This window comes from Rattus norvegicus, chromosome 4 (genome assembly GCF_021556685.1).
Source record: "Rattus norvegicus strain SHRSP/BbbUtx chromosome 4, alternate assembly SHRSP_T2T, whole genome shotgun sequence".
NCBI classification, from domain to species: Eukaryota; Metazoa; Chordata; class Mammalia; order Rodentia; family Muridae; genus Rattus; species Rattus norvegicus.
The window spans coordinates 10118224-10250000 of record NC_141537.1 but is presented as its reverse complement, the minus strand read 5'-3'; the positions used below and the strand labels follow the sequence as shown (position 1 = coordinate 10250000).

The following is a 131777-nucleotide window of genomic DNA, read 5'->3' as shown; positions in this document are numbered from 1 at the left end:
TGGCCCCTTCACGTGTTCTAGCACTTCATAGATAAAGTAGATGCTGGGTGGGCCAACTCAAGGCCATAGATTTGAGCCTGGGTGGTAGCTGAGTTGGTCTCCCGACCCTCAATTCGCGCCTTTGGGGCCTCCTCTCCAGCACTGCCCAGGTGAGGGGCGGGACCAGCTCTCTAGCACTGCCCAGGTGAGGGGCGGGGCCAGCTCTCTAGCACTGCCCAGGTGAGGGGCGGGGCCAGCTCTCTAGCACTGCCCAGGTGAGGGGTGGGGCCAGCTCTCTAGCACTGCCCAGGTGAGGGGCGGGGCCAGCTCTCTAGCACTGCCCAGGTGAGGGGCGGGGCCAGCTCTCTAGCACTGCCCAGGTGAGGGGTGGGGCCAGCTCTCTAGCACTGCCCAGGTGAGGGGCGGGGCCAGCTCTCTAGCACTGCCCAGGTCAGGGGCGGGGCCAGCTCTCTAGCACTGCCCAGGTCAGGGGCGGGGCCAGCTCTCTAGCACTGCCCAGGTCAGGGGCGGGGCCAGCTCTCTAGCACTGCCCAGGTCAGGGGCGGGGCCTCTTCTGCAGCAGGGCTCAGGTGAGGGGTGGAGCCTGCTCTCTAGCACGGCCCAGGTGAGGGCTGGGGCCAACTCTCCAGCACTGCCCAGGTGAGGGGTGGAGCCAGCTCTGAGGAGCCCTCAGATGTCAGCACGACCCCAAGGATATCCCCATGGCCTTTGATGGCACTATGGACCGTGGACATTGACACAGAGCGCTGCTGCTGTAAGGTCACAGACCCAGACATGGCCTGAGGTGGCCCCTCAGGCAGCTCACATCATGCTGTTCCTCATTATCCTCGGGTCTCCACCCATCTGCTTCCCCTTTTCCATCTCTCCACTTACTTAGTGGCTCGCAGGGTCACTAGCTCTTTTCCTCCTGGCACCAGGCAGGAGGGTGTATTCACCCTGCCCATGCCGAGCGACTTTTTTAAAGACTTAATTTTTTTTTATGTGTATCAGTGCTTTTCCTGTATGCACGGCTACCGCTATGTGCATACAGTGCCCATGGAGGCCAGAAGAAGATATCAGATTCCCTGGAGCTAGAGTTACAGAGGTTGTGAGCTGCCATGTGGGTGCTGGAAAGTAAACTCAGGTCCCCTGGAAGAAGGGCAGTGCTCTTATCCGCTGAGTGGTCTCTTCAGCCCCCTGCTTTGTGTCTCTGTGTGTGTTCAGTGAGTGCAGCTGCCCCGTGGGGTCCAGAAGAGAGCACTGGATCTCCTGGAGCTGTAGGTGGTTCTTGGCTGCCTGACTTGAGTCCTCTGCAAAGTCAGCAAGCGCTTTTAAACACCAAGCCATCTCTCCAGCCCTTAGGCTGTCATCTTTTTCTTGAGGATCTTCAGAGACAGTTGTGACTAGATACTGAAATGGTGGTGTAAAAGATACCAAGAATTCTCAGTGAGGACTGGGTTCCTGGCCTCTTCTGGGTCCATTTGAGGATACTCTGAGGTTGTCTCTGGGGAGGATGAAGGAAGAAGTAACCTGACTTAATGGGCTTAACTGGTATTGAGGATCAGCACACACAGAAGAATCTACCGACCCTCCTGTGCACTGAAGGACTATTTTGTGGAGTCGGGCTGTGGACACACATAATTTTGTTTGTTTTTGTTTTTGAGACAGGGTTTTGTTGTGTAGCTCTGACTGCCCTGGTATTCTGCACTGCTCATCGCCTCTGTCTCTGGCCCTCTGGCCACCACCACCCAGCGACATACACACATGTACACACACACACACACACACACACACACACACACACACACACACATGCATGCCCGCACACCTTTAATCCCAGGCCAGCCTACAAAGCAAGTGCCAGGTCAGGCGGGTCAGGGCTAACTACATGGTGAGTCCCTGTCTCAAGTACGAGAAATGAAAGCAACAGCAGAAAAGCTTATCCCATTGAGCTGTGAATTGTATCCCTCTTGGGGTTTCCAGTTGCCCTTCTCCATCTCTCTTGTTGTTAACTGTCCTTACAGGCGTTTGATTCATGTTCGTTCGGATGACCGTGAACTCCAGCCTCCATCTTCCAAATGCCTAGACAAGCCAGCCTCATAGAGGTCTTGGGAGGAGTTCAGATACAAGAAGTTTCTCCAGGTCTCTCCAGTCTGGAAGTGCTTGGCCTTCCTCTGTAGGCCACAGCTTAGGTCTTTCCAAGTGTATCTTGGGAAAACTCTGCAGATATAGATGACGCTTCTCACTAGGCTAGTGTGGAGGTCAGGCCAAGCCAAATTCTACTAAAACCCAAGACCAGAGATAGGTGTCAGTCTGCAGACCACTCACCTAGCAAAGCCCCAGAGCCTGGGGGCATCCAGCCACGGGGTCAGCCGTTGTAGAGTACTTGCTTGCCACCCACGAGGCTGTGGGTCTTGTCCCAGCCCTGCAAGAAAACAATATTTTTTAAATTTATTTTATGTATGTGAGCACACTGTCACTCTCTTCAGACACACCAGAAGAGGGCATTGGATCCCATTACAGATGGTTGTGAGCCACCATGTGGTTGCTGGGAATTGAACTCAGGACCTCTGGAAGAGCAGTCAGTGCTCTTAACTGCTGAGCCATCTCTCCAGCCCCAAACAATATTTTTTTTAAATATATAATGCTAAAACATATTTGTATGATGTATATGTGTGTCTGTGTGGATACATGATGGATATGAAGAGAGTGTTGGAGTCCCTGGAGCTAGAGTTACAGATGGCTGTGAATTGTCTGACATAAATCCTGGGAACTGAAATTCAGGACTTCTGGAAGAGCAGGAAGTGGTCTTAACTGCAGAGCCATCTCTCCAGCCCTGAAGAAAGGATTTCAAAAGTCAAAATGGACAGGACGGAGGCCAGTGAGGTGACTCCTCACTCACGTAAAGGCACTTGCCCTGTATGCCTGCTGACCTGAGTTCAGTCTCCAGAACCCACAGACCGCTGGAGGAGAGAGCTTACTCCAGAGGGTTGTTCTCTGACCTCTATGCATTTGTGCTCTACAGCATAAACACCTCCTTCTCCATGCTGCTCACAATAAATAAGCGGGGGGGGGGGGGGGGGAGTTGTTTTTGTCACTCTGTAAACCAGGCTGCTCAGGAACTCAGAAATCTGCTTGCCTCAGCCTTCCAAGGGCTGGGATTAAAGGTGTTTGCTGCCACCGCCCAGCCAAAATCGGGGGTGGGGTGGGGGGGTAGGGCGTGTTAAAAAGTGAGTCAGCAGAGCTGACTCAGCAGGTTTGAGCGAGGGCTGCTCTTTCCAAGTACCTGGACTTATCTTCCAGCACCTGCACGGGGCTCACAACTGTCCGTAACTCCAGTTCCAGGGGATTTGATACCCTCTGAGGACGCCAGGAGTTCATGTGGTATACATACATACATACATACATACATACATACATACATACGTACGTTCATGCAGGCATTCACTTGTATACTTTAAACATCCTTTTAAAAATTGAGAAGATTGAAAACGTATGATAAGGTATAAAAGGAGAGAAAACACAAACCACAGCTTCGTGAAGCAGCCTTTGTTGTAAATCTTGTTTCAAAACAGAAAGATGAAGGATGACTTGGCGGGAGGCACTGTTTGGGGAAGAAGTCGATTTACCATGACTTTGTTTTCGCTTCCTGCTGCCAAGAAGGCTGGTGTGAATCCTGGGATTCACACGGCAGTGTCTGCAGGAACCTTCGGATCACATGTAACAAAGCCCCATCTGTCTTGCCCTCTCTGAATTAGCACTGAAGCTTGGTTCTCTTGTAAATGTTCTCAGAGCTTCATTCCCGCCTTCTGCCTTTATTATCTGCAAATCACAGCCTGCAAAATCCTCTTGAGCTATTTTCCATCCTTCTTAGTAGTGAGCAGGGAAGAAATAAACAAGATTTAAAATGCACTAATGCAAACATATATGCACAAGGATGTTTACTGTAACTGCGGAGATTGGAAACTAATGTTTACTAACTGAAGATAGCTCAGGCCAGAATGCTAATTTATTAATTTCTAAGAGAAGTGAAATACAGATGTATGTGTGTGTGTGTGTGTGTGTGTGTGTGTGTGTGAGCCGGGAGTGGCGGGGGGAGAACATCGAGACAGAGATCTGATATGCAGGGTTGTATATGGAGAAAAAAAGGTTCTAGAACTGAGGGCTCATACCTGTATCCCTGGCACTGGGGAGGCTGAGTTAACAGCATTGCTTTTGGTTGGGGGCTAGCCTGAACTCACAATGAGTTTGGGGCTAGCCTGTGGCCACCCGGTCAAAACCACAGAAGTTAAAGCAGGCAGATCTCTGTGAATTCCAGACCAATCTATTCTACATAATTAGTTTGGGGACAGCCAGGACTACATAATGAGACCCTGTCTCAAACCCAAACCCAACACACACACACATACACACACACACACACACACACACACACACACACACACACACACACACACCCCAATAAACAACTAACAGCCAGACTAACAGCCAGGCTAGAGGGCAGTTCACTGGGTGAAAGAGTCTGAGTCTGGGGACTTGAGTTTGATTCCTGGGATACACATGGTAGAAGGAGGTTATCGAGTCTCCAAATTGTCTTCTGACCTCCAAGCATGTGCTGTGGCTTCTATTCACCCCAAGCCCCTTACCTGAGCCCTCATATCAGTTAATAAATGTAATAAAACATTAAAACAACAAGCGCACACCAGGAAAAACTAGTGGGGAAAGCAGTGAACAGTCTGATCTCCAGGGAATGACGGCGTATGTTTAAAAGTTTATCTCTGTGCAAGGACAACTGTGGTCACCTAGGCATGCATACGGGGCAGGGGGCAGTGGGCTGGCAAGTCACAACTTTTTCTCTAGTGTTGTGAGTCCACAATGTATTATTTTGTCATTAAAAGTCTACTCTTCCCATAATTTTATGCAGCCTGTGTCAAGATGGCACCACAAAAGACATAAAGCCTGTCCTGGTTAGTGCTTTTGTTACATTAACACAATCTACAGTCATTTGGGACAAGGACCTTTCATTTGAGAAAATGCTTAAAATTTGCCTATACAGGCTGAAGAAACGTCTCAGACATTAAGAAAGAACCTTGCTACTCTTTCTGAGGACCTGGGTTTAGTCCACACTGGGTCTATCAAAACCACCTGTGATTTCTCTTCTAGCTTGTGAGCACTACATAATATAGTACACGTACACTCTCTCTCTCTCTCTCACACACACACACATACACAAATACATACATAAATCAATCACACACACATACATTCACTCAGGCACACACACACATACATACACTCAATCACACACACATACACACACTCACACACACACAAATACATACATACGCTCAATCACACACACATACATTCACTCAGGCACACACATACATACACACAAATGCATACATACACTCACACACACACACAAATACATATACTCAGGCACACACACTCACACACATACATACATATACACACAGACACACAATACACGCACATACATACATACACTCAGGCACACACACATACACACACACAAATACATACACTCAGACACACACACTCACATGCACATACATACATATACTGAGGCATACACATACATATACATGTACATGCATACATATACTGAGGCACACATACATACATACACACACAAATACACTAAGGCGCACACACACTCACATGCACATACATATACACACTCAGGCACACACACAAATACATACACTTAGGCACATACACTCACATATATACATACACTCAGACACACACATACATATGCACATACATACATATACTCAGGCATACACACACACACACACTCAAAATTTACTTGTAGGCAAGGCTATAGTGCATTGTCTTGACCAATGGTTGCTGTGGGAGGGCCCGGCCCACTAGGGTTGGTGCCGATGATGGACTGAGCATCCCAGGTGCTTAATCAAAGCAGACTGAGCACGCCATGAGGAGCAGGCCAGTAAGCAGCCCTCCTCATGGCCTCTCCAGCTTCTGCCCTTCTTCCGTCACTCATGGATGTGATTTTAAGTGAAAATCATCGGTCCTCAGCTCCGGAAAAAAAAAAAAAAAAGAAAGAAAATCAACTCCCTCCTCATGCTGTTTTAGCCAATGTTTTTACCAGCAATGGAAACCCTGACTATGACAGATCCTCCAAGGTCAACCTGAGAGTGGAATTTGGACCTTACTTAGCCAGTAGAGGGTAGAATTCTTTAAAAGAGCAATGCAAAAAGTTAATTACATATACACTTATTTATGTGTGATGGTGTGCACGTGCGTGTCCCACAGCACGTGTGATCAGTAGATAAGAGACTAACCTTCAGAAGTTGGTCTCTCCTTTCACCCGGGGAGCCTTCTTACCAGCCCCAAAGGCAGGACTTCTGATTTGCAGGCGTCTTCTCTGGTGGTTACCTAGGGCTGACTTCCTTCCTAGTTTTGAGTTTTTCTTTCCTATTTAAGGACAGGGACGATTTCTCTCAGTTTCTATGGGGAAGGTTAGTGGGAAACCTGGGAATCTTGGGAATGCTGTTTGCATCAAACCCTTCGAAAATGAATGGAACAAAACCACAGCTGTCTCTGAGAGGTGCTGGAAACATCGTTCCCCAGGCGAGGCTTTGTAACTGGCTTCACATTGCTGCCTCTGAGTTGGCTTCCCGTGATATGGCCTTGCTTTCTAAAACACAAAGTGTGCCTGAGAAAGGACCATCTAGAAATGAACTTTTAGTTATTAGTGAATAAAAATCATTTTACCCTCTTTTAAAATGGAAGCAGAAGTCAGGGACAGTGGCCCACATCTTCAATCCCAGTTCCAGAGGAGGTGAGGTAGGCAGGTCTCTTTTTTTTTTTTTTTTCCCTCGGAGCTGGGGACCGAACCCAGGGCCTTGCGCTTCCTAGGCAAGGGCTCTACCACTGAGCTAAATCCCCAACCCCGCAGTAGGCAGGTCTCTCAGCAAGTTCAAGGGCAGACATTGTCTCAAGTAAATAAATATGTCAGGTCCCAAACCAAACAAAAAAAAGATCCTAAATTACCAAACATGGATGATATACACTAGCAAAAGACACAGATGAAGGGTCACAAGCCACTCTTTTAGATGGGATTTGCTGTAACCCAAACTGATTGGAATTGCTGCTGTAGCCTAGGGTGGCCTTGAACTCCTGATCCTCTGTCTTTACCCCAGAATGCTAGGAATACAGAGGGGACAACAGCTTTGTGCAGTGCAGAGGATTAAATGGAGGGCCTCCTGGGTGCTAGACACACAGTCTCCCAAATGATCCACACATCCCTGTCCTGATTTATTATTTTGATATGCGCCTCAGCTGGCTTTGAACTCAAAATAATCCTCCTGCCTCTGTCTCTCCAGTGCAAATATTACAGCATATTTATTCATGTCACTATGTACTATCCTCACAAGGAAACCGAATGTTTTTATTTCTGAGATACTAACCTCAGGCTAGTTGACAGATGTCCAGGTTTTGGTGATGGCCATCCCCACCCCCAAACTACAGTACAGAAGAACCCTCTTGTGCCCCTAATTCAGTCCGTCTTGAGTGTATTTTGGACCACTTCAATGTAAAGAATCTCATTCGGAGGTTTTTGTTTGTTTGCTTTTTTCAGGATAGGGTTTCTCCGTTTAGCCCTGGCTGTCCTGGGACGAGGTTTGTAGACCAGGCTGGCCCAGAACTCACAGAAATTCACCTGCCTCCCGAGTGCTGCGACTAAAGGTGTGTGTCAGCACATGTGCCAAGTTTTCATGTGCAGTTCTTCAGAATTAGTTAAATCCTTTGTGTTTGAACTTTAACTCTGTGCTTCTGGCCTCCGTGTTATCCTTGGCCGCTGAGGGAACTGCAGATACGTGGGTGACTGCACCTAGAACAGAGGCTTGGGGATGTGACCAGATAGAAGCTGAGGAAGGCCAGCTCCTCACCTTCTCATGCCTGGCTCTGCAGCTAAATTCCCAGACACACACACCCCAGTCCCCGCAGCGCTCTCTCTCTCTCTCCCCCCTCCCCTTCCCCCTCCCTCTCTCTCCTTTCTTCCACTTACTTGTTTTTTGAGACAGGTGTCACCCAGGCTTGGCAGTTAACTTCTGATTCTCTTGTCTCAGAGCATAGATGGAAGAGTTCATCCCGGCTTCCTTTTGAGGTATTAAGAGAAAGCGTGCTTGTGCCAAGTTTGCGTGAAGGCTCTACTTTCCCCAGCTACCTGGCAGCCTCTATATCTGTATGACCTGAGATGCCTATAGAGGGCTGATGCGACCTTCACCAACTATAGAAAGGCTTAGGACTACATTTGAGACCCGAAGCTACCCAGTGTCACGGTGCTATAATAGCATTGCTCAGTAGCCCAGTTGGTCTAGAGGCACAGGCACATGCCTGCTAGTCACATCTTAAGAAAAAGCCCAGCGTGTGAGATGGCTCAGTGGCCATCTCAGATGGCACTGTGCTTGCACACTTGGGTTTTGAACCCACAGACAGTTCACAATGCAGTTACCTCTGGATCCAAGTTTTTCTGACATATATATATATATATATATCCTACACAAGCACAAACACACACACACATATACACACCACACACACACACATACACACACACCACACACCCACATACACACACACCACACATATACACACACACACCACACACACATACACACTACACACACCACACACACACACATACCACACACACACACATACACACACCACACACACATACCACACACACACACCACACACACACACCACACATATACACACTACACACACCACACACACACACATACCACACACACACACATACACACACCACACACACATACCACACACACACACCACACACACACACCACACATATACACACATACACACACACACCACATACACACACACACACCACATACACACACATACACACATACACACACATACACACACACACCACACACCCACACCCACACACACCACACATACACACACACACACCACACACACATACACACTACACACACACCACACACACACATACACCACACACACATACACACTACACACACACCCCACATACACACACATACACACATACACACACATACACACACACCACACACCCACACCCACACCCACACACACCACACATACATACACACACACCACACACACATACACACTACACACACACCACACACACACATACACCACACACACATACACACTACACACACACCACACACACACACACATACCACACACACACATACACACACCACACACACACATACACACTACACACACACCACACACACACACCACACATACACACACACACACACCACATACACACACAAACACACACACATACACACACCACACACACACACCACACATACACACACATAAACAACCACACACACAAGCACACACACCACATACACACACACACAAACACACACACGTACACACATACTTACACACAAATACACAACTTAAACATAAAAATAAATCTTAGGGGTTGGGGATTTAGCTCAGTGGTAGAGCGCTTGCCTAGGAAGCGCAAGGCCCTGGGTTCGGTCCCAAGCTCCGAAAAAAAGAACCAAAAAAAAAAAAAAAAATCTTAAAGCTGAGCAGTGGTGGAGCACACCTTTAATCCTAGTACACAGGAGAGGCAGGTGAATCTCTGTGAGTTCAAGGCCAGCCTGGTCTACAGAGCGAGTTCCAGTACACCCAGGGCTACACAGAGAAACCCTGTCTTGTCAAAACAACAAAACAAAACAAAACAAAACAAGATCTTATAAAGAAAGAAGAAAAAATTTACTGGCAAAGTGGTGAGCATTAAGTATCTGCTGCAGCCTTGTCCTGATTGTGTGTATGTAGTAACCGTAGTAACCATATTAAAGTATCAGCTTTGACTACTGTTGTTTGAAATGGGGTCCCATGAAGCCTAGAGTGGCCTCCTAATTTCTGAACCTCCAGTTCCTACTTCCCGAATGCTGGGGCTGCATGCATGATGTGCCATGCCTATCCTCTGTCTGTCAGTGCCACCAGACAGACCTTTCTTCTGGAATTCGTCCACCTAGGGGCCCATCTAAAAGTTTGTTTTCTCCTTGGTCCCAGACTCTCCTCCTGGTGAGTGAGATGAGTAGTTCATTTCCTTCCCTTTTCTGCCTGTGATGCTAGGCATCAAACCTAGGACCTTGCACAGGCCAGGTCTCCCACTCACCTACATCATCAGCCCAACGAGCTTCATTTCTGGGTCACACCTGGTAAGCGCTCAGCAACATGGCCCAGGGCACTGATTTCATCACAGAATCACGTGCCTGGCTGCAGGGGTGGAGTCTGCTATATTCTTGATGAGGAAGGAGCATATGTGCTATTATTATATTTGCTCAGATGCTTAATTAGGTTTTTACTGCTGCGAGCAGACCCCATGACCAAGACAATTCTTGTAAGGACAACTCTTGTAAGGAGAAGTTTAGTATGTGGCCTAGAGACCATTCTTGTGATATTTTGGTGAAGAATGTGGCTGTTTTTTACTCTTCTCTGAAAAGTCTACCTGAGGCTATGGTAAAGAGAGTTATATTAATTGCATTGACAAAGGAAGCCTCCAAAAAGCCCAATAGATTTTGTTTTCTGGTTTTGCCTCATGAAGAGCATTTTGATAAAATATAGCAGGCCTCAAAAGCAAAGGTATAAAATGTATGATTTAAGTAATAAAGGGGCAATAGAAAGGAGCTGAATCTTGTGTTCAAGGAGATGAATAGGTTAAGAGAGTGGTGACCTTGGGGAAAGATCAATATGCATATTGTATATGCTTTTGCAGTTGAACAAGAAATAGTTATGACATGATAGGTATTATTACCTGGTCATTGTTTTCATTTGGATTTTTAATCTGGAATGAGCTAAAATCCATAAATGGAGGATACAGGCTTTTGATCCAGATCTTGAGGAAGAGTGGCCGTGAAAGCTTAGGTCTGGGCATGGTAGTGCATGCCTTTAATTTCAGGAGACAGGCAAACAGATCTCTGGGTTCAAGGTAGTCTACAGACAAGTTCCAGGACAGCCAAACTTAGGCAGTGAAGGAGTTGGAAACAGAAAGCTGGTGATAATGTCATAGCAGCTTCAGTCATGTGGCTCTGGCTTTAGAATCAAGGCTAGAAGGCACCACTGGGACAATTGATGATCTTAGTTAGCTGGAGCTAAGAAATTAGTGGTGATTAAGAAGAGATCAGCATCACTGAGGCGAAATCTTCTGGTAAGTGTTTTCTGAAAGCACAAAGGAGCTGTGTCCCAAGGTTGTACCTCATGCTGCAGTTGGGCTTGGTAATGTGTAAGAGTCACCTAAGTGGTACTGGTTTTGAAGGCATGAAGGGGTCATGAAGAGCAGCTAGCACTGTGAGAGGCCATGGGGGGCCATTGATGAAGGTGCAGCTTCAGTTGCAGTTGATGGTCCAGGACTGAAGGGCTCATGCAAAGAAGTTGAGTCTGGGCATCATGAAGCGAGCCTGTGAGAGACTATAGGTGAAGCCTAGTTGCAACAAAATTCTCCACTAAATTGGAGATGCCAGTATCACGAGATGACCATCAAGGACAACAGTGGAGTAGAGTCAACCAGAGCCTAGAATACTACAGAGATCAGAGCTGGAGAAGTTATGCCAGCCCTTTGGAGGAGCCCAGAAGATCATGTGTGGATCCTAGACATTGGAACAAGAAGGTGTTAAAGTTGAAGTTGCCTTAGATACCCTACTCCTGGTACCAACTTCTGTCTTAAGGTTTCCAATACTGTGACACCATGACCAAGGCAACTCTTATAAAGGACAACATCTAACTGGGTTGGCTTACAGATTCAGAGGTTTAGTCTATTATCGTCATGGCAGGGAGTATGGCAGTGTCCAGGCAGGCATGGTGCAGGAGGACCTGAGAGTTCTACATCTTGATCTGAAGGTTGCTAGTGGAAGACTGCTCCCAGGCAGCTAGGAGTAGGGTCTCAAAGTCCTCCCCCACAGTGACACACTTTCTCCAACAAGGCCACACCTACTCCAACAAGGTCACCCTTCCAAACAGTGCCACTCACTCCCTGGGCCAAGCATATTCAAACCTCTACAGATGCTCAGCTCCAGGTGATTGTGGAAGTGAAAATATCATAAAGGGAGACTCTCAAGCTGCCCAGCGTGTTTGGCCAAAGCTCTGTCAGTTACTGTATTGTGGGATGTGTGATAGCCCCATGGTTGTCCCTGGCCTTGTTTTTTAGCAGAGGGTCATGTTTTGAGGTAGAAGCTGCATTGGAGGGGCTGAGCATGGAGCCCAGTTATGAAAACCCTCACCTAGCATGCATGAGCTCTGTGTTTCCCATCATAAACCAGGAGTGGTGGGGGCACCCCTGTAACTCAGCACTTAGAGGTGTAGGCGTAGGATCAGGTTCAGGCCTGAGGCTATCTTCAGCTGTTTAGTGATTTAAGGGCCAGTCTGGGCTACAAAACAAAAATAAACACCAAAATATACAAAAAGAAAAGTTGCTGGGAGGGGTGGTGCATGCCTTTAATCTCAGAAATTTCCGTTGCTAATTTCTCATCCCGAGTCCCCCAAATGCTGACTGTTTGCTTGCTCCTCCTGCTTTGCCCTCACTTTCCTCTTGAAAATGCCAATTCTTTCTTCACAGCTCCATGTGGAGCACAGCTTACACTTAAATCTGTCTCCCTGGTGGCAGGAATCTGTGTAAAATCTGCTTTGCCTCCTTCAGTGGCAAGCTCTCCATCTCTTTGACATTAACACACACGTAGCTATTAACTCACTCGGGACAGGCAATGTGGTGACGTGCTCTCAAGTCCTGGCACTTAGGACGTGGAAATAGGAGGGTTGGGTCTGCAAGGTCATCCTTGGCTACATAGCCAGTTTGGGGCCATCCTGAGCTATACGAGATCTGGTCTCTAGGAACTGAAGCCAAGGCTGGAGATAAAGAGTTTTGAGCCCGTCATTTACAAAGCCCTGGATTGAATTCCAATATCACAGAAAACAAAGCAAAGCAAAAAATCTAAACAAAACCAAATGACAAGAAAACCCCCACTGTTTCAGACATTGGGAAGTCCAGGGCACACTTGGCTGGACTTGCAGTTCCATGGCTCTCAGCATAAAGCCTGGGGCTGCAGTGCCTGAACTTGACGGGGATGGCAGTCAGCTACCCAGTGGCTCACCTGCCGGGCGAGGGGCAGGACGTGTCTGGCATGGGTCTCACCGTGGAGTCAGAGTGGAGGCAAAATGAGGAGAGAGACACAGTTTCCAGGGCCACTGCTGTGGGCCTCGCATGGCAGGAGTGGGACACCGTGGGACACTGAGGGAGGTGTCACTGGGACCCATGTGGAAGGGCTGGCTGCAAAGCCTTTGGTGGTAATTTGTGAGAAGCCCTCGGGCGGGCGAGAAGCTCCCAGGGTTGGAAGGATAGGTCAGCCTGCACTCACGGGCTGAGGCCAGTAAGAGAGAGAGTTAATTGGCTCACAAAAGCACTGCCACAGGATAACTCATCTGCCAGGTTCTGGCCCAAGTCCTAGAATGGGGCGGCTTTCTTTCTGTGGGGGGGTGTTTACCACAGCTGTCTGGGCCTCCCATCATTTCTCCTCTCACTTCACAGGAGGTCTAGGATGGGAGAGGACGTGGACAGGTGGCTCCCATAGAGGCCGGCTGGGACCAGTTCTCATACAAAGGCACCAAGGACTTGGAAAGGAAGATGTGAGTGAGGGAGCTGGCAGGAGGCCCTCCCTGAGGGGGAGCCCTGCACCTGATTAACAATTCTGCTCAAGATGGAGTAAGCTGCTGGAGCCTCTCTCCATTTAGCAGTGCCAGCTCTCTCCTGCTCTTCGTACCCTGCTCCAGTTCACCTACCCTCACCCCCAGATTGCTCTTGGGGCAACTTTGAGTCCACGATACATTGGGCTTCCCCCTGGAAGGGCAGAAGAGGCTGACTCCCTTCAAGATCAGAGCTGGGAGAGACAAGGGCCATGATTATGAGAGAAACTCAATTTTAGAAGCCTCCCTGGGGAGCTGGGAATACCGCTCAGCCCTGAGCTAGAGTGCTGGGCTAGCATTCCAAGACCCTAAGTTCAATCCCCAACACGGCATAAACCAGACATGGTGTCAGACAGCTTATTCTCAGCACTTGGGAGCTGGAGGGAAAGGAACAGAAGTTCGAAGCCATCCTCAGCTACGTATTGAGTTTGAGGCCAGCTTGGGCTACATGAAATCTTGTCTCAACAAAACGAAACAAATGAATAAACCAACAGAAGCCTTATGGGCCCTTGACTCTTGAGCGTCTCTTGTCTTCCTCAGTAAATTTCATTCTGAGCAAATTTTCTTTCAGGAGACAATCCTCATTTCTGTTTAACCTTCACCAGAAGAAGAGACTAGTCAATGCGCCAACAAACCAGAGGTAGCCCAAGGCTGCTGCTGTTAAGACACAATTGCCAAAGCCCAGAGCCTGCCAACCCCTGGGAAAGGTTGCTTCCTCTCTTGAGTTCTGCCCTCCTTTTCTTACTCTGGCTTTTCCAATGCCAGCAAACCCTTGGATCAACTCTAGTTATCGCTGTTGCTTAGATAGAACCCAAGTTTCTTTTCTATTTCTTGCCTTCTGGTAAGAGCAAGGCTTTAAATTCACATTTATTATTATTTTTTAAAGATTTGTTTTTATTTTATGTGTATGTGTGTTCTGTCTTTATGAGTATAGGTACACTTGTGTCTGTACCGTGCCCACTGAAGCCAGAAGACGCCACATCCCCTACAATGGAGTTAAGGGCAGTTGTAGGCTGACATGTAGCTACTGGGAAGTGAGCCAAAGTTTTCTTCTGCAAGAGCAGCAAGTGCTCTGAGCTACTGGACCACCTCTCCAGCCACACTTACTGTTATTTTAGTGTGTGTGTGTGTGTGTGTGTGTGTGTGTGTGTGTGTGTGTGTCTGCATTGTGGAGGGCATGAGCCACAACGTGCACATGGAGGTCAGAAGACAGCTCTGTGGAGTTAAGGTCTCTCCTTCAACCTAACTAAGGTTTCAGGAACTGGGCTTGGTCTTGCAAGTTTTCACAGAGAACGGCCTTACTCGCTGAGCCACTGCCATGGCGCCAGAACAGACTTAAAACCATTGGTTGGTTATCTGAAAAACTGCTTTCTTGTTTGGCAGCTGTCCAAATGAGCCTTCAGCCAAACTGGTTCATTCCAGTACTGGAGGCGCAATGGTCGATGCGAGTCCTGTTCACCTGTACTTCCGATACTGCCCCACCACTTCCGCCCACTCTGCTCTTGGCTCAGCCTGTGCTTCCTGTCCCTCAAGCCTCCCGCTTTCCTCTGCCTGCTTCCAAGTTGTTCTCTATTCAGCTGAGATCCAAGGATCTCCATCAGAGAACACAGATCACGGTGGGCTCCTCTGACTTAGCTGCCAAGGCCTCCGCGGCAGCCTAGGCCCCAGCACAATGGGCCTTTATGCCTCTCTCTGGCACTCCCTCCTGGCCCCAGCTGCCCCCATGCGCTGGTTTTCCTTGGTTTTCAGGATTTTTTTCCCCAGTTGACTTAGCCATTACAGTACAGGGAATAGGAGGAAGGGCTCTGGAGATGAGGAGCAAAGACTTTGCTGCCTGGCCCCGGTATGACATCACCAGGGGTCACCAGTCACAAAGGGCAGAGACTTTGCCTTCCTGATCAGGGACAGAGATAGTCTGTCTGTCTGTCTGTCTGTCTGTCTGTCTGTCTGTCTGTCTGTCTGTCCGTCTGTCTGTCATCTCCCAGTCCCTTCACATCCACCTTCCGCCCTTGCAACCTCACATGTAAGTGTTCACTGTGAGTCGCTGGTCGGGTTCGAGGCCTCTGGCTTCTGCTTCAATCCTGGATCCTCACCAGGACTCCTCTTATCCTGCTGTTGCTCTGTGTTTGGATTTGCAGGTCCGGCCCCTTCGCTCCTCCAGCAGTTCACAGAGGTAGATATTGGGGGTGTCAAAGCTTTGGATCGCGGCCTGGGTATTCTAGCTGTGTTGGTCAGCCCACAAGGTGTCCATGCTCTTCTGCGCCCATGCCACCAGGGCGAACTCTCCAGCACTGCCCTGGCGAGGGGCGGCGCCGGTGGCTGCTCGAGGGTTTCAGCAGGTAAGGGGCGGGGCCAGCTCTCCTACCCGCTCTTGGCTCTCTCAGGGAAGTGGGAGTGGAGTGGAGTGGAGTGGAGTGGAGGGAAAGGGGGACTTGTAGGGCAGCTCTCCCATGCTCATGCCCTCAGGGCAGGTTCATCCATGTCCCCTACCACCAGGGCCAGTTCTACTGTGCTGCCCAGGTGAGGTGTGGAGGCTGCAACTCTTGATACCTAATCAGCCTAGAACAGGTTTTTATTTTTCTCTTCTCCTCCCTTCTCCCCTCCCCTCTCCTTTCCTCTCCCTTCCTCCCCCCTCCCTTCTTTCACTATGTAGCACAGGCTGGCCTCCAACTAATGCCTCAGCCTCCTGAGTCTTGGGGTTACAGGGAAGAGCTACTAAACCCACTTCCCACCAGCTTAGGACATTTCTAAAATTCCCGGAAGTGGGGAGTGGACAAGGTCACAGGTCAACTCCAGCTTAGGCCTGAAGCAGAAGTGGACATCACTCACTCCGGAGAACAACTGCACCCCTGTCGGGGTAGCAAGGGTTTCTGAGAGCTGCTAGGAGATACATGCTATGAGATGCATCCGTGTGACTGGACTTCATGCTGAGGCCTCCTATCTCCTGGAGAAGATGCAGAAGTCAGCAGGAACAAGGGCTCGCTGCCACCTGGTTCCCCTCCACGCACTCACCTGTTTGAAGGTGCATGGCTCTGCATGGCTGCAGGTGGTGGAGGCCGTGTGGGGATGGGTGCAGGAGGCTTGGATCCACTGCTGCTGACAGCCTGTGGAGCAAGGCAGAGGGAATCCATGTTCAGGTTCAAGGGATGCTGATCATGAACATGGAGAATATGGATATGACTAAAAACTATCACCACCCCCACACGTGGGTTCTTTGCCTCTTTTTTAAAAGTTAGTTTTTACTTTAGTTTTTAATTTGATGTGCTTTGGTGTTTTGTATCTGTGTGAGGGTGTCATGTCTGGAACTGGAGTTGTGAGCAGCCACGTGGGTGCTGGGAATTGAGCCAGGGTCCTTTGGAAGAGCAGCCAGTGCTCTTAGCTACTGAGCTGTCTCTTAGGCCCCACCCATGGGTTCTAATCCAGGTCTGGGAGCCGGCATTGCTGGGCCCCGGACTGCTGTAGGGCATCATGCTGTACACGCGGCACTGGGAAGGTTTAGGATGAAAGGATCACCTCAGATTCCGGGTCAGCCCTGGCCCTGCCACAAACAAGCGAACAGCCAAGAGAGTCAGGAGTTCAAAGCCATCTTCATTTACATGGTGAATCGGGGACAAGCCTGGGCTGAGGCCCTGCCTTTTAAAAAGCAAAAATGTATGCTGGGACACAAGCCTTTAAGCCCAGAACCCAGGAGTCAGAGGCAGGTGGGTTTCTGTGAGTTCAATGCCAACCTGGTCTAGACAGCAAGTTCTCGGGCAGCTGGGGATACACAGTGAGACTCTGTAAAGGAGAGAGAGAGAGAGAGAGAGAGAGAGAGAGAGAGAGAGAGAGAGAGAGAGAGAGAGAGATCCTCATCGTGGTAACCCCAGGAAGCTGAGGCAGGAGGATCGCTGTGAGTGTGAGACCAGCCTAATTACAGTGAGCTCCAGTGTACTCACTGTACAGAGGACCACTTGTCCTTCTGACATTTGGGTTTCTGGGGATAAACTTTGTCAGACTTCCTAGGCAAGCGCTCTACCACTGAGCTAAATCCCCAGCCCCTTTAAATGAGGGGAAAGGTTTTTTTTGTTTTTTTTTGTTTTTTTTTTGTTTTTTTCCAGAGCTGAGGACAGAACCCAGGGCCTTGTGTTTGCTAGGCAAGCGCTCTACCACTGAGCTAAATCCCCGACGGCAAGTCTGTCTTGAAGCGCACGTTTAAACACAGCCGTCCTAGCACTGACCAGAAGCTTCTGGACCTCCCTTAATCGTCCAGATATGTGAGTTTGCTTCCTCCCTGGTGTCACTTGTTACCCGTTGCAGTTGGGGTCACAACCCGTTCCTCTGCTCACTTGTGTCTGCCGTCACCTTTTAAAGCATGATCCCAGGTAGGCCGGTGGCCACACTGTGTGGTGGCAGACATGTTTGCACGGAGCACTGTGTAACAGCGGCTGACAGTCTGATTCGAAGGCCGAGAGTGAGTGCTGGTCAGGCTCCTAGACTGACTAATTGAACTAATTAACCACCACGGGCTGTCCTGCTGGGAAAGTTCTCGAAACTGAAGTCACACGGAACTTCCCCAGTTCCCACTAGTGCCACACACATGCCTTCCTTTCGGAAAGCAGCAAATTCACTTCAAAATAATTCAGAAAAGATTGATGGGGTTTTGGAATTGTACTGAAAAATATGACCTCATTAGTGAGTCATGAGTCGGGGCTGTTAGACGTGTAATTAGAAGTCAGGGCAGGGAGAGCTAATAACGGCAGGGATTAAAAAATTAAAATACTTTCCCTTTATACTTTCTGGGCTTCGCTGACAATCTCCTTTTGCAAAAAATCCAGAAACAGATCTCTTTCAGAAAGGCCTTATCAACAGACGGAGTAAGGGGCACAGAACAGGCGCCCACGAGCTGCTCCTGCTTTGTTTTGTATGAGAGTGGAGCAAACACTTGTCAGATTTACAGTGCACAGGGAATGTGCATAGTGGGCCATTTTTTTTTTAAGGCATTTACCACCTTGTAGTAGTGCACAGAAAAAAGAATGTGCACATGTATTTTAATCCATTCAGTTTCACAATGATTGTTACAATTATTGTTATTTGAGACAGCACACAGTAGCCCAGGCTGGCCTCAAACCTGTGGCAGTCCTGAACAAAGGAACCTAGCAACATCTGGGTCGGGGGGGACCTGGCTCACTGGGCGACAGTGCTTCTGCTGGAAGCTGGACAGCCCAGGTTTGATCCTTTAAGCCCATGTCGCCTGTTGCTCACACTGCAACCCAGAAGTCCTCCAGCAAGGAGGGAGATGGAGACAGGACTTACCGGAAGCTCATGGGCCAAGCAGCCTAGGGCAGTAGAACAGCAGAAACAATGAGAAAGACTCCACCTCGAAACAAGTTGGAGGATCTGGAGCGGGGGCTCAGCCGTTAAGAGCAATTGTTCTTTTGGAAAAGAAGGTTCAGTTGTCAGTACCCACACGGCAGCCCCCGACCACTCCTAACTCCCAGGACAGGACTCATCTGCTGTGCATTCACACACATAAAATAAATCTATGCCCCCCAGCCCCATGTGTCCTGAAAGTCTAACTGCACAGGTTTTTAAAGATTTATTTATTTTATGTATGTGAGTATCTCTCTCTCTCTCTCTCTCTCTCTCTCTCTCTCTCTCTCTCTGTTACCTGAGACAGGGTCCTCCTATGTGGCCTAGGCTGTCCTCAGACTCCCATCCTGCCTTTTCGTGAGTGCTGTGATCACAACCATGTCCTCCAGGCCTTGCTTAGTCTTTTTCAAATAACTTAATTGTTGGCTTTATTCACTTTCTCGATTTCATTTTTCTTTCTGTTTGAGTGGCTCACGATTTCCTTCTGCTCCACTCTGAGTTTCCGATCCTCCTGTTGTACTTTGAGGCAGATGCTCGAGCCGTGAGCTTCACCCTCTAACGCAGTACCTACAGTTGGGTAACCCCAAATGCTGCAGCTGCATCTCACCCTTTATATGGGATAAAGGGAACCTTCGCATCCCGTTTTTGGGGTCCTGTGGGAACACACCCACACATGCGCACGCACACATGCACACATGGATACGACATTGGTTAATTGTACTTTGAACTCGCGCTGTGCACAGCAACTCTTTACTTCCTGGGTAAGCACATGAAATGTGCTAAGTTTCAGCAAAAGAGAGAGAAGGGTCAGAAGGCGTTCTTACATGCTGCAGCAGGAGAGGCGGGCATGGCGCTGGCGAAACAGCCGCCTGCCTAGTTTAGCCTTCCATTTTTCCTTCCTTCTTCCCCACACCTTCCTCTCCCCTCCCCGCCTTGAGCTGGTGTCTCATGATGTCCAGATTATGTTCAAGGATGACCTTGAACTTACAATCCTCCTGCCTCCACATCCCTAGGGCTTGTGTGTCCTTGATCGCATGTGTGGTCGGGCCACGGCTGCACCAGTGACAGTTGTGAAGACAGAAGAGACCGACATCCACCCCCAGAGCATGGCCCAGCACTGAGCCCAGTCGCCTGTGGAAAGCCCTTGGAATCAATGCACATCGTCACAGGACCGTGCCTCTCTTCTTTCTTGTTTTCTTTCCTCACTCCTCTTCAACCTCCTTCCCTCCCTGCATCCTAAATTTTTATTTAACTCATATAGTTTAAGACAGGGTCTCACTGTCCAGCCCTGGTTGGCTCAGAAATTGGTACGTAGACCAGGATGGTCTTGAATTCCCAGAGATCTGCCTGCCTCTGCCTCCCAAGTGCTGGGATTAAAAGTGTGCACTACCAAGCCTAGTTGGCCTGATTCCCTTTTTTGATACAAGGTCTTGTCTAGTTTAAGTTGGTCTGGAAGTCACTGTGCAGTTCAAGGTAGCTTCTGCTTCAATATCCTCTGGCTTCTGCTTCCCCAGAGCATGTGCTTCCACACCTAGGGCTGGGAACCACAAGGGGATTCTGGGTGAGCCATCGCACTGCTGGCACTGGTGGGGCCTTTCCTGTGTGGAGGTGGGAACCTTCGTCGCTTTTCTTCTTGTGACACACGGGGTGGAAGGAACCTGTGTGTTCGGGCTGAACACTCTGTAATTGCCCAAATGGCTCGTTAAGCCTTTGGCATTCCTTGCTGCATTTGTAATCTGCCTGACATTTTTTTGGAGACAGTCTATTGATTGAGTTTTGGGGATTCAGAAACAAAGGCAACCAGGTATTTGCTTTATTAGTGCACTGGGTACTTCGTAGAACCATCCCCAGTGTTTCTGCATCTAAAAAATGACAGTTAGGGAGTTGAAATTTTATCTTCCACAGCTTTAAGCTTGCTTTTCCCTTCCTCCCGTTTTCTTCCGGTCTGGGTCTGTGTGGTGTGAATGGAACCTGGCACCAGGTGTCTCCTCCCACCCCTCTCCACTGTACTGAGGCAGAGTCTCTCCAGAAGCCCAGAGCTCTCAACAGCCAGTTTGCCTTTGGATCTTATCTTTGCCCCCTGAGGGTTGCTGGGATTAAAGGTGGCTGTCCTGCCTGCCTAGCTTTTATGTGGGTTCTGCAAATCTGAACTTTAGTCTTTATACCTGCACGGTAAGTAATTTGCCCACTGAGCCCGAATTTTAGCAGGCAGGGGAGATGTGTCACTGCACACTCAGAGGCTAGCACATCAAGAGCTCAAGGCTAGCCTCAGCTACACGTGAACTTGAGATTAGCCTGGGGTAGGTGAGTCTTGCCCCAAAATAAGTAAACGAATTCCTCCCACTCCAAAAGCCCCTACTTTTAGACTGTGCTACTGTCTAACCTGGAAGGCGTGGCTAATTATTATCTGGATTATTTATCTCTGAGGGCTCTCTCAGCAGGGAACTGCCTGTAACTCCTGCACTAAGGAGTCAGAGACAGGGGTGGGGGTGGGGAGGCAGGATTGACTGCAAGTTTGATGCCTGGTTTGTCTCTATACCAAGAAACTTGGCCATTAACAAAAAAAAAAAAAAAAAAAGGAAAAGGAAACTCTCTTTACAGAATTTAACAATAGGTGGGGGAAGTCTTTCTGAACACCAAGATGGGGGAGCGTGGGAGTGGGGTGCAGGAGTGCTGTGGGTCTTAAGCCATGTCACGTGACCTCTCCTTTATTTGGAGGAGGCTATGAGGTAAGTAAAGGTAGGGCATCTCTGGCCTTTTGAAGACCACAACCGCACTCCAGCAATCACACCAGAGAGCATGCTGGGTTTACTAGAAAAAAGCTGGATTTTGTCAAGGCAGCAAAAAACGATCTCTCGCCCTCCCTGGGGGGTAGTCAATTGTGGAAGGTAGGAGACCAGGGGCAGAGAGCTTTCTCTGGGAGGGCCCCTCCCTAAAGGCTTCCAGGAAACTGGGAGAGGAAAATCCCTGGATACTCGAATTGTTAGTGGTTACACACAAGTTAAAAATTTCTCAGACATTTGACCTTTTCTGTTTGCTGAGCTAACAATATAAAACTTATATTTGTAATGGAATTGTTACTGTTTGTTTAATTTTGGTGTGTGTGTGTGTGTGTGTGTATGTGTGCGCGTGTGTGTCCCACAGCATGGCATGTGTGTAGAAGCCAGAGGACAACATGTGACTATTGGTTCTCTCCTTGTACTCTGTGGGTACAGGAGCCTGGACATAGGTCATGGGGCTTGACAGCAAGTGCCTTTAACAGCTGAGCCATCTCACTAGACTTTATCTTGCCTTCACTCCACACGGGCCTGGAATCAGTCTCGGACTGGCCCCAAAGTCGTGGCAGCCCTGCCTCAGCCTCCCGAGTGCGGGATCATTTTACCCCTACAGTCTCAGAGTTAGCATTGCCTCTGGTAGCTGCTCTGTCAGCACCACAGCCGCAGGCACAGCCCGGTAGGTGAGTGTGAAGAACAGGTGGGGACGTCCTTTAGGACTTTAGGTGGCGGCCTGAGCTGAGCACCCTCTTCTCTGTGGTACTTCTGTGACTTTCTTCTAGGGCTGAGACCTGCCTCAGGAGAGGGCTTGCATAGATGAGGGAGCCCCAGGTCCAATCCCATTATCCCAAGGTATCGGCTTGATTGGAAAGTAAAGCGGGCTGGCTCTGGTGCACACACCCTTAACCCTGGCTCCCAGCTGGTCCAGGCAGCAGATCTCTAAGAGTTCAGTCTTGGGGTTGGGGATTTAGCTCAGTGGTAGAGCACTTGCCTAGAAAGCGCAAGGCCCTGGGTTCGGTCCCCAGCTCCGAAAAAAAAAAAAAGAGTTCAGTCTTATCTACACAGTAAAGCTCTGGGCCAGCCAGAGCTACACAGTGAGAATTTGCCACCCTGCCCCTAAGAAAAAACAAAGTCAGAAATAATAAAGTAAGTATAACATTCCTTATCTCAACTTATTTAGAGGGTAAGGAGTAGCTGGGCGGTGGTGGCAGAGGTAGGTAGATCTGTGAGTCTGAGGCCAGCCCAGGCTACAGAGTGAGTTCCAGGAGGGCCAGCCTAGGCAAGGGTGTAGCTCAAGGCTAGTCTTTGCTACAGGACACAGTTGGCCTCCATGACACCCTGTCTCTAAAAACTAAAACCAATTTCTCTAGTGTGAATTTCTAGAACATAAAGTAGCCTTTATTAAAAGGTTCTTCCTTCAGGGGCTGGGGAGGTGGCTCATTCAAGGACACTTTTGGGGCACAGTCCCCCTTGCACAAAGACCTAGAAGAGGATGTCTACTCCAAACTACGTTTCCTAAGCCATCACCACACAGCTCATCTTCTGACTACCTCCAGCCTGTGGAAGCCACTCACCCACAGGACAGATGCTCGTGGGGTACCTTCTAGGATTTGCCACATGCCTTAACAAAGGGCTCACCCCACCGCGAGGGGCGCGGCGGTACAGAGCAGAGACTTGTGGGTGGGGTGGGAGTTGGAGCACGGAGCTGTCTCTCTGTGTGCCACACAGAGCTCAGGCTCCACCCACTTGTCCCATCTCCAAGACCTGGACTCAGAGGGCAAGAGATAACAAGTTTTTTTGTTTTTTTGTTTTCCTTTTGGCATTTTCTCCAGGCAGGCTCTCACTGTACAGCCAGGTTGACCTCAAGCCTGAGGTGCCCTCCTGTCTCGGCCTCCCTAACGCTGGGCCGTACCTGATGCAGGTGGGAGATACCACAGTCAGCTCAGCACCATCCCGAGAATGCTCTCAGTCAGTAGACACTCCGATGCGTGCCTTCAGCACCTGTAAGGTAGAGGCAGCGGCCCCTGCACTCATGTTCATCCTCAGCTAAATTCTCAGCCAGCACGGGCCGTATACAAACAAAGAAACAAAGTTTGAGGACTCTCTCAGTGGTGAGCCTTTTAGGCTAGATTTAGAAAAGTCAGTGGACACAGTTAACTCTTGGGTCTCTAGCTTTAGTTATACATGTTATTTCCAAGCGACTACGATCCTTGTCCCCAATCTGCTGGAAGAAAATGGCCAACACACACTAACGGGATGAAGTGGGAATCTGGGGATTGGAAAGGGAGGGACCCTGAAATCATGGCACAGTGCAAACTGAAGGCTGAGAGCCCTTGGCTTGTGGGCTGGGAGACGCGGCAGGGCCACGCCATTGTGGGCCTCTGTTAACTGCTTACCTTTAGAGAATGTTTCTGATTAGTTGGGAAAGGTTTCTGGGTTTGCATGCTCTAGTTTACCAGTGGGAGACCTGCCCCAGAGGGCCTGGGGCTGGGCCATACTGATGAATGTGGTTAGTACAATTTTCATTTTATGCCACTCCCTAGAGGACAGGTCTAGGAAGGAGGGCTGTTTGTTTTCTTCCCTGATGACATTTTTATGTTAGATGCTTAGATCAAAATGAAGAAGACATAACTTGTAATCCCAGTATTTAAGAGACTGCAGGAAGATTTTGTGTCTGAGTCAGCCTGTGCTACATAGTGAAACTCTGCTAAAAACAACAAAGAAAGAATAAGGAAGGGGTGGGGGATACGGGAGAGTAGGGGACACACTTGGTGTCAGTGTGTGAGGAAGGGCATTGAGTTGAGCTTTGTAATACCAGAGGGATTACAGGTATTGCTCTGCGCAAAGTGCTTCCTGGGGCTGGGGCTGGGGCTGGGGCTGGGGCTGGGGCTGGGGCTGGGGCTGGGGCTGGGGTCAGCCTCAGTGTAGCACGTGAATTCTCCAGGTCTGACTTTGGGCACCACCTCCTTGAGGAGGGCCCATTGTGTGAGTGTGACCACATGACCACCATTGAACCCTGACAATCACGGCCAGCCCTGAATCCAGGCTGGGTTACCCTGTAACGTAACCCCACTGAGAAGTCACAATGGAGAGGTTCAGCTGGGATTTCATATCTTGACTTAGTTATCTGGATCTGTGCCTTAACCATGGATTGCACTGTTAACCACCTACGTTCACACAAAATGAGATTACTTTCAACTAATTAATTTTTTACTATTTCTGCAAATAAATCACCTGGCTTGCTAATCTATGGCCTTTTAAAATTATTTTTCAGGCTGATAGAAAATCATTTTATTTCAACAGTGGCAGCCAGAGAGATCTTTGAAATCACAAGGAAACCCGCTGTGCCCAGAGGAGAGTCCAGGGTCAGGGTGACTCCAAGTCACATCAGTGTTCCTTCTTCTTGGACACCCCAACAGTTCCCAGGGAGCAGGCTAGGCTTGCAGAAGAACGGAGGGCTGGCAGTTGGCCAGGCAGCCAGAGAGCTGGGAATATTCCCATATACTCAATCTGGAGGATGGAAGGAAGCCTTCCGTCCTGGTGTCCTGCTTCTGTAGCAGCAGCCAATCCCCAGCCTCCACGCCCAGTCCCACCCCCACCCCTACCACCCAGCTTAACCAGGCCTCTTATATTAGGATAGGATCATCTGTAACTGTCATACTTTGTAATAAAACTACAGTCTGTTCTCCTCCTCAGAGAGTCCATACTCCCTATATATAGTCAGTCCTGAGGAAGACCGGCCCCTCCCCCTCCCCTAAGGTGATCCATTCTACTTGAGGCACTGCTTCTCAGCAAAGCCTTTGTGTGACACTAACCTCAAAGTGACAGTGATAAAGTTCGGATAAAACAGCACCGCTCAAGTTCTTCCTTAGTCTTTGTCTGAATTTTTGAATAGCGTCTCTTGTGGCCTAGGCTGGCCCTAGACTCACTCTGTAGCTCAGGCCAGCCCTGGCCTCACCAAGCAGCTATGGCACTCTGACTCCCAGGTGCTGGGATCACAGCCATGTACCGCCAAGCCCAACTTCTTCCAGTCTTGTCAGACTTGACAAACCAAGATTGACTTAGCCAGGCCTCATATTGGATGTATGTAATCGCAGACCCCAGGGAGACTGACCTAGAAGGATTTGTGATTTCAAGACCTGCCTGCACCACAGAGTGAGTTCAAGACCAGCCTAGGCAACTTCATGACACTGTCTCAAAATACACTTTAAAAGGGGGGGCTGAACCAAATGCCTGGGGTGGGGCGTTGAGATGCCTTGGAGGTCAAGGCTTGATAAGCAAAAGTAACCACCTGAGTTTGACCCGACTCCAGGCAGGAGAACTTACCAGACCCTGAACTAGTGACCACACGCAAACATTCAAAACCACAGAAATCAAACATTTAAGAGGGCTCACAACCAGCTCAGTAGTTGAGAACTTGCCTGTGTGTGCAGAGCTCTGGTTCATTCGAAGAATTAGGGGAGGAAAGGAAAAAAGAACAACATTTTGCTGTTTGTTTAAGATAAGATCTTGGAGCTATCTAGATAGCTTGGTAGGTAAAGGCATTTGCCATGGAGCCCGCTGGCCCAGCCCGAGGGATTCCTGGAACTGGAACAGGGAGGAGATAACCAGTTCCTGAGCACTGACCTCTGACCTTTGCACGGGACCTGTAATGTGTGCCTCCTACCAAAATAACCTTAAAAAAGAAGAAAACGGGCATTACTCAGGCCAGCCTAGGAAACGCCCTCTGAGGCCGAGGGAGGCCTTCAGTCTCTGATCCTTCTGTCTCTACTTCCCAAGGGCAGGGACTGTGCTGTGCAGCACCGAGCCTGGTTCGGACCATGCTGGGATTGAACCCCCGGCCTTGAGCATAGTAGCCAGGCAGAGAGCAAACGGGCTACATCTCCAGCCCACTATTCTGGAGCTTTGAGAGCGAGACGGGGACGTGATTTTATACACGCAAAGGTCACTTTGACAATATAGGCTGCCTTGTAACTAGTGGCTGTCTCCTTGTGGTGGGGAAATGAGAGTTTTAAATTTTTCTTTTAGTCTACTTATGTTTCTCTCTAAATCCAACATAAGAATTTAGTGACAGGAGAATGTCATTTGTAAACAGAAATGTGTAAGCAGAACACTTTGGGATGAAGAACCTACTGGGACTAAGAGGAAAAACAGTCCTGGTCTCTTGGTACCTTAAGGTCCACAGGGGTGGGCAGGGCTTGGGAACGCTGTGATTATAGCTTACACTTATCGTTACAGCAGAATTCCCAACATGCTGCAATGTTTTCTGTGAGGAAGGCTGTTGCTGAGGGAATTGTAAGGAGAAATGGCTTTTTGTTTTTTCTTAAGTTTGTGCTTGAAAGTCTGAGACCCAAGTGTGGACTGTCTGGAGAGGAATTGGGGTACACTGTGATTTTGCTTGTGCCCAGTCTATCGAAAGGGCCAAGAAGTTTGAAGCTTAACAACCTCCATGTCTACTCCCTCTATGGGGACAGACGGGTCCTCAGGCAAATTGTACTTTGTAAGGAGATGTGGTTGGCCTAGGCTGCCAGACAAAGGGGTCTGGTGCACTGGTAGCTCAGCTTAGACACCAGGAGAGGGCTGATGGCAGTTCTCTGGAACAGCCTGAGGCAGAAGAACACACACACACACACACACACACACACACACACACACACACACTGTGCTATTCTAAAGATCTCCCAGTGCACTGGCTGGCCTGAGTGTGAGAGACTTGCTTAACTCTTCTCTTGGCCCAAGGCTCCTCTTTTACCCAGTCTGGGTCTCTGGACCGTGGCATTGAGATTGTGCCTGTACACTAGCATTAATCCCAGCAGTCAGAAAAAAACTGTCTTGAAAAACCAAAAACAGAGAAAAGAGTGTGTGTGTGTGTGTGTGTGTGTGTGTGTGTGTGTGTGTGTGTGTGTGTACATGTGAAAGTCCAAATATAATAACTTCTTTTTGAGACATGGTCTCCTAGAGCACAGTCTGGTGTAGAACTTGATATGCAGCAAAGGCTTCAGCCACTTAAGTACAGTAACCTGGTGTTATTGTGTGGTACATCTTTGATCTTAGCACTTGGGAGGCAGAGGCAAGTGGATCTCTGTGAGTGGGATGTGTGAGTGAATTCTAGGCTGGCAGAGTTACACAGTGAGACTCTCTCTCTCTCTCTTACACACACACACACACACACACACACACACACACACACACACACACTGGAAGGAGAAGAAGGTGGGGAGAGATTAACCAGGGCTGGAGAGGTGGCCCAGCAGTTGAGAACACTTGTTGCTTTTCCAGAGGATCCAAATTTGGTTCTTAGCACCCTTGGCAGGAGGGCTCACAACCAACCATCTATCCATCTATAACCTGGTTCCAGGGGGATCTGACACCTCTGACTTCTAAGGGCAACCACACTAGTACACACACACACACACACACACACACACACACACACACACACACACAAATCTTAAGTCAGCTAACTGATCAAGCTTTCAAAGGACTAATTATCCCTTCCATCTCTTTATCGTGGTCTAAGGTGAACTCCCTTCCTGTGGGTGGTCCCACTTTCCTGACAGCTCAGCTGGAATGTTCCATCTCCACTCAGAGGTTCCGTTCTCTTGATCAGAAGGATCTGCTCAATGGGCCTTGCTGGATGCTCTCACACTAGCAATGCTCTGGCACAAGAGTCAGATGTCTTAGCAGATGACCCTACTGACAGCTGTTTCCCACTAGGACTGACCACCCGCTGGCCAGGAGACCAGCATCTCTGGCTTGAGCTTCTCCATCAACAGTGGTCTCTTCCCCACTCTGGCATCTTCCCTCTACTCTTCTCCCTCTCTGTCACTTCCTGAGCCCCTGTCCACTCCATTCACATTTATTTTAACTACCTGTACAAATGCCAGATTTAAGGCCGAGCAGAAGATGAAGGCACTTCATCACCTGAGCAGGCGAGAGGCTGCCTCTCGTCAGACAGATAAAAGAGTTCTGGGGTGCGCGTTCCACAGTTCCGTCACAGGGACTAAGGAGCCCACCATGGGATGTATGTCTGAGGAAGTGAAAACCTAACTGGGGACCAGCAGCAACAGGTGAATTCTGACGGCATTGTTCACAGAGTTTGTTAATGGGGACTGAAGCCAGTTCATGCATGAGAAACATGTTCCTTGCCACTGGTCCCAAGGGCATCGTATCCAATGACCAGGCTGGGAAGACTGAACAGGTGGATGTTTGCCGCAGAAGCCTGATGACCCAAGTTCAGATCCCTCACACCATGGAAATGCTCCGTGTAGTAGTGTACATTTTACTCCCAGGATCCTACTGGAAAGTGGGAGGTAGAGTCAGGAGAATTACATGGGTGCTCTGAGGCCAGCAAGTTTGTATACAGCACAGTGACAAACAAGAGAAACTCCTCTTCAGATGAAGCTGAAAGAGAGGCAGGGCACCTGAGGTCAGATCCCCAGAACTGGAGTTACAGACAAGTGAGTCATGATGTGGGTGCTGGGGGCTGAACCCAGATCCTGTGTGAGAGCAACTGGTACTCTTAATCATAGAAATTATCACGCCTTTAATTCCAGCGCTCGGGAGGCAGAGGCAGGCAGAACTCTGTGAGAGTTTGGTCTACGTAGAGAGTTGCAGGACAGCCAGGGCTACATAGAGAAAACCTGTCTCAAAACAAACAAACAACCCCCGCCCCCCGCAACATACAAATGAGAAATGCATTGGAGAAAATTAATACTAGATAGAGATTATGCTGTAGATGTTAAAGATATAAGATTCCTTGTGTGATACACACCTGCCTGCGTTATTTATTGGTTCTGTTAGATGTCTCTGCCAGGAGCCTGCTGGAGGCTGCTGCCCATCAGCCCCGTCAGCCACCCCTGAATCTACAGCCTTAAGCATTGCGGGTGCCAAGGCTCCTGGCTGGAGAGCCTTCCGTGAGCTCCCACCCCACGCCGTTTTCGTAGACGGAGGTCTGACGCTGTCCATGTCTTCTTGCTCAGTTCTCAGTGCTGCTGTTCTGGGGTGATGTGGTCTTTGGTAAAATGGTTCAGGTGATGTGCATCTGTGAGGATTAATACACCGTTTAAGGAGGGACACAATGATTTCAGGCTAAGTGAAATGAAAATATAGATACAAATATCAGCCTAGGCTTCAACGTGTGAGACAGTATTCTAAAAAGCAAGCGCCCCCACAGGTGAAAGGTCCATCGGAAGGGGAGGTCTGGATTTCCTGGAGGGCAGCGTGAGCGCCAGTGGCTGTAAGTTTTAAGTATTTACCTTGTGCACACAAGCGTCTGATACTCGGAGCTGGAATTATAGATGGTAACAAGCCTCTGGGTGTGGATGCTGGGACCCAAACTCTGGCCCTCTGCAGGACCAGCGAGTCCTCTCAACCACTGAGCCTCCTTTGCAGCTCCAACTCTCTCCCATGTACCACTTTAGACACTGATTTATGAGACAAGGTCCACGTCACCATGTCTGGTCTCCAGCTCACTGTGTAGCCTCCACCTCCTGGGTGTGGTGAGGATTTCTAAGTCAGGTGCAGTGATGAACACTTGCAATCTCAGCACTGGAGAAGGTGAGGCAGGGTTCCCATGGTTTAGTCTTAGCTAGCGTTTAGGCTCTATCTTTAAACATCAACGACGTGAATGTCTTAGGACTGGGAACCTCAGTGTGATGTGCTCTTGCAGCCGTCAATCAATAGAGACAGGGAGTGTATCTGTCACGTAGGACTGGGTGGCTGAGACTTGGGGAGTACTGTGAGTTTGTGAATGTGAGGCCTTACAGCCAAGCAGGGTGGACCAAGTTCAGCTCCCATCACCCCTCGTCCAGTGGCTCACTCGGCCTGTAACTCTCTGGCCTCTCCTCTAAGGGCACCTGCATTCAAGTGCACAGGCACTGTTTTAGTCATTGTTCTGCTGCTGTGAATATTTGGTGTGGCCAAGACAACTCTTATAAAGGAACACATTTCATTAGGGCTGGCTTACAGGTTCAGAGATTCAGTCCATCATCATCATGGTGGGAACATGGCAGTGTGCACAGCCAGCAGACATGGTGCAGGAGGAGGAGCTGAGAAGGATCTATACCCTGATCTGGAGAGAGAGAGAGAGAGAGAGAGAGAGAGAGAGAGAGAGAGAGAGAGAGAGAGTGATTGAAGCCCCAGTGGGGGTGAAGCCTCAAAGCCCAACCACAGTGACAGTGACAGTCTTCTACCAACAAGACTGCATATCCTCCAACAAGGTCACACCTCCTGATCCTCCTAATCCTTTTAAACGGTTCCACTTCCTGATGATTAAACATCCATGAGCCTGTGTGGACCATTCTTATTCAAAGTACCACAGGCACAGACATATACCTACATATACATACATGAACTAGTTAGTTAGCTAGTTCATGTATTTATTTTTTATTCCCTCAGAATCTTCAATTTCCTATATAGCTGAAGCTGGCCTTGAACTCTTGATCTTGCCACATCTCCTATCTGAAACTATCAATGTGTCGGGGAGTTGTATGTGTATGCATGTGTGGAGGCCAGCAGTTGACCTCTGGATCACGCCCTAGGCACTGCCCACCTTGTTGTTTTGAGATAGGGGCTCTCACTGGCCTGCGACTCAAGGATTGATTAGATTGGCTGAGCAGCAAATGCCAGCATCTGCCTGCCTCTGCTTCCTGGGCCAGAATTACACCCCATGCCGCCTGCCTGGCTTTTGCACACAGTTCTGGGGTTAAACCCGGGACCCTATACTTACACAGCAAGCAGCTTTTTTATTTTTATCTTATTTCTTTTGGCCAGTAGCTCACAGTGTAGCTGGACTGCCTGTGACTTTAAAACCATGTCCCTGCCTTAGCTTCCCCACTGGTGAGATTAAAAGAGCGAACAGTCATGTTTGGCTTTCGACTTTTTACAGAGAAAATTAATTTTATTCTTCTTATTAGTGGGTGTGTGTGCATGTGTGTCACTCACACACCAAGGCACTTGTGTGGAGGTGGGGCGCGACTGCAACTGTTACTGGTCACACAGGCCCCTTCCTCCACCGTGGTCACTGTGGTTCATGGCAAGCACCTTCACCAGTCGCCAGCCCGTGCCTGGGCTTTTGAGATTTGGATTTTATTCCTTGTTGGTCTGTATGGCGGTTTGAATATGGCTGCTCAGGGAGTGTGTGGCCTTGTAGGGCAGTAGGTGTACCACTGTGGGGTGGGCTTGGAGAGCTGCCTCCTAGCAGCCTGAGGATGGAGATGTGGACTCCCAGCTCCTCCTGAGCCAGGCCTGCCCGGTCACTATTATTCTCCTGCCTTGATGATGATGGACTGAACCTCTGAACCTGTAAGCCAGCCCCAATTATAAGAGTTGCCTTGGTCATGGTGTCTGTTCACAGCAGTAAAACCCTAACTAAGACAGTCTGGAAGATATTGGACTAGATTAAAAGATACTATACAAATTTCAGCTTGTGTTGCGTATCATAGTTTGAATAAAAATGTCCTCCGCAGACTCCTGTATTGGAGGGCAGGACGCCATCTGCTGGGCTGTTCAGATGTGTTGGATTGCGCTGGCTCTGATTTCATGAAGGGGTTAATCCACTGATGGACTCATGGCCTTATTGATTGGAGGAAGCAGGGGTCACTGGAGTGTGCCTTGTCCCATGTCACACAATCCCCACCATAGTGTCCTTCCTTCCCTCCACCTAGGAGCCCAACTCTGTTCTTCCTTTAAGTTGTTTTGTCACAGGAATGAAAAGTCTGACATGGTGGAAAAGAGAATTCTGAAGACAGTGACCTTAAAGGAGCTTTGCAGAATACAGGGCAAAGGCCGTGAGGGAGGCCAGACTGAAGCACGAGTCCTGCTGAGACCTGGGATGTGAACTCTGGTTACTTCTACCCTTTGACCTAACGCCCCTGGAGAGACTGACAAAGATATTGTGTCCAGAGGCTCAGGACACACATCACAAGGTCTCTGAGTCCTCTGGTTAATGGACCTCTCTGCTCTGTTTCTCACGTAGTCACATCTTGTGAACCCTGTTCCTCCTCAGCTTCCAGCCCACATCAGCTCCTGCTTCCCTGCCTGCCTCAGAGCCATGGGACCCTCTCTCCACACGGCAACTCCCAAGACCGTGTAAGGTCCTCTTACGGTTTGCAGGCTCTGACTCGGGACTGGTCAGCAGCACTTAGAAGGATTTCTGGCTGCTGTGTGGTAAGGAGTGAGGACTCAGGAACCATGACAGCCTTTACAAGGGCTGGGAGGCTGGAGGGAGATGGGGAAAAGCAGATTGACCTGGAATAAAGAAGTCTTAAGAACTGTTCTGATTGGACCTAAAGATGGTCTGAAATCAGAGAGGAGTGGAGAATCATGGGTAACTCTGGTAAGAACAGGTTGTCAGGGAGGTGGGCAATCAAGAGTTCTGCTCGGCATCTGGGAGGGAGATCAAGACGAAATGGCAAATCTGGAGCATCAGGGAGGGACCAGACAGAGATGTGGCCCTCAGGCCTCCCGTGGGGCTGTACGGAGGATGCAGGGGCTCTCTGGTGGTAAAGGCAGACTGAGGGATGGGACTTCCTGGGGGAGTGGGCTTCTGTAGGAAGGTATGTCACATCTGAAAGGAAGGAAGGAGAGCTGGGCATTTGGTGCACACTGGGAGGGGAAGGCAGGAGACTCAGGTTCAAGACCATTTTTAGCAACATAGTGAGTGCCTGGTGCCTTAGGGTTCCATTGCTGTGAGGAGACACATGACCAAGGCAACTCTTATAAAGGAAAATGTTTAGCTGGGGCTGGCTTACAGCTTCAGGGGTTTAGTCCATTATCATCATGGTGGGAGCATGGCAGTGTGCAGACAGACATGGTGCTGGATACGTTCTACACCTTGATCCATAGGCAGCAAGCTAAAGCCACACTGGGTATAGCTTTAGCATAGGAGATCTCAAAGTTCCACCTCCACAGTGACACATTTCCTCCAGCAAGGCCACACCTAATAGTGTGACTCCCTACGGACCGTGAGTCAGTGGGGGCCAAAACTATTCAAACCATTACACCTGGTTAGCATTTTGTCATTTGACACAAGTTAGAGTCACTGGAGAAAAGGGAACTCCACTTGAGAAAAATGTCTTTACCAGATAGACCTACAGGCGAGCCTCTAGAAAATTTGTAAATTCTTAATTAGTGATTGATGTGGGAAGGCCCAGCACATTGTGGGCAGTGTCACCCTTGGGTAGGTGGTCCCAGGTGGGATAAGATAGCAGACAGAGCAAGCTAGTAAGCAGTGTTCCTCCATGGCCTCTGCCTCACTCAGTTCCTGCCTCCAGGTTCCTGCTTGAACTCTTACCCTGACTTCCTGCAGAAGTCAGCAATGTGTAAGATAAAATAAACCCTTTCCTCCTCAGCTTGACTTGGTCATGGTGTTTGATCACAGCAACAGGAACCCTGACGGCAGTGGGCTTGAGCCCCGTCTGAGCTACATGATATTCTATTTCAAAAGAAAACTGAAGTCGGGGGTGGGGTGCTGGAGAAGCTGGTCAGTGGTCAGGATCACTGCTCTCGGTGTGGTGGTGAGCACCTTTAATCTCAGTACTTGGGAGGTAGAGGCAGGTGGATTTCTGTGAGTTCATGACCAGCCTGTAAGGCATAGGGAATTCCAAGACAGCTGGAGGTACACAGAGACCTTGTCTCCAAAGTAAACAAACAACAAAAAAAACAACAGCCCCAAACAGCACTGGTTGCTCTTGGGGTTTGGGTCCAGCACCCACTTGGTGGCTCACAAACTGTTGCTCCAGTTCCAGAGGATCTGACGCCCTCTTCTGCCTCCTCAGGTACCAGGCACTCATGTGTTGCACTTACATACATGCAGGAAAACTTATTCATAGGAATAAAATAAAAATAAGTGGAAAAAATTTAAGGAAAGAAAAGGAAGAGAGAAAAAGAAAAGGAAGGAAGGAAGGAGGAAGGAAGGAGGGAGGGAAGGAAGGAAGGAAGGAAGGAAGGAGGGAAGGAAGGAAGAGGGGGTCAGAGGGAAGATGGCTTAGTCATCAAAGTGCTTACTGTGCAGGGAAGAGGCCTACGTCCAATCCCCAGCAGTTTGTTTCTGAAAGGCTAGGAATGGCAGTGTGTAACTATAATTCCAGTGCTGGGGAGGTAGAGGCAGGGGGGGTCCCTGGAGCTTGGTGGTCAAATAAAAGAACTCAAGGCTGAGTGGGAGACCCTGTCTCAGAAAATAGGTGCATGGTTTGGTGAGATGACTCAGCAGGTCCAGGCTCCACCACCGAGCCTGCTCTAGGTTCGCCTTGGGACGCCTGTGGGGGTGAGGAGAGAACTGACTCCCGCAGCGTTCCTCACAAAGCACTCCTTTGCTACACCACACACAAAATAAGTAAATACGTTTAATAAAATTGTAATTTTTATTCAATAATCATTAATATAGTTTTGTGTCAGAACACAGTCCAAGAATGGAGTCATGGTAGGGGAGACTCTGAGAGCTTGTGAGAAAACCAAAAAGCCAAGAGTTCTTGGACCCCAGTTTCTTGAAGAACACAGGACTGTTCTTGGAATGTCCTCTTGTGCCCGTCAGGTGTAGTGGGGCGGGAGTTCCTTTACTCATTACAACTGGCTATTGCTATCTGTTATGTTTCTATGGAAAACGGGTTTTTGCCACCTGCAGCTCGTCCCTGTGATTGTACGCTTTACTCGGGGGACTCTTCTTGACCTCTGAGTATAAACTGTCCAATGCTCTGAATAAAGCTGGCTGTTGCGTGAGGCTTTATTTAGACTGCCTCACTGTTAGGCCTGGCCCTTCCAGGCTGGCCCTTCCAGGCCCATGCCACCAGCTAGAGCAGTAAACACTTGCTACTTTAAAATAAAGTGTAGAACAATGAGGTGGAGAAGCGATAAAGAGGGCGGCACTGACTCTGGCTTCCACATGCACGTGGACAGACGTGTACATGAATAAATAAATAGAGAAAAGTTTTAGAAAACAAAGAGGTTTCTGTGGTGCTTTGTTTAATATTTTGAGGCAGGGTCTCATTTTGTGCCCTGGGCTGGCCTGGAATTTACAGAGATCTGACAAGCTATAGGTTTTGAAGAGAGTACAGATATGGCTGACCGAGAAGGAGAAGGGAAACATGGTCCTCCTTCACCAACAAGACACACGACTCGTCTACCCCTGTGTCTTCTGGTCCTCTGCCTCTGCCCAAAGTGCCAGTCCCAACAACCTGGGTGGGGGGCATTATTATGCCTTTCTATCTCACAGGACTGTCAATATTTAACTTTTTTTTTTTTTTTTTTTGGTTCTATTTTTCGGAGCTGGGGACCGAACCCAGGGCCTTGCGCTTCCTAGGCAAGCGCTCTACCACTGAGCTAAATCCCCAACCCCAATATTTAACTTTTAACTTTTTATTGTCTTAGTTGTTAAAATTGTTCTAAACTTTATTTTTATTGTCTGTGTTGGTAAAATGCTCTGACAAGAGCAACGTAAGGGAAGAAGATCCACTCAGCTCTCAGTTGCTGGCTGCCCTTCCCCATGGCAGAGGAGTCATGGCAGCAGGGGCCTGAGGCAGTTGGTCCTGTCACGACTACAGTCAGAAGAGCACAAATGAGATAAGCAGCCTCCTGTTCTACTCACTGTCCTCACGCTCACACACGCTCACACACGCACGCACAGCCCAGGATCCCACCCGGGGACGGAGCCACCTAGCACGAGGGGCTTCTCACTCCAGTGTGATAACAATACCTCAGAGACTCCAGAGGCCCTTCTCAAGGGGTTACACAGTGGACACACACACACACAGTGGACACACACACACAGTGGACACACACACAGTGGACACACACACAGTAGACACACACACAGTGGACACACACACAGTGGACACACACACAGTGGACACACACACACAGAGTGGACACACACACAGTGGACACACACACACAGTGGACACACACACAGTGGACACACACACAGTGGACACACACACAGTGGACACACATACACACAGAGTGGACACACACACAGTGGACACACACAGTGGACACGCACACACACAGTGGACACACACACAGTGGACACACACACAGTGGACACACACACAGTGGACACACACAGTGGACACACACACAGTGGACACACACACAGTGGACACACACACACACAGTGGACACACACACACACACACACACAGTGGACATACACCCATCCTCAAGAGCTTATGGTACCTAGAGAAGCAAAAAGAGGCACAAACAAACAAAAAACCCCCATCATTCCACACGTGGACAGCTAAGAAGGGGAATCTTGCCAGAGACAAGCATGCAGATTACATCCAAAAGAATGAAGACCAGAGGGACTTACCAATGGGTGGCCTATGAGAAGACCGTGTGTGTGTGTGGGGGGGGGTGCAGGTAGATCTCACTATGTAGCTCTGGCTGGCTTAGAACCCACTATGTGGAGCAGATTGGCCTTCAGTGCACACAGACTCGCCTACCTCTGCCTCCCATTTGCGGGGACTGACGGTGTGTGCCACCATGCCGGGTTTGAAAATATTCTCGACGTGAGGTGCTTTTGGTTTCCCTCTTCCACTCATTGCTGGGAGTAAATGGCAGAAGTCCTTGGCTCTCCCGCGGCTAAGAGACTTGGCGATTTACAGCTCCCTTCGGCAAGAATGAATTCAAGGCATTCTCCAATGAGAGAAAGAAGCCGATCTTGGAAGATTAATTGTTCCAGAGAATGAATGTGAGCTAAGAAATTAGCAAGAGTGTTTTCCCCCCAGATAACTCCTGCTTGTGAATTGTTTTGAAACTGGCCGCTGGTTGGGCGTGCTGATTTGTGCCTATAGTCCTTGCACTTGGAGACTGAGGCAGGAGGTGACAGAGTTGACTGCCTGGGTTACAGAGAAGCAAACACACACCTCACTGGGGTCAGGGATGGCTCGGAGGGTAAAGATGCTTTGCTGCCAAGCCTCAGACCCTGAATTCAAACCCTAGAACCACACGACAGAGAAAATGAGCTCCCCAATCTGTCCTCTGACCTGCCACACACACATACACACAAAATAATAATAAAAAACAAAAGTAAAAACCTATGTTTAAAAAGTCCCCAACTGCCACCAATATGATAACAGCAGCAAACTCCAAACGATGTCAAGGTGCAACCTGCGAGCCCAGGAGAACCAAAGCACAACACACATCCCCTTACTCAACACAGCTTTGGCCCTTGCTCTGTGGACCTGGTCCCCAGCTGCAGCCCGGGCCCCCAATACAAGTCTTTCCTAACTGCTCACTGCACAGTGGGCAAATGTGCCAGCGCACAGCCTTCCAGAATGCCAGCTTTTCCACAGAGCCACACTTGCTTGCTCTGAGAGGCCACTCGGGCTGTGGTGGCCCTGGCTGGGTTAGGGGCAGCCAGGAGAGTTCTATTCCCTGCCAATTCTAGAGGCAAATTTGGCTTATGCTCCTTCCCAGGGCTTCTGGGAAATGTGCCTCTCTGTCTGGCAACTCTGCCCTTTGTCTGAGGTCAAGAACTCTCTGAACAAAGTGTGTGCTGCTCACACAGAGCGAGGAGGAGGACAGCCTCCTGTCTGGGGAGCACTTCCTGTCTGTTTCTTGCCAGGTGTGACTTTCTTTCTGCTTCTTCCAGATCAGGTCCAGAGATTTAACAAAGCAAGCAGTCCACCCACTTCTTAAGCCTGGAGGAGTCACAGGTCATAAGGGGACAGAATGCCCTTGCTTTGCCTGGATGACACTAGAAGCCTAAACCTTCAGTGAACAATAGGAGGTGGAGGTGGTGACTACAACGCCATGCCTTGTGTTTCAAAGCTTGGGGCAAACAAGAAGCCATCAAAGCAGGAAGCCATGCCTATCTTTCTACTGCTGGGGCTGGAGCAAGGCCCACCTCCTGTCTCCTTAAAGACAGCATGATGAGAGAGAGAGAGAGAGAGAGAGAGAGAGAGAGAGAGAGAGAGAGAGAGAGAGAGAGAGAGAGAGAGAGAGAGAGAGACCTCAAATCTGCCTACTGATTTCTAAGATAACAAGCTGGGATACACTGAAGACCACCCCGGCTGGGCTAGCTACATGCTCACGGTTGGCACAAATGACCAGGCCGCCTTCCCCTGCAGAAAGAAAGGAGTCTAGTCTGGTAGTACCACTGCAATCTCATCTTTAAGGTTCATCTACTAATGTTTGTTTTAGGAGATGGGTCTCGTAGTCCGGGCTGATCTTGAGTTCCAGGTCCCCTGCCTCTACACCCCAGGGGCTGGGATCACAGGGGTGTGGTACTGTGGGGCTGGGATCACAGGGGTGTGCTACTGTGGCTGGTTTATGTGATGCTGGCTGTGATCCCATGACTCTGGATGCTGGGCATGTGCTTGACCAGCTGGCGACAGCTCAGTTACAAAGCTGTGCTTTGGCTGTGATGGGTTTCCCATCCCCACTCCCACTCCTGTACTCAGGCTCACTGTTCACACACTTGGTTTATACACGCTGCTGAGGTCAAGCCACGGACCCTCTTAATTCCTAAGGCCACCAACTGATCAGCAGATATTGCTCCGGGGCCACTGTGTGCCAAACAGAGATGGACAATGAACAAAGCGGAGGTGGTCACAGCCCCCCACCCCCAGGTACTCAAACCGTGTAAGGGGGAGACAGGCATAAGCACTCAAACAGTGCAGGAGTAGAAGAACTCCAGGTGTGGACACAGCTGGGAGACGTCCAAGAGACAAGAACATCCACCTTGAAGGTTCAAGCTAAGAACAATTTATGACGGGAGAAACAGCAATCCCCAGGTCCTGCGGCTTGGCAGTGCCCACCATGACTGAGGGATGGAAAGATTACCATGGCTGGAGCTTGGTGTGTGTTAGGGTAAACCAAGTCTGGAAGGCTGTGAGGACAGGGCACACGGCTCTTTGGACTGTTTTTCTCAGTACTTTTATCTACACCCAATTGGATTGGGTGGGGAGTGGTGGGGAGCATGGGGGGTTCTCCCATTCACTCCTTTGCTTCCTTTTAGGAGCCCATGCAAAACTTCTTCAAGGTCATGCTTGGACCCCTGTGCCCTCTCCCTGTAACTCTCCATGCAGGAATGAAGAAAGTCAAAGGAGACATTTGTGCCCCTCCGTTAGCTACTGGACTACTGAAACAATGGAACCCAAAGAGCTGGAATTTCCTCAGGAACCTTATGTTGTGGGAAGAAAAGACACAGAGCCTAGTGTCAGCTAGAGGGGACCGTGTTTCCTAAGAGGAGTTCACATAGTTCTCACAGTGGCAGACTCAAGCTGAGGCATTTACGAGTCACTGATGGGCAGGTCCACACCACCTGGACAGCTCAGTTATACAAACCTTTCACCCTCTATTGAGATCTAAATCTTTTTTTTTTCTTTTCTTTCCTTCTGTCTTTCTTCTTGTTTTGTTTATGTTTTTTGTTTGTTTTTGAGACAAAGTTTCTCTGTGTAACCCTGGCTGTCCCAGAACTTGCTCTGTATGTTGGGGTTTAAATCTTGGCTCCTCTCCAGACAGACCACACCAAACCAACATGGTTCCACTTGGAAAGGTTTAATGAGAGAAAAAAGGAAGAAGAGGAGAGTAAAGGCCGGCCATGAGCATGTGGAGGGAAGGGGGGAGGGTAATGGGGAGAGAAGGGACAAAGGGGAAGAGGGGAAGAGTGAGAGCAAGAGAAGAAAGAGAAGAGCATGAGGAGGGGGCAAGCAGCCCCCTTTATAGGCACAGCTGGCTGTGGCCAGGTAACTGTGGGGGTGCAGCTTAGAATAGCAACACTGTAGACCAAGCAGGCCTCGAACTCACAGAGGTCTGCTTGCTTCTGCCTCCTGAGTGCTGGGATTAAAGGCTTGCCTACCACCATCCAGCTGAAAGCTAAATTTTACATCCTTATGTCAAGATGCAGACAATGGGCTTGGGGCTTGCTTGTTACTAGGCCCCTTTGTCTGCTCCTCATCCCAGTGGGACCACAGGAACGGACACTGTGCTTTCCACTTTTCCTCATCTCCTGAATCGGCTTTGGGAGGCCAGGTGGCTATGCCTCGCTTGTTAGAGCTGTCAGGTCGCAGACTCTGGCCCTAACTCCAACACCCTAACTGGTCTCCTGGCTGTGTGTCTGGTTCATAGATGTGGCAGAGCTTCTTAGGTTGTCTGCGCCACAGCACCCCCTTGTCTCTGCCCTGCCAAGAGTCAATGGCTGTCACCAACCACTGAGTTCAATAGTCTTGGTGGTAGTGGTAGTGTGCTTGTAATCCTAGCCCTTGGAAGGCAGAGGGGAGTGGAATCTCTGTAACTCAACCACCCACACCCAGGGCAGAGACAGAGAGAGACAAAGGAGACAGCAGAGGGGGAAAGAGAGGGGTGGGAGGAGGAGGAGGAGGAGAAGGAGGAGGAGGAGGAGGAGGAGGAAGAAGAAGAGGAGGAGGAGGAGGAAGAAGAAGAAGAAGAAGAAGAAGAAGAAGAAGAAGAAGAAGAAGAAGAAGAAGAAGAAGAAGAAGAAGAAGAAGAAGAAGAAGGGGGCTGGGGATTTAGCTCAGTGGTAGAGCGCTTACCTAGGAAGCGCAAGGCCCTGGGTTCGGTCCCCAGCTCCGAAAAAAAGAACCAAAAAAAAAAAAAAAAAAAAAAAGAAAGAAGAAGAAGAAGAAGAAGAAGAGAGGAAGAGAGGAAGATGGGGAGAGGGATAGGGGAAGAGGGAGACAGAGAGCAGAGAGGGAGAGGGACTGAGAAAAAAGAGAAAGGAGAGAGAGAGAGGGGGGGGGATGTTTTACCAAAGGTATACTGGCAAATGCCTTTAATCTCAGCACTTGAAGGCTATGAATTCAAAGCCAGTTTGAGATACAGAATGTCTCTGCCTCAAAAACAAAACAAAACGGGCTGGAGAGATGGCTCAGCGGTTAAGAGCACCCGACTGCTCTTCCAGAGGTCATGAGTTCAATTCCCAGCAACCACATGGTGGCTCACAACCATCTGTAAAGAGATCTGATGCCCCCTTCTGGTGTATCTGGAGACAGCTACAGTGTACTTATATATAATAAATAAAATAAATCTTTAAAAAAACAAACAAACAAAACAAAACAAAAACAAAAAACAAAAAAAGGAACGTAAGAAGGCAACTTATTGGGGTTAGAGCCAGATGTGTAACCCTGATGACCTGGGCTCAATCCTGGGAACCATGTGGGAAGATGGCACATGACTGTGACCTCAGCAGTGATGGGAGGCAGAGACAGGAGCCCTGGCAGGGAGCCTCCTGGGTGAGGTAGCTGGAGTATAGTCCACAGAGACTGAATGCAAGAGCTGCTGTTGCCTTGCCTGGCCTCAGCAAGGCAGACTGTGAGAACTGACTCCCGAGAGTGTCTTCTGACCTCCGCATTTGTTTCATGCTCAACCACTGTCATGCTCGTCTACAGGCAAGGAGTCACCCACCCAGACCCCGGGGTCAGGGCTTCTCCACTCTCCTGCCTGAGGTGCAGACTAGTTTAAGTCGGTTGAACACAGCTAGAGTCTTCAAAGAAGAGAATTAAGGAAAAGTCTCCATAAGACTAAGACTGGACTGTAGGCAAGCCTAGCAGGCATTTTCCTAATTAGTAATCGAAGAGGCAGGGCCCAGCCCATTGTGGGTGGTGCTACCCCCTGGGCCAGAGAGTCTGGGTTCTATAAGAAAGCAGAATCCTACCTCCAGGTTCCTGCCCTGTTTAAGTTTCTGCCCCAGCTCCCTTCAGTGAAGATCTAATGATGTGGAAGTGTAAGCCAAATAAACCCTTCCGCCCAGAATCTCCTTGGTCATGTTGTCTCATTATAGCAATAGTAATCCTAACTAGGACACCAGCCATGTAACTCTAGGCCTGTCCATCTCTGGCCTATATTTCTTCCACTTGTTTAAAAGGGAGGTTTAAAAAGGCATGAGCTCATGCCGCCAATCCTACCTCTCCAGAGGCTGAAGCAGGAGGATGGCTATGAATTTGAAACCTGCTGGGCTATATAGTGAGCTATGCAGCCTGGGCTGCATGACCAGATCTAACTCAAACAACACAAAGACCTCAGGAGAGCCATCGTGGGTTGGAGGACGGCCTGCCCTAGAGCGAGGCCTATCTCACTGAGTAAACGAAGAAATGAAGGAGTAGAAGCTGCGAGCAGCCCCTGAAAGATTAAAATCATGTAAGAGTTGGTGAGTCACAGTCGCCCAAGGATGAATGACACCCAGCCTCCTCGCCCCTGATTGTCCCCACACATTTGCCCTCACGGATTTCAGAGCAGGCTTTTTTTTTGGCACCAGGGTCTCACCTGATGAATGCCAGGGTGTCTTGAGACAACTGGGCAAACTTATCTCTCCTCCTTAGACAAGCCCCCTTCGCAACCTCAGACAGCCCAACAATGCTCAATTTTGACAGCAGCAGTCTCAAACAGGCTTCCCAGCAGCTCCAGCGCCATTCCCACTCTGACAAGAAAGAAGCAGAGAAAAAAAGACACGGACTTATGCTTGGCTGGCACTTACTCGGCAGAGTGATTAATCAATTAATTATTCCATCGCGGTGCCAGTCAAGAGCACTTGCGTGGTTACCATATGCCTCCTTTTATTGTTGGGCGGCTGAGAAGCAAGGGTAGGAGTCATGTAAGGAAACAGGATCCGGGGAGCCGACAGAGATGCATTCCCAAGTGGGCCAGGTGCCAGCCTTGGGCCCGAGGACCCAGCTGGGCATCCCACCTTTCACCCTCGAACAGTGCTGCAGGACCCTGGCCTGACCTGGAATATGAAGTTTGTTTGCCATGGGAACCACTGTCCTCATTTCCCCAAGCTGTTCCTGGGTGCAGTTCCTTCGTCGGCAGCCTTCTCTCCTGGGACGAAGTTTCCGTGGTTCCCACTGTTGTGACATACCCACCAGAGAAGACCACCTGGGTGCAGGGCCAAGGCAATGGAAGGTCTTTATTCTCCCGCCAGTGACAACATTGGATGTCTGGGACCCAAGTACAGTCCTGAGCGTTTCCCAGGGAGAGCTTTTTTTTTTTTTAAATAAATAAAAATAAAGATTTATTTAATTAACATGAGTGCTCTATCTGCATGTACACCTGCGTTCCCCAGAAGAGGGCATCAGATCCCATTACAGATGGTTGTGGTTGCTGGGAATTGAACTCAGGGCTTTTGGAAGAGCAGCCAGTGCTCTTAACCACTGAGCCATCTCTCTAGTCCTCGTATCCTGGATTGACACACCTTGTTTAGCAAGAATGGTTAGCCAGAAGCAGAACTACCAAAGCCAAGAAAGCAAGGTTAGTACACTCAGGAGCTTCCCCAGAACTGTGGGCTTTGATGGATTGGGTCTTTGTTCTTGGTTTGGCAGGTGGTGCTGTCTGCATACTTGGTCCCAAGGCCTGAATGGCACCTCCACCATGGGGTTGGTTACTCGAAGGTCTGGGATCCGTTACACCATAGGTCGTTTTTGCAAATGAAGAGAGAGGTGCCTCCTTCACAGCTCAATTCCATTCTCTGGTCCCCATGTCCCGAACCCAAGTACAATGTCTTCTCTTTCCACCTATACTCCATGTTGGATATTAAGAGCTGACTCTCCCTATGTACTCATAGCAATCCTCCTGCCCCATGAAAGCTGGCATTACAGGCATACTCCATCAGGCTTTGATATCCTCCAACTTCTTTGAAACCAGCCTGGGAACTGGTGAGATAGGCCAGTGGGAGAGGCCTTGACACCAAGCCTAATGAGTTTAGTTCAATCCCTAGGACCTACACGGTGTGGGAGAGAACAGACTGCATGCATCTCACACAGTTCTCCCCCAACCCCAAGTAAATAAATAAAAACACAAAAATTTAAACTCCAACTTCACGTCTGGATTTCTGTTGTGTCTGTTACGTTAAATATCACAAATGGCTGTTCTTTGCCTGGCTGGGGTCAGGGAGGGCGGTAATTCTACTGTGCGGACAGATCAGTGTATTTTCACACGACCCTGCCCTTGGCATTAGCGGGGCAATGGTTACAACACACAGGGTAGAAAGCAAGTTCTAAAACAATCAATCGGTCTGAGAGGCTTGTGCTAGAGAAAGCAGGAGATTACTAGTATTAAGTGTTAATTTTATGTGGAAGACACTCCAGTCAAAAAAACAAGATAAGGACTTGTGCTGTAGCTTAGTGGAGTGTTTGCCTAGTATGCGTGAAGTCCTGGGTTCGATGCCCAGCACTGCTGGGACCACAAGCCTGTAGCCTCAGTACGTGGGAGGCAAGAAGGAGACGTCCCAGGTTGTTAGAGGGCAGCCTGGGACACTTGAGACCCTGTTTCAAAAACAAAGCAAAACAACACAAACAAGATTCAGTCGGCCCACTTCTCCCTGGCTAATGTAAACCATCAGCTACTTCCCAGCTTGGCAGCCAAACGGTCCCCTGAGCTCGGCCCCTGGGCCTCATCCTGCATCTCTGTCAGCCACAAGCCTCCGACAATCAATCCCCTGAGACAGTTCTAACTGTGGCCTCCAAGAACTTGTTCAAACAAAGTTGTGCAGACTCTTGACCCCCATCCTCTGTTTTAGGGATGATGGTGCTCTGTGGGTTCGTGGGGCTCAGCACTTGCTGCTCTTGCAGAGGAACAAAGCTTGGTTCTTGACAACTGTCATGGTTGCATATGCTCCACCCAGGGAGGCAGGATTAGAGGCTGTGGCCTGCTGGAGTAGGTGTTTCACTGTGGGTGTGGGTTATAAGTCTCTCATCCTCGCTGCCTGGAAGTCAGTCTTCTCCTGTTTGCCTTTGGATCAAGACCTCTCAGCTCCTCCTGCACGATGCCTGCCTGGATGCTGCCATGCTCCCGCCTTGATGATACTGGACTGAACCTCTGAACTTGTGAGCCAGCCCCAATTCAATGTCCTTGTAAGAGTTGCCTTGGTGATGGTGTCTGTTCACTGCAGTAAACCCTAACGATGACAGTACCGATGTCAAGTAGCTCACAGCTACTTGTAACTCTAGCTCCAGGGCTGCCCTTTTCCAGTCTCCAGAGGCACCCGCACACGCCCTCTCACACATGTATAAATGAAAAAGGTTTCAAAAGAAATTAACTCATTTACTCCCTAAGTTCCTTCATGACTTTTTTCCTGTTTATTTTTTATTTTTAAAATTATATTTACATATTTCTGTGTAGTAACAATTTTAGAGTTTTGGTTTCTTTGAAAAATACAGAAATATTATGAGAATGTTTTTGTTTTAATCCCAGGTGTAGGGAAATGGGGGCAGCTTCAGACTGTCCACAGCAGCTGACTATGCTTGCCTCGTGCTCTAGCGGGGTGTGATTTGTCACTGTAATTGTGTGACATTTGGGATCCTGGGGACTTTCAGAGGGGTCTACAGACGCTAGGGCCCGAGAGGTGTGGGCTGCTGGTCACAGTTTGTTAAGTAATCGTGTGCAAAGAAGAAATTAGATATCCTGACAGCAAAGATCCTCTGAGGAACTTGATGGCCCCAATCAGAAGGAGTAGTCTAACCATAACGTTGTCTCCTTTCCCCTCTATCCCTCCTCTTCTCCTGTCTAGGTGTTATGGGGCAAAAAGGGTTGAGAAGGTGGAAGAAAGAAAAACCCAAATGACAGCTGTGTGTGTGTGTGTGTGTGTATGTGTGTGTGTGTGTGTGTGTGTGTGTGCCATAGTGTCTTAGTTTGGGTTTTATTGCTGTGGAGAGACACCATGACCACAGCAACTCTCATAAGTGGAACGATTTCACTGGGGCTGGCCTGCTGTTTCAGAGGTTCAGTTCATTATGTTTGTGTCCAGAAGCATGGGGCATGCAGGCAGGAAGGATACTGCAGGAGCTGAGAGTCCTACATCTTGATCCTCAGGCAGGAGTTCCTCCAATGAGGCCACACCTTCTAATAGTGCCACTTCTTATGGGCCAAGCACTCAAACGCATGAGTCTAGGGGCCATTCTTATTCAAACCACCCCACATGTATACATGAGGAGCTCAGGGGACATCGTGCAAGAGTCTCTACTTCTGCCATGTGGGTTCTGGGGTTCTTGGGAGCCTCTACCCACTGAGCCACCTCAGCAGCCTGTGGGTTCCTATTCTACCTCCTTTGCTTTGATGAGGCAACTCTGTTTCACTGCACATCTACTGAGGCGAGGCTATACCCCAGTGTCTTGGGTTCAACCTCCCTAAATGCACTGAATTTCCATGCAGATTTTGTTTGAGAGGGGTTGTGCTTATCTAACGATGGACAAGCATATGTGTCTCTGTTTGACTAATTGTCCCCCCCCCCCCACTCCCATCTCCACAGAATGTGATGGGCTTGCGGCCTGCATCCTGGGCTGTAGTCAGCACACCTACGATTTCCCATGTTGTAGTGTTACTTAACTTGACTTTTTAAGTTCCCGATTCCAAATCAATATACCATACATCCTGCTAACATCCAGTCGCCCTTACTGCCTTTCCACAGAAACCACCTTGTCTTATCTGCACGGAGTTTTCCCTTTTCCTGGACCTCTCCTACCCCCCATTTGCCCTGCAGGCTCTATTGTCCGGCTGGAACGTGTCCTGCTCTGTTGCACAGCAGCACTGATAGCACTTGTGCTTGCTTTGATCCTGCTCTTGGGGAAGGAATTCCTGAGGTACGTCTGATGTTAACTTGTGCACAGCACATGTTTAAGATGGTTTGTGTACCCCAGGCTGGCCCTGGGTTCATGATCCTCCTGCATCTGTGTCTTAGGGGGTGTGCTCCAACACCCCACTTCTATGGCTCACTGCCTATGGCTCACACAAAGCAAAAATAACAAAATGCAGCTCCTTGGGTTGGAGAGATGGCTCAGTGGTTAAGAGCACTGACCGTTCTGTCAAAGGTCCTGAGTTCAATTCCCAGCAACCACACGGTGGCTCACAACCATCTGTAATGGAATCTGATGCACTAAGTGTGTGTCTAAAGACAGCTGTAGTGTACTTATAAATAAAAATAAATCTTAAAAAAAAAGATACTGCTCCTCTCTTCTCTGTGAAATTCTGTGTCATTTTCTGGTAAAAGTGAATAGACTGGAGGGTTGAGTTTGACAAAGAGAGAAGATTACCAGCTTGAAGTGAGAATGTGCTCTATGCCGGGACTGTGAAGTGGACAAAGTGTCTTTGGCTCGCTCTCAAAGGCAGAGACAGGTGAGTGGACCATTGTCATATTGCCCTGTGCTACTTGGAGAGGGTTTTAGAGTCACAGGGAGGCTGGAGACACAGTGCTGTTGGCAGAGGACAGTGGCTCCCTCATTCAGGAGACAGAGATGGAGTGTACAGCTGAAGTCATTTTGGCTGCACAGGGAGTTTGGGGTCAGCCTGAGCTAGAGAACCTGTTTCCACAAAGCCTGAGGCTCACGTTCCCGGAAGTCATGCTGTCCCAGGCCAGGTGGGGCACAGTCCTCCACCTGCACTCTTACACCATCTGGGCTCTCACGGCGTCTCACGCAGGTCCACACTCCAGGTTCCCTCAGTTTCTGGGAGTGGGGCTGGCTCTCTGCTGGCTGAAGGGTTGTCATGAGTGCATTCAGTGGTATGGCAAGTGACTGTTCAGTGGACAAACGGGGATGTGTGGGTACAGGGCTATAGAATCACCTTTTTCTACTGAAATCAAAGATTGGATTTACGTTACAGTCTGTTTTTTTTTTTTTTTTTTTAATCATATTGAGTTGTGTGGGGAGGGAACATGTGCCTTAGAGCATGTGGGGAGGTTGGGGGACAATCTGCAGGAATCCATCCTCTACTTCTCCGTGTGCTCCAGGAACTGAACTCAGATGGCCAGGCTTGGCAGCAAGTGCCCTTTCCTGCTGAGCCCTCTTGCCAGCCCACAGTCTGTTCTATTAATGGCTGAGATCACATATACATTCTATTAATCTTCATGGCTACTTCTTCAGATTTAAAGGTAGTATATTCTCTTTTAATCCAGTGTTTAAGAAATACTGCATTATGGAAGAAGGTTATTGGTATATGATGCATTTCATATTGTCTATGAATCAGTCAACCGATGCAGCCATCCGTGTGTATACATTTTCTGTGTGGGATAAACTAAGCAAGCTACTGAAATGATGTCTAAGATACATGCATGTCCCTAAGGGTGCAATGCTGTTACTTTTGCTAGGGTAGGGTGTGTTGAGGGAAAACACTTTGAATAGTCTTTGTTAGCCATTGCTGGAGGAACTGCTAATCAATTAATTAATTAATTAGCAATGAGCAAATGGCAACCAGTGGGGAAGTGTGGTTTAGCTTCCAAATGCTAATTATTGGTCCCTTTATGGAGCCGAGACATGTAGGGTAGACTGTGGCAGGATCCCAGATGAGCTGGCACCCAGACGCGGAGAGAAGGCTGTGGCCCTCATTTGTACCAGCGTGAATGCCAGCTTTTATCTAGTGAGATTAATTAGAACTTTGAGAAGTACAAGTTCAAGCCATAAAATATTAACATTCATGTCACTGGTAGTGCGTAAGCGGCCTGAAATAGCTCGGGGCCATTTTAGGGTATGGCTGCCTTGACTGGTAGGGAAAGGTTTGTTTTTCTGCTCTTTCAAGGGAATGCTCTCCTGTGGCCTGCTCGGTGGCTCTGCAGATGCACCAGTTGCTGCTGCCTTATCCCTTACCAGTGGCTGATGCACTTCAGTGATGGGTGTGCAACCACAGCCACAGCTCTGCCGAGGCCTCTGCCGAGATGCTGCTGGTTGGTCCTCCTTTCAGGTCACTGGACTTCTGCTGTACTCTCCATTCACCGAAGCTGCAAGCTGAGTGCTTCCTGGGCTGGCCCACTGCCTCGTGATTCTGCACGTGCTTTTCCCAGCATTCCTATCAAGTAACTGCTGGTGCTCCTGGACCACAAGCTCCAAAAGGGAGCCATGGGCTCATTGGTTAGGAGTGTTTGCTAGGACAAACAGTTATGAGGACCAGGGTTTGGATCCCAGTATCGATGCCAACCATCTAGCCAATGGCGTTAAAGGCTGCTGGGGATGTGGCTGTCTAGCTTAGCTTGAGGAAACCCAAGTCCTCAAAGGACAGGTAGAGAGTGATGGAAGAGGACACCTCATGTCTGCTTCTAGGCTCCACACATGCACACACACATATGCACACATTGAAAAAATGGGGCTGGTGAGATGGCCCAGTCTCTAAGAGTTCTTATCCAGCCACATTATCTGAGCTAAACCTCTGCATTCCACACAGCAGAGGACTGACCTCTGTAAGTGGTCCACTGACTTCCACATAGACACTGTGCCATGCAGGTTACACACACACACACACACACACACACACACACACACACACGCACACACACACACATGCACACTCACACACATGCATACAAGCACATACACACACATGCACACACATGCACACTCACACACATGCACACAAGCACACACAAACACACATGCACACAAGCACACACACACTCACACACACATGCACACAAGCACATACACACACATGCACACAGACACGCACACTCACACACATGCACACAAGCACACACAAACACACATGCACACACACACTCACACACACATGCACACAAGCACATACACACATGCACACAAGCACACACACACACTCACATGCACACAAGCACATACACACACATGCACACAAGCACACACACACATACACACACAGAAACCCAGACCCAGTGAAGGATACACGGAAGAGCTATACCCATAGGATAGAACAGGAATAAGAAGCTCAGACTCACTTTTAAACACATGGGCGGGGCAGGGAAGTCACAGAATTTTTAAGGCACCAGGGAGTTTGGGGGTTTTGTTTGTTTTTGTCTGCTTGTTTTTTTGTTTTTTTGCAGAGGGGAGAAGGGGAGTTGTTTTCAGACAGGGTTTCTCTGTGTAGCCCTGGCTGTCCTGAAACTAACTCTGTAGACCAGGTTGAACTCGGAGATCTGTCTGTCTCTGTCTCTGTCTGTCTCTCTGCCTCTCTCTGTCTCTGTCTCTCTCTCTTGAGGCAGGGTTTACTGTAACATGAACATTCTGTATAGTCAAGGCCAGTTTTGAAATCGTGATCTTCTAGCCTCTACCTCCAATGTTCTGGATTGCAGGTGTGGGTCATCATAGCCTGTACTGCCTACTCTAGGTGTGACTACGAGTCCAGCTCACAGTTGCGGGTCTCTGCAGCTTTGACTCCTGGCCAAGCACTGCCTTAGGACTGTGATATGGAGACAAGAATCTTGTGACCTGGAATGAGGCCACATGGGGAGATCTGAATGGCTTGAGGATTGCTGAATTCCTCCAACCTTCTGAACACCCCGACCAGTGGGGGCCCCATGTTCTCTGCCTGACACACCTTGAAAACCCTGTAACAGATTCACAAGAGTTGGCCACATGCAGAAGGAAGCTCACTGTCCTTAGGTTGAGGGGCAGCCCTCTTCTGGCTTCTCTGATGATGCGGCCCTGGCACACAGACCTTGCGGCATCATCTCCCCTTTCCGTTACGTTCCTGTTTTGGATTAGTGGCTTAGAAGAACCCACTGTGACAAGAAGTAAATCACTCAAAGGGACAGAAATGGCTGCGAGGCTCTTGGTATAGTTTGTGCCCGAATACCACTGTGGACATTCACGTCTGTCTATTATCCCTTCCATCCTTAGCTAGACGTGAGAGCTCTCTTAAAGAAAGAATTTGGTGTGTATGTAGTGGGGTGTATATGTCATGGCCCATATACAGAGATCAGAGGACAAGTTGTGGGAGTCTGTTCCCTTTTTCTGTCACGTGATTCTGGGAATTGAACTCAGGCCATCAGCTTGGCAGTGAGGGCTGTCACCCACCGAGCTGCCTCAATGGCCCAGCAAGTTGTTTATTTGTGTGGTGTATATGGCTCTGTGTGTATGTGTCTGTGTGGTATGTGCACATGTGTGTTGTATGCCTGCATGCATATACACCTGTGATGGTGTATGTGGAAACCAGAGGCTCACACTGAACATCATGCTCAACCATGTGTTTGAGACAGGGCCTTTCACTGGCTCTGAAGCACGACGTTTCGGTTGTGCTGCCTGGCCAACTATTTTCTTGTCTCTGACCACTAGGTACTGAGTTTACAAGCCTAGGAGTCATGTACTGGTTGGGATTTGAACTTAGCCATCTTCCCAGACCATGAATAATAATTTAATAATTTTGCTGTTGAGACAGAGTCCTACTCTGAAGTCCAGGTTATCTTAGAATTCCCCGTGTAATCCAGGCTAGCTTTAAATTTGTAGCAATTCTCCTGCTTCAGCTTTCCACACACTGAGATTATAGGTGTGAATATCTTGCCTTGCACCCCCCCCCCCAAAATGGCACTTCCTATCAATTTAATTTGCATTTCTGGATCTTCAATTTGGCTGAGAGATTCTTTAAAAAAGTGTGGGTGGGTGTGCGCACCAGTGTATGGTGATTGTGTGTGTGTGTGTGCACACACCAGTGTATGGTGATTGTGTGTGTGTGTGCACACCAGTGTATGGTGATTGCAGGTGTATGTAGGTGCATGTGTCTGCATGCTTGCACAGAGGCAAGAAGAGAATGTTGAGTGTCCTCCTCTACCATTCTCTGCTAACTCGAGGTAGGGCCTCCCCCCGAGCCTGGGGCTAGCCTTTCCTTGGGCAGTCTGGGAGCGGGAAAGACCTAGCTCTACTCAGAGCTGGGATCTGAATCTCTGGTCTTTATGGTTGCACAGTAAGTACTCTGAACCACTATTTTAAAAAGATTGCTTAAGCCATCCGTATACTTCCTGGTAATTTCCCTTTTACGTTTTTATTTCTCATTCCTTACTAAGTGTGTGATATGAACACAGGAGGAGGCGTGCATGAGCCAGTCTGTGGTTCTCGCCCCGCCATGGGCTCTTGGGGCTGCACTGTTACCTGCTGAGCCCTTTCACAGTTCCTTGGTTCCTGGATTTTTTTTTTTTTTTTTCCTGTTTACTCCTGGCTGTCCTGGAACTTGCTATGTAGACCAGGCTGGCCTTGAACTCACAGACATCTGCCTCTGCATCCCAAGTCCTGGGACTAAAGGTGTGTGCTACCATGCCCGCTTCCCCACTATCCCTCCGTCCCTCCCTCCCTACTTCCTTCCTTTCTTTTTTTCATTGTATAGTCCTGGCTGTTCTGGAAACTCACTCTGTAGAACATTGTACCCTCAAACTCAGAGGTCTGCCTGCTTTGATCTCCTCAGTGCTGGAATAAAGGGCATGCATGACCACACCTGGCTTTCTCCTGTGTGTGAACATGTGTGCAGGTGCCCTTGGAAGTCTAAAGAGGGATCAGATCTGCTGGAGTTACAGGTATGAATGCTACTTATCCCCAGACTAGCAGCCTGAACCCCCTCTTCTATCTCCTGAGTTCTGGGCAGAGGAAGATTAACATCTTACATAGATTATCTTCCAGCAGTTGATTATTAACTAGGGTGCTTGGAATGACTCCATTAGCCCAAAAGGGCTGCTATTAGTTCTGAGCAGTAAGTGGGCTGCTTAACACTGGGGTCCCTGGGTCCAGCCCTTCCCGTGAGCCAACCCAGCTAACAGGAGTCTGTGTGGGGTCTGAAACTGGAACTTCCTTTAGGACTAAGAATGTCTGAGGACTCGAATATCAAGTTTCGGCCCATGTTTCTGAGCATGTGCAGACCCTACATGGAAAAAAACAAAAGCAAACTTGTGCTATAGTCTCGGAGGTAAGCAGGTGGGAACAGCAGTAAGGAAAAGTGCCCAAGCTTTGCTCAGTCCCTGAGTGGAGCTCAGCGTGGTCAGAGCTTTCTCAGCAAATGGGTTCCCTTTCTTCCTATACTAATCTGGATGGGCTCTTAACTCTGAGGGTCCTGCTGATGGTCAGAGAACATGCTTAGCAAGCCGACTCACTCACGAAGAATGAGAGGATGACTCAATGCAGTATCACAGACAAAGCCTGGGCTGGGAGCTCAGTGCGGCCAGTCAGTCTGCAGTCCCACTGCTAAGACAGCCAGGGTCCACAACAGCCTGGCTGTGCAGGATGCCACATTCCTTCCAGCTCTTCCTGGAGATCAGATACCAGAGAAGGAGCAGCCCAGCGGAGGGAGGGCTTATTTTGTCTCATGGTCACGGGATACAGCCCCCTGTGGTGGACAGGACAAAGGGAATAGTGGCCTCCAGCTGCTGCCCCAGAGTGAGGCAGCAGGTCACATGGCTTCTGTAGGCAGGAGGGGCAAAAACTTCTGCTTTTTTGTGTTTAGCCTGAGACCCCAGCCCAGCAGCACACACACTTTGGAGGTGGGTCTTCTTTATTAACCCTCTCTGGAAACACTCACTCTCCCAGAAGTGTGCCTCCTACAGGACTCCAAACCCACTCAAGGCTGACAGCGAAGGTGAGCCACTGTCTTTCCTGGTTCTCATCTAAGGAATTCCTTAGGCACGTTGTTTAAAAAGATGGGAAGTATGGGGCTGGGGACTTAGCTCAGTGGTAGAGCGCTTACCTAGGAAGCGCAAGGCCCTGGGTTCGGTCCCCAGCTCCGAAAAAAAAGAACCAAAAAAAAAAAAAAAAAAAAAGATGGGAAGTAAATGGACCGCTGCCCCGGAAACGTGAGGGACTCGGGGAAACACTTCCCTAGTTGCTTGGCTGCCCAAAAGCTCCACATGGGTGGGTGTGGGGCCCTTGCGGGTGCATCTAAGAGGTCTGGACCGTTAGCTGGCTCCCTCGGTCCCCCCCTCCCCCCAGTGCTATAATGAAGTGGCCTGGCCCTAGAGGCACAGGTAGAACAGTCAATTACTGGCCTTTATTTCATTCTGTCGTTACAGATTAGCTGTGGGATAATGCATCTCTGGGGTGGGATCGAGAGTCCCACTCGAGGAGACTGATGGGGAACAGAAAACACTAGTCAACACCTAGGTCTGGCGCAGATGGAAACTTGAAGACTTACTGTGTGCTCGGCGTCTTGGAGGATTCAGGTGCATGCTTCTTTCTAATCCCACGATTTGGGCTGTGGAGGCAAGAAGATCAAGGGCACCCTTCCCTACACAATGGACTTGAGACCAGCCTGGGCTACAGGAAAACTTGTCACAAAGGTAAACAAACACGAGGCCAAGGTGTGGCTCAGTGGTTAAGAGCACTTGTTGCTCTTGCAGAGGAGACTCAGGCACCACGTGCATGTGGAAAACATTCAGACTCCATACACGAGATAGATAATATAAACTAGGTATGATGACACACGTGTAAGCCCAGCTCTTGAAAAACAGGATGTGAGGCTGGAGAGATGGCTCAGTGGTTAAGAGCACTGGGTGTTCTTCTAGAGCACTGGATTCCAACTCCCAGCAGCCACAGAGCAGCTCAGAATTGTCTCTAACGTTAGCACCCGGAGTTCTAACACCCTCTCACACACAGACATACACATAAAACACCAATGCATATAAAATAAATAAATCATTTTTAAAAAAGTTCAAGGTTAATGTTGACTATATAACGACCTGCTGGCTACCCTGGGCTACTTGAGACCTTGCTTTAAAAACTAACTAACTAACTAACTAACTAACTAACTAACTAACTAACTAACTAACTAACTAAAAGTGTTCTTTCTTCTCCCATAATATTTTCATAGGAGTCTCAGAGGTAAGGCAGGAGCAGGGAAGCAATGGGGGCCATTGGCAGAAGTGAGTGGAGAAAGCTCATTTCAGAGACAAAGACAGCCTTGTGCCCTTGAGACGGGAAGCTCACCAAAGAGGGTCTGTGTCTGCAGGCACCTACTATACCCACAAACCCCAGCCTTGGATCCTAAATGCTCAGAGAATGAGCTCAGCCTGTAATTCAGCTACGAGGAAGGCAGAGGCAGGAGGATCCATGCTGAGGTTGTCTGATCTGCATAGTGAGTTCCAGACCAGCTAGCCAGGAGCAAACGCCAACCAAGCAAAAAAAAAAAAAAAAAAAAAAAAAGTCAACCCAGAACAAGAAACCTGTGCTTTTATGTATAGACTGTATAGACTGCCCTCTTCTTATTTTCCCTAAACAAGGCAGCATAGCAACTACTTATGTGTTTTCCACATAAAGTTGAGCATTGTCCTTTCATAGTTTGTAAAGAATTGTGTTCTTTGAATCTGTAGACTGCCTTTGATAGGATGGCAATTTTTACTGTGCTAATCCTACTGATACATGAGCATTGGAGGTCTTTCCATCTTCTGAGATCTTCAACTTCTTTTTTCAGAGACTTGAAGTTTTTATTGTACAAGTTCTTCAGTTGCTTGGTTAAAGTTAGTTACCCCAAAATATTTGAGGCTATTGTGAGAGGTGCTTTTTTCCTGATAATCCTTTTCTGCCATTTGTCATTTGTGTCTAGGAGGGCTACTGATTTTCTTGTATCCAAACCCTTCACTAAAGGTGTTTATCAGCTGTAGGAGTCCTCAGGAGGTATTTTTGGGATCACTTATGTGATCATCTCATATCACATCATCTGCAAATAATGCTACATTGCCTTCTTCCTTTCCAATCTGTAGTCCGTGCTCTCCTTTGGTTGTATTATTGCTGTAGCTAGGACCTCAAGTATTGACTAGACACAGAGAGCGTGGGCAGCCTGTCTGTTCCTGATTTTAGCGGGATCACTTTGAGTTTCTTTCCATTTAATCTGATGTTGGCTATAGCTTGCTGCAATTTGCCTCCTACTGTGAATCACCATGTCCAGCCTTGCAGGCTGTGGGGGTCAGTGCCAGTCGTAATGAATCTTGTAATAATATGGATGGAATGAGTGGTTATCTCTGGGAAGCCTGCTCTTCCTGTTTGCTTGTTTTTGAAGGGTAGAGGAGTTGATCTTAGGGAAGAGGAGAGGGGCTGGGAGGAGCAGAAGGAGTGGAAACTGAGGTTAGGATGTGATATATAAGAGAAGAATAAAAGTTAAAAAATTTACTTAGCTGGGTGGTGGCGGCACGTGTGTTTAAGCCCAGCACTCAGGAGGCAGAGGCAGGCAGATCTCAAACAAACAAAATTATTTATGTAGTGTTTATATTCTGTTAATCATTTTATGTATTCTAGAGATGATTTAAAATATCCAGGAGCAGGGCTGTAAGGTGGGAGGTGCTTGCCTCTAAGCCTGGCGTCCCAAGTTCAATCCCCAGTCCCACATGGCGGAAGGTGAGAAGTAACCCCTAAAAGCTGTCCACGTGTACTGCGTGTTTTGTGCCCCTCCTCCCACATAAATAAAGGAACATAATACATTAAGTATACAGGAAGACATACATGAGTGATTGCTGTAATGAGGGACTTGAGATCCCAGGGCGGGGGTGTCCTAGAAGAACAAGAGTCACAGTCTCTTTAAGCTACCGTGGGGTTGAGAATGTGCTGTAACACCAAGGAACTGCAGTCACCCTAGCAGGGCCAAGTGACCAAGGCTCTTTGTAAAACTATCACCCAGGCTCCAGACCTTCAAAGATCACTAGGGTGGGTAACAAGGGAAAGTGGCAGGGAGGAGAGGTCCACACTGAAGGTGCAGGACCTCTCAGCCCCGACCATTCAGCTTCAGAGAAGCAGCTCTTTGGAGCCACTCATTCCAGACACATCTCACAGGGCTTGGTGTGGGGCTGTGGACACTTGTTTAGTTAGTTAGTTAGTTAGTTAGTTAGTTAGTTAGTTAGTTAGTTTGGTTTGGTTTCTATTAAACAGGGTCTTACTATGTATGTGGCCCAGGCTGTCCTAAAATTCACTTGGTACATCAGGCTGGCCTAAAACTCAGAGCTCCACCTACTTCTGCCTCCTGAGTGCTGGGATTAAAAGTGTGCAGCTCCTGGCTTGCTTATTTGTTTGTTTGTTTGTCTTTTTTTTTTTTTTTTTTTTGGAGCTGGGGACCGAACCCAGGGCCTTGCGCTTCCTAGGTAAGCGCTCTACCACTGAGCTAAATCCCCAGCCCCTGTTTGTTTGTTTTTTGAGACAGGGTTCCACTGTATAGCTGAGGCTGGCCCACAGTGCTTTAAGGCCTCAAACCTGGGATCCTCCTGTCTCAGTTTCCTGAGTGCTGGGATTGCCTGTACCATGCCCAGTAATCATGGTTATGTTCAGAGGTTCTTAGGGAATTGCTCCATTGATCTAATAGAACAGAAAGGGGGGGCATTTATTTTGCCTTTCCAAACACGAAGTGTAGATAATTATTTACAGGAGAATCATGGCCAATGAACCAGAACCAGATACCACAGCTCCAAGCAAAGCAAGCACTCTCGCCATGACTATTGTTAGCTGCTCAAACCACGTGGGGAAATGCCAGAGGGGACAGAGCAGACACACCAGGATCAGTGCTAACATCACGAAGTCGGGCCCTGAGACATTTTGTGCCTCCAAAGAGGTCAAAGCAGCTCGCAGCACAGGAGCAATGGCTCCCAGAACAGAGCCTCAGCAGGTTCTGGAGAGGAGCTTCAGACCGTCCCCTGCTGTGGCTGCTTTGTTTACTGCCTCCAAGACTGGTGGTGGAAGCCACTGAAGGCCACTGGGAAGATAGGCTCAAGGGTGGTGGCTGGATTAAAGTTATCAGTGAGAGACTTCCATGAATGAATCCCAGTGGCTTTATAGAAACCAGAGAGTACACATACATACAAAATACACATACACACAAATACATGTGCATATACAACATATACACACTCACACACACAACCTCGAATGCCCCAGGTCTGTCCTGCTGGGGTTGAGTCTTAGGACTGACTACTTCTGTCTGCTTTACTTTTCTCTCTGCGTCAAGAATGCCTGTCCTATCTCAGTCCCACTGCACTGTGGAGGAAGAGAACTTGGTTTCAGTTTTGTGGGGAGTTCAGGTGGGAAGAATCTATTTTGGTGCTCAGAGGACACTTTGAACTTGGGATCTGAGTGATGTGGAATGAGTTGGAACTTGGTGACCACCGAATGCTGGTTGTTCGATGAGTTGAGTGTGAGCCTTAGGGGAGGAAGGGGCTGTGATTTCATTTTGTCTCCGAAGAGTTCAAGTTTGGGGCACTTGGTCCTCAGCGTGGGGAATTGGGAGAGGGTGGGACCTTTTAAGAGGTGGGGCCCAGTGGGATGCTTTCAGGGTGTTGGGAGGTTGTCCCTGGAATGATTAAGTAGGTCCCTTGCAATCTGTAACGTAAGAGCAGATTAATAGTTCTTATGAGAGTTGTCCTAGGAAGAGCAAGACTGGCCCGGCCCTTCATCACAGTAGCTTTCTGTCTGGCCGTAGGATCACTTCCTTTTGTATGTGCTTTCCTGTAATGCCATCTCCATGAAGTGACACAGCTAGGGGTCTTTGTCAAAGTCAGTGTTTTTTAACAAGTCGCCCAGAGTCAGGCCCTTCTGTGTGGTGACAGTTCGTTTTACACAGAATGGGGATGGAGAAAGACACAAAGGAAGACCATGAGGAAGACTTCCACAGAACGACCACCTTGTCACACAGACTAAAACCAGCAGGAGCTTGGTTAGATCCTGATTCAAACCAACAAAAACGAGTGTAATGTAGGCACTGTGGTTACACTTTCAAAACCATTGAACCATATGCACTGAAAAGGTCTAGTAAAATAGTACTGTCTGGGATTTACTTGAACATTTTCAAGGCAGAGGTGTGTGAGATGGGTCTGAGGTAGGAGAGGTTGTTTTCTGATCTCCATCTCACCACACACACCACACATGTGCTGTGGCATGTACAGCCCTCACACATGCCAAATAAATAAAAACATATATGCTGGAGATCTGTAAGGCTCATCAGGCAAGTACTTGCCAAGTCTGTGTGACCACTGGTGTTCAATTCCCCAGAACCCACATAAATGCCAGGTTGGCACGGCAGCCTGCCTGTGCCTCCATCACTCAGAAGATGGAAATGGGGTCCTAGGAGCGAGCCGGCTGGTAGAGTAGGTATGCCATTGAGTTCAGGGTTCAAGCGAGACGCTGCCCCCACCAGTTACGTGAAGAGAAACTGAGGGAAACTGGATGTTAGCTTGAGGCCTTCACATGTGTTCCCACACACTCACAAACACACACACTACACGGGAGACGTAAAAATGTTTCACTAAAACAACAAAACCACAAAACTACAACAGATATGTTGGAGTGGTGGTCCAGTATTTACAAGGTCCTGGGTTCACTCTTCGGCTCTGGGTGGGGGAGACAGGGCTGAGTAAACAGCTCAGTACCTAAGATTGAGGACCTGAGTTCAGATCCCCAACATTCATATAAAGCCAGGCATGGGGCTGGGTTTGGTGGTGAACTCTTTTAACCCAGTGCTGTGGAGGCAGAGGCAGGGGGATCTCTGTGAGTTCAAGGCCTACATAGTTCCAGGCCAGCCAGGGACACAGTGAGAGACCTTGTCACAAACAAACAAACAAACCAACCAACAAACAAAACAACAAACCAAAACCTAGCCAGGCAGTGGTAGCACACACCTATAATCCCAGCACTTGGGAGGCAGAGGCAGGGGGATCTCTGTGAGTTCACAGGACAGTCTGGTCTACAGAGTGAGTTCCAGGACAGCCAGAGTTACACAGAGAAACCCTGTCTCAAAAATCAAAAATAAAACAAAACCTGAACAACGAGGCCTAGAAGTAAGTGCTGTAACCCTAGCACACAGGCAGAAACAGGCATGGCAGGGACTCACTGGCCAGCCTGCTTCAGGCTCATTAGGAGACCCTGTCTCAAAAAAGAAAAAAAGAAGATGGAGAGGGTCGGACAAAAGACATGGCTTGTACCTGCACAGCACCCATACAAACACACATGCCTCCCCCCTCACACACACACATGCCTCCTCTCTCTCTCACTCACACACACACATGCCTCCTCTCTCTGTCTCTGTCTCTCTATCTCTCTCTCTCACACACACACCTCCTCTATCTCTCTCTCTCACACACACACCTCCTCTCTCTCTCTCACTTACACACACATTCCTCCTCTCTCTGTCTCTGTCTCTGTCTGTCTCTCTGTCTCTGTCTCTCTCTCACACACACACACACCTCCTCTCTCTCTGTCTCTGTCTGTCTGTCTCTCTCTCTCTCTCTCTCTCTCTCACACACACACACACACACACAGGATTAAGAAAAGACAGGAGATGGGAGGAACAGAACATAGAGAATGAGATAACTCATTGTAACTATTGTAGTTATTTGAAGTTTTAAGAATCTCGGTCTGTTGTGTAACTTTCTCTAATCCTGCTTTGGTTTTCTGTGAAGCGTTCCCTACCTCAGCCGGGCAGAGTGGTGCATGTCTTTCTTCATTGTGGAGAGTCACACACTTGTAGGAATTCTGTTAGGTCAAGTCTAGGTGGAACCCGGGAGGCTGGGGGTTAACATCCTATCCCTGGTGGCAGCCTTCCCGCAGCTGCCAGCAATTAGGCTAGCTGGCAGCCCCCTAGGAAAATCCTGCTGCCTGATTAGGACTAATTGCTAGCCAGCATCTAAGTCCCCAATCGATAGAAATGGAAACCCATTAGGGAAAGCCTGGGCAGGCAGAGAGGCTGCCTCCTGAGAGTGTGTGTGGAGGATTCATGCACCAGTTAACTAGGCTCTGATACAGGGCCCGATTCCAACTGCACCCACTCTGCCAGCCTCGCAGGAAACCAAACTGTGAAGCACTCTCAAGGCTCCCCTTTCATCACTGGACTACGGTTTCAATAAAGAAGCTAGCCACAGTGAACTTTCTCACCTAGCCCCTTCATTTAACATTTTATGTGTATATTTATGTGCATATTTATGTGTATATTTTATGTGTGTATTTTTGGTATATTTTATGTGTGTATTTATGTGTATATTTTATATGTATATTATGTGTATATTTTATGTGTGTATTTATGTGTATATTTTATGTGTGTATTTATGTGTATATTTATGTGTATATTTTATGTGTGTATTTGGTGTTGTGTCTCCAGATGTATCTGTGCAGAGGCCAAAAGAGAGCATCGGATACCCTGGGACTGGAGTGACAGACAGTTGTGAGCTGCACATGGGTCTGGAAATGACCTGGGTCTTCTGCAAGAGCAGTCAGTGCTCTTAACTGCTGAGCCATCTCTCCTGTTCCTTTATATAGAGTCTTGCTATAGCTCAGCTCGACCCTGAATGTGCAGTAATCCTTTTACCTCATCTCCTCAGTGCTGGAGTGTGGCCTGGAGAAGGATGGCCCCATAGTACCATACCCATCCCCCTTCTGAGACAGGGGCTTGTGGAGCTGAGGCTGGCCTTTAACTCTTGACCTTCCTGTCCCAGCCTATATTCTAGAAGCACAGGTGTGCATTTTTGTTAAAATGTTCTAATGTGCATTTTCCCCAAGTTAGTACTGTCCAATTTGGACTTGTAGTGCCTTAAAAGTGTTGCAGGGGCCTCCGGGACTCCCTGGCTGTGTCTGGAAAGTGCTTGAGAGGAGTTCCTACCACAGTTCTTCCTTCTGGCTCAGCTGGACTAAGGATGTGCAAAAGAGTAGAAACATCAAGACCCAAGAATTAGCGACCGATCTCAGGAAGCCTTCAGGAGAAAAACTTGCCAGTGACTCAATCTCTTCCTTCCTCCCTCCCTCCCTCCCTCTCTTCCTTCCTTCCTTCTAGCTGTGGTTTGAATATGAAAGGTCCCCCGTGGACCAGTGTGTTTGAAATGCCTGCTTCCAGCCTGTGGCACTACTGTACTACTGTGTGTGCATGTGTGCGTGTGTGTGTGTGTGTGTGTGTGCGTGCGCGTGCGCGCGCTCTAGACCTTTTAGAAGGTAGAGCCTCACTGAGTGGATGACTAAGTGCTGGCCAGGAGGTTTATGGGCTCCTGCACCATGCCTTCCTCATTGTGGTGGATTGGGTACCCTTTAACCATGAGCCACAGTAAGCTTTCCTCTTGTCAGTTGCTTCTTCAAGCCACCGGCCAAGTCTAGAAACCAGCACTGTTCTTTTCACCCTGCCACTTTCTCTTCGAATTTGTTTCCAACGTTGTTAATTTCCTACAAATCGGGTGTAACTTCTTTCATTTGCCCTGCTGGTACCCAAGGTCTGGTGGAACAGCGACAGTGGTGCCCAGTACCTGAAAGGTAAATGTTCCAGCTTTTGTGCTGTGGCGATAAACAGTGACTCAAAGCAACGTGGGGAGGAAAGGGTTTAGGGGGCAGACAGTTTATACTCCACAGAGGCCCTAGAGGAAGACTGCTTCCTTTCCATGGCTTGCTCGGCCTGCTTTCATACACAAACCAAGACCACCAGCCCAGGGGTGGGCCCACACACACTGGGGACCCTCCACAGAAATCGTGAAAATGCCACACACACTTGCTCACGGGCCAATGTGATGGAGGCACTCTCTCCACTGAGGTTCCCTTTTCCCAGGTGACCCCAACGTGTGTCAAGCTGACAGACAACTATCCAGGAGAGCTAGAGGCGGAGACCACGGAGGCGGAGACCACGGAGGCGGAGGCCACGGAGGCGGAGACCACGGAGGCGGAGACCACGGAGGGACTCTGCTTACTGGCTTGCTCTCCAGCTTGCTCTGCTACTTTTCTTTACAGAGTGGGTCCACCAACCCAGGGATGCCCTTGCCCCACAGACACACCCTCGGGCTTGATGGAGGTGAGGCCTTGCCAGGCTCTCCCTTCCCAGGAGTGCCCGGGCTTGTAGTTGAGGAATGCAGCGCCGGCAATTTCCTTAGTAACGAGTCCTGGCCAGCCAGTAGAACTGTTAGACTTGATATGTCTGCTCTTAGGCTTCGGTTTTACGCAGTTAATGTGGATGAATTCTAACACCCAGAACCTCGGAGTTCAGAAACAAAGTACTTCACTTTATAAGAAATCCCAGCCAGCATCTCAGAGCTCCGGCAGTGAGGCAGGGTAACTCAGGGGACTCTGAAGGGACAGCCGATGCCTAAATGGCTCCCAGCCTTTCACTGTCCTTGGTGGAGCACAGCTCCCGGACTGTGTTTTGCTCAGTACTGATTCCAGTGATGTCTCAAGTCTTGTAGTTTTATCTAATGAACCCAGAGTCTTCTTAAAAAGCCATGGTTTCTGGCTAGACTGATGGCTTGGTGGTTAAGAACACTTGCTGCGGCAGAGGGCCAAAGTTTTATTGTGAGCATCCACATGGTGGCTCACAACCATCCTTAACTCCAGTTCCAGGGGATCTGACCACCTCTTCTCTCACCAGGCCAAGATGGCACATATATGCATAGACACACATGCAGGCAAAACACTCATGCACATACAAAAAGAATTAAAGCAATGACCAAAAAGCCATGTTTTCTTTGCAGTGAATGGGGTTTTAGGTTTTAAAATGTTCAACCTAGGGGCTGGGGATTTAGCTCAGTGGTAGAGCGCTTACCTAGGAAGCGCAAGGCCCTGGGTTTGGTCCCCAGCTCCGAAAAAAAAAAAAAAAAAAACCAAAAAAAAAAAAAATGTTCAACCTACCCTATGAGGACAAGTTACCCCAGACTGAAGAACTGACGAAAACAATATTACAAGAGGGATCAGCAGGGGATAGTTCAGTGAATAAAAACACTTGCTGTGCAAGTGTGGGGACCTGAGTTCTAGCCTCCAGAGCCCACATCAAAGATGGTGGCAAGAGCATCTGCAATCCCAGTGCTGCGGTGGGGAGATGGGAGGCTGGAGAAGGAGAGTCCTCTAAAGATCCAAGACCAGCCAGAAAACAACCTGTCTTAAACAAGATGGGAAGTTGTCCTTGGATCTGCACACAAGTGCTATGGCATATATATCACCACATTCACACAGGAATGAACACACACACACACACACACACACACACACCATGTACACATGCTCCTCTCTCACCATGTATGCACACATACACACACCATTTACATACATATACGCACATACACACAATGTACACACATGCACAGATTCTTGAGAGGCTGAGGCAGGATGGTTGCCACAAATTTAAGGCAAGACTGGGCCATGAAGTAAGTTTCAGGCCAGCTTGGACTACAGTGTGATACCTTGTAGAAAAAATTGGTTGGGGCCAAAGATGTAGAGGACCTGAATTCAGACCCTAGAACGCATATTAAAAGCTGGCACGGGAGTGTGTGATTATGATTCCAGCACCGAGGCAGAGATAGGAGGACGGACCTCTGGCCAGGCAGCCAGACAAAATAGTGAACCCAAATGAGAGACCCTGCTTTTCAATTAGGGAAAACACACACACACACACACACACACACACACACACACACACACACACACACACACAGAGAGTGACAGATAGAGAGACAGGACAGTTAGAGAGAGGCAGAGAGACGGAGAGAGGGAGAGGTCCTGGATATGCCTAGAGGACTCCATTCTTCCTGGAGGGCAACTTCAAAATTCAAAATTTTAAATCCTGGTACAGGATTCCTCTATGTTTTACTGAAGCCAAGTGTTACAAAAATGCCTTCCCAGGTCCCCCCACCCAGTGAGTAAACTGGGCTTCCTAATGAAGCATAGGTGAAGGGTTACTTCCGGGTGTCTGTATGTGACATCACACACTGCACACGCCCCACAGGCGTAGACAGAGGCCCCTGTGCTGGTCTTCCCTGCCCTTCCTGGGGTCAATCTGTGTTTTCTTTATTGAGACAGGGTCTTGCCATGTAGTGCATATTGGCTTGGAACTAACTCTTGGAGCAGGCTTGCCTCAGGCTCAGAGATCTGCCCGCCTCTGTCTCTGGAATGCCTCGCCTTGTACTGTGGGTTTTCGGTACCTGAGAGAACACCGTCTACTCCTCGTGGCCACATGCTCTGCGTGACATCGTGCACTCAGGTTTAGCTTTCACACGTAGGATCTGAATTACCCTCACGTCTGCAAACTTAAGACAGGAGAGTGTTTCTTGCTGTAGAAATGCAGTGAGGTCTTCTGTAGCTCCTGGGGATCCTTGCCTGTGAAGTGATGTTCAACTAGTTGTTCTTTTATTTTTCTTTTTTTTTTTTTGGTTCTTTTTTTCGGAGCTGGGGACCGAACCCAGGGCCTTGCGCTTCCTAGGCAAGCGCTCTACCACTGAGCTAAATCCCCAACCCCTTTATTTTTAATTATGGATGTGCATGTGTGCATGTGTGCATGTGTGCGGGTGCTGGTGGAGGCCAGAAGAGGGCACTGGGGCTCCTGGAACTGGAGTTACAGGTGGTCATGAGCCTTCCATGAGTACGAGGAGCCAACCTTGGGTCCTCTGCAAGAGCAGTGTTGCTTTGACTCTTCAGCAGAGTCTACCGCCACTAGTTTGACTCATTTCAAATGAGGTGAATTTGTTTCTGCAGAGAATCCAAGAATCCCTTTCCTAATGGTTATCTGCTTATCCATCACAAATACTTGATTATTCTAAGGGTCAGTGGCTGAGTCCTATTTTGTAGTAAACTAACAGGGCTCCACAAGCCGGAGAAGGCACAGCAGCCCTGTGGGCTAACATAGAAAGAAACAGAGGCATCGCTAGCATAGATCACAGAGCAGCCTCAGAGTCTGGGGCCATCAGACTAATTCCAGAGCACCATGCAGAAGCCTGGCAGGAAGGCAGAGTCCCGGGTCCTGGGTGTGAACCTAAGTCATGTACATGTGAGCAGGGACTCCTGCTCATCTGTGAGAGCTCAGTGGTACTGCTGCAGAGTCTCAAGAGCTGTCTCCCAAGGGCCCAAGAGTCCTTTGTCCTAGGGAGTACTGGGACCAGGATTCATGGTAGGACAAAGCAGTCCCTTGCAGCCCATGTTAGCTCACAGCCGACTCTAACAACTCAGTCAAGGGCCATTTACAACACACGTGCTATGCATATAGAGATGTGTGTTTCACCCTTACTCTCTGTGACTGGGAGACGAGCTGCTCTGCAGGGAGGAAATGGTCCCAGATACTGTGTTGGACTTGTTCCTCAGTGCTGAAGTTACGTGATGTGTTGCCATGCCCACCATGCCAGCTTCCCCTGAGTACGAGGATGGAACCCAGGCCCCCAGCACACCAGGCAAGGGCTCCAGCACTGAGTCACAGCCCTGGCCCCTAATACTTTAATTTAATAGACCTTATTAGATTTTAGCATGAAGAATAGGACATGTTGCTTTAATAAGCCTCTCACTCACCCAAATGTAAAATGCATGTTCTCATTCGAACCCAGGTTTGCTCTCCCTCCGCACACCCTGCTCTTCATTAGAGGCGTCCAATTTAAATAGCACATTGAGCATTTAGGAATAGTTCCAGAAGCGCTCTGCTAAACGAATCCAGCTACAAAGTTGAACATAATGTCAAGCATCAGGAGAACAATAATAATGGGTGTGGACAGATGAAACCGCGGCTTGGAGGACCCACTCGGAGGACAAGCGAATGGTATCACTGGCCAGGAAATTCAACCATTCCCACCCACACTATAGTTGTTTTTTTCTACCTTCACTGGCCAGGAACAACCTGCCTCCGGTTCTCCAACCAACAGCCATTGATTACTGGGTACCTCCTATGCAGTAAAGCAGCAAACTCAGTGGAAGCCATAGAAGAATAGGATTGGAACCCAGTCCTATGGGGACTAATGGGAGGTTAGCCAAGAGAGCACACGAGTCTCAAATGGAGTCACAAGTCTGCAGCACTTAGCTCTGGCCACAGAGGACCGGAGAGGCCTCGAAGGACATGCAGGATTTGACCAGGACATTTATAAGCTCGGATTACTGAGTAGGGTCTCAAGTGGCGGAGGCTGGCCTTAAACTGGCTATGTACCTGAGCACGGCCCCGAGTACCAGGTCCTCATGTTTCCATCTCGCAAGTGCGGGGCGGGACTCAGCACCAAGTTAAATAAAATCATACAATCAATGTCGGTCCTGAGGGAGATCGTCTCCCTCAAGGTAGCGCTCATGGGAGTTCCCTTAAAGAAATGTTTTCTTCTGAAGCTTCGGGTGTCTGGGATTTGGGTCTGAGGTCGAGGTCTGTCACTGTTCTACTCAGGTATGAGCCCCCATGTAGAGAAAGCCATCATGTTGGATGCTAGGATGATGACAGCATAGGAGCTCTCTCTGCTTACCTGGCGAGATGCTAGTGGATTAGCTTCATTCCCTCACCCTTGGGATCTTCCCTTGCTGCTCTGGCCAGGAAGAATGCTAGTTGAAAATGACCATTCCCCATGGAGTCCTGGTTCACTGTGCTCGCTGGGGAATGCTCTTCCCACAGAGGGAGGGCCTAGGAAACGGTGCTGGCAGACAGGTTATCTACAACTATCAAGCTTAGTTCTCTGCCCCATACTTGTCTAGGCTGCCAACAGAAGAAATGGTCACTAGTGAAAGAGGAAAAATACAGAAGTAGAGATTTGGGGACAGCTAGCTTAGGCACAGTTGTAATAGTAGCAATGTCATGTGCCTCTTAACAGCACACTGACTGGGAAGCAAAAGTCCAAATGAAAGTAAAGGAATAATTTTGTAGGTTTTTTCCTATTTGTTTGAGACAGGGCCTCATTATGAAGCCTTGGCTGTCTTGGAACGCCCTATATAGACCATGGCTGCCCTCAAACTCATAGGGATCTGGCTTCCTCGGCCTCCTGAGTGTTGGGATTAAAAGCATGTGTCACCATGCCCAGCTAATTATTTGTTTTCAATTTTATGTGTATGAGTGTTTTGCCTGCATGTGTGTCTGTCATCATATGAATGCAGTGCCCAGAGGCCACAGAGAGTTTTGGATCCCTAGAACTAGAGTTACAGGCTACAGACCATCTGTGGTTTTAGGAATTGAATCCAGGTCCTTTGCAAGAGCAAGGACTAGTAAACACTAAGCCAACTCTCCCTCTCCAACCTGTGAACATATTTAAAGATTTTTTTTATATTATACATTTAGTGTGTGTGTGTGTGTGTGTGAGACCACCATACATGTATGGTGGTCAGAGGGCACCCTGAGGGAGTTGGATGAGGATCAGACTCGGGGAATCAGAGTTGGCTGTTCAACCACCTTGCAGGCCTGACATTTAATACAAGAAAACATGCATGCAAAGCCAACAGTTCACATGGGGACACAGGAAAGATGACTGGCTCAGGTTTGGGTTAGGGAAGCCAGCAGCAGCTCTTGGGAGAGAGGGACATGCCAGTGGAGTCTAAGGTCTGTGTATAGGCTTGACTAGAAAATGCCCGTAAGAGAAGGACTGCGAGGGTTGGGGATTTAGCTCAGTGGTAGAGCGCTTGCCAGGAAGCGCAAGGCCCTGGGTTCGGTCCCCAGCTCCGGAAAAAAGAACCAAAAAAAAAAAAAAAAAAAAAAAAAAAAAAGAGAAGGACTGCGAATAGATGAAGGACTGACGTCAGATATTTTTATCAAAATGATTCCATTTAGGTAGAAAAATGTATTCTAAATTATACGATGTAGCAGACTGAGGTGCTTCATTTGTTTGTTTGTTTTTTATTTTTTTACTTAAGACAGGGATTCACATACCTCAGATTGGCCTGATTTTTACTCCTCTTGCTTCCACCTCCGAGTGGAGGGCTGCAGGTGTGTACTGTTGTGCTTGCTTCATGCTGTGTTGGAGATCGAACGCAAGGCCTGGGGCAAGCGAGGTATGAATTCTACCAACTCGGCCACATCACCAGCCTTGACTTAGTCAGGGTTTTATTGCTGTGAAGAGACACCATGACCAAGGTAACTCTTATAGAGGACAACACTTAATTGTGGCTGGCTTACAGTTTCAGAGGTTCAGTCCAGTATCATCGTGGTGAGAAGCATGGCAGCGTCTAGGCAGCATGGTGCTGGAGATGGAGCTGAGAGCTCTATATCCTGATCTGCAAATATCAGGAAGGGAGGAACTAGACACTGGGACTGGCTTGAGATCTGAGACCTCAAAGTTCACCTCAAAGGACACACTTCCTCCATAAGGCCACACCCACTTCAACAAGGTCATACCTCCTAATAATGCCACTCACTACAAGTTTATAGGGGCCATTTTCTTTCAAGCCATATAATATTTTGGAAATTACTTTTTTTTTTTTTTTCTCTTTTCTTTTTTTCGGAGCTGGGGACCGAACCTAGGGCCTTGCGCTTGCTAGGCAAGTGCTCTACCACTGAGCTAAATCTCCAACCCCGGAAATTACTTATTATCATATGTGGTGTGTGTGTGTGTGTGTGTGTCCCCGTGTGTATTTTCAGTCTTTCTCCATATTTAATACTGACATTAATTCCAGGCTAGTACAAAGTTCCCTGCAACATTAAGTAAATTAGCACAGAAGTGAGCATTCCTACACCAAACAGCTAATGTCCTGATAGAATATGACACAAATGGACTTGACCCATTGTTTTGTCCTCTTATGGGAAATTCTGGAAACAGCTAGTGAAATAATTGTTTTTAATGAGTCTAAAAGAGTTATTTTTAATTATGAGGCTGTGTGTGGGTTGGTGTGCATGTATGGGGGTGCCTGTGGAGGGCAGAGGCATCAAAACCCCTAGGGCTGGAGCACCAGGCAGTTGTGGGCTATCTGTGTGGGTGCTGAGGACTTGGGTGTCTGAGAGCACAGTGCCCTGTCTCCAACACTCCCCAAACGTTTACCTTTATAATGCTTAAGAAAACCTGAAAGAAGAGGTAAGGAAAGAGTTAAATCATTTTAATTTTTCTTTGCTTTGTAAAATGGTTGCAGTTAACATACATTGTCGGAATATAGTATATGCTTATTTACAAGTTGGAAAAACATGGTCTTTGTTCATTTAAGCCAGGGTCTTGCGTGTAGCCCAGTCAAGACTGGGATTTGTGTCACCTTCTTACCTGTCCCAAGTGTTGTGATCACAGGCATGTGACACTGTGCCTGGCTAATATGAGCTTAAGCAGCAGCGACAGTTCTGGGAATTTAATCTAAGGAGTTAAACATAGTTGTATGAAAAAATGTCTACATAGGAATTGTCCTGACCTGTGTCATCTGGGAAAACAACACAAGACACTTCCATGAGCAATGTGTGGAATGGGAAGTAGAGGTACAAGAGAGAAGTTGGACAGCTCCCATGAGCACGCTCATCTAGGTGCAACCCCTTCAGCAGGAGAAGGCACAGCAGCCCCAGCATATCTGGCCGAGCCTCGAAGGCTTTCTAGAAGTTTGGTACAAGCCTCCATGCCTCCATTAACCCGCAAAACCAGCACTGTGGGGACGAGGCTACCGGGTCTTGTTGCCAGCTTCAGATGTGTTCTAACTCCCATCCACCATGGTTAGAAAGGCCTTTGTGTGCTTTGGTGGCTGAACCTGGGGACACATCCAGAAGTAGATGCCTTCAAGCAGGGAACTCCTGCAGCGGTATTTGTAGCTGGATCTCCCCCTCCCTCCCTGTTTGGATGAAGGTGAATTTTTATAAGTGGGGTCATGGGGCCATGGGGTCATGGTTTGGGGACTCTCCTATGGTTCCAGTGCTGGCTTGCCTCTGCCTCTGCCACTCTCCTTTTCTGCCGTACTGCACTGCAGGCTTCCCCTGTCTTCCTTCCACCTGCTGCTCTTTGTAGACCCGGAAGGTAAAGCAGGAGCACTACAGCTTCCTTACCTTGCTGTCTTGGGATTTCCTGCACCAAACACATTGATCCCTTCCTTCTGAATGTGGCCTTACCCCAGTACGCATGGCAACACCTACGGTCTGTAGTCCAGTTCCTAGTGGGGCTTACATTCTCCTCCGCTGCCTCCCGAGCAGGGAATTCACTGTCTTCGTTCCTCTAGGCATCCTCAGCAGAACAGCCTGTTAAGCTACACAGATAGGACTCTATTTCCCAGCCCGTGGTAAGAATCTTTCAAAATGGCCCTGAAAACCAGCTCTAGAGACCACATTCAGGCAGTCACACCACACCAGTGCCCTCATTTCTCTGCCCAATGTGTAGGCCTTACTTTCTCACCTCTGTGACCAAATTACCCCCACCCCCAAAACAGCACAGGAAGAGAGTTTTATTTGGACTTACGGATTGAGTCAGTCAGGGGCTGGGAAGAAATGGATGCTTCTGTACCCAGGCCTCTTCCTGTTTTTGGTTTTGCCACCAAGCTATTTCTCCCCTCAACCCCTTTTATTGCATTTTTTAAAATTTATATTTCAAATGTTATCCCCTTTCCCCAACCTATCCATCCACCCCTTCTGGCCTCCCTGCCCTTGCATTCCCCTACACTGGGGGCGTCAAGCCTTGGCAGGACCAAAGACTTCTCCCATTGATGCCTAACAAGGCCATCCTCTGCTACATATGCAGCTAGAGCCATAGGTCTGTCCATGTGTACTCTCTGGATGGTGGTTTAGTCCCTGGGAGCTCTGGTTGGTTGGTATTGTTGTTCCTATGGGGTTGCAAACCCCTTCAGCTCCTTCAATCCTTTCTCTAACTCCTCCAGTGTGAACCCCATTCTCAGTTCAATGGTTGGCTGTGAGCATTCGCCTCTATCAAAGCCTCTCAAGAGACAACTATATCAGGCTCCTGTCAGCATACACTTCTTGGCATCTGCAATATTGTCTGGGTTTGGTGGCTGTATATATATATATGGGCTGGATCCCTACTTGGGTTAGTCTCTGGGTAGCCTTTTCTTCAGTCTCTGCTCCAAACTTTGTCTCCATATCTACTCCTATGAATATTTTTGTTCCCCCTTCTAAGAAGGACTGAAGCATCTGCATTTTGGTCACCCGTCTTCTTGAGCTTCATGTGTTCTGTGGATTGTATTTTGGATATTCCGAGTTTTTGGGCTAATATCCACTTATCAGTGAGTGCATACAATGTGTGTTCCTTTATGATTGGATTACCTCACGATGATATTTTCTAGTTCCATCCATTTGCCTATGGATGTCATTTGTAGGATGATTTCAGGAAGTCATTTGTAGGATGACATCATTATACAGATGTAGACAAGTACAAGATAGAATGAGGCCCGTCATTGGATGAGAAGGAAGGATGGGTGGGAGAAGTTTTAGAGAGGAGGAAGAGACTGGAGAGGAGAGGAGAAGCAGCCGAGAGAACATGGAGGCGGATGTTAAGATTCCTCTCAGCACATTTACAGGTTGTTATGAATATTCTTAAGGGATGGATGTGTACAGGGCTTTCTATGTCTAGGTGGGCAATTTTATGTTATCAATTAGATCAGAGGTTATTGTGTTGTGTGTTCTTGTTTTTGTTTTTGTTTTTTCTTTTTTCATTTTTTCGGAGCTGGGGACCGAACCCAGGGCCTTACCCTTGCTAGGCAAGCACTCTACCACTGAGCTAAATCCCCAACCCCTTGTGTGTTCTTTCATGTGGTGATTTAATTGAATTCAAGAGAGTATGTAGTGGCTGGAGATACCAGGCTGTCATGGAATTGGAATGTATATGTCTGGCATGGTGGCAACCTGCCTTGGGGATTGGATGGGTAGAGAGATTGTTGCCAGGCTCAGAGACTAGCCATCGGCAGTGTGATATGGGATGGAGCAAAGCAGGTAAGATGCTTTGCTGACTGAGATGAAGATTATCTACCAGATACCTTGGGGCACTGTGGTGCCGGATCTAGTGTGGGATAAAAGAAAGTCATTTATTTTAATTCTACAGCAACAGCCATTGTTTTTAATAGCTGAGAAGTACTCCATTGTGTAGATGTACCACATTTTCTGTATTCATTACTCTGTTGAGGGGCATCTGGGTTCTTTCCAGCTTCTGGCTATTATAAATAAGGCTGTTATGAACATAGTGGAGCATGTGTCTTTTTTAAATGTTGGGGCATCTTTTGGGTATATGCCCAAGAGAGGTATAGCTGGGTCCTCAGGTAGTGCAATGCCCAATTTTCTGAGGAACCTCCAGACTGATTTCCAGAGTGGTTATAGCAGCTTGCAATTCCACCAACAATAGAGGAGTGTTGCTCTTTCTCCATATCCATGACAGCATCTGCTGTACCCTGAGTTTTTGATCTTAGTTGTTCTGACTGGTGTGAGGTGGAATCTCAGGGTTCTTTTGATTTGCATTTCCCTGATGACTAAGAATGCTGAACATTTCTTTAGGTGCTTTAGGACTGGTAAAGATTTTTTCCTAATCTGTTGCTTGACATTTTGTCCTATTGATAGTGTCCCTTGCCTTACAGAAACTTTGCAATTTTATGAGGTCCCTTTTGTTAATTCTTAATCTTACAGCATAAGCCATTGGTGTTCTGTATAGGAAATTTTCTCCAGTGCCCATGTGTTTGAGATTCTTCCCCACTATTTCTTCTATAGTTTGAGTGTGTCTGGTTTTATGTGGAGGTCCTTGATTCACTTGGACTTGAGCTTTGTACAGGGAGATGATAAGAATAGACCGATTTGCATTCTTCTACATGTTGACCTCCAGTTGAACCAGCACCATTTGTTGAAAATGCTATCTTTTTTTTCACTGGATGGTTTTAGCTCATTTGTCAAACAAAATCAAGTGACCATAGGTGTGTGGGTTCATTTATGGGTCTTCAATTCTATTCCATTCATTGACCTGTCTGTCTCTGTACCAATACCATACAGGTTTTATCACTATTGCTCTGTAATAAAGTTTGAGGCCAGGGATGGTGATTCCCCCCAGAAGTTCTTTTCTTATTGAGATAGTTTTCAATATCCTGGGTTCTTTGTTATTCCAAATGGATTTGCAAATTGCTCTAACTCTATGAAGAATTGAGTCGGAATTTTGATGGGGATTGAATTGAATCTGTGGATTGCTTTTGGCAAGATGGCCATTTTTACAATATTAATCCTGCCAATCCATGAGAATGGGAGGTCTTCCCATCTCTGAGATCCTCTTCAATTTCTTTCTTCAGAGACTTGAAGTTCTTGTCATACAGATCTTTCACTTGCTTGGTTAAAGTCACACCAAGATATTTTATATTATTTGGGACGATTGAAAAGGATGTCATTTCCCTAATTCCTTTCTCAGCCTGTTTATCCTTTGAGTAGAGGAAGGCTACTGATTTGTTTGAGTTAATTTTATACCCAACCACTTTGCTGAAGTTGTTTATTAGGTTTAGGGGTTCTCTGGTGGAACTTTTGGGGTCACTTAAATATATAGCATCTGCAAATAGTGATATTTTGACTTCTTCCTTTCCAATCTGTATCCCTTTGACCTCCTTTTGTTGTCTGATTGTTCTAGCTAGGACTTCGAGTACTATATTGAATAAGTAGGGAGTGAGTGGGCAGCCTTGTCTAGTCCCTGATTTTAGTGGGATTGCTTCAAATTTTTCTCCATTTAGTTTGATGTTGGCTACTGATTCGCTGTGTATTGCTTTTACCATGTTGATATATGGGCCTTGAGTTCCTGACCTTTCCAAGACTTTTAACTTGAATGGGTGTTGAATTTTGTCAAATTCTTTCTCAGCATCTAATGAGATGATCATGTGGTCCTTTTTTCTTTGCATTTGTTTATATAGTGGATTACATTGATGGATTTATGTATATTGAACCATCCCTGCATTCCTGGGATGAAGCCTACTTGATCATGATGGATGACTACTTTGATGTGTTCTTGGATTCGATTTGTGAGAATTTTTGGGTATTTTTGCATTGATATTCATAAGAGAAATTGGTCTGAAGTTCTCTTTCTTTGTTGGATCTTCGTGTGGTTTAGGTATAAGCATAAGTGTGTTCTTTATGTTTCTATTTTGTGGAATAGTTTGGACAGTATTAGTATTAGGCCTTCTATGAAAGTCTGAAAGAATTCTGCACTAAACCCATTTGGTCCTGGGTGTTTTTGGTTGGGAGACTTTTAATGACTGCTTCTATTTCTTTAGGAGTTATGGGACTGTTTAGATGGTTTATCTGATCCTGATTTTCCAGTTTTGTTGCGCTTCTGTAGTAGGATTTGATGATTTGTTGAATTTCCTCATTTTCTGTTATGTCTCCCTTTTCATTTCTGATTTTGTTAATTTGGATACACTCTCTGTGCCCTCTGGTTAGTCTGGCTTATCTATCTTGTTGATTTTCTCAAAGAACCAACTTTTGGTTCTGTTGATTCTTTCTATGGTCCTTTTTGTTTCTATTTGGTTGATTTCAGCTCTGAATTTGATTATTTCCTGCCTTCTACTCCTCCTGGGTGTATTTGCTTCTTTTTGCTCTAGAGCTTTTATTTGTGCTGTCAAGCTGCTGACATGTGCTCTTTCCTGTTTCTGTTTGGATGCACTCAGAGCTATGAGTTTTCCTCTTAGCACAGCTTTCATTGTGTCCTTTAAGTTTGGGTATGTTGTGCCTTCATTTTCAGTAAATTCTAAATGTCTTTAATTTCTTTCTAAATTTCTTCCTTGACCAGGTTAACAATGAGTAAAGCGTTGTTCAACTTCCATGTATATGTGGGCTTTCTATTGTTTTTGTTGTTATTGAAGACAAGCCTTAGTCTGTGGTGATCTGATAGGATGCATGGGATTATTTCAGTCTTGTTTTGGTTGAGGCCTGTTTTGTGACCAATTATATGGTCAGTTTTGGAGACAATACCATGAGGTGCTGAGAAGAAGGTATATATTCTTTTGTTTCAGGATGAAATGTTCTATAGATATCGGTTAAATCCATTAGGTTCCTAACTTCTGTTTCTTTCACTGTGTCTCTGTTTAATTTCTGTTTCCATGATCTGTCCATTGATGAGAGTGGGGTGTTGAAGTCTCCACTATTATTGTGTGAGGTGCACTGTGTGCTTTGAGCTTTAGTAAGGTTTTGTTTATGAATGTAGCTGCCCTTGCATTTGGAGCATAGATATTAAGGATTGAGAGTTCATCTTCGTGGATTTTTTTTTTTTTTGATGAATATGAAGTGTCCTTCCTTATCTTTTTTGATGACTTTTGGTTGAAAGTCAACTTTATTCGATATTAGAATGGCTACTCCAGCTTGTTTCTTGGGACCATTTGCTTGGAAAATTGTTTTCCAGTATTTTACTCTGAGGTAGTTTCTGGCTTTGTCACTGAGTTGTGTCTCCTGTATGCAGCAAAATGCTGGGTCCTCTTTACCTATCCAGTCTGTTAGTCTATGTCTATTCATTTATTAGGGAATAGAGCCCATTGATGTCGAGAGATATTAGGGACCAACGATTGTTGTTTTCTGTTATTTTTGTTGTTAGAGGAGGAATTATGTTTGTGTAGCTCTCTTATTTTGGTTCTGTTGCAAGGAGATTACTTTCTTGCTTTTTCTAGGGTGTACTTTCTCTCCTTGTGTTGGAGTTTTCCATGTATTATCCTTTATAGGGCTGCATTTCTAAAAAGATATTGTGTAAATTGGTTTTGTCATGGAATATCTTGGTTTCTTCATGTATGTTAATTGAGAGTTTTGCTGGATATAGAAGACTGGGCTGGCGTTTGTGTTCTTAGTGTCAGTATGACACCTACCCAGGATCGTCTAGCTTTCATAGTCTCTGTTGAGAAGTCTGGTGTAATTCTAATAGGTCTGCCTTTATATGTTACTTGACCTTTTTCCTGCTTTTAATATTCTTTGTTTTGTGCATTTTCTGTTTTGACTATTATGTTGTGGAAGGAATTTCTTTTCTGGTCCAATCTATTTGGAGTTCTGTAGACTTCTTGTATGTTTATGGGCATCTCTTTCTTTAGGTTTGGGAAGTTTTCTTCTATAATTTTGTCGAAGATATTTACTGGCCCTTTAGGTTGGGAATCTTCGCTTTCCTCTATACCTATTATCCTTAGGTCTGATCTTCTCATTGTGTCCTGAATTTCCTGGATGTTTTGTGTTAGAAGCTTTTTTCATTTTGTATTTTCTTTAATGGTTGTGTCAATATTTTCTATGGTATCTTCTGCCCCTTCTATTTCTTGTATTCTGTTGGTAACGCTTGTGTCTATTACTCCTGATCTCTTTCCTAGGTTTCCTATCTCCAGGGTTGTCTCCCTTTGTGATTTCTTTATTGTTTCTATTCCATTTTTAGATGCTGGATGGTCTTGTTTAATTCCTGCACCTGTTTGGTTGTGTTTTCCTGTAATTCTTTAAGGAATTTTTGTTTTTCCTTTTTAGGAACTTCTACCTGTTTACCTGTGTTGTATTTCTTTAAGGGAGTTATTTATGTCTGTCTTAAAGTCCTCTAACTTCACCATGAAATGTGATTTTTAAATCAGAATCTTGTTTATCTGGTGTGTTGGGGTATCCTGGGCTTGATGTGGTGGGGGAATTGGGATCTGATGATGCCAAGTGGCCTTCGTTTCTGTTGCTTAGATTCTTGCCCTTGCCTCTCACCATCTGCTTCTCTCCAGTGTTAGCTGGTCTTGCTGTCTCTGACAGTGGCTTGACCCTCCTGTAAGCCTGTGTGTCAGCACTCCTGGAGACCTGCTTTCTCCCAGCATTATCTGGGTACAGAGAGCTGTGTAACAGAGTCAGCTCTGGGTGCAGGCAAAAACTGGAAGGAACTGTCTCAGACTGCTCCTCGGTTCCTGTGTCTAGAGGGCTCCAGGAAGGTTCCTCTTGGGTCAGGAATGTGAGCAGAAGTGATGATCTCACCTGTTCTCACCAACATCGTCTACACTTCTGAGAATCCAGCTCTCTCCCCACAGGATCTGTGCTCTCAGGTGTGTCAGCGCTTCTGAAGACCACCCCCCCTTCTAAATAAATACAGTATGGCCTATCAGTCCATGTGCTACCCATATGGGGCGGGGGAGTTCACCCCTCTCTCTGGAAACATCCTGATAGATATATCCAAGGTATAGCTCTGAGGTGATTCTAAACTCTTCCAAATTCTAGGATTCCAAATCATACCAAGTTAGCAATCAAACCAACCAGCATATTTGGTTCATCAAGAACTTAAATATTTTGGTTGCTCTCAACAGTAGCGATGTAAGCCTAACATTTCTTGTATTTGAGACAGGGTTTCATGGAACCTACGTTGGACCTAAACTTGTTATGGAGCCAGGATGACACTGAACTCCTTATGTCCCTGTGACCTACCTCCAGTTTCCTGGGATTACACGAGTGTGACATAAGCTTCTGTAAGACTAGAACCCAAGGCTTCATGCATGCTAGGCAGACACTCTACCAACAACCCCACCCCCACCCCCACTGAACCGCAGAGCTTTTTACATTAATTATTAAATACCTGTTTCAGACTTAAACTTATATGCACACAATTGTTACAAATATGTAATTTGACAAAAGCTAATAAAATATGATCAAAGAAGTAGTATAATAGATTAGATTAAAATTTCATGGGTAAGAATAGAAATGAAAACTAGAACTAATATAAAATTCTGACTGGTTAAACACAAGTTACACTTTTAAAATTTACTTTGAAAAAAATTTTTTTTCCTTTCTTTTTTTCGGAGCTGGGGACCGAACCCAGGGCCTTGCGCTTGCTAAGCAAGCGCTCTACCACTGAGCTAAATCCCCAACCCCTACTTTGAAATTTTTAATGTGGCAATATACACATATGTTTATTGTGTTAATCTTACTAAATGTGGTAAGTACATACATCATTGTGCAGACAACTGAAGAGTCATTTTATCTTGTGAGGCTGGAATGTACACCCATCAGACAGTTCCTCATTTGTTCCTCCTCCTGACTGGCCATCACCTTTTCCACTTCTGAAAGGTAGGCTTGCAGGGCTTATTTCATTCTAAAATGTTAGTATGGGGGGGTGGAGGGATGGCTCTGTGGTGCTTGCTTCGTAACCATACGCCTGCAGTGTGGGTCCTAGCAACCACATCGCAAGCCTGGTCTCCCCACAGCTATAACTGCAGCTCCGAAGAGGAGAGCCAGGAGGGCCGCTGGGGCCGCTGACTCCCTGCCTGGCACAGAAAGATTCTGGGAGACCGTGCTCAAAATGCAGGTGGGGAGTGGTAGAGAAGGACAATGGTGCCTCCTGGCTTCCAGGTGCACAGGGGCACAGACACACACGCACGCACACACGCACGCACACACACACATGCCTTATTAAACTCCAGTGACTAGTGTGGCCTTATCAATACTCTTAGCTCTGGGCCTCCCGCCTGCCCTAATTTTAGTTGCTCAGTTACCTCAGCTCTTGCTAAACACCCCTGACCACCTGCTTGTAGAAGCAGCCTACATTGTCACTCCATTTCAAGATCTCACACAGCTGGTCAATTTTTCTCCATCAGAAGCATGAGGAGCTCCCCACTCCTTTCCTTGCCATCTGTCCCCTTGTCTCCAGAGACCTAGAAGTCTCGCCTATTCCTTCTGCCCAGCCATTGGGCCATGGCTTCTTTACTGACAGGTCAAGAATCAATTGGGCACCAGAACCACCCCTACAGTTGGAATATGCTTGGCCTGGAAAGTGGCACTATGAGGAGGTGTGGCCTTGTTGGAGGAAGTGTATCACTATGGAGGCGGGCTTTGAGAGAGCTTCTTTCTACCTCGCTGCCTGGAAGACAGTCTTCTCCTGTTTGCCTTTGGAACAAGATGCAGAACTCTCAGCTCCTCTAGCGCCACGCCTGCCTGAACAGTACTTCCTGCCACGATGCTAATGGATTGCTCTGAACCTGTAAGCCAGCCCCAATTAAATGTTGTGCTTTATAAGAGTTGCCTTGGTGATGGTGTCTCTTCACAACAATGGAAACCCTAACTAAGACAGGGAGAAGTAAGAAATCACAATCTTAACTCAGTTTCTGTTTTACACATGGGATTTTATGATACTCATTGTATTGCATCAGCAAGAATCAAAGGGTCTTGATACCAGACCTGGTTGGCTGGTACTCTGTAATTCAGGCTGGCCCCCAACTCAAGGAAATCCTCCTGCCTTAGCCTCCCACATGCTGGGATCACAGGCAGCCATCACAGTGTCCAACTCAAGAAGTGCAGACTACTGATACCCAAGTGTTCATTCCAACCGTACCCTCCACTGCTCACAAATTCACACATGCACCTTAGTCAGTCTTCTGTTGCTGTGAAGAAACGCCGCGACCACAGCAACTCACAAAGGACAACATTTACTGAGGCTGGCTTACAGTCTTAGAGGTTAAGTTTGTGTAAGCCACAGGTAACTCTGAGTATCTTCCTACATTACTTTCCCCTTTATTTTAATCAATATTCTATCAATCAATCAATTAAATGTATGTGTACAAATGTTTTGCCTGTGTGTCACATGAATGCAGTGTCCATGGAGAGCAGAAGAGGGTTCTGGATCCCTGGAACTGGGGTTAGAGATGGTCGTGAGCTGCCATGTGAATGCTAGGAGATGAACTCTGTTCCTCTGCAGGGACAACTACTGAGCCCTCTCTCTAGCCCCTCCACTTTACTTTTGAGACAAAGTCTCTCACTAAACCTGAGCTCACCATTTTGGCTAAACAGGCTGGCCAGCAAGCCCACAGGACCTACCTGTCTCCCTTACTTCCACAGCTGGGGATACAGAAGTACACCAGCTTCTAAGTGGGTCCTGGGCACCAAACTCAGGTCCTTTGCTTGCAGGGCAAGCGCTTTACCCACTGAGCCTCCTGTTGCCCGACCCTACTTATTTGGATTTTCAATACTGCATCACAACCTTAGCAGGCATACTGTGTATACTGTAATTTATCTGTGGTATGTTAGATTTTTGTACAATGGATTCAAATAGAGCCTCACTTGATAATAACCGCTGTTCTAAGTAAGATAAGTTCTACCATCCATACGTGACACTAATAAGAACTTATAGAAGACAGGAGACTTCGGCGGTCATCTAGTCAGAAGAATGGAGAAAAATAAATCAGGGCACAGTCATGAGGGATTAGGAATTGTACTGCAGATGTTACAGACACAGACTACATAGCCATCCACCAACATTCCTTCCTCTTTCACAGTGGTCCCTTAAGAATTTCTGAAATAAATGAATGGGACCCAGCAATTTAAAACTCAAGTACTGTTATTTCTACATCATCCTGGATTACGTGTTCATTTGTTCCTCAGAAGAAAAATCACATTTTTATTTCTTATATTTTATTTATATTAGAGTGGGCACTTTGATATTAATTCAAATATCTACCCACTAAGTGCGAAAAATGTTAATGCAATATTAAAATTGAAATTTAAATGAAAGCAAGGGAATATTACATTAAGGTTTCCATGGAAACACTTATTACACTTGCCAGCTTCTGAACTGCAGTAAGGTGGTTTATTATCAAGCTCATATCAAGTATAATTTTGAAAAGGTTTGAAGATGTATAGGTTAATATGTGTCAATTTGAGACGTCAGATGAAATATGGTATAAAGCATCAGACTGGAGATCTGCAGAACATTAGCCTGTATCCTTAATTTAGATAATCCTACTCAGGTCAGAGCCCAAATGCTAAATGGTTTGCTGGCTCCACAAAACGCACAGCAGTCCCCACCACAGCTGAACCAGTCCTGTCATCTTGAAACAGTCACAGAGGTGTGGGCAAGCGGCTCGCTCGCTTCAGGGAGAATTTCAATCACAAATAACAAGTTTTGTTACAGTAGGCAAAAATATAAATTTGCCGGTTCATACAAATGAAATGTCCACAAATTGAACCCTTCAGATTCATGGATGCTTCCCAAAGTCTACCTTTATGGTGGGCCTGTTTGTCTTACAACCTTTAATTGTAGAGATTAGTGTTGAAAACGCAAAGCTGCCAACATCCTTTAGCTAAGTAAGAGCCCCAGTTTTAAATTTAAAAGATATAATTGGATTATCACGAAGCCATAAGTAGAGACTTTGGGAAAATATAAACAAATTAAGAGTCCATTAGTAGGAATCGGGTAGGCAAAACAATGAGCCTAAATGATTAGATTGATACTGGAAAAAGGGGTGTGTGGTAGTGTACACTTGTGATTCCTGCACACAGGAAGTGAGGCAGGAGGATCAGAAGTTCCAGGTCATCCTAGTGACTCAAGGATAACCTAGACTACAAGACAAAAGACAAGACAAGACAAGACAAGACACGACACCAGGGCTCAGGAGATGACTCAGGTTGCACAGAGCAGACAGTAGGATTAGTGAGTGGGTACCTGGAGCTGGGGAAAGAAGGGCTTGGGGTGGCAGCTAGCAGGTGGAGGGTTTCTTTAGGAGCGGGGTGGCTCAGTGGTTACGAGCACCTGCTGCTCTTGCAGAGGACCTAAGCTTCACACTGCAGCTTCAGTTCTAGAGAGCACCTGACTGCCCCCCTTCTGGCCTCAGGGAGCACTGCATACATGCAAATACACACACACACACACACACACACACACACACACACACACACACACACACACTTTCTAAAAGAAAATACTCTAAAATGAACGCTGTATAACTTAGAACACTAAAGCCATCATAGAGTATCCTTACTTTGTTGGCAACAGCGACTGAGCCCAGGGACATGTGCACGTTAAGTGTGCCCTACCACTGTGCTACACCATGATTAGTGTACTTCGGATGCATGAACTTTATGTGGGGAAATATGTCTCAAAAAGCATTATTTTCACCAGGCATGGCAGCAGCTCCACCCCCTTGTTCTCTTATGGTTTGTTATCATTGGTTTTGGTGTCAAATAAAGATAGCTTTCATGTTTGAAAACACCTTTCTAGAAGGTAAAACTTTTGTGGAAAACTTGCCAAGTTTTGTTCAAATATCAATTTATATTAACAAATTCCAAGTTACATTTTTTCTAGTATTTTCTTTTTTAAAATTAAAAATTCTTTTTGTTGTTTTTCGAGACAAGGTTTCTCCTCTGTGTAGCCCTGGCTATCCGGGAACGTGCTCTGTAGACCAGGCTGGCCTTGGGCTCAGAGATCCACCAGCCCCTGCGTTCTGAGTGCTGGGATTAAAGGCACATGCCCCTACTGCCCAACTGTATTTCCTTCTTTAAAAAGGAAACTGTTTTTTTCAGATTATAATTACATCTTTTCCCCATTTCCCCTTTGCCCTTCCAACCCTCCGTATACTCCCCCTTGCTCTTTCAAATTCATGACCTCTTTTTCCATCAATTGTTGTTCCACACACGTATGTACATACATACATACTCCTAATAAATAAAGCCTGCTCGGTATGTACAATGTATGTATGTTTTGGGAATGAGCATTTGGTATTGGGTAAACCAATGGTGAACCACATGGTTCTCCATGCCACCAGCCACCAATCGGGGTCCTTATTCCTGTCATCAGTGTATGTGATGACATCTTACTGAGATCTTGATAGATCTTAGCTTTTTATTTATCTTGTATGGGAAGGGGGCAGTGAGCACACCACAGTGAATGTGTGGAAGTCAAGGATAACTTGCTAAAACTGGTTTTCTCCTTCCTCCCTGTGGGTCCTGGAGATGGAACAGGTTGATGGTTAGTGCTTTCTAACTGCTGGGCTGTATTCTGAACTCGTAATTTTTAATTACTGATGACATTGATCCTTATTTTCCTATTTTTTAAAAATATTTTTATTTTGTGTATGAGTATTTGCCTGCATGTACATGTGTGTACATACATGTCTGGTGCCCACAGAGGCCAGAGGAGGCCTGGGAATTGGAGTTACAGATGGTTGTGTGCTGCCATGTGGGAGCTGGGGTCAAACCTGGCAAGAGCGGCTGAAGCTCTTAATCACGAGCTATGTCGCTAGCCTCACCAATTACAAACATTCAATGTCACTCTTTTAGCTAGCAAGTTTGTTAAATTCCAATTCTATTCGTCTCTGGACAGGTAATTTTGGGTTTCCATGTACATAATCATACAATCTTTAAGTAACGACTTATTTCTTCAGAGATGAGGTTGAACACACATTACATACACTAGACCAACTGTTCTTTGAGCTAAACCTCTCAGCCCAATAATGACCATTTGTCCCTACCTTGTGCCTTGTAAAATGCATTTTTAGCATATATATTAATTATAATTATTTTTTATAAATCTTTTAGTGATTATTTTTATTTTATGTGCTTTGTTTTGCTTGCATGACTGTTTGTGTGAGGGAGTTGGATTCCCCTGGAACTAGAGCTGCAGACAGCTGAGAGCTGCTGTGTGGGTGCTGGGAATTGAATCTGGGTCCTCTGGAAGAGCAGCTAGAGCTCTTAACCACTGAGCCATCTCTCCAGTCCAATTACACATAATTAATGATATTTGCTGCAGGGAGTAAAGTCCTTAGTGAATGTGCACTGTTGACATGAGAATGGTCATGTTGAGCAGAAATGACAGCGCTTTCCTCGGGAATGACCTCCTTCCAAGACAACTAGCCCCTCCCTCCCAAGATACAGCCGCTTGTGCTGCATCTAGTAAGAACGATGCTGAGTTTGCTTTGTTCACAATAGCTGTCCTTTCTTCATTCCCGGGCCATCCACAGTCAGGGTTCCAGGATTCAAGCTGCATACACATATGGTGGCAATTTCCAATCACGTATGCAATGTGATTTGACCACATCCACCACCATCACCTTCCCTTAGCCCCTCCCACATCTCATACTGTTCTTCCCTACTGTTTCCCCAAACCACCTTTACTCGTTTTCAAGATTAACTGAACAACCCGTCTCTTCTCTTAGCTGTGCCCGGTGACGATCTGACAGCGAGTTCTGGACACAGTGGGATGTTGGAGGCATTATTTCCAAATGGTTTAGTCCATACCATATCAACCCAGATGTCAGAATCTGTTTTTGTGGTCTTGCCCTCTGAATTTGTTCCAACAGGACTGATATTTGGGCTGTGCATGTAGACCCAAGTTATTGTGGCTGACCTTGACAAGCTGGAAACTCAAGTCAGCACACACTGTGCACAGCACAAGGTGAATTTCACATTATTAAACAGGCACCAATTTCCAAGTAACCCACAGCTGATGGGGAGTATCTGCCATGTTAAAAGTCTACTTTTCAGTGGGTATGGTACCACACACCTGTAATCCCAGTCCTCAGGAGACTGATGCAGGGAAACTATAAATTCTAAGCAAGCATGGGCCAGTCTCAGCCACATAATGAGGCTCTGTTTTAAAATAACAAAATCAGGGTAGGTACTCTTGTCAAGGACTGGAGTTCAGTTCCCAGCTTCCACATCAGGCAGGTCCCAGCTACATGCAACCTCAGTTGCAGGGGATCCGACAACTTCTTCTGGACCCTGCAGGCACCCACACTCACATGGGCACCACCACCACCACCACACACACACACACACACACACAATTTAAAATAAAAATGTTTTTAAAAAGCAACAAAACTTATGTTTCCTACTCAGGAGATTAATTTGGACTTCAGGGACAGTATTAAATTGGGCCAATTTTATTTGCTTTTGGTTTTTGAAACAGGCTCTCTCTACGTAGCCCTGGTTGTCCTGGAATTTACTATGTAGACCAGGCTTGCCTAAAAATCAGAGATCCACCTGCTCCTGCCTCTCAAGTGCTGGATTTAAGGTGTGCACCAATATGCCTGGCATCAAACTGAGGCAATTTTAAAAGGGACATGTCCAACAACATTTCACTCTTAATGTTTTTATTGTAGGTTTTTTTTGTATATATGTTTGATCAGTTCTAGAAATTGTCTTCAATTTCATGGCAAGTTATCATTTCCTGTCAGTGAGCTAAGAACTACAACTAAACCACCTGAGATGTCAGATTTCCTGTCGGTGAGCTAAGAACTACAACTAAACCACCTGAGATGTCAGCAGTGCTTTGTCACTCCTGTTTCATCTGCCTGTCCCAAACTTTAAAAAGAAAAGAAATAATAATCCTCAAGATTTGTGACTCTCCCAGCCAGCAGATGCCAGCTAGAACAGTGTCAGTTTATCCTTGACCTCTAGGGGCCCCACAATTCAGGGTTTGAAGACTGTAGGTTATAGCACTTTCCCAAATTGGAGTGACCACACTCATCAGAGGGACATCAGACACTGCCCTCTCCCAGAATGCAGTGAGCCACTAGCTTCACAGCTCTCTGACACTTTGTGTCCCAATTTTACCCCCTCTCTGTTTTAGTGAGGTTATCAAAAATTATGTAGTTTGTCAAAGCTGGACACGGTGGCACATCCTGTCCTCGAGTATTTGCATAGCATGCACAAGGCCCTCTGTTCCATTCAAAAACCCTACATATTCTCTGGGCATGGGCATGGTGGCCCACACCTTTAATCCTAACACTTGAAGGTAGAGGCAGGTGGATCTTTATGAGTTTAAGGCCAGCCTGATCTACAAGGCCAGGACTCTGTCTCAAAAAAGACAAAACCAACCAATCAACCAAATAAATCCATAGTACATATTCAGCTATTACTGGAAATGCATTTCTCCCTAAACACACATGGGCAAGAGTTTAAATATGCAACATAAGCCTTAATAGCATTAATGGCTGTCAGTGAGTATTCTGGGATAACAGTAGCTGTTTTATCATTAATTTCTTAGTAACAACATGCTTTTCATCAGCTTTACTCATTCAACACCTCAGGGTTTCTCCTGTATTTACGTGCACATCTGTGCAGGGAGGGACATGAGCATGTGATTAGAGGTCAGAGGTCAACCTCAGATCATCCCTCGGCTGCTGTCACTTGTGTTTTGAGACAGGTCTTTCTCATGGGTCCCAGGCTCAGCCTGTCTCCACCTTCCCAGTGCTGGGGTTGCAAGTGTGTACCACCATGCCTGGCTTTTACGTGGGTTCTAGGGAAAGTACTCAGGCCCTCAGGGCCACACAGTACCCAGCACACCAAGGCACCAACCCTTCCTTGCCTTCTGGAATAACTTTTCTCCCTCCACCAAAGCTTGCCTAGCAATCGATGTGTGTGAGCGAGGGCTGAAACCAAGATATACAGAAGGAAGAGAAAGAGTAAAGTCGCTACTGTGAGAGCCAGCCTGGGCTACATGTCACCTGCCTCCACAAACAGGTGACATGCTATCTCAGCTCTGTATCTTCCAAAAGGAATGTCTGGACCAAACATGCATGTTTATAACTAGATTCTGACCATGGCCCTAAGGACTCCCCAGCCCCTAATAAATAAGATCAATTTTTTTTCCTTTTTTTTTTTTTTTTTTTTTCCCGGAGCTGGGGACCGAACCCAGGGCCTGTGCTTCCTAGGCAAGCGCTCTACCACTGAGCTAAATCCCCAACCCCAGATCAATATTTTAAGGTCTGTAACCACTCACCTTTTCTTTTGGTCCTATCTATCACCCTGCATCTGCTACCTATATAATTTATAACACACTTCTTCCTTCTTTTAAGTCCCCTTTCCCCCACAGGCACTGGAATTTCCACGGTGCTCATGAAGTCCCATTAGCATAACTTTTAGTTTAATAGAAAAAAAAATTTCATCAACCAGTATTGTTAATTTCATCCATTAGGCCAGACAGCATCTTTTTAAGTTATCTAAGTCTTTGATCTGGCACATTAATATACAGTTGATAATTTAGGTTATGACAGAAGCTTGTTATTTTTCCAATCATGTTCCTGAATAATCCAGTTCATTAAAGGAAAAGGAAATCCAATCCCATCAAGGGTAGAGCTCTGCTAAGCCTTGTCACACACTTTACGAGATTGCAGGTCTGAGAGAGAAGAGACTGGGCTTGCTTGTCCTCTATGAGCCAACAGCACTGTAAAAGTGATAGATTCTACAGGTCATGTGACCTGACCACAGGGAAGTTACGAATATTAATAACATGTAGAGGTGCACATGTGCAGTGCTGACAGGCTGAGTTTGACCCCTGCACCCCACAAGATGGCAGAGAGAACCAATCCCGAGAGCCGTCCTCTGAACTCCACACACTTGCTGGCACACACAAGAACTTTTTTTATTAAAAAAAAATTGGAAATATGAAATACAGAAATGTTTAAAATTGTATTAATAAACCACTTTATTAAAGCAGCATAATTCCTCTGTGCATTGTAAATATACAAAGTATAGTTCTCATCCCTCAACAAAGAAACATCTCTTTGCAACAGAAGCCATTACAGAAAACTACAGGAGTCAAGATGAAGAGAACAAGTGGGCATGCGATGTCCTGCCCGTCATCCATCTACAACACCCCCTGCACCAAGGCTCGCGGGGCATCTCAGAAGAAGGGGACAGGCTGTAAGCATCAGAGAACGGGATGTATGCTGCCAGATTGTGCCAGAAGAAAGCTCAACAACATGGCTGCCTAAAGGACCTGAACCAACAGACATGCTGACGTGGAAGGGGAGATCTCATGGGGCCCCAGTCCGAGACAAAAATCTATGGGCAACTAAGGACTGCTAAGAGCAGGGGCAACAGTCTTCCCCAGGGAAAGTTCTCCAACTGGTTATTCAATAGCAGTCAGCCCTAAGAACATACATACAAGTAACATTATAAGGACTGAGAAGACTGTATGTTTAGGAATTGTCTGTGTATTTATATACAATTAAAATATCTGTATATTTATATACAATTAGAAAAACAAGCCCAGAAACATGAGTGAATTTGAGAGGAAGGTGGGTGATGCACATGGTAGTGATTAGGGGTAGGAAAGGGAATATGGAAATTATATAATTGCATTTTAGTTTCAAACTATTTTTAAATCATATTAATGAGGCAGGCACACCAGTACACATCTTTAATACCTGCAATCAGGAGGGCAGCTAGAGCTATACAGTGAGCCTGGGTTTAAAAAAAGCCTTCTCGCTCATGAGGACACAGCCCTAGTCTATGAGAAGAATTAACTGAGGAGCATGATACACTGAGGAAAGCATTACTCAAATAAGTGCTATCCACCTTGCAGTGGCTGAGAAGTCAGCTCCTACCCTCTCTGCTTCAGGACTGTCCAGCCCAGCAGGCTCAAGACACAGAAGACAGCCTCAGAAGGCCAGGGTGAGTGCGGGCAGGCTCAGGGACACAGGCAGGGCAGGGTAGACAGCAAGTTATATGGCTATGCCCAAGGAATTTATTCTCAGCTTCTCTACAGGATGCTTTTTAACTCATAAACCTCTGGTAATATGAATGAACAAAGCCACAAGAACAAAGGTGAACAAGATATTTTGTGACATAAGGCATTAACAGGTTTGAGAATAGCAGTTATTCTGAACATCATACGTGGGCCTTCCCCTGGATCAGAACACGTAAAGGGATTTTCTAAAGCCTTCTTCCTACACATACTCCATGCTGGCTAGTTTTATGTCAAGTTGATACAAGCTACAGTCACCAGAGAGGAGGGAGCTTCAGTTGAGAAAATGTCACCAAAAGATCAGGCTGTAGGCAAGCCTGCAGGGCATTTTCTTAGTGATTAATGGGGGAGGGCCCAGCCCATCCCGGGCGGGGCCACCCCAGGCTGATGGTCCTAGGTTATACAACAAAGCAGACTGAGCAAACTAGGAGGCAGCACCCTCCATGAACTTTGCATTGGCTCCTGCCTCAAAGTTCCTGCCCTTCGTAAGTTCCTATCCTGACCTCCTTCAAATAGAGAAGTATAAACCAATAAACCCTTTCAAGGCTCTTCCACATTCTTTTGGTCACAGTGTTTCATCGTGGCACTAGCAATCTTGACTAGGACACCTCTTAGCAGTGCAAACTCTTTCTGAGTCTCCCTCCCTCAGCGCACAGCTGGAAAGGAAAGCCTGGTCCAAGGAGTCTCTGGCTGTTCTAGACAAGGAAGAGAACACTACTGATATATACTGCAACAGTTTCAGAATCGCTCAATTAATGACATGAGCATTCCAAAATAAACTCAGACCTCTAAAATGAATACATCATTTCCCTGTGTTTGAAAAATTACACAGAACCCCGAAACAATGGAAACTCATCTTGAATTCAAGTGTAACTCCTCAAAATGTGCTGGCTACAAGGAGCAACAACTGTTTACCGGAGGCAGAGGCAGAAACGTCATGAAGTCCAGCTTGAACTACATGACATCCTTGGGGGAAGCAGGAGAGGAGAGGAAATGGGGGAGAGGAAGGAGGAAGACGCGAACACTCCAGTCTCACCTTGCTAGCTAGCTCTCTGTTTATCGAGTGGATTTTGGAGACAGGATCTCATTATGCAGCTCTGGTTATCCTGGAATTCACTATATAGACCAGGCAAACTTTGAACTCACAGAGATCCACCTGCCTCCTCCAGACCAGCTCATTCCAGTTTCTTGAGGGAGGCAGATGGGCAGGTTTTCCTGTGCTGCTTCCTTCAGCTGGAATATCAGCGCTGCACACTCCAGTCACAGCCCCGGGGGCCAGGGGCCAGCAGTGAACTCTTCCTAAAGTGCTCTGAGAGTGACCCGGTCTGACACGTGTATCATGCACTGAGCCTCAAAACAAGCTCAGTGGAGTTCAGCTCTGATTGACCTTCTCCACCCTGGAGGGGGCAGAACAGCTTCGAGTTTTCCTGTACTGTTTATATTAATTTCCCCAGAATCAAACCACTTTAGCCTATAAAAGACTTTAAAGACTTGCCTTAGTGCACCAAAAGCCTTTCTGATGATACAGATCAACAAAACTCCACCCCACTTTCTCTAATCATAAAAACGTGTTTTTTTAAACTGTTACTTTTTAAATGTCGTGAAACTAGTGCGAACCGGCTGCTCTTGGCCTCATCCTCTCTGGAGAAGACGACTCTGTGCTTCACAACCCTCTGCCAGGCCTTGCAGAGATAGGCTCTGTAGTCCATGTCTCCATCGCACGGGTGCTTGGAGGAGGAAGGCCCTTCTGCTGAGTCTGAGCCTTTCTGCAACAGACTCTGTGTTGTTGCGAACAGCAGCAAGCGGTACTCGGTGACGAGCCTCTCCAGGAGCTGAGAGCACTTCTGCAGTGTTGACTCCTGCAGGCTCACACTCTCTCCTCCACTGACCCGGTCTATCCAGTAGAAAGATGACATGCTATCCACAATGAGCAGGCAGAGAGAGGGGTGACTGCACAGCAGGGCTTCCAGCGAGTACAGCGTGAGCAGCAGCTGCATGCTGCTACTGCAGTACGCCAGGAACAGCCTGCCCAGGCACAGCTTGATGGCTTCCTCCGAGCTCTGCGAGAGTCTGTGCTCAAGAACTGTCACAAGCCGTAGCATGTCAAAGTGGTAATCTGTATCAATAAATAAGACTTCTATTTGCAGTCCACCCTCTGATTTTGGAAGTATACATCGGGCTGTTAAATGATAAAGCATTTCTGTTTTCCCCGTTCCTTCTGGACCATGAAATTCAAGAATATCACCTGTGTAAAATTCAAAAATGTCAGTCAAGATCCAGCAATGCAACAGTGGGCCACAGAACAGCCTCAGAGAGCTTTACAGAGAGGTTTGTTGAATACAATCTAAAAATCTAAATCCATTTGTTAAAGAGGATCTATATAGGCAAATGCAAATGAATAAGAAATTCATACGGCATCTTTGGGAAAGGACCAAGTTTTCTGTTGTTGTTTGTTTTGGTCGGTGCTGAGAATGAAATCCAGGTCCTCAGCTGCGGTAGGAAACAGCTCTACCATTGACTCCACCCCCACCCAGTAGAAAAAAGGTTGAAGTGGTTCAAGGGAGACTCCCTGAGATGGGCCCACATGCCTCTGGGGCATCAGAACTGTGTTGTTAGTGACTGAACCTGAGTTCAGATCCCAGATTCCACATAATGCTGATGCAGTAGCACTGTGGTGAAATAGGGGTGCAGACAGGAAAACCCCACTAGCCTGTTATACATCCACGATTGTCCTGACTGTGTGTGCTGTGGTGTTAGTGCACACATACACAGATTAATATAAAACTGCTTTAAGGACATAGTTAATCACACAGAAGCCTAAGATGAACCTGTCAGCAGGCTTCTTTAGTCTCTCAGGCATCTAACACTGGTAGGAAAAGCCACTTTAGCAGCTATGTAGCTGATGGCTCATCTTGAACATCAGTGACTGGATTACAAAGTGCTTGGACAGCCATGTCTGGGAGATCTGCTGTGGTGACGGGTTAACCCCCTGATGACCTCACTAGCTGGAGGAAGCAAGTCACTGGAGTTGGGCCTCTGGAGTGTATCTTGCTCTGGCTGCTTCCTGACCTGAAGTGAAGAACAGTCTTTCCGAATGTTCGTACCATAATGGCAGTGCTGAAGCCAAGAGTCCAGGGATAGAACCCTCAGAAACCATGAACCAAAGTGAATACTTCTCTTTAGGTTGTTGTGTCCTAGTGATGTGAAAGTCACTAATACATGACATTTCCTTTTGCCTTCTTGAAGATTGGTACCGAGTAATCTAACCCCAGGACTTCGAGACTTCCTAACACACTTCAGCAGATTGCCACGTGTCTCCCTGCAGATAACAGATCATAGTCATCCTTCAGCATGACTCACAGTCAGCACCGGAAAGTACTTCTATAAAAGTGGTTCACAAGGTTCCCCGAGACCACACATTACAAATGCCCAGGGCGGGGGATGGAGTGAGGCTCAGTAGTTAAGAGCACTTGCTGTACTGGAAGAGGACTCAGGTTTGATTCCCAGCACCCACATGGACACTCATAACTGTAATTCCAGTCCTAGGGGATCCAACATGTGCTTCTGACCTCCAGGAGTATCGAGCATACATAAAACAGACATTCATGAGGCAAAATACCATACACATAAAAAAATGGGGAAAAAAAGGTAACAGAAAAGAGAACTGCAGCTGGGTGTGATAGTGCATGCCTTTATTTCCAGTATTCCATAGGCAGAGGCAAGCAGATCTCTGTGAGTTCAAGGCCACCCTAGTTTCTAGTCCAAGGCAGGCAGGGCTATACAACCCTGTGTCAAAAGACTAGTAACACATAATAAGTATAAAGAAAGGCTCTTGCTTTGGCATGAGTTAAACTGAATTTTTTTTAAAGCTTAAAGTCAAATCCTTAATTGAGAGATCAAGTTCATGGTTAATATCACTTCTCTGTTACAGACTGACAGTGAAGTAGGTAGGCACAGAGCAGCCGTTCCTAACAAAAATCACATCTGAGTGCTGTCACTAAGGTCTTCTAACTAAAGTCCCTGCTGATATGTTTCAAGATGAATTCAGATCAGTTTTACTGATCTTATAAACATGTACTATTTGTTCCTTAATATAAAAAAAAATGTTCAAATAGTATCCTTTTAAGTGGGATAGTTCTTATAAGTTTATATGAAGTTATGATCTCATGTTTGTGAGCTGTTACCCAAAAAGCTAGCACCCTTGTCCAGCCAAAGTGCTGACATGGCAATTTGGAGTTTAAAAAAGAGAGGAGAAGAGAGGAGAGAAGAGAAGAGGAAAAAGAAGAGAGAAAAAAAAATTCTAGAGTTTGGCATTGAAAAGCTTAGACTGACTTGGCTGGGGAAATCTGGATGGTTTGGCCCTGACAGCTCCTCCCAGATGCTGGGAGGTGTTGGAGCTCAGAGACTGAGGCAGGAGCCTTTAGAATACATAAGAAAAAAAAGCCAAAGCAATCACCTTGGTACCAGCCTAACTGTGTAGCAAATGCATTGAATTTGCAGATCACAATTTCTAGTTCTAAGGACTTAGAAACTGGGCACTGCAGTAAGCAGCCTCCATCTGCAAATGCATTAAAAATGCTTCCAAAGCCCAGAGCCCAAGGATCTTACTGCAACTTAAACTTTCTATAATAGATGCTGGAAGGGTTACTATCATAGAAACCCCAGTCTTGGGTCTGCCAACCGAGTTCTTGTTTCATTTTACAGTAAATGTAAATAAATATAAGCACATGTTTTGGGTAGTGACTAAACATGATGGTGTTTCTCAAAGTTTCTATAATATTTGAACACACACACACACACACACACAAACTACTATACACCGTTCCTTAATATACAGTCAGTTTCCTAAGGCCCAGCTCATCAACACAAACACAAATAAAATGACACGCTTTCTTGTAAAGTTCAGGGAAGCTGACCTGCTGTACCAGCAAGCCCAGAGGACGCCAGGCTGAGGGAGACGACAGGAGTTGACGACAAAGGCACACGACCGAAGCTGCACAGGAAATGTCAGTACGCGGGCAGCAGGAAGGGTAGCAGCATGTCCCTCTGGTAACTGCCGAGCAGCTGTGCCCACTGGAGCTGCTCAGCATCGGCCGATGCAGCTCGCATGAGGACACTAGGGGCCACGGAGACAATCGAACAACAAATTAGCTGTCTCCTTGCCTCAGCCATCAAACTATTTTTCCCATTCGCCAGCACAGTTTTGGACACTGAGACTCCTGACATAAAGTCCCCTTTCAGAGCAGGCAGTGGTGCACGCCTTTAGCCCCAGCACTCCGGAGGCAGGGGCAGGAGGATCTCTAAGTTTGAGGCCAGCCTAGTATACAGAGTAAGTTCAGGAACAGCTAGGACTACATAGAGAAACTTCCCCCGCCTCCCCCAAAAATAATAGTCAAGTCCCCTTTAGAAATAAATATCCACTCAAAAATGAAGGCAACAAACACCCTCAAGCTGGGTGTGGTGACAGACACTTGTCATCGCAGCACTCCTGAGGGTCAGCCTCAGCTACACAGGGAATGGGAGGCCCTCACTCAGACAGATTCACACTCACACAGACAGATTCACACTCACACAGCCCTAACACCCGTATCACTATTTCCAATCAGTTATCAATAAGCGGAGTTTCAGTGAGCACACAGTGCATAGCTGTAATGGGAAAGGTACAAGGGCGAAGATCAACTGGACCGCAGCAGCAGTGAGGGCTTAGCAAACCACTGAAGCAAAGTGACGTCAGTCAGAACTAGACAGCTATAATTAAGATATTCATTAATGACAAGAAAGAATAGTCTAAAAAATATAAAGAGAATGGGAAGAGAATTAAAATGGTATAGCAGAGGGGCTGGAGAGATGGCTCACCACTTAAGAGCACTGCCTACCCTTGCAGAGGACCCAGGACCCAGATGGTGGCTCACAACCACCTGAAACTACAGCCCAGGGGAGTCAATGCTCACTTCTGGCCTTCATGGGCAGTCAAAACATATTCATACATATAAAATAAATCTTAGGGGAAAAAGTATGCCAGGGCATAATCTATTTGAAACAACAACCAGAAAAGCAGAACCAGAGAAACAGAAGGTAAAAGTCACAAAACAGGGTGAAAATGGTCAAAACTCAGGATCTAACTGAGGCAGCCTACCACAGACACGCTTTATAAACCAAGGGAAAACACTGAGTATAGAGCAGCCAAGCAGTTTCTATTTGTGTTTTTTTTTCCTTCATCATCATTCATCATCGTCATCATCATCGTTGTTATTAATATTATTGGCTTCTTGAGACAGCATCAGCTAGCCAGGGTGGTTTTGAACATTCTATGAAGCTAAGGCTAGCCTTGAACTCCTGATCTTCCAGCTTCAGTCTTCCAAGAGTTGCGATTAGGGATGTGTATCACAAGAAGATTATAATAGTATCACATACAATGAACTTTTAAAATAAAAGTTATTATTTTAGATAGTATGTATATATGTGTAGGCTAAAAAATGTATGAAATAAACTTGATGTGTTGGCTACTTATAATCTCAGAATGCTGACTGCCAAGGCAGGAGGACTGCCACAAATCAAGGTCTGCCCCTGGGCTGCACAGTGAATCCCAGACCTTGCACAGCTGCTGCTGCTCTTCCCCACTTAAATGCCTTAAACAACCCAGGTAAGGAGAGCCATATGGTTTGGCTTAGGCCACCTAACATACCATTCTCAAGGTCTTTTCAAAAATATTTTATGTGCCGGAGAAATGGCTTAGCAGTTAAGGGCACTGAATGCTCTTCCACAGGACCTGGGTTCAAATCCCAGCAACCAAACAGCAGCTCACGACTGTCTGTAACTCCAGTTCCAGGGCATCTGACACCCTCACACAGACATACATGCAGGCAAAACACGAATTTACATAAAATAAAAATAAAAATTGTTAAAATACCCCTTATTTCTAATCAATATGTACGAGTAGAAATGTACATTTGAGGCAAATGCCTGAAAAGTTGGAAGTGTAAAGCTCCACTAGAGCTGAGGTGGTGATGAACTGTCTGCTATGGGTTCTGGGAACCACACTCTGCCCCCCCCCCCCCAGCAGTCCAAACTCTTGACGGCTGAGCTATCTCCCCAGTCAAGTTTTATCCACATTGACAGGATTCCTTTCTTTATAAGGTAGAAAAATATTTCATTGTGTTATATACCGTGTGTGTGTGTGTGTGTGTGTGTGTGTGTGTGAGACTTTGTAGCCAGGCTAGTCTCATACCTTGGGTGACCTTCTCAACTCTCAATGTTGAGATTACAGGTAACAGCCATTGCACTTTGCTTATCCCTCCAGTCATTGATGGACATTTGTTCGCTTCCACCTCACAGCTGTTCACATTGTATGGTAGTTCTAGTTCCACTAACCTGTGGAAGCTCTCAACAATGACTGCACCATTTTCTTTGTCTTATCAGAGGTACGTGATAGTTTTGGTTTCTTTACAGCTTTGTCAACACTTAGGATATCGCTTTTGTTTTAAATAGTGACATCCTGATGAGTATGAGGGAAAAGAACATTTTATAATGATAAATGGTCAGCCAGCAAGAAGACATAACAATAATAAACTTTTATATGCATAATGTTCAAAGCCCTAAACACAGGAAGCCAGATAGACAGAACTGAAGGGAGAAATAGAAACATCCAGAAACATCAGTAGCTTACTCACTCTAGAAAATGGGATAACACCTAGAACAGTCAGGTACCCATGAGTGCAGCAAGGAAGCAGAAGTTACACCAACTGTCAGCCAGAAGCAAGAGTCATCAAGAGAGTACTTGGCCCAAGTACAGGAGAATATAGTCTTCTACAGTGCAAATGGTGTACTCTGGCTTAATAAACCACCTCTCAGGCCACAGCACAAGTCTTAGTAAATTTAAAAGACCTGAAATCAAAGCAACATGCATTTCTAAGCAAAAAGAACAGGGGAAAAACGACAATCTATACATCTTTTGTTTATTTTTGAGACAGGATCTTGCTACATACAACAAGCTGGCCTTAAAATTTGACCTTCCTGCTTCAGTCTCCTGAATGCTGGGCTACCAGGATGTACCAGCATGTGTGGCTGTAACTTTTCCTGACCTTCAGTTAGGGAATATGAGTTTCATATATGATAGTAATTATGAGTAAAGAACAGACATTAGGACCTCAACAAAGTTAACAACCCTTTGATTCAGAGGGATCAACACAGCCCTGACAACAGTGTGGACAGGCACACTGCAGCTTCATCTACTGGGAAAACATCGTTTATCAAAAGCACGTAAAGCCACTGTGACGCAATAAAGGGAAGTTGGTTAAAGTTAGCGAATCTGACATTTCTTCTAAATATACAAACTGTGGGTGAGCTCAGGTAGAGTACGACCATCATCAGCCACCAGGGAAAGACAAAACAGAGCCACAAACGGGTGTCACTCCAAACAGAGCAGGATGCCACTAGCACAAAGACACACTGATAACTAGTCCTGGGGTGTGGACTGATACTTCACTGATGGCCAAGAGTAAAACGTGAAGCACCTTTAGAAGTCACTTTGGCTGTCTCCAATGAAGAGCACAGAGCTGCATATAACCTACAATCTCCCTTGTGGGTGTCACCCAAGGAACCCAAACCCCATCTACCCACAGAAGGACTTGTACTAAAACCATGGCAACACTGCTCACAGCTCCTGAGTCATGGTGACCTCACACAGTGAGACTATTCCCCACCACAGAATCAGTTCCTGGGCTGGAGCGACGACTCAGTACTTAAGAGTACCTGCTGCTCTTTCAAAGGATCTGGGTTCTATTCCTAGCACCCACATCACAGCTCACAGCCACTTATAACTCTAGTTCCAAGAGTGTCAATGCCTTTTTCTGGCCATGGCAGGCACCAGGCACCCACATGATTCATAGACATAGACACTGGCAATCAATCATATGCATAAATACGTAAATCTTAAGGGAGAGGTGTGATCCTGACACATCTACAAAGACTGATATAAAAGCCGTCCTTAGTCACCTAAGACCTCTAGAAAGGGTAAGTCTACAGAGAAAGCTGGCTATGGCTGCCTAGGGCTGACTACTAGTACAGAAGGGCTTCTTCTTGAGGTGACAGTTACACATCTGTGTGACTATTCTAAAACTCAATTATAGACCTTAAGTTCTATATATTACACTGAAACTAAGCTTCAATAGTCAACCTTCCCTGTAAGTTTACCTAGTATAACACAAGTTAATACCTATTTTCCTGCCGGAGAAATATTAACAGAACAATTGGGAACCTGAGGACTTTCTTGCAGCTCTGCAAGCTTCTAAGGAAAAAGAATGAAAAATAATCCAAGCAGAATTCCCACAAACACTGTACCCTGGGACAGAGGCCAGCATATGTGTGAAGATGATGTCACCTGGCAGACTAGGAAGGCTTGGAGTTCCCTGTGCTAGTGTGTCTCACACTTAGCCTATACGGCCTCCTCCTAGGAGTGGACATGGCTATGCAGAAGCACAAGTGCCTGCTCAAGGAGACGGTCTCACAGAACTCTTCTCAGGGGCTCCTGGGTTAAGCACTGTGTTTTACCGTGCACTGGTGAATCTTCATCAGCAAACAGGCTGGGCTCTAGTTCTTTCAAGGAGCTTCTGCCTTCAAGTCGGGCAAGGAGCTTACAAAAGAGAGAGAGGGAAAATATTATGTAAATAAATACAACGTTCTAAAATTATTTATGTAAATTTCAAAAATCTTTAAGACCATAATTTTGAAGATTTAGAGATAAATATTGAAAAAGGAAATACAACTTAGGAGAAATATTATGCTTATGTTTAAAAGGTTTTATTATTTATGTGTATCGGTGTGTACGTCATGTGTACAGAGGTGCCCGAGGCCAGCGGAGGGTGTTGGATATCCTAGATCTGGAGTTACAGTGATGTGAGCACCAGTGCGGGTGCTGGGGGCCTAGAGGGTCCCCTGCAGGAGCAGTACACACTTTAACTGCTGAGCCACCTCTCCAGCCCTTGTGCCTCCTCTCCCGCCTCTCCTTTTTAAAGACAGGACTTCTACTGTTACACAGAGTAATATCCTGTCTTGAAAAACAAACAACAAACAACAAACAACAAAGATAGGGTCTTCCTATGTAGTCTTGGCTGGCCTGGGGCTCACTATATACATCAGGCTGACCTCAAAAAACTTACAGAACCTACCTGCCCTCTGCTTCCCAGGTGCTGGCATTAAAGGCACCTGACGCCATGCCCATCCCTGTTTGTTTTCACAATATTTAACTTTTAATTTATATATCAGACCTACTGAAGTGAGTTGGAACTTTTAAAGGTTGGGGATTTAGCTCAGCGGTAGAGCACTTGCCTAGCAAGCACAAGGCCCTGGGTTCGGTCCCCAGCTCCGAAAAATAAAAAAATAAAAATAAAAATAAAGGAATGGATAGCAACTGTAGGGTATACAGACATATTTCTAATGGCAAACTACCGTTGCTGTATTTTACAATAATATTTTTTGTACTTAGGCCAGTTACACAATGGTCTGATTTAATTTGCCCCATTTTCTTTAGCTGGGAAAGTGTCCCAGGGCAAAGGAGAGAAAAGGCTCCCTGAGGAACTCCAGGCCTAGTTGTATTTTTAAAGTAGGAGTCCAAGTATGGGGGCCACAGGCAGGTGCAGCAGGCATAGGAGATGGGCGCAGTCGACCACACGGAGAGCGGTGTGCAGGCAAAGCATAAGCTGGTTCGAGCAGCAAGAGCTTGTTACATGAAACAGGCAGGGGACCTGACTGGGATCATAACCACTAAGGTTACACCCCTCGGGGGGTGCGTCTGAGTGCTCACAGAGGTTTAACTGAAGAGGAAAGGACCTCCATCAATGTGTGAGATGCCAAACCGGGGCCAGGGTACCACACTGAACAGGAGAGCAAGCTCAGCTAGCCTAGTTTCCTTTCTGTGGCTAGGACTCAACACTCTGACTAAAAGCAACTTAGAGGAGAGGGTTTAACTGGCTTACGCTTCCAGGCCTCAGTTCACCACTGACAGAAATCAGGGCTGGAAAGGCAGAAGCCAGGGAGGAACATGCTTGTTGGCTTGCTCTGCCTCATGTTTAGCTAGCTTTCCTAAAACAGCCCATGACCAGAACCTAGGAATGGTGCCATCTTAGTGGGCTGGGCCGCCCTACAGGATCAATTAATAAACAAGACAGTCCTTCACGGATATGCCCCCAGGTCAGTCTGACTCAGGCAATTCCTCAAAAGAAGGTCAGGTGATTCTAGGGTGTGTCACATGACAATTAAAGCCCACTAAAGCAAATTCCTTAAGTCTTCATTTCCTAACTGAGGATGCAGTGTGACCAATCATCCCAAATTCTGCTGTCCTGAGTACCCTGCTGCTATGGACTTAAGACAAAATAAACTCTCCCTTAAGTTCCCTTGTCTAGCATCTGCTCACAGAAGTGAGAAAAGTAATACGGAAGACGGAGTCTCAGGTCTCTGGAACTGATGGCGGGAGGAAGGTGGAGGAATTTAGAGCTGTGGCAGAAGAGCTCTAGAAAGCTGTATGCAGAACTAATGGGTCATCCTGCTGGGGGTTGGGAAGGCAAGAATGCCGAGAGAAATGGAGACCTTGAAGGCCCAGTTCCTATTGACCGTTCAGGTTAGAGTCTAGCAAAGAATCTGGCTGCGTTCTGAATTTGGGTAAGGCTGAATTAGAAAGTAATGAATTTATCCGTTTGGTGGCAGAAATCTCAAGACAGGACCACATCAGGCCAGGAGTGGGAGGGTCATGGAGTTTATGCCATAGTTCCAGAAAACCGCTGAGACCATAATGTGTGGCAGGTTTGGAGGAGAGCTCAGAAGAGGCCAGGGCCATCAGACATCCTGTGGGGAAATCTGTAGCAGGGAGTAGCTCCAGAGAGAAGCTATGTGTGCTGCAGGCCAGAGCTAAAATGGAGGGTAATCCCTACGTCCTTTGGAGCTGTGGGGACATGACAACCAGCCCTAACCCGATGGCACTCTGTTTTTGCCTGTCCAGAAATGATTTCACTCATTTGAGTGCTCAGACCTGAGTAATAACTCACAGAGATTCCTTGTGATGACTAAAGAAACTCGCTACGGAGCCAGGCGTTCCTTCAGGGCTGCTGAGCTTTTACTCTGCAATGCCTTGGAGCTCCTAGAGGCCTGTAGGTGAGGTAAGAATAGGATAACCGCTGGACTCGGTGATGCACATCTTTAATCCCAGCACTCAGGAGGGAGAGGCAGGTGGATCTCTGAGTTAGAGGCCAGCCTGATCTACAGAGCCAGTATAACCAGGGCTACACAGAGAAACCCTGAGACAAGAACAGGATAACAGGCTGTGAGGTATTAACAGCTGCCCTTGCTCCTGTAAAACCTGCTTTTGCTATGGGTAAAGATGAAGCAGTCTTTTTTATTCTAGCCTCCATACATCTAGGCCTAGAATGTTTTCAGCTTTTGAGACTTACTGCAGGATAAGCTAGCTCACTGCTTCTTTTTCTTTCTGATCTCAGGCTGGCTGGTTCAATTCAGCTATCCTGGCTCAGATTCCTCTCCAAGCTGACTGATTGGCTTCTCTCTGCTGCTCCAGAATTGCTCTGCTTGACCTCAAACTAACTCTAGTAATCTGCTCTAATCTTCTGACTCCTTCTCATTCTTCATCTATGTATAGCTTGTTTTCTCTCCATTACCTGTCTGTGTAACTGTCCTGGTAAAACTGCCTCCTTTCTCCTTTCTCCTCTCTCTGCACTGTCCCTTAAGTAGATTTCCTTTCCCCTCTCTTCTCTTGAGAGTTGGGCATATCCTATTCTGTCAAATCTTTCTCTGATTCATCACTTTGTCACTCAATTAGACTTCTAAACATGGGTGTGTCTTTCTACAAACTAACTTTACCATCAATGTTTGGGATTAAATGTGTGTGCTAAGGCTGAGCCACACAATTAGAAACAGTTTTTTTTCCTCAGTAAGTAGCACACTCTTGGGGTTCACAAGTGTGACCAAATATCATGCAACTGAAGGCAGGCAGCTGGAGTAGACAGTGGGTAAGAGTAAGAATCAGTTGCCCTGATGTGGATATGGTCAATGTGGAAGTTTGGCTTTATCCACAAATATTTGCTAAGATCAGAGGATGTGCTGGCTAGTTTTCATGTCACTTTGACACAGGCTAGAATCATCTGGGAAAGGGAACCTTGATTAAGAAAATGTTGCCACCAGACTGGCCTGGAAACAAGCCTGTGGGGACATTTTCTTAATTAGTAGTTGATATGGGAGAGCCCAGGCTTTTGTAGGGGGTGCCATTCCTGGGCCGGTGGTCCTGGGTGGTATAAGGAAGGAGACTGAACAAGCCGTGGGAAGGTAGCAATCCAGTAAGCAGCTCCCTCTGTGATCTCTGCTTGTCTGGCCCTGACTTCCCTGTATGATGGGCTATGCGATGAAATAGGAGCTAGATGAGGTATGAGATGGAACAAAGCTTCCTCCCTAAGCTGCTTTTGGTCAGAGCGTTTTATCACAGTACAGACTAGAGCTAGCTAGGCTTGGTGGCCCACGTCTTCAGTTTCTGGTGCTTGGGAGGTTTAGGTTGGGATTTTACATTCCCAGTGTTGCTTGGACAATACAGTGAAATTCCATCTCAAAAATTTAAAATAATACTGTAATAAAACCAGAAGACTAATTCTTTCCACATGTGAAATTAGACTCCTCAGCCACTTCCAAAATTCAACTGCCCTTCAGGGCATAGACCCAGGCTTGGATCTTGAACAAAAAAATTGTTTATATAACACAGAAAGACAACTGTCACTCCAATATGATACAACTAAATCCCAGAGTTCTAAATTTATTCCCAGAACTGCTGCTTTATAATTACCTTTTTAAAAGCAACTATTCATAAGGCTAAAAGATAAACACATAAAAGTCAAGTGAAACTATAAGATACACCTATTTCAACTTCAGTTACTCTTTCATTGGGTATATGATAAAGTTTTAATTGGGAAGAGTGCTTCAGCGATGGCTCAGTAGGTAAAGTCCTTGCTGTGCAAGCATGAAGCCTTCAATTCAGACCCCCAGACCTATGCAAAGCCAGGCAGGTACAGTGTTAGCAATCAGGTGTCTCTACCACCTGCCCCAGGCACCAGCAACAGTGAACACTCAGTTCTATGAGACACAGACCACCATGTCAGAAAAGGGAGGCTGATCGCATGGCATCCTCAGTCAGAAAGCAGAGAGAGCACTGCACACTTGTGCTCAATTCACTTTCTCCTTTTATTCTGTATAGGAGGATCCCAGCCCATGGGATGGGCAGAGCCTGTATTTAGGATGAGTCTTCCCACCTCAATTAACCCAACCTAGAAAATCCTTTACACCCACAACCAGGGATTTGTTTGCATGGTGATTTTTAAGTCCCATCAAACTGACAACTAAGCTAACCCATCATGATCTTCCAACTTTCCATAAAGAAGAAAGCCATTTGTGTATGCTCCCCACTCATACGGTTTCTCCTAAGACACGGTTACTATAAGCCCAAGGTGTCCTGGAGCGCACTCTGTAGCATAGGTTGGCCTCCCATGCTGGGATTTCAGACATGTAGCCTAGCCTGGATCGACAAATTCTAATGGGCATTTTAAGAGCAGAAATTCTCTTCTGTGCTCAGCAGTTATGGTGGATTCCATGACTGGAGCTAAGGAAGCAGGGGCAAAGGTCACACACCACTCTAACAAGCAAAGAAATGGAGAGAGAGGGTGGGGTGCCACAGGGTAACATCTTGGTTTTGCTTTTATCTTGTTTTAAGTTGTGATTCTGGTGGAAAAGACTAGTAGAAATAAATGCAGAAACCAACCATGGTGGTTTTTCCTCCCTAGTACTGAGGAGGCAGAGGCATCATGAGTTCAAGGCCAGCCTAGACTATATGAGACTCTGCCTCAATGAAACAAAAACAACAAAAAAGTGCAAAAAGAAATGACCATAGGAGTAATATAGCAAAATCCTTTCCTCTTCATTTAAGAAAAGTGTTTTCAGGGGTTGGGGATTTAGCTCAGTGGTAGAGCGCTTGCCTAGGAAGTGCAAGGCCCTGGGTTCGGTCCCCAGCTCCGAAAAAAAGAAAAAAAAAAAAAAAAAAAGAAAAGTGTTTTCAGCCAGGCAGTGGTGGTGCACACCTTTACTCCCAGTACTTATGAAGCAGAGGCAGAGGATCTCTGAGGTCAGCCTGGTCTACAGAATGAGTTCCAAGACAGCCGGGGTATTTAAAAAAAAAATCTTGAAGGGAAAAACAACAACAACAACAATGTATTTCAGGGGCTGGAGCAATGGCTCTTGCAGAGGGCCAAAGGTCAAATCTTCCTACTAACATGGCAACTGGCAACTGTAACTTGTTTCCAGGGAATCTGATGATCATCTGGATTCTATGGACCCAGGCGTGTATTAGGTACACACATATGCATGAGGCAAAATTTATATAAGTAAAAAAGCATGTAAGTCTGTGATTACACAAAACTAGTTATTTATTTATTTATTTATTTATTTATTTATTTATTTATTTTTGGTTCTTTTTTTCGGAGCTGGGGACTGAACCCAGGGCCTTGCGCTTCCTAGGTAAGCGCTCTACCACTGAGCTAAATCCCCAGCCCCAAAACTAGTTATTTTTAAGTAAATGCTATTTTGTCTTACTTAATAAATATTTGTCTCTGACAAAGGGGCAACTCTGTAGCTTTTTTCCATTGTTATTGAAAACCAGACACTGTTATCAATATTTATAGTGTGTTATGAGGTTGCCATGTTCAGTGCACTTAGAGAAAAGCCTGGTGGGGGATCTGGGAGGGAAGTGAAAAACAGTGTTGTGGTGTGTGTGTACCCATGTGAGTGCATCCGTCCATCCATCCTCTTTTACACTGAGAGATGTGTGATCCACCTATTTCTTAAAACTCACTTCCCAATATTCTCTTTGTTCCAACTTTCCAGAACTACCGGCTGTTCTCCTAAATCACTGGCTCTCTACCTTCCTAATGCTTCAACCCTTTAGCTTTAGGACAGCTCCTCATGTTGCAGTGACTCCCAACCATAAAATTATTTTCATTGCTACTCCATAACTGTTAATTCTGCAAATGTTATGAATCCTAATGTAAATATTTTTTTGAGATAGAGGTTTGAAAAAGGGTCGGTGACCCACAGTTTGAGAACTGCTATCCTACATGTTGCCCTTGCTAAACGCAGACCCTACCTGAGCTGCTCCTTCCTCCTCAACAAACCACTGCAGAGATAGTCCTTAAAATGCCAGTTCAGGGGCTGGGAATTGTGGTGCAGGTGGCTAAGCCTGTGCTTAGTAATCATGAGACCCTGGAGTTCACGCTTGGCAGTGGATAGCAGGGCATGGTAGCACACACGTGTAAGCCTAGCATTCAGGGAGGCAGGTTAGTCAGAAGTTGAAGGTGGGAGCTAAAGATGTGGATCTCAGTTAAGAATTGGTATTGTTCTTACAGAGAACATGAGTCTGGTCCAGGTGACTCTCGATTGCTAGTAACTCCAGCTCCTGATCATCTGACACCTTTTCCTCTGGCCTCCAAATTCATCTGCACACATGGGTATATACCAATCCACAAACACATATTCATTTACATAACTTACATAATTAAATTGGTCAAGGTTATCCTCAGCTGCACAGCAAGTTCAAGGCCAGCCTGAGCTACCTAGATCCCCTCTGAAGAACATGTAAGTCATCTCCTCCTACAGTCTGTTTTACCCTCTTTTGGAGAGGCATGCTTTTACCATACACTGTACATTTTACGCCAGCTTCAATGATTACATTTTGTCTGTTTGGGAGAGGGCCTCACTATGCAGTCCTGACTGGCCTAGAACTCCCCATATAAACCAGGCTAACTTCACCTCCCTATATAAACCAGGTGCCTCCACCTCTTTAGTGCTAGGATTAAAGGCGTGCACCACCAAGTCTGTTGAGTTTTCTGTTGTTTCTTACTCCCAACTCTTGGCTGACATAGTACTAGAACCAGTAACACACGTTAACGGCTAACGGTTCCTGAATGAAATGGCTAGCGTGGCTCTGGAGACAGACCATAGAGTCATTCTGGGATACAGGGGGACGGGTGCCACAAGCAGGTTAGTTACAGAGGTGAAGCAAGCTACCCAAATTCAGGAAACGTCTACAGATGCCTCAACTGGTGGGCCTCCCTTCCCCAGCTCCGGTCGCACAGCTCGCCATTGCTGACAGGTTCACTGGCGGCTGCCCGGCAGCCTCACGGTGGCCCTGGGCGCCACACCGCGACCTCCCACTGTGGTGCGCGCCCTCCCGCTGCTCCATGGGTCTCACCTCGGTCCCGGATTCTGCCCTGCGAAAGTCGCTGCACATCGCCCCGCCAACTCCTCGGGTTCAACCTACCCGCCAGCAACGCCATTTAGCAAGAGCGTGAGACGCACAGCCAGTCAGCGCACCGGCCCCATGTGCGCGTGCGCACTGTGCGGGCTCCGGGCCAGAGAGGCCTGGAGCATGCGCAGTAACGCTGCGGCGCCCTCCGGTGACGCCAGTCTCCTGCGCCTCCTTTAGTCCGTTCGTTCTCTTCTGTTACTCATCTCAACTTGTCTTTATCAGGCAAAATTAACTTGATTTTGAATTTTATTTTATTTTTTTAGAGATGATTTCCTATTTTGTCCTGGCTGTTCTGGAACTCACTATGTAGAGATGGATTTCCTATATTGTCCTGGCTGTTCTGGAACTCACTATGTAGAGATGGATTTCCTATATTGTCCTGGCTGTTCTGGAACTCACTATGTAGAGATGGATTTCCTATATTGTCCTGGCTGTTCTGGAACTCACTATGTAGACCAGACTGGCTTCGAACTTTGCCTGCCCCTGCTTCCTGATGCTAGGATCAAAGGCGATCACCACCTCTCCCAGTGCTCAGTTGTTCTAAAGAAACAAAGTAAATCTTCCTGCCAAGGTTGTGTATGCCTGTGATTCTAGCACTCAGGAGGCTGAGGCAGGGGAATCACCAAGAGTCAGATTAGGCAATAGCCTGGGCTATGGCGTGAGATGGTGTCTTAAAAATGCTAGGACAAAAGTTTACAGATTTGGGCTTTTGATGTGTCAGTTGGTCCTAACAACTCCTGAGGCTGAAGCCAGATGATTGATTGAGTCCAGGAGACTACCCTGGGCAGAACAGCGGAACCGGAATAAAAGGAAACGAGCAAGCACGTTCTTTTGTCCTTCTTGAAGCAAAAGCTCTGATTGGCTGTGTTATTTATCGATAACTGGAGTGGGAAGGGAGAAGTGTATATTGAATTGAAAAGAACTGTGGAAATACACTGAGCTTGTGAAATTTTCAAACTCTTAGTTTGTTTAGGTTGTTTGTTTGCCTTTGTGTGTGTGTGTTATTTGTATTTCATAAGTTCTAGAAATACAGGCCAGCAGCAGTCCTCTATGTAATTCTAGGCATCAACACTTCAGTGCATGCTAGTTAAGCACTCTTGCAGATGAACTATATTCCCTGACCCTTTTTGTTTAGATCTTGGGTGAAGGAAGAAGTAGAGAGTAGAATAATTTTATTACTATTGCCTGTCAAATGTCCATTGGTTAAATACAGATAGAATATTTATACTTTGTATAACTGTGAGTACAAATATTATGTACATAGTACACATGGATGTCTGTACAAGACATACTACCACACATCGGATTTGAACTTTTCTAGGAATATGTCACAGGAGACATGCCTGGAGTTTACAACTTATTAGGTCAGTTACTGGAACTCCTGAAAATTCACTTTCCAACATATATGTAGGCTGTTTCCTTGTGAAGAGGTATGAGGTTGTCTCTTGTCATATTCTTGAAGCTGTGTAGTTAATTATCTGTAGTGACTAGTTTATGTCATCTTGACACAAACTAGAATTATCTGAAAGTGAGGTGCCTCAATTGAGGAAATGCCTCCATAAGGTCTGGCTGTAGGGACTCTCTCTCTCTCTCTCTCTCTCTCTCTCTCTCTCTCTCTCTCTCTCCCTCCCTCCTTCCCTCCCTCCCTCCCTCCTTCCCTCCCTCCCTCCCTCCCTCCTTTTGTTTTCTTTAAGACAGGGTTTTTCTGTGTAAGCCCGCTGTCCTGAAACTTGATTTGTAGACCAAATTCAAACTTAGAGATCCACCTGTATCTACCTCCCAACTCGATGGGATTAAAGACATGCACCACCATCACCACCAGATAGGGCATTTCTTAGTGATTGATAGGGGAGGGCTCAGCCCATTGTGGGTGGGGCCATCCTTGGGCTGGTGGTTCTGAGTTCTATAAGGAAACAGGCCAAGCAAGCCATGTGGAGCAAGCCAGTAGGCAACATCCCTCCATGGCCTCTGCATAAGCTCATGCCCCCAGGGTCCTGTCCTGTGTGAGTTCTGCCTTCACTGCTTTTGATGATGAATTGTTACCTGAACTGTGAGTGAAATATACACCCTCCCTCCCTAAGTTGCTTTTGGTTGTGGTGTTTCGTCACAGCAGTCATATCCCTAAGATGTGAGAGTGCTTTGTAAATACCAGGTGCTGTTCTCAGTGCCTTGTATACACTGATCTACCGACTCCTCGGCCCTGCTGTAATTGTGCACGTTCAGAGGGTAACAAGAATGGACACCATCTAAGCTCTGGTTACTTTACAGGGACAGTGTAATGGGTGGATAGAATAATGCAAAATTGCAAGTAAATACCACATATACAAATAAGAGCTTTAAAAAGCCTTGATGTGAAAGGAGATATTTTTTAATATATATAAGATCTGGGGAGGTGTGTGTATATGTGTGTTTACATATTGAAAGAGTAATAGCTGGGCATGGTGACACACATATGTAAAACCAGCATTTGGAAGTTTGAGGAAAAGAGTAAACAAACGAAAGCCAAACAAAAGATCCTGGGTGATATCACCAGACACTTGCTATAATTTTAATAGGGGCAAAGGGATGGTTCAGGGTAATGGGACTTGCTGCTGAGGTTAATGACCTGAGTTCAATCCCAGGACTCACTTGGTAAAAGAAGAAAAACCAATGTCTACACACATATGCACACAAGTAGATGTAAAAGAATAATTTTAGAAGGAGGGAGGAAAGGAAGGAGAGGAAAGAAAAAAACTTTTTAAAAAATATATTAAATTTCCTTTGTATGAGAGTTTGCTTCCACATACCTTTCTGCACCACATGCATCCTTGGTGTTTGCAGGGGCCACAGAGGGCACTGGATCCCTGGAGCTAGATCTAGAGATGGCTTACAGTGGACCATCACGTGGGTGCTGGGAGTCGAACCCCAGTGCCCTGGAAGAACAATGTTCAGTCTTAACCACTGAGTCATCTTTCCAGACCTGAAAGAACATTCTTGATCCTTAGTAGTATGCAGAGAAGGGAGTTAAGAACCTAAAGAGTTAGGCGAATGTAGTGTGTGGCAGAAGTTATCTCACCAGGAGGACTTCCCACTGGACTTGTCATAATATCATTTTATACACATCAACTATCCCATCCACCATACATACTCTCTGCTCTCTAAGAATGCGTCAGGACACTGGCACTTATGCCACCGTCTCACACACTCCTCAGACTGTGTCCAGAGCTCAGTGATGTATGACTGTAGTAACTCTGGCCATCAACGTCAAGGTGACAAACCACCTCTGGGTTAGAAAAGCCCAGACTCGTGTGTGCCATCCTTCTGTCCTGCAGGTTCATTAGAGGCCTATAGAGTAGCATTGGCTTGTGGGTTTCATATTTAGTGCTAACAATGCTCTATAAATGAGTCGCAGTGGGCTTGGTGGCAAGTTACACAAGGCACTGCTTTTGTTTATTTTAACAATAAAAGGGCTGGAGAGATGGCTCAGCAGAGAACCTGGGTTTCATTTCCGGCACCACCTGGAGGCTCACACCTGTAATTCCAGTTCCAGCCTCTTCTGGGCTCCGTGAGCACCATGCAGGAAAGAAAAACACCCAAGCATATAAAAATAATTTTTAAAATCTGAAACAATGGGCCTTGCTGAGTCGCATGCTGAAGTCCAGAATATGGCCAGCTAAGAGTTAGTTAATGAGAAGCTCAGTTAGACAAACAGGATACATAGCAAGATCCTGATGCAGAAAACAAAACCAGGCAAAATGGGAATATCACAGAATGTAGACTCATGAAAGGCCTGTGACTCTTTGAAGCATCGGGAAGCAAGTCAACCTGTGAGGAGGCCAAGGGAAGTTCTGATTGAGACAGGGTCTCATACTGTAGCCCAGGATGGCCTGAGACTCATGATGAGCCTGCTGCCATTGCCTCCTGAGGACAGAAACAGAGACTTTATGACCACACCCAGCTGGGCCTGAGTTCTCTCTTATAGTCACAAAATGAGGATTTTTACAAACCATAAAAACAAGCCATTGAGGTGGTTTAGAATAAAAACATGTACAGTGCAAGCCCAGGGACCTGAGTTCAATCTGTGGAAACCGCATAAAGAGAAGGCGAGAACCATCTCCAAAAAGTTTTGCTGTCCGAAGTATGACAGTGCCCACACATCATACGTGGGAGTGGAAATTATGAAGACCCACAGAGAGGACGGAGACAGATGGCAAAGGATCTGGCATGGGGTTCACTTTCAAAAATGGTGGCTGTCATCTAGTCTAATGGCCTTACTTCACAAAGGAGAAAATAAAGGCTGTGTCAGTTGCTTTTCTATTGCTGTGATAAAACACTGTGGCCGAGGAAACTCATAGAAGAAAGAGTTTACTTGTGCTCCTGATTCTAGAGGGCTGTAGCCCATGATGCTGTAACAAAGGCATGGCAGGAGCAGGAAGCTGAGGGCCCACATCTTGAATATAAGCGAGCAGCAGACAGAGGAAGCGGGCAATGATGAAACTCTTTTTAGATTTACTTATTTTACTTTGTATGTGTAAATGTTTTACCTCTGTGCTTGTTTGTCCCGTGCATGTGTACCTATTGGATTCCTGAAACTGGGGTTACAGATGTTTGTAAGTCACCATGGGTGTTGAGAATCATACCTGGGTCCTCCACATTAGCAACAAGTGCTCTTAAGATGTGATCTTTTTAAATGTAAATGCACACCCCCTGTGATGTGTTTTCTCAGCCGAGGCTACTACATCTGCTGGAATTCCCCCAAACAGTGCTACCAAACTGGGAACCAAGTGTTCAAGCACTAGAGCCTATGGGAGATAGTTCATCAAATTACCACAAGGGCATTAGGGTCCCAGAAATTTGACATCTGGTCCAGGCCCACAGAGGGAGAGCTGACCTGATAGCAGGTGTTGTGTCTCTCCCTCATTCCAAGACCTGCTCTCCTACAGCACCACTCTTCTTGATCTGACACCAACAAATCTCACAGATACAAAGCCCAACCTCAATAGCCATTGAAGTAAAGCCTTAAATAGAACTTTCATTTCTTTCTGATAAATTTAAGTAAATTCATTTGGAATCATTTCATACTAATGCAAATATCCTTAGGGGGAAAAAATCTCTCAAGGTGTCAGTATATATTTCCTGAGCTAAATACTTACTCTCGGTTTTTCCTTTTTCTTTTCTTTCTCTTTTTCTCTTTTCTTTTTTCTCTTTCTTTCTTTCTTTCTTTCTTTCTTTCTTTCTTTCTTTTTTTTTGAGACAGGGTTTCTCTGTGTAGACCTCTGCCCTGGAACTTAATCTGTAGACTGGGCTGGCCTGAATTCTTCTGCCTCCCAAGTGCTAGGATCAAAGGGCTACACCAGCACATTTGGCTTTCCTCTCATAAAATTTAGAAAACACTTGCAAAATATTTACATTTTGCACCTCGGTCTATTGAACTTAAGCCCTATGTCTTCCTCCCAGCCTCATGCTCCCAGAAATAAGATTCAGACTCAAAATGTATTTACAAATGCCTTGGCCTTATAGCTAGCCTCTTCTCTGACTAGATATAAGTTTAAAAAGAATCTGACCTATTCTAGCCTACATTCTGCCAAGTGACTGGCTACCTGTGCTCAGGTACCGTGCATCTCTCTCCTCACACCTTTCCAGCAATCTCCCACTTGGCTCTATCCCAGAATTCTTTCTCCTCACAGACATCTTACATCTGATAAGTCATAGGCCATAGTCTTTTTTTTTTTTTGTTCTTTTTTTCGGAGCTGGGGACCGAACCCAGGGCCTTGCGCTTCCTAGGCAAGCGCTCTACCACTGAGCTAAATCCCCAACCCCGGCCATAGTCTTTTTAATTGACAGGTATTGCATCCATACAATCACATGATATTCTCTGTATAATTCCCACTTTTAGTCCAATAAAAGGTTCTTTTTCTTTCAACTATAAGTTGAATATAGCAATTATGAAAATTAGAAGGTTTGGTATACATTTATAATGTTCAGTCCGTAGTATTTGGGAACTTAGGTAAAGAATTCTCTCAATCTATTCTATCTTGGTGAGTTTAGAGTTCTGCATCTAAATAATTTTCTATCCTAACTCATGTTATTAACTTTAAAACATTTTCTTAGACCTAGAACTATTTCTTAAATCCTAAACAATATAAACTTGTACTAAGACTACAACTATCCTTAACCTCGTCAGAGACCTGAGAAGGAATAAGTATTGCCTGAGATTGCAGGAAGTACAGGGACTTCAGAAATTATAGAAATGACAGAGACATCTTACTGGTTGGACAGTCCCCAATATTGTCTCTGTAATATTGGAGCATCTATCTTTCCCCCAGGATATTTGACAGACCTTATGTGAAGCAGGAATTATTAAGGTTTGTTTACCCTGTCTTGGCAGAGCTTGGCAATTGACTTCCTTGTGTCTGTTTGTCCTTTCTGGACATATTTCTCTGTAGTCGAAGCATGGACACTTCTTTTTGCTCAGTGGCTAGCCTGCCACAAGTAAAGCAACTCCATATGGAGTTATTGATGTTCATTGTCATCTTTGAAGTGGAATGAGGGTGACCTATCTCATAGTCAAAAGATCTTTTAATAATAAAATGATTGTAAATGCCATATCCTATGGATCTCTGAGGTTTTTGTAGACCAACTATTGTATATTTGAATTTTCAAACATTAAATATTCTTAGCTATCTACTATGTGAATAACTTTGAAAACATTTTGTAATTAACAAAAACTAGTACCATGTGGTGGTTTGAATATGCTTGACCCACAGGGAGTGGTACTGTTAGGCTGTGCAGTCTTGTTGGAGGAAGTGGTCACTGTGAGGGTGGACTTTGAAGCTCTGCCCAGTACAGAAGTGTCAGGTTTTTTTCCTGGCTGCAGTCAGGTCAAGATGCAGAGTTCTTAGCTCCTCCTGCACCATGCCAGCCTGGATGCTGCCATGCTCCTGCCTTGATGATAATGGACTGAACCTCTGAACCTGTGAGCCAGCCCCAATTAAATGTCCTTAATAAGAGTTGCCTTGGTCACAATATTTCTTCACAGGAATAGAAACCCTAATTAAGACATATCTAATATGAACATGAGTTTGATTATCTAATTAGTAATTTGTATTTCTTAAACATCCCCAATAGTTTGTAATAACTGCTTTCAAAAGGACTAGAACTTTATATTGCATCTTTAAGAATTATATAAGTAAAATACCTCAAATATACATTATGTGCATGAAAAATAATCTTAAATTTGTATCAATATACAAAATTCTCTACCAATGTAAGATTATGGCTATAAAATGGTTTTTGGTTTAAGAGTAGATTCAATAATCTACCCCTATTTGTCTAATTTCATATATATATATATATATATATATATATATATATATATATATATCTCCCCTCTTTTACTTTTCATCTCTCTTTCCCTTACCTAAGAAAGAAAACGGGGTAGAGAAGAGGAAAGGAAAGACAAGAATCCCTGAGTCTAAATTCCCTATTTAGTTTCCTCCCTGTCCAAGGCCATACTTAATGGTAATCATCCCCTAAAATGACAACATATTTTTCATCTATAAAATGACCAAAACCATTCACCCCAATTTAAGGGATTGTGACAACAATCTTCTTATAATTGCTTCTTGCTAAATTGGGGCAAAGAATTCCTGTTAGGGGGCCCAAGAAAATTAGAAAAATGGTTAGTCTTAAGAAAGCTAGTTGTAACATTTATTTTCCACTCTCCTTGTGTTGAGAAAGTTTAGGGCTTAATTGAAGTCCTGACTGGAAGAGTCTGAAAGGCTGGATGAACAGAGGTCATCCAGATTAGCATCTTGGATTAGCAGTTCTTTCTGAAGCGAGTTTCTGGAAACACCATCCGTGTGAGGCAGAATCAATTAGGGAGCTAGAACAGCAAGGCTCAACATCTCAGCATTCTCAAGGGCAAATTCTGTCAGGGCCGCCCTCCTGGTTTTTACTCTGTAACATACAAACCTTACAAGGAATACACAGTTCTACAAAGACGTTTGTATGGATGTGCGAGGTGAACAGATAAATTAAGGATGATTTATTTCTTCCTCCTCGTTTGTGTAGACTAAAGACAACTGTCTCTCAGAAGTTAGTCTGATCATGTAAACAAACTGCAATATAAATTTCCGTTCATGCCATGTAAAAGGATAGTATACAGTAACAAGTCATGAGAATTTTGTAGCCAACAAGAAGATTTATTGGCTATGTAAGCTGACATTTTGGCTGGAGAGATATCTATATCTTTATCTTTATCTATATCTATATCTATATCTATATCTTTATCTATATCTATATGTATATCTATATGTGTACATACCAGTCAGGTTCAGAGTTGTTTTAATAGAGGATTTAATAATATATATTACTAGTGCATTCGGTCCTTTTGATTTTCTCCTGTCTGCAGCTGAGATCTTAAGAAGGTCTCCCTCTATCAAATCTGATTCTTATAACTTTAGGGAGGCCTTTTCCTTTTTCCTATTAACACAAACCTAGAATATTTCTCCAAATATTGACATCCAAAATCATCAGAAGTATAGATTGACTCAATCTAACAGCCTCCTTTTTATCTAGGTCTGTTCTATTTTGACCTCTCTCATAGAGGATTTGTAATACCATCCTCACCATAGAACGTATAACAATCTTGATTTTGATAATCAAAGAAATTTAAAACTAATTAAATTTTATTAAAATGTATTAAATTAAATAAAATTTAATATACTAAATGTAATAAAAGTTATTAAATTATTAAAATCAATCAATAAATAATTATTTATTGAGACAGAATTTCTCTGTGTAGCCCAGGCTGATTTGGATTTGTTCTGTAGATTATCTGGCCTTGAATTCACAAGGAACCTATCTGTTCCTGCCTTTGTCTCCTAAGTATTGAGATCCAAGGCTTGGATTTAATTATTTATTATCTATCTGCCTTTGAAATAATTTATGTCAATTTCCATTTCTTTCTCCTGTCTTTGGATATTAATATGTACATGGATAAATATACCTATATTCCTTTTCCTCTTTATATAAATCTACATGTGTGTGTATACCCATGTGCATGCATGTGCATGTTATACTTATGAGTGTATGCTATAGCCCATGTATCCTTGCCTTCCACTTTGAGACAGGGCTCTATGTTACCCACTGCTGTGTATACCCAGCTAAATGGTCCACAGCATCCAGAGATTCTTCTAGTCCCAACCCTACCTCACTGTAGGAGAATCACAACTATGTCAGGCTTTTACCCACCGAGCATCTCTCTAGCCTCACTAGCCCAGAGTCAGATTGAGGATCCTGCATTTTCCCTAGGTGTCACACCTCTTTAGTCAGCCACCTTCCATTGACAGGGTCTTTCACCATCACTGGTGAGTGGTATTTCAGGACATACCTCCTTTCTGGTTAGCCTGACAGTATCCTAGTGCGGAGACAAGACAGGACAACCAAGCAACTCTTATACAAGGAAGCATAGACTAGGGGCTGCCTCACATGGCATTATCACCATGGCAGGCAGAATGGTGGCTCGCTGGCAGACATGGCTCTGGAGAAGTAGCTGAGAGTTCTATGTCCAGATCTGCAGGCAGCAGGAAGAGAGATGAACATGGGCTTTTGAAATCTCAAAGCCCACCCTGAGTGGCACATTTCCTCCAACAAGGCCACACCCATTGTCCTTCTCAAGTAGTGCCACTCACTGATGACTGAGCATTTGAATATGCATCCAAGGGTCCATTTTTAGTCAGCCTCCACAGTAACAGATTTAGTGATGGGAGGGAAGCCATGTGGGAATGATTTTTTTCTGCTTCTGACGCTGGCTTGGATTACTCTAAGGTAATTAATATTTTTCCACCTATGACCCAATCACTTAGCATCTGTGGGTGATGGCTTTCCCAAAGTATTACCCTGGGATGCCCAAATAGTTGTTCTGCTGCAGCATTCTTTCAACATTTACAGCTAGAATTTTCCTGTAAACCACATCTGCTTCCTTACTTTACTTATCTTCAGACAAGGTCCTACTATGCAGCCCGTGCTGACTAGGACTTTAAATTTCTTCTGTCCCTTTTGTCCAGCTTTGTAACCCAATCTTGTGCTTGTTCAAAACAGGGCTTCACCAAACAGCTCACATTGCCTGTAGTCTGTCATGGAGCTGAGACTGATCTCAAATTCATGGCAAACCTCCTGTCTCAGCCCCAAAGTAGTGGAATTCCAGGTGTGTACTACTAATGATAGCACACACTTCTCTTTAATAAGACTTAATAACACACTTAAGTTTCATGACAAACTTGTGCACAGATGTATGTATGCAAGGATAGACTATGCAATAAAACATGTATCAAAACTACGACCTCATTTTTATACTTTGTAAATAAAAAAATTCATATTAACAAAAGGAAGAAAGGCCAGCAGAAAATAAATAACCCTTTCAGATGATCCCATGAGCTTGAAAGCTGTGCGTGTAGTGCATATTTATTGTAAATTCCTCCAAAGGGGCAGGGCAGGTCATAAGGACTGGGAGGCTCTGAAGGAGATGGGCACTGGATGGTTTTGAAGCCTTGGGAGTGAGAGGCTCTAAAACGGGGAGAAAGAGGCAGCTCTCAGGCTAGTCCACAGGTTCTGGTGTGGAAAGGCAGAAGCAACCCTGTCATGGCCATCCTGTTCATCAGGGTCTGAGTGACCTACCTTGCTGCTCAATGGATATGGCCAAGTCCATAACCTGGGCCCTTAACAAAGTGAACTTTGAACATGTGGCTTTGGGACCTGTGATCTTGCAAAGGGCACTGAGAATCAGGGATACAGCATTCTTGTGGATGAATTAAACACACACACACAAACACACATACACACACATGCACGATATGTATTAGACCTTTTATGTGACAAAAACAGGTTAAAAATAAATACAAAGTATGACAAGATGGCTCAGCTGGTAAAGGTACCTGCAGCCCAGGCACCCAAAGGCCCAAGTTTAATCCATTGATCCCACATGGTGGAGGGAGAGAAGGAGGCCTCTGACCTTTACATGCTCACTGCAGTGTGCGCATACTAACAGACAAACAAGCGATGAATGAATGAATGAATGAATGAATGAATGAGTAAATAAAGTTAAAAGACTTAAATCTGAATACCCATGAACTGTTGATTGGCTGGCTTACTTATGTGGTGATGGAGTGACACTGGATACAGCTACCATTGCACTCACTGTAGAAGGAAGATCAGTGGAGCTGAGGAAGAAAAGCAGCAGTGCTCCCTAAAACAAATACGCATCAGAGCATGGTGCAGCCAGAGGACAGAGAGCTGCAGCTGTGAGCACAGCCTTAGGACAGACACCTCAGTTTTAGGGTTTTGCCAGAGGAGTCTGGCGTCTGAGGCAGAGGTCAGCACCACAGAGGCCCAGAGGCAATCTGGCAACCTGTGAAACGGATGGACAGACTCAGCCATGCCTGAACCTCAGCAATCAACAAGCAGCGAGTGTAAGCCAAAATTAGAGGAGAAATTTAGGCGAGGTTCGGTAGTGCATGGCTTGGGAGGTAAAGGCAGGAGGGTACAGGAGTTCATCCTTGGCTGGACACTGTGTTTGAAGAGCCTGTCTATAAAGAACAAAACACAAAAATCCACAACCAAACAATACATGGCTTATTGGGAGGGCCCTTGCTCCCAAAGAACCAAATTTGATCTCTGAAGCTCACCCTCACGGACACGCATTTACATAGGCCCACAAACACACATACATAAACAAATCAATAGATGCATATAATTTAAAAATATGTAATACATACACACATACATGTTTTGTTTTTAATTTATAGATAATGACTCTGCACGTTACAGGGCATAGCGCAATGTACCAATAGATTGTACAATATGAAAAGGTTCAGGCTGGGTACTCATGAAGCAGAGGCAGGTGGGTCTCTGTGAGTGCCAGCTCAGCCAGGGCTACTTCGTAAGATCTTGTCTCAAAAACAAAACAAAACCCTCGATACACACGCGCACATGCCATATGGTCATTCTCCTTGTCTACCTGCCTGCATATGCTGTAACTGGGCCTGAAGGCCAATGGAGGGCCCAGCTTCCCCTGAGCTAAAGACTCATTTCCTCTTTAACAATTCATTGGCAGGCCTCAGAACGGTGATTCAGGAAGTTTTTTTTGTTTTTGTTTATATCATGATGTATGTATATGACAAAGATGAAGTCAGTCTTTGTGATTTACAGACTATGCCAGGAAATATACAAATGGATCTTCTGGTGATAAGATGCAATGAAGTGCTTAAAACGACACAACAACCAAAGCCTCACATGGATGGAGGTATAGCGTCAGCACACAGGAGTCACCTGACATGGCCCCAAGTGCCAGAGCCTGCTTGATTGATCAGCATGAGCGCGCTAGATTATAGATCAAAGGGTAAAATAAATATACCTGATATCATACTGATCCATGGAAATGAATGAATAAATGAATAATCGGGGGCGATAGACAAATCTTCACACTGAAGGCTTTCAGACAGTTCATCTAGATTCTCACCATGGAGAGTAGCTACTCGGGTACACATCATGACTTCCAGAAAATTCAGTGCAGAATGAATGAAGAAGAAAGAAACATTACAGAGGAAACCTGGTGTGCTAGTTACCATTCTGATGCTAAAAACAAAACGAACCCCCACGTTGACCAAAGGCATTTTATAGAAGACAGAGACTGACTTAAGGTAATAGACAGAGTGTGTGTCCTGCTGGGGAGACATTACGTGGGCAGGTGGAGGCTGGATGATCCCATTTTCATCCATACAGGAAGCATCCATTCATAGAGGGCGCAGGAAGTGGGTGGAACAAGGCCAGATCCTTCAAAGCCTGTTTTTTTGGCTTCCTCTAGCAAAGCACTGCATGAACTAAAGGTTTCATCATGTCCTTAAACAGCACCACCAATGGGGACAGAGCCCTTGCGGGACATGTCTCACTTAAACCACCATGCCTGAAAAGCTTATCACCGGGTTTACACAAGGTGTCACAACAGTAAGCCACGCTGACGTGCAGAGTCTGGATCAGATGGTCTGGAGTTTTGGCCTAACCTCTCTGGGCTTGCTTTTCCATACCCGTGACCCCAATCTAATCATGAGAAAACAAAACAAAACAAAACAAAAACAAAAACAAAAACAAAACAAAACAAAAAACCTTCAGGCAAATCCCAGGCAAGGGCCATCCTACAAACTGCCTGACACGGTCGTGAAATCTCTCTGTAAAGGGAAATCTAACCAGGAATAGAGTACTCCTTAACCCCAGGATTCTCCACTTGACTCTTGAGCCCACTCTAGCTACAATGCAAATAGCAGCTCAGTTTGAACAAAACCTACCTCAAAACAAACAAAACCAAAACAATCGGGGAAGGTCTTTGCATAAGTCACAGCGAGAGAAGACGGAGGAGTGTAACACAACTGAGCATGAGCTCCTGACTAGATCCTGTAACAGACGTGGAGACATTAGGAGAAAAACCAAAGGAGTCAGAATAAAGACCAGACTCTCAGAACAGATGAGTAGGTGTGGCAGTGCACACAGTGGGCTGAGGCAGGAGCCTCGTCAGCTTCGTCTACTTAGTAAGACTTGGTCCAAGGAAAAAGTATTAATATTTGCATATTAAATGCAACAAACAGACCATACAAAGATGTTAATATATGAAACTGGGTGCCTGATACCCGGCAGTGCTTTGAGCTGTTTTCTACGTTTTTCTTTGAATATAATTTGCTTTTAATATTTATTTATTTTTAATTTTTAATCTTTATTTTCATTTTACATGTATGGGCATTTTACCTTTATGTATGTATGTGTATCCTGAAGCCAGAAGAGGACAGTGAATCCCCTGAGACTGCAGTTACAGATGGTTGTGACCTCCATGCAGGTGCTAGGAATAGAACCCGGGTCTTCTGCAACATAAACGTTTGAGTTTGATTGAGGTCCTAGCTCAGTAAATAAGGTAGAAGACCACCGAAGGGTTGTTCTCATCAACAGCCTCGGGCCCACATGTACACTTGCCCCCCCATGTGTGTCACACACATGTGAGCATCACACACATGAACAATCAAGTCTGTTAGGATGTGTACACATGAGGAACATGAATTCCAGCCTAGGGATGCAGAGGTAAGAGGAGGAGGCTACCCACAGCTAAAGACAGGGAGGCCAGCCTTTGTTATAGTGCCCTGCCTTGAAAAGCCAAGAATACACGTAGAGCACCTGCATCACGCTCACCTAGAATCCTGGAATTTGAGCATGCTGACGAGACACCAGGGGAAACCAGTAACTCAAGGTTATTCCTGGATGCATAGTGATTTCACGGCCAGCCTGAGCGATGGAAAGGAAAAACTGGAGGATGACTCAGTGCTTAACATTGAATATTGCTTTTGCAGAGGACCTGAGTTCAGTTCCCAGCACCCACATGGGAGACGCTCATAACTGCCTGTAACTCCAGCCTATTTTTTTTTTTTAGAATAAGAAAATAAATGAAGCTTTAAAAGCACCCAGCGAAACAAAAATAGTAACCTGTCCAATAGAGTGTATCCAATACAGGAAGTTTAAGGATATAAAGGTGCTGTGTGGAGTAGTAATGCAGTGCTTTTCATCCTCTGTACTCGACAGGAGTTGGCACACATGTGAGAGACCACAGTACGTTTACAGCTGTGTTGGAGACTCCAGACAATGCTCCTGATAAATGACTAGAGTGTTCCATATAAATTATAAAATCCCGATACATTATACATTTCTAACCACTGGTGGCAAAGGACTCATTTTTACCCATTTAACTCACTTTAGGCTTGGAAGTTCAGTTGCTGCTGGTCTCCTCTGACCTCTTGTCAAGTTGAAATAGGTAACTTCCCCCATTTGATCTTAGCATTTGAGATTGATAAATAATTGATCAACATAGAAATTGTGGCAATATATTTAGCTTCTGCTCAGCACTGTACTATTTTTAAATGTCCTCAGGCATCAACCCAGAATGTTCCTCCAAAGGCTGTCGTCAGCTGCAAACTGAGAAGGAAATGACAGGCCTGCATTGGAATTGTGGGACTGGAAACACCAGGAGAGCAGTGACAGTCGTCAGTCTCACTACTGCTTAAAGCAGTGCTCTGTACCTTTAATTTCTTCAAACGCTTATTTGTAATGATGGTTCTTAATTGCTTTAACCTCCCTTTTAACACACCACCCACCAGAGACAGTTGGAAAGAAAGGATATACGGGAGAAATAGGCCTGTTTAGAAAGGTTCTTTGGCGTAACTCCCATCTGTGTTGTCTGGAAATCAGCAGTTCAGCTCACAGGTCAGCAGTGGCAGTTCGATCCACTCGCAAACACCTCACGGATACACCGCAGTCCAGTTTGGTAGAGTCGGGACAGCAAACAGGAATCGGCAGTGGTGGCGCTACCTAGCAGAGACAGCCAGGCCTCAGCCTCAGCTTGAGTCAGTAGGAGAGAGCAGGGAGGAAAAGTTCTCAACTGTGCCTCTCTCACGGAAACAAAGATCAGTGAAGACCCCAAACATCTCTCTCCAGACATCATATGCAGTCCACGGATCTCAGCTGACAGCACTTTGCCAATCAGTCTGAGTCTGAGGAAGCCGCAAGGAAGTACAACAAGCCCCAGTGTACCATAAGAACCATTAGAAGTGTTTGGTGCATTTCTCTCTTAGGAGTCCCAACAAGTGCAGCTCAACTGCACGATGTAAGGTGGACCAGTACATGGATGTGTTAGCAAAGAATCCTTCATCAGGTGTCCTTTCACCTGCTTTCTTTTAACAGAACATCCTTTCTCCTGTATTTGCTTCAGCAAAATGTTCCTTCATGAGTCTGCCCTAGTCTTTCACCTGTGTCCACTTCAGGAAAACACTCCTACATGTATTTGCCCAGTAGCTACAGCCCTTCAGTATCTTGGCATGTATGTGGAGAGACACAGGTCTAAGGACAGTTATCACATATTAATGCATTCAGGGTCAGGCACTGAGGATGCATTTTGCTCAGAGAAGACTGAAAACCCTGAGGTACACACACAGCATCCTGCTCCACATCTGTCTCAGCACTCCCCTCCCTCACAGTCACTGTCTCACCTTGAGTCACGTGCCCTGTGAAACCGTTCTGTAATTTGAAGGATTCTATAGCTATTGTATTTGTTCTAACTGGTCTCGACCTCTGCACTGAACCAGTCAGACTGCAAATGACTGATTGACCCACACCGGGCTACTCTGTCACTGTGTGGGAGACAAACCCATTCAGGCATGGAGAGAGGAAGTGGCCTTAAGCCTGGAAAAGAGAAACACAGGTCATACCATACCTGTGGAGGCCCAACAACCATTTTCCTGATGCTGCTTTTATTCCTTTCTATTGCTTAGATAGATGGTTAGAGAGTCCCTTGGTCCATGCCACCGTCTTCATGAGTTCCTCTTAGCAGGCACTTAATTAAAAATCTGACTTCTGGCACCTGAAATCAGATACTCAGCATGTATTATTAAGCAGTCACTCAGTACGCCAGGCTCTGGGGTGCACTGTTTGTCTTGCATGCATCCAAACCTTCATTCTGAGACACGGAAGCCTTCCGCAATTCGAGAGCATCTTCTTTACTGTCCGGAGTATTACGGACAGTTCCGTAATACTCAGAGAGTATTACGGAAGGTTCCGTGCTGATTAGAAATTTCTCTCAACTGTCACTGCTTGGAAACAGTTGCTGCGCTAGTTTGAATGAGAAATGTCCCCCACATATTTGAACTCACTATTTGGACCCTGGTTGGCAGCACAGTTTGAAGAGGTGTCCTTGCTAGAGGAAGTACGTCATTGGGGGGCGGGGCATGTTTGAGAGTTTGTTGTGTTACCCTCTCAGTTTCGCCCCACCACTTCTCTGCCTTGTGTTTGGAGTTGAAGATGTGATCTCTCTGCTTCCCACTTCAGAAGTCTGCTGCTACACCTCCTCTGCCATTGCGGGTTCCCATTACAGGAACTAAAAGCCAAAATAAATGATTTCTTCCATAAGTCGCTTTTGGTCATGTTGTTTTACCAGAGCAACAAAAGAGTAACTAATATACTAATATTGTTGTCAGAAGCATACGAGCAATCTTATTAGCATTTAAAAGAAAACCACAGGGCAGGCAAGCAGTAAAATCCCAGCTCCTGAGCTGAGGGAGACAAGGGAGTAGAGAAAGGAGAAAGCCATGCCTTTTAAATTGGTGTGGAGGTCAGCCACATGACAAGCACGGGGAGCTCTAGAGAGAAAAGTAAGGAAGCCTGAAAAGTAAGGGTGTGTGTGTGTGTGTGTGTGTGTGTGTGTGTGTGTGTGTGTGTGTGTGTGTGTGTGTTGGCATGCATGCACCTGCATGCACAAAGTGTTAAAGAACTTGTCAGGGTGAAATGTGAATAGCAGATGAAAGTTGATTGTCACAACGCAGGCTTTGGAGTGTGGGTCTTTACAAGGTGACCGGCTAGTTGGGAGGGATCAGTGCCTCCCTGCTGGGCTGCATCAGGTGCTGAGAGGGAGGGTAAAGTGAGGTCATTTTACCTGTGAGTGAACCTTGTCTGTCATGTTGGAGGATGTCTGCTTGGCCTTCAACTTTTCCACTATGGATGGAGCAGTACTCACTCTTGCCAAAGCGGCTGTCCTGTCTTGGGAGTCCAACATCTAGAACCAGGAACCAAATGGGCTTCTTTCCTTTATGAATGATCTAGGATCTGGTATTCTTAAGGTCAGAGATCACGGTTTAGTCACTGTGCTAGTTTGATGGTCCCCAGCTGTTGGGGCTGTTGGGGGTGGGTTGTTAGAAGGTTTGGTTGGCTTTGCTGGAGAAAGTGGGTCACTGGAGGTGGAATGGACAGTTTCTAGGCTCACCCTACTTCCGGTCCACTCTCTGCTTTGTGCTTGAGATGCGTTCTTTCAGCTTCTGCTCCTTTCACCATGCCTGACACTTGCTGACATGCTTTCTCACTGCGATGGACCTTTTTGTGTGTGTGTGTGTGTGTGTGTGTGTGTGTGTGTGTGTGTGTGTATTCTCTTCTATATTATATCCCAACAGCAGCTTCCCATCTCTCCCCTACCCCTCCCTCCCCACTTCCCATTTACTCTTCCTTCTCAATTTCCCTTTCGAAAAGGGCACTCCCCCCTCCCAGGGGTATCGACCAAACATGGCACAGAAAGGTGCAATAAGACTAAGAACGCCCCTCATATTAAGGCTGGATGCGGCAATCCAGTAGGAGGAAACAGATCCCCAAAGCACACAAAAGCGTTTGCAACAGCCCCCACTTCCTCTGTAAGGACTCCTACAGAAACGCCAAGCTACACAACTCTATCACATACACAGGTCACATAGGTCAGACCCATACGGGCTTCCCGACTGTCACTTCAGCCTCTGTGAGCCCCTATGAGCCTAGGTTTGTTGCGTCCATGGGTTTTCTTTTGCTGTCCTTTACCTCGCTGGCTCCCGCAGTCCTTCCTCCCCCTCTTCCACAGGATTCACTAATGTTTGGCTGTGGGTCTCCACATGTGATGGACTCTTATCTCTCTGGAACTATAAGCCAATATAAATTCTTCATTCCAGCTTGCTTTTGAAAGAAGTGGAAGACTTTAGAACTGTGGAAAAACCAGAAAAATGGCTGAGTAGTGTAAGTAACCCTTAAAGAGCTGTTCTGGTTAGAGCCTGGAAGACAGTCGGGCTGAGGAATGCAGATGGTAGAAGCCCGGTTTCTGAGGTTTCAGAGGGGAACAAAGATTATATTAGCAACTGGGCTAAAGGCCATTTGCGTGATTTCAGCAAATGATCTGGCTGTGCTTTCCTGCCACTGTGCCAAATGAATGGGCAAAACCATTGCTTATGGCCTCCCTTGCTATCCCACAGGGCAATGGTTTCCTACCCTCATATTACATCAGCAATTTTCCAGTCCTTCATGGCTAGAGAGAAAACAGCACGTTATTGGAGATGTATTCCCGGGGCCTTTGAATGGTGCCTTCCATTCCCACCACCTTGGGGGGCTCTCTAGGGAAACTCTTCAGCAATGCAGGCTTGTCACACAATCATGGTGCAAATGACAGAAACTGAGTACTGTTACTGAGCTTTCTAAGCCAAGTGCTACAACCCTCTGGGCCCTTTTTTTCCTGAATTCCCTGCCTAACAGTGCCTATCATGTAATGACTGCGCCTGGGAGATGGCTCAGGTGGTTGTCAAGTAAGTCTGGCAACCAGAGTTCGATCCCTGGAACCTACACAAAGAAAGAAGGAGAGAACAGACTCCACAAAGTTGTCCTTTGATCTTTGCAGGTGAGCGGTGGTGTGTGCAAGCTCCACTGTGCACATAATAATAAATAAATTAAATATTGGTTGAATGCCCATGTAAAAGCTTGGAATTTTCAGGGTTCCTTTCATTGTGGATCCACTCACTAGGCTGTCTACTCATCTTTTCAACCTTTGGGGTACCTCAGTAGGAATTACAAGACACTCTGGGAAAATGGTGACCCTAAAGTCAGACATTTTTAAGCTTTCTACCCCAGACTTAAGTGCTACAATTCTGTGTGCATATGCTTATGCAGGCAGAGGTCAGCCACCAGTGTCCCTGGGTCACTATACACCATGTTGTTTTTTAAAACAGGATTTTTCACTTGGCTTGGAACTCTCTGATTAAGCTGAGCTAGCTCGCCAGTGAGCCCCAGGGATGGCACTCCTGCCCATTTCTCCAGTATTGGGGTTACCATGATCAGTAACTTTTCGAGGGTTCTTGGGGGTCAGGTCCTCTTTCTTGGGTGTCAGGCACTTTACCCATTGAGCCATTTCTGCAGCTTAGCCTTGTAAGTTTTTACTGTTTATAATTCCCTCCAAAGAAAATTTTCTTACATTTTGTTGTTTTTCCAATTGTTCCCACTTGTAGGGTCATTTTTCCACTTTCAGAGATGAGTGACTCAGGGCCTATTAAAATTTCATCCCTGTAAGATAAGCATGGTAAACAAGATGTAGGCTTTTAGGAAGAGTAATGTCATTTTCTGTTTATTTTTTATTTATTGGCAAAGATGTTGTTAAAGTACTTTCTAAATGACTGGGGAGCAAGGCAGATGGCCAGTGAGGATAAAGGGAAAGAATGGGAGAGCCACAAGCTGCAGAGTCAGTCCTCAACAATGGAGATGAAAGAAACACTCACCAGATTAGTTGAATGTCACGGCAATCCCATTTTCAGCATTTATGTGTCCTTTGTTCCCTGAAGCAAAATTCTCTTTATACAAGAATAAAGTAATCAGGTGCCTCATCAGGCGGGATGGAGCAAGTCTTTCACTTTCTCCAGATCCTGGAGTTGCATGACCATATGTCGCAGCAGAAGTGCAGACAGGACCATGCTGAAAGTGGAAACAAGGTAGGGGACCCAGAGGACACCTAGAGTAGTGGTTCTCAACCTGTGGGTTGGGACCCTTTTAGGTGGACAGACCCTTTCTCTGGGATTGCCCAAGACCATTGGAAAGCAGACAATTACAGTTTTGAAGTAGCACTACACATGTGGAACTATGCTAAAGGGTCACAGCATTAGGAAGGCTGAAAACCACTGGTAAGATATAATGAACATAGTTAAAAAATGCATTTTAGAGGTGTAAAGAATAGCTTAGTCGGGATCCTTATTACACCAAGGTTGTACCTTAGCCAGAACTCTGTGACATCTCTTACTAAAGATAACTAGACACCGACCCAGAATCCCATGATGCCCACTTATTCAAGACAACCAGACACAGTCCAAGAACCCCATGATGCCCACTAGACAGTATGTAAGCAGAGACCAAGAGCAATGTTGTACTCTGCACTTCTGGAGAGAAACCACCTTGATCTGCCCTGTGGCTAGAAAGATCCCCCCAGGATCCTGACCCTCAGCTTTCATTCAAAAGCTCGCATAGGCCAGCATTCTATACTCAACATGCTCACTGGGAAGCTATTGGGAATATAGCTTGTATACAAAATAGGGGATGGAGCTTGGTATAGCTATTGTGCAGGACAGAGAGAGGCTAATGCCCATTTTGCACCAGTTTTGAGAGTCATAGTCGCCAATGATCAAGAAGATGCTGAAAACTCCAAGTCTAAGGAAACAATTTCACTGAAATGCCATTTAACACGGATTCGGAGAAATATCACAGTAGTACTAGCTGCTTTCACTGGAGAGATCTATCTCCTAAATCATCCTTTTACCTTACAGTGAAGGAGAAAATAGAATACGGGCTGCTGCCAGACACGGAAGACTCCATGTCTAACTGTGAAGTAGCAGTAAACACAAGATTCCTCTCAGCATTCTTCGCCCCATACATAAGGTAGATGAGTCCTGTGTTTGACCACAAATACAGTAGAACTCCTGGGATTAAGAATGAAAATGTAGGGCTGGAGAGAGGGCTCAGCGGTTAAGAGCACTGGCTGCTCTTCCAAAGGTCCCAAGTTCAAATCCCAGCAACCACATGGTGGCTCACGACCATCTGTAATGGGATCTGACACCCTCTTCTGGTGTGTCTGAGGACAGCTACAGTGTACTCACATACATAAGATAAATAAATCTTAAAATAAATGAACATGTATACAATTACCCGTATGGGACTAGAATGAGGAGCCTGGTTACTCAACTGAGGAGACACCAACGTCAACCACAACAAACTCTTGTGAACTCAAACCCATGGTTTGGTAGAACTCTGCTTTGATCCAGACACTGATAGGAGAACACCATGGGAACAGCATTTTCTCTCTTGGAATACAACACCATTACCATGTGGATTCAAATGCCCAAATTTACTATTTGGACTATGCCTACAACTCAATGGGCCAAATGTGATCATATTGTGTGTGACTAAATTCCCCAACCTACCCTACTATGATAAAATGGTCAGATATAGTAACCACTTGATATAGAAAGCAGAAAATGAGTCATGTCCACCTGACTCGACATTGCAGCAATGGAGACACAACATCACAGAATCCCATTAATCTTGATAGACCTGCTGCCACAATCCCTTTCTGTCTTATCTATTGAAACCCCACCACCTGAGGAGAGCCCATGCAAAGAGCTGGACACTCCACTCTGTGCCTGCATGGTATTCTACAGAACTCAGACTGTGCTACAGTACAACCTGCCGTATTTTGTACAGACATAGCCTATATGCCACCATAAGTTTTGATGCCAGGGGCCTCAACATTCGTAATAGAATCTCTGGAATGGGTATGGGCTAATGTGCTGACTGATGTCATCTCTTGCATATGGGATGGCTTCTCAATTCAATCACCCAATTCACACTGGACTTGTGATGGACCTCAAAGACCATCAATGACTCCAACTTTAACAGAGTTACCACCATATGAGGTTTAATACACCACCAATAATACAACTCTAAGTGGTGGAAGAGACAATGGAGTAATGTACTGACTGACCAGTCTTTTTTTTATATATCACTGTCAAAAGATGAGTAGCCTGACAACTACATTAACTGACACATTTTAAAGGAGAATTATAAACCAAGGGAATGAGGACTCCATTAATTATCAATGATACACTGACATTTTTTTTTTTTGGTTCTTTTTTTTTCGGAGCTGGGGACCAAACCCAGGGCCTTGCGCTTCCTAGGCAAGCGCTCTACCACTGAGCTAAATCCCCAGCCCCCTACACTGACATTTTTCAAGCCAATCTGCTTGCAAAATGATGAAGAATATTTAGAGCTGTGATACCATGCATACGCTCCACAACAATGAAACAATAGACTTCCCAATTTGTGGATTGCTGTTGATACACAGGTAAGGGCAGGTGTAATAGAATACTAGAGTCTTGAAGGCAGGGCTGAGTTTCAGAGACAGGACAGCGAACAGAGAGGACAGAAGGACAGAGAAGATGGAGGAAGAAGACGATGAACCAGATCCACATGACTTGAAATAGCCCAGGGTGGCTATGGATATCATAGAGGAGCATAAAATAATGTAGGGCAATTTGTCCAGTCTAGGTGGGCAGCTTGTATTGTTATCAGCTGAGTGTTGAATTCTTTGTGTGGGCATTCTGTGTGAGAATTTACTGTTATAAATCTGACTGATAAGTTGCAAGCCTCTAGAGTTTTGATTTATTGAGTTGTGGGGATCTGTGATAGCTAGCCCCAGGGGGCAGATGACTAGGAATGTGAGCGGTTCTGAGTTGGTCGGTGGCAGCACGGGGATCACGGGGGTGGGAAGACTGTGTTACTAGAGCATAGCCGGTGATACCGTGGGTTGTTTTTTAATTATTACATGCAACAGGAACTCCTCCAGACACGCACACCAGGAACATTACACACTTGTTTCTTCCCAGAATATGGAGCATTGGTTCCCAGTCTGTTGAAATTCCAGCCTGGACTTACTCCAGCTAACAAATTGATTACATCAACCCAAGAGTGGATGATACATAATACAACTTCCAACTAGTATCCAACTAGTATCTAGCCCTAAATTTCTGACTCCTTTGTGTCAAGGTATCACATAAAAAAAAGGCAGACTACAGAAACTTACATCACGGATATGGATCTTTCCACACTGGAACCTTGGAAACATACACACCCAGGAGTTCCCTATTATTTCTACAGTTTTCTTCAACTACCATTGTTAAATGGTAATGGGGTATTGGAGACTTTGTGGTCCATAAGCTCATACTCAATATATTACATACAGGAACTTTGCACAGAGGATGTCAGTTTGATGGGTATATGTCTTCCCCATAACTTGGAAATCCTGTGGACTCAGAAGGCCACCTGTCACCGTGCATCAATGATGGAGGAAGATGGGTTTAGAACAAATTCCTTACAGCCCACTACAAGGCAGGGTTTGTCAACTCCCTTAATTTAGTGGTTACCAAAGCACCCATGACAGTGCCTACCTGCAAACCTTAAATTACACCTAGGATCCTGACGATTTCAGTGACCTTCAATCTCAAATTGTGGCTCCCACCTGAAGAACTTTGCTCTGAGATTGAATTTAGGAGAATCCCAGTCTTCTATTCCAACACTGGTTGTTAATGCCTTATCTGATGGAGTGGCTACTAAGCACAAACTCATTACAGGCCTTCATCTGGAACTAAATTTATTAAAACAATCATCAGTTGATGAGGTTTCTTTGGAAAGTAAATTATGTCAAATGATGTTTCACTGGGGCACACAGGTGAAAGGATGTGTTGCTAAAGCTGACTCATGAAAAACTGTTTTCCTGAGGCAGACACAGGTGAAAGGACGAGTTGCTGGAGCAGACTGTGATAGAACACTTGGTGAAGGAGTAGAAATATCACCCCACAGACAGTGGGAGATGAGCACTGACCATTGGTTTGGTTTGCTCTGCCTTGTTATTCTTTGCTAACGACAAGCATATATTCGTTCACCTTACATAGCATCGTTGAGCTCAATTTGTGCTAACACTGCCATTGAGAGAAACTCACCTAAGAACTGCTCTCAAGGTTTCTATGGCAGCTTGATACTTCCACACCCTTACCTCAAGCTGATTGGTGAGCCTAACAGTTTCTTAGGGATTGAACTATACAACTCCTGGTTCATGTCTGGTGTCTGCCTGCCTAGAGGACTAGACTGAAGCTGCTGAGAAAAAGATCCAGCTTGCCCCCAAAGAACTATTGCTAACAGGTCCACTTCCCCCATATCCTGATAACTTTCCTCTTCCACTGCCTCTGCTGGGTGGTGGGCTAGAGGAAAGGTTGAGCCTTCATTAGAGGAAGGTTGCGAGAGTTTTCGCCTATGCTTGGAGCTGACCCTGTGACGCAGCTCTCTGTACCCAGATCCTGCTTGGAGAAAGCTGGTCTGCAGGTATGCTGACACACCTGAGAGCAGAGGTAAGACCACCCCTTCTGCTTCTGGAGCCCTCAGGACACAGGAATGGAGGAGCAGTCTGGGACAAGATCCTTCCAGTCTCTACCTGTGCTCAGACCTGACCCTGTAACACAGCTCTCTGTACCCAGATCCTGTGGGGAATTGTAGGATGATGTCATACAGGTGAAACGGGTACAAGATGGAATGAGGCCCGTCATTGGACGAGAAGGAAGGGTGGGCGGGAGAAAAGTTTTAGAGAGGAGGAGACTGGAGCGAGGCTGGAGAAGCAGCAGAGAGAACATGGAGGCTGATGTTAAGATTCCTCTCTGCACATTTACAGGTTGTTATGAATATTCTTAAGGGATGCATGTGTACAGGGCTTTGTATGTCTAAG

At 46.3% G+C, this 131777-nt stretch overlaps 1 protein-coding gene and 1 long non-coding RNA gene across 5 annotated transcripts; one reads left to right on the top strand and one right to left on the bottom strand.

Moving 5' to 3' along the window:
* The first annotated feature begins 15479 nt into the window (after window positions 1-15479).
* On the top strand, window positions 15480-20514 carry LOC147994671 (uncharacterized). 2 transcript variants are annotated; one of them, XR_015685900.1, is made up of 3 exons: window positions 15480-15793; window positions 15909-16109; window positions 16424-16974. It is a non-coding gene; the product is annotated as an uncharacterized LOC147994671 (long non-coding RNA). The 2 variants fall into 2 exon arrangements; XR_015685901.1 differs by lacking the exon at window positions 16424-16974 and adding an exon at window positions 20133-20514 and having other exon boundaries at window positions 15705-15793.
* An 8903-nt stretch (window positions 20515-29417) lies between these two features.
* On the bottom strand, window positions 29418-106699 carry Xrcc2 (X-ray repair cross complementing 2). Of its 3 annotated transcripts, none has more exons than XM_087658533.1 (4): window positions 106565-106699; window positions 98830-98911; window positions 43119-43272; window positions 29418-29937 (listed from the first exon to the last, which is right to left on the bottom strand). In XM_087658533.1, exons 1-4 carry the CDS (start codon window positions 106601-106603, stop codon window positions 29610-29612), a joined length of 603 nt encoding a protein of 200 aa, XP_087514659.1. In that variant the 5' UTR covers window positions 106604-106699; the 3' UTR covers window positions 29418-29609.
* Window positions 106700-131777: the final 25078 nt, after the last annotated feature.

Excerpts from the sequence above, each read along its gene's own strand:
- Xrcc2 (XM_087658533.1), bottom strand. The coding sequence starts at position 106,603 with ATGTGCAGCGACTTTCGCAGGGCAGAATCCGGGACCGAG. Across the intron at positions 98,912-106,564 it reads GGGCAGAATCCGGGACCGAG|CTCCTTGCCCGACTTGAAGG; the intron begins GTGAGACCCATG and ends CTCTTTTGTAAG. Across the intron at positions 29,938-43,118 it reads GACACCCTGGCATTCATCAG|ATGCACATCACCTGAACCAT; the intron begins GTGAGACCCTGG and ends TAATCCTCACAG.